This window comes from Giraffa tippelskirchi, chromosome 7, assembly GCF_054371585.1.
Source record: "Giraffa tippelskirchi isolate mGirTip1 chromosome 7, T2T-mGirTip1v1.2.pri, whole genome shotgun sequence".
Classification (NCBI taxonomy): domain Eukaryota; kingdom Metazoa; phylum Chordata; class Mammalia; order Artiodactyla; family Giraffidae; genus Giraffa; species Giraffa tippelskirchi.
The window spans coordinates 140,902,090-141,023,985 of record NC_137281.1 but is presented as its reverse complement, the minus strand read 5'-3'; the positions used below and the strand labels follow the sequence as shown (position 1 = coordinate 141,023,985).

The window sequence follows — 121,896 nt, the reverse complement described above, 5'->3', positions numbered from 1 at the left end:
GTGTCTCTGCTGGACTGCCAGGGGCAAGGAGTCTGTCTTTTTCATCTCTAGATGCATAATATCTAGCACATCCCCTGACACGTGGATGGGGCTCCACAAATATTTATTGAGAGAATGAATGGCTACAGTACTATCATTACCCTCGATGTCAGGTTTAGAGCCATAGTTTAGAAGTGGATATAAAATAGTCTATAAATCTGCTGTCTCCGTGGCTCAGAAGCAGTGCTTCCTCAGCCAGGGGCTTGTGGCCGGCACAGTGCTGACCGGTGACATTTTCATAAATGTGCGAGATTGACTAATGGTGCAGCGAGGGACACGTCGCCCATATCTGCTTACGACAGCAGCAGCTGGCTCTCCTGGGAGTCACAGGCACTTTCTTCAACTTTCCAATCTGTTGGCCTTTCGGGTAACCTAATTCATGGCCCTTTCTAACTCCTTCAGTCACCTCTGAACCGCCAGTTGGGTTTTCGCACACCCAGCCATCCTGCAGGGGCACACATGGATTAAGCCCTACTCTGTTAAGGCGCTACTGGAGGCCTTCTGGCTCCTGTTTCTGGGTCTGGCAGCTCTCAGAGGAGCCCACCAGGGTGTAAGCCCACTGGGGACACCGCCTCTTACTAGGCCTGAGGGAGGAAGAGCAGGCAGGCTCCACGAACTTAAAGGTGTTTCTTCGGTCTTGCCCTCCTTCCTCCAATAACAATAAGGCTTTGTTTGTCAGGCGTAAGGTTATAGGGTTGGCTTGTGGAGCCCTGAGAACCCGATAAGTCCCGTTTTTAAGCTCATCTCTTGGAAGTTCAGTTTCTCCATCGGGTCAGGGGTGTGTGTTGAGGGGGCGTGGACTAGGTAGATCGCTCGGAGCCATCGGGGTGCTGTCAGCCCGCGGGAACCCGCAGCGGAACCCGGGAAGCTGAGCGACGTAGACCCTGAGCCCAAGGGCGGGCGGCCAAGGAGCCCGCGGCGAGGCGGGAAAGCTGTGTGGCTTCTGAGCGCCGATGGCTGGCCAGAAACCTGGCTCTGGCAGGGCAGGGGTCCGCCGGGTCGCTCCGCGCCAGGCGGGGCCGGGGGCGGAATCAGGAAATTCCCAGGAAATTCCTTTCCATTCCGGCACTCCCCGCCCCCCTTCCCCGGGTTCCGATCTCTCCGGACCCTGGGAAACAGAAAATGAAATGCTTTTCGGGTTTCCTCGCGTCGGTCCTCCAGCCCCTGGCAGTTGTGGGGTTTGGAGCGCGCGTGGGAGCGCAGAACGCCGCGGCAACGGAGTACCGAGCCTTCCTGCGGGCCAGGAGCGTGTCCAATGCCCCGGCGGTTCCTCCTGGGGCTCCCGAGCGCGCGGCCCCTCGGTCCCCGAGCTCGGGGAGGCGTCCCCCGGCTTCGGTCCCGTTCAGCTTAAGCTGGTGTCACATGAGCCGCGCGGGGGAGTGGGAACCCAGAGAGTGGGCGGGGGCGTGCGCGCCGGGAGGGGGCCGCCCAGTCCACCTATATGCGCCGCCGCCCGGCTGACGGATGCCAGGAATTCCCAATGAGAGGCGAAGGGGGGAAGTTTGGGCAACTCGGCCTGGCCAATGGAGAGCCTCCGGAGGGCTCTGCCCCTGCCCCTCGCCCCCGCCCGCCTCTGCGCCCGCAGCGCGAGTGTGTCCGCCTCGCTCGGTGTGCGTGGAGATTAGGTCTGAGCGCCGGCGCGAAGCAGGCAGTCCGCGAGCTCTAGCCGCCGCCGTCGCCGCCCCTAGCAGCCGCCTTCGCCAGCAGCGCCGCGGCGGAACCGAGCGCAGGGGAGCTAGCTCGGCCCCGCCAGCCCAGCCCAGCCCAGCCCAGCCCCAGCCCAGATCGTCCCGACTCCCTCCCCACGCCGGGGCAGCAAGCCGCAGCAGCCGCCGCCCGGAGAGAAGGTGGAGGAAGAAATCCAGCCCCTAGAACGCGCTCACCATCCATCATGGACCATTATGATTCCCAGCAAACCAATGACTACATGCAGCCCGAAGAGGACTGGGATCGAGACCTGCTCCTGGACCCAGCGTGGGAGAAGCAGCAGAGGAAGGTCAGCAACCTCCCCGGCCCGTCGCAGCCCCCCGCCCGGTGCAGCTCGGCTCGCTGGGCTCCGGGGTTCTGGGCTGCGAACCGGTTCCAGGCGCACACGAGCGGGGGCGGGGGATGCGCGGCCGCAGCGAGGTGGGGTGTTGGGTTACAGGCGCGGGGCGGAAGGGGGAGCGCCCCGGCCCCAGAGCCCGCGAACGCCGAGGCTGAGCGCTGGGAGGTGGGGCCGCCCGCGGGCAGGTCGCCTTGGGGCGGGCTACCCAGGTCGCCCGGCTGCAGTCGCACCGGCCCCGCGAGGGCAAGGCGCGGGGGCGGTGCTCCGGAGGCTGGGGCTGAGCCCCGGGCTCGGTGGCAGTTAGCTCCGGATCGATTTTCCCTTTCCTTCCCCGCCCCTTGACCGCCTTTCCATATGGCGTGCGGTGGCAGCGCGCTTCCTGGGTCGCCTTGGTACCTGAAGGGGACAAGCTGCATGGGTCCTCCCAGCCTCAATCCGCCGGCCGAGGGGGCAGCGGGCGCGGCGGGATTGGCACCCCTCTCCGGGTCTGTGTGGAGGTGGACCTGCCGGAGTGGGGTTAGGGCCGAGAGAACCCGGGGCCAAAGCGGGCTCTCCAGAGGGCCCTGTGGAGGCGGGGTCAGGGCGGCAAACCGTTTTATTGCTTAACTCAATGCTTGGTAGCTGCGAACCGAGATGAGCTTGCGTCTGCGTCCTGCCTCTCCGATCCCTGCTCACTCTTGGCAGATGGCGAATTTGGGCAACTTGATCTGAGTTGAGGGGCTCGGTAGGGCAAGGCATTGTCTCTGGGGATATTTGGGGTCAGTCCTTGGGGCTCCATGCTCAGCCACCGAGGCGCGTCCCAGGCCGCGTGCCGGGTGCCGGGTGCGCGCTCTCCCACGGGCTCTGGGCTCAAAGCTGGCAGGGGACACGGGCACAGTGGCCGGTGGCAGGGAGAGGTCAGAAACCACTCTTGTTGTGGGGAGGGCGCCCCAACCGTGCCTTTGCTTCCTGCCTGCGCGGTGAGCTGTTGCCCCAGGCGGCCACGTACCCTGAACACCCTTTTCCCTCCTCCCCCGCGGCCCGCTCCCATCCGGTCCCTTCTTAACCCCCACCCCCACCTCCACCCCTCGGCTGATCTGGGAATGGGGTGGGGGGGGGGACACACAGGATGGCGCGTCCCCCTGGATAGTGCGGTTAGGGCTGGGCTAGAGGGAGAACGCTTATGTCCAAAAATGGTAACATTCATTCCCTTTTTTAAACTTAAAAGGGGGGGGAGTTTAGGGAGCCGACTGAAGTTTTTTTTCAGCCAAAGGCATCCTGTATTAGCTCACTCAGGAATCCTAAGCCCTGAAACTGGCGCCCTTTTACTCACTTCACCAGACAAGCAGAGGTACGCACAAAGGGCTTCCCAAAGCAGGGCGACCTGAGCCCCAGGGTCTTGGCTTCTGCTGGGCCCAGCCCTCTGCAGCCGCATCAGAAGGTTGCCCTGCTTCTAGCCGACTTATTTGCCTTGTGGCAGTTACTGAAACACCCCTCCCCCTCTACCTCTCCGGCCCCTCGGGGAGGGCTGGGGGAGAGGTGAGTCCCTCCCTCTCCTGGTTTATCTCCTGGGTCAGTTAGACTGTTTGGAAGTTGAGAATGGAATAATCTGGAGATTCTCATGGGGGTAAAGGGTAGGGAGTTTCCAGGTGCACTTTCCTTGCGAATAGATTTTAAATTGGACAGGAGGAGTGGGATTAGTGTGTGGTGGATATTTGGGGGTCTTCTGTGGGGGAGTAGAAGAGGAGAAATCCCTGTTTGCCGAGCACCTACTATGTGCATAGTGGGGTGCAGTGACAGGAATGCCCAAGAGTTAGGAATTAGGTCCTTTTAAGGATTGTGGGACTAAGCATTGGGCCTGCACATGGGATTCATTATTATCAAATGAATAAGTGAATATATTGAAAGCAGTGGGGGAGAAAAAATTAGTGTCTCTCTTTCTCTCCCTACACACATACACACACACACACACACACACACACACACACTCAGAACTCTGACCTGGGTGGTAGTGGGTGTGTACCAGGTGTGTACCTGTGGCTTTTGGGAAGCCAAGTGGGAGCAGGGTTACCTGGGAAGGTTGGTTACCTAGGGACAAACTCCACAGTTCCAGGAGCTGGCATTGGCTGATGTATGCTGGGCACTGTTCTAATCGTATGTATTGTTTCATTTGTTACTCCCAGCAGCTCTGGGAGCCAGGCAACAGGAGGATGAGGAAATGAGGGGCAGAGGTGGAAGTAACCAGCCTGGCATCCAGACAGCTGCATGACGGGGCTGGGTTGCAGCCGTGCTCCAGCAGGCAGCTTCCCCTCACTTGTTCCTTAGTTGGTGAAGGAGGCCTGAAAGCTGGGTCTGGCACCCAGAGCCTGCAAAGATCTCGGACCAAGGGGAGCCAACACCTGCTTTGGTGGGGTTGATGGAGAAGGCTCACAAGTTCTGGGCCTTGATTGAATCTGGTCCGCAGCTTTTTTTTTTTCCTGGGCCGTTAAGTCTCTGTAACCTCAGTTTCTGCACATTTCCCTTAGTTCTCAGCAGGCTGGTGGGGATCTAAATTGGTATAACAACTGGAGGATCAGACTTAAAGTAACTTGGTGCTTTTGACAGGCTCCCTGCTGACCCTGGGAGGTGAGGGTTGAATGGGACCAGAGCTAACAAGTGGGACAGAGGCCGACCTTCCAGATGGAGGCGGAGAGTGAGTGTGGGGGTGAGGAGGGGCAGGAGGAGGTCACAGTGCTGTGAGATACAAAGGCCACTGGGTAGGAGGGTGAAGATGCCCGTATTTTGTCCTAGACTAGACAACCTAGACTGTGGGTGAGACTTTGGGCCAGTCATTTCACTTCTCTGAGCTTTTATTAGTTTGTTCAGCAAGTACTTTTGGAGCCCCTACTCTGAGCCAGGCTGGGTTCCAGGTGCGGAGGGTGGAGCCGTGAACTAGACAGGCCAGGTCTCTATCCCTGTGGCCCTTCCATTCTGTTTCCTCCTCTGGCCTGCCCTGCCCACCCCTCAGGGCTCCTTAAAGGCATCAGATTAAATGACTTCTTGGGTGACGCCAGGGCTGATGCAGATGCTGGTAGAAGTCTGTGCAGGTAGCAGGCATGACTCAAGAACCTGCCTTGGGTTGCCCATGGCTTGTTCCTTCAAAGAGTGCTTCAGTGCAGAGATCATCGAGGCCGGCTCCTTTGCCTCAAGACACAAAATGCTGTGGCTTGGGGAAGTTTACTGGATTTCACAGTCTTTCTGATTTTGGAGGCTGAGAACCGAACCCATCTTTTCTAGGGGCCCCAGCTCTGAACGCCCATCTTTTGGGAATGACCAGAGTCCTCAGTTTATCCCCTCACGTGACTCTCACCCACGTCCTTCTACGTGTGCTCACGCGCGCCTGGAGTCAGGTCGGCTAGAGAGAACGTAGATGTTGAGTAAAATCCTGGCTCTACACTTGTATGCTTGCGGCCCTGGGCAAGTTACTTATCCTTTCTCAGCCTCCAATTTCATATTTATAAAAAGAAGCTAATACCTCCCCCCCGCCCTGCCCCCAGCTCCTTTACTGCTAGGTCCACAGCAGAGGATATGTAAAAGGGCCTCTTCTGCTGTTCAATTTTATTCTCTCTCTTCCCTCTTAAATCTTGGAGGCTCTGATGTACTGTGTATTCCCACAGGTGCCAGCCCTGGGTTTTTGTTCTGTTTTTCACATGTAGGACCTTAATTAATATTTGTTGAGCCGATGGATGTTCAAACAGAGAGATGGCCCTGGCAGGTAAAAGAAGGTAGTTGTAAATAGGCCCAGATCCTGATTCCGTATCCACATCAAGCCAGGTTGTCAAGCTATGTGGCAGGAAGAGAGGCTGCTTTATTTACATTTGCTTCTGGACTTTGAGGGGCTTCCTGGTGGCTCAGCGGTAAAGTGTTTGCCTGCAATGCAGGAGCTGCTGGAGCTGCGGGTTCGATCACTGAGTCAGGAAGATCCTCTGGAGGAGAGCGTGGCAACCCACTCCAGTATTCTTGCCTGGAGAATCCCCATGGACAGAGGAGCCTGGTGGGTATGGTCTTTTTAGGGTCACAAAGAGTCCGACTGAGCATGCATGCATCCATGCCCTGGACTCCGAGACCATCATCAGAGGAGCTACCAAGGTTACCCACCAAGGTGGAGAATTGCAGAGGGGAGAGTCTGCCATAGGTGGGTTTATCTGGGGAGGATCAGGACGTCTGTCTACCCTGAAAGCAGGAGGTTAGGAGTGAGTGATGCCCGGTAGCAATAAAGCCTGAGAGAGGAGAGAATTGGCCCTCATCTCCATCCTCATACCCCTAGTGTTCACTCCTTCCCGATTCATTCCTTGTCAGTGTCCATGGGGGCAAGACCCAGCCTGTCCTGTGCTCTGCAGAATCCCTAGTGCCTAGCACAGAGTCAGACCTATTGTACGTGGTCCAGAAATGATGATGAAATAATTGGATAAATGGCATCATGCATGACTCCTAACTCTAGGCCAGGGCGGTAGAGATTGGGATGAAATGCTTTACATTCCAGATAAACCATCCCTTTCTGGGACTGGATTCTGGCTCCGGCCTCTGCAGGTGGACATGCTCTGGGCACCCTGGTTCAAGTCTTCACACCTCCACTGGCTAGCAGTGTGATTCAGGGTGAGTCACTTATCTGCTCTGTGCCTGATGATGCCAACAGGAAAATGGGGATAATAATTGTTCCTGCCTGAAATAGCTGAGTAGAAGCTTACAAACCAAGTAAGGTATGTAGGGAATTTAGCATAGCACATGGGGTATAGTGAGTGCTCAGTAAATGTTAACTGTTTTGAGGAACAAGAGCTGCTATGGCCTTTTTACCGTGATGCATTGGGATAAGATGTAGTATATAAATCCGCTTCCGAAGGATGTCAGGAGTGTGTGGGAGTTGTGTTGTCCTTGACCTCTGACCCCAAAGTCAGTGCTGGCTTATTGTCACCTGACCTTTCCGTTTGCACAATCCCTTGACCTATAGAATGGTATAGAATCCCTTGCCTACCCTTTTCCTACTTCCTGGGTATCCAGGATGAAGAGATGAATGCCGAAGTGCTTAAAAATATTGTCGGCTGGTGGTAATACAGGTAAAATGACCTCAGAGTGTCTTCAGGCCCCTCTGACGATTAACTGAGCACATTCCACAGGCCCTGCTCACACCCCCAGCAGCTCGCCCAGCCCCGCTTGGCTCCAGATTGCAGCTGCTTCCTCTCTGAAACTTGGCCCACGTGGGTGCTCTGAGTGCAGATGCCCCGCTAGTTGGTGAAGTGGTGAGCAGAACCTGGAAGAGGGATGGGAGAGATGGACAGGCTGGGAGCCTCCGGGCTGCCCTGGACGGGTAGATGTGAAAGGGCCTGGGACACAGGGCGGGCCGACTTTCCAGTTCTGAGCAGTGATGAGACCTTGAGGGGCTGCGGAGATGGGCTTATAGGATTCAGCCTCTTCAAAAGGAGGAAACTCACTTCCTAAAGTCTGACTTCTTGAGAAGGGCTGCCGAGGCCTCCTTGCTCAATGGGATGGGGCTTGGGAGAGGCCCTCACCCCAGGGACCTTTCCTGGGGGACGGTAGGCGGTTCTGTTCGAGGAGGTCACACCAAATGGGCGTCCTGTCACTTGGGATTTGTGGTTGGGATTTGGGGCTCCTCTTTCCAGCTTCTCAAGGAAGGCCTGGGGCTGGGCGCCTGGCCAGTGGCCACAAACCATAAACTTGGCTCGAGGACTTGTCGCATGAGACCTGGCACCTCCTGCCTTGCCAGGGTGGGGCAGCCTGAGACATGGCCCGGCCACAGACCTGCTACTGTGTGTGCCTGCTTCTCACCTAGTCCCTGCACAGTGTAAGAACAGCGGCGATTTCTCCTTGTGGAGTCAGTCAGCGCTGATCGAAACCGCTGTTAGGTAGCAGATGCTCCACCCAGGTGGGGCTGTGACAATGACAGGTTAGATGCAGAGAGACAGAAAATCCCAACAGGCCATACCAGTCACAGCCAGGGGCATGGCACTGACCACTACGGGGCAGGAGAGGTGACAGGGAAGGTTCTGCTGGGAAGCCTTTCCTTTCCCTGGCAAATAATCGGGGGTGGTGGCGGGGGGGGGGTGTGTGTTTGTGTGTACAGAGCGGTAGGACTTCCCCTCCTGGAGGGGGAAGACTGGGAGGAGCAGGGCCGCCAGTGAGTCCACCTGCCATTGTTTTCCCTCCTTGTCCTCCTTCCCGATTCTCTCTGCCCCTCCCAGAGCTGACCTCTCACCTTGCTAAGAGGCCAGGCTGTTTGTACAGCTCATAGGTTGGGCTCTGGAGCCCCACACCTCCGCACAGGTATTGTCATGTAGGTGTTGTTGGGACTGTCCAGCACCTGAGCTGCCCCCATGTGTGACCCACCCCCACTTTTCCTGGGGCCTGGTATGCGTGCAGCTCAGGGTTGAAGTGTCAGGGCATGTTTCCAGGACCCTGCTTTTATCCCCTGAGTGTGGTCAAAGGGCCCACGTCTCTGCAGGAAGGGCCCGGAGAGCTGGGCTGAGTTACTCACCTGGGATGCTGGAAGGGTCCCAGAGCCCACCAGCAGCTGGATATGGTTTGGACAGTCCAGTCTGCAGCTCCCCAGAGGGGTCTCAGCTAAGAGGCGGCAGGCAGAGGGACCCTGTAACCTGTTTCCATAGTCCTGGTCACACTGGGTCACCCTCCCGGGACTGGGGATTTAGTCCAAGGTGCAGTCTCCTTTGGCGATGGCACAGTATCCTAAGTCCTAATTGCCCAATCTGAGGCAAGACACCTGGGGAGTGGCCGGGGCAGGGGGTCCAGCAAGGCAGGGCTCAGAGCCGCCCTGGGAGCCCCTAACACAGGATTTTCGAATATTGATCATTAGTGTTCTTGTAGTTGAATGACAACGATGGTTTTTCATATCATTGCTGCTGCTGCTAAGTCACTTCAGACGTGTCCGACTCTGTGCAACCCCATAGACGGCAGCCCACCAGGCTCCGCCGTCCCCGGGATTCTCCAGGCAAGAATACTGGAGTGGGTTGCCATTTCCTTCTCCAGTGCATGAAAGGGAAAAGTGAAAGTGAAGTCTCTCAGTCGTGTCCGACTGTTAGCGACCCCATGGACTGTAGCCTACCAGGCTCCTCCGTCCACGGGATTTTCCAGGCAAGAGTACTGGAGTGGGGTGCCATTGCCTTCTCCTTTCATATCATTAGTCATGGTTAAATTCCATGCAAGAATAATGATAACATACATTGTATTTATTTTAAGCATTATTTTTGTGATTGGTTTTGTAGGCTTTTCTTCGAAACCTTTACCTATTTGCCAGGATTCCTGCTGGTCCTTGGAGTGAGCATCAGGTCGGGGGACTCTCCCTCCTCAGTGGGTAGTGGATAACGTTGGGGAGAGGGCTAGTCCTTCGCTCTCTTGCTTGTCCCTCCTGGTCTTCTTTCACCCCCATCTCCCCCATCCTGGCTGGGGGTTACCTGGCAGGATCTTGCCGTGCAGGGCACCTTGTGAGTCTGGAGTAGTCACACTTGGCCTCAAAGATACGTAGGCGACAGTCACAACCTCACCATGCCCCCTCCTCGTGCCCTGTTCAGCCACCCCAGGTGGTGCCATTGCTTGCAAAGGGGTTGGTTGGAGGGTAGCAAGGCCTCCAACCCAACCCCTCCCAGACAGAAACTGGCTGTCCCAGCCACCTACTAGCAGAGCCAGGAGCAGGACTGGATTTTTTTTTTAAGTTGAAAAAATTCGTTTTCTTATGATAATCACAAGTGGCTCACCCTTTCCGAGCATGTGCTAAGCGTTCTGCCCTGTGCTAAGGACTCCACATGCATTAACACATCTAACCCTGTGAGGGGGATACTCTTACCCTGTTTTACGGAGGAGAGAACTGGCTCAGAGCAGTCACATAACTTATCCAAGAACCCACAGCCGGCAAGAGGTGGAGCTGGGGTCTGAAGCCGGGCAGTGTTGTCTCCTCAGATTTTGCTCTGCTGCTTATAAAGCAAATGCTTGCATTTCTAGCAACATTTAACCAAAGCCAAAACATATACAAAACAAAACCCCGTGATGAAAGCATTCTGGAATTAGATAGCAGTGGCGGTTGCACAACCTTGTGAATATACTAAAAACCGCTGATCTGTAGGCTTTAAACTGGGTGACTTTGACGGTTTAAGAATTATATCTCAACTTTAAAAACCTTTAGATAATGCTAATTTAGGAAGAGAATGACAGTTGCCTGTCATCCCACCTTCCAGAGGTGAGCTCCCTCTATCCTCACCCCTCTTTCTCTCACTTGTGAGTCCACCTTTTCTCCCTTGCTCAGTGTTTATGAAAAGGTCAGGGGTCCTGGTTCATTGCGAATGAGTGGGAGAACAGAAGAGGAAAATAATCAAGAAGAATAGCTTTCATAAAAAGCCTGATGTGGCCCTTTTCTTGGAAACTGCTTAAGACTAGATCCCAGATAAGCATAAGCAAACAGAAGCCTGGGCCTGGGGGTGGAGGGGTGCCCTTCCTCATTGATCAAAGGCTGAGCCAGTCCCATTGGATCAGCCTGGTTGGCCTAGGATTACTTCCCATCTTCTGCCATCCCACGGTTAACAGGGAGGGTCTAAGTGGGGCAAATTTCCCTAAGTCCTGAGGCATGAAGAGGGGAGGGCAGGGCCAGGGTCCTCCCCCAGGAGACAGCTGCCCATTCTCAGAGGTTGCCTAGCAATAGTGGGAACAGGTGACTTAGCCCACTACAGAGGTGGGAGGAGAATAAAAGGCAGCTGGGATGGAAATCAGGAGTAGATGCAGAGGATGCTGTTACCTTGGAAACCGCCTGCTTGGTCCTTGGCTGCAGTAGGCTACTTCTGGGCTGGGATCCATTCTTCATTGAGAGATTGCAGGGTCCTCTCCAGGCCTGTCACCCACAGGGTTGGGGCAGGGGAAGGGGATGTAGAGAAACCTCTTGCACATGCCTCCGTGGGGGATATGTTCTCTGCAGCCTCGTTTAACATTCACAACAGCCTTGTAAGGCGTGTTGGATGATCAACACTTGATAAATAAAGATGCTGAGCTTAGAAATATAGAATAACAGGCTCACACCCAAAGGCTCACAGTGAGAAGGGGCTGTACCCTTGGTCCTTAAAACAAACGTTTCATTTTGGCTTAAAGCATTTCACATGCCCAAGATCTGGGAGGCAATGTAAACACTATCCACCTTCAGGGAAGGGAAGAGAAGATAAGAGAAAGGAAGGCTAGAAAGAAGAGTTGTCTGTTTTATATCCAACAATCAACCTATAATACTTATTAAGATGTCTTGGTTCTCCAAATAAGTAAAAAGACTGTAGTTTACACTGATTGAAGTTTGCATGTTTTGGATTATCTCAATCTTTAAAAAAACCCTTTGAGAAAGATACTGTTAACTTCCCATGTTACTACAGATGGGGAGATTGAGGCTCAGAGGGTTTAAGTAGGTTTCCAAAGATTGACCAGCTAATAAACGAGTTTATGAATGAACCCAGGCAGACTGACCTCGAAATGCCACCCTTCACCAGAAGTACAGATGCACCCATTGCTGTCTTGGAGTTTATGTTTTAATTGAGACAAGGCTTACATAAATAAAATAATAAGGAATAGCTTAAGATGGAATATAGTGATTCACTGGTGGCTCAGACGATCAAGAGTCTGCCTGCAATGCGGGAAACCCAGATTCGATCTCTGGGTTGGGAAGATCCCCTGGAGAAGGAAAGGGCAACCCACTCCAGTATTCTTGCCTGGGAAATCCCATGGATGGAGGAGCCTGGTGGGCTGCAGTCCATAGGGCCGCAAAGAGTCGGCCATGACTGAGCGACTTCACTTTAAGATGGAATATAACCGAGTACTCATTAGATGGTTCATGATTTTTAACATTTATGCTTTCACATGTGTCCTCTCCTTTCACTGTGATAAAAAGACTTGCGAGGTCTTATTCCCATTTTATAGACAGAGAAAGTAAGGCTCAGAAAGGGGGAGTGGTTTTACCTGGGTCTCTCAAAGTCCGAATAGGGTAGAGTTGGTTTTGAATCCAGGTCTTTGACTAGAGGGTCTGTGACGCTAAAGGGGTGGGTGCAGGCCTTTCTGAAGTTCCTTTTCTTGGTTGAAAAGGTAGCAGAGGATTCTAGTTGCATTTCTCCCCACTTTTCAGTGAAAGGAGTAACTGCGGGGAATAGGCTCCAGAGCCTGGCGGCCTCTCCTGGAGCTGACCCTAGCTGTGGGGGGCTGGCTTCCCTGCCATGAGAGGCAGCCATGCCCCCTCCTTCTCTGTTCCTTGGGACCCTTCAGCTTCATCTGCTCCTGCTGGCCTCTCCGTCTGGTCTCCAGGGACACCTAGCACCCTTTGAACCAGGTAGCTGATGCTCAGTGTTTATTTTGACTTTAGAAGTCTGTGCCTGTAAATACAAAGTTGCAGGTTCTGATTTGAGCCTTGAGGCTGTTAAGAAAGGGGGTGAGGGTGAGTCTGAGGGCTTAGGTTGGGGTGAGCTGTTTTGGCTTTCAGTGCTGCAGGCCCAGCCAGGGGACAGCATTGAGGGGAAGACAGTGCCCTTCCTGTCCCATTCCATCACCTTGCAGCTGAGGGTCTAAATCAAAGGCCATGAGGGCCTAAATCAAAGCCATGATGGTGGAAAAGTGATGGGGGTGGGGAGGGAAAGGAGCCTGGTCTCTACCTTGTTTTTCCTGTTCTGTGGTGGTTGGTACTTGGGGGCTGCGGAGTGTGGTTGCAGGTCTGTGATTTGAGGCCAGGGCTTACAGGGGAGCATTTTTATGGGCCTGAAGATTTATTTTTTAAAAGTCATCTGCAAAGCTGATTATAACCAAGGGGAATAGAACAGAGTGGTGCCGGGCTCCATTTTCAAATCGTCAGTAGGTGAAATGACTGGAGGGGAGGGTGCGGCGACATGGGTGGCCCCCTTCAGGCAGGTCCTGCCTGTGGGTGGGAGGGGGCTTGTTACTTGTTACTGCCAGGCTCAGTCTTTCTCCTTATGTCGCATGTGGAAATGTGCACATGTCACAGCCTGTGGTTTGAGGATGGAGAGAGAAGTGGGACTTCTAATTCTTCTAAGTCCCCAAACCAGAAAAGGGGATCCCTGCCTCCTCAGTGAGGCTCTAGTGGGGGCAGGGCCAGTAGCTTTGAGGTGCCAGGTCTGTTTTGACCTCTAGGTCTGTGAGTGAGGATGTGTGTGTCGGTGTGAATGGAGGTGTATGTGGGTGTGTGTATATATATATGTGTCTGTATACATGTTTGTATATGTGTGTATGTGAGTGTGTGTATATATATATGTGTGTCTGTATACATGTTTGTGTATGTGTGTATGTGAGTATGTGTGTATATATGTGTATGTGTGTATATGTGAGTGGGTATGTGTATTTGTATGTCTGTGTATGTGTGTATATAATGAGTGTATTTGAATGTGTGTATATATGTATATGTGTATATTTGTGTATGTTTGTATGTCTGTGTATGTGTGTATGTGTGTGTGTATGTCGGAGAAGGCAATGGCACTCCACTCCAGTACTCTTGTCTGGAAAATCCCACGAACAGAGGATTTTCCATCCATGGGGTCGCTAAGAGTCCATGACTGAGCGACTTCACTTTCCCTTTTCACTTTCATGCATTGGGGAAGGAAATGGCAACCCACTCCAGTGTTCTTGCCTGGAGAATCCCAGGGACGGGGGAGCCTGGTGGGCTTCCGTCTATGGGGTTGCACAGAGTCGGACACGACTGAAGCAACTTAGCAGTGTATATATGTGTGTGTGTGTGTGTATACATGTGTGCGGTGTGTGTCTGGCTCTGAGGAGCCCCTCTGTTGTTTTTGGCCGCTGCTCTGACTTCGGCCAGGGAGTGGCTCCCTTTCAAACACCGCAGACATCCTCCAGATAATGTCTAATGGCACTTTCCAGTCGAGTTCCCGATATTCGGAAAGGCCTTTCTTTCCAGGAACCCAGAGTGCTTTTCCAGACTTGGCCCTGGGAGCTGGGAGCTGGAGGAGGCGGAGCAGGGGAAACGGGGGTGGGGGTGGGGGCCCAGACCCCTGGTTTCCTGCCCTTCATCCTGGATGCCATGCTAGCTGGGGCTCTTTGGAGGTGTCTTTCCTGCATGAAGTCCTGAGGACTCGCTTTAGAAATCTGGATAATTTTCCAGACTCGAGCCTCAAAGAAAGCCACCTATCTTTTCCTTTTTTTTGGAAAGTTAAGCAGTGGTAAACTTAGAGGTTCATTGTATATAATCAGCTTTCAGCTTTTTAAAAATTAAAGAATTCCACATTGGGGTTTTAATTCTCTGGGCCTGTCTGGACAACCCCCCACCCCCACCCCCTGCGCCACCCCCCCTTAATGGTTTGCTTGGTGCAGACAGCAAGGTCATATTGGGGCCCCGGGGTGTCCAGTTAGGGGACCTGCCCCCAGTCCCTTTCCATGGAAGCTGCTGGCTCAGGACAAGGCCAGCTTAGGTCCACCTTATGGCTCAGAGAGTGTGTTTGGAGTTACAGAGCTGAGCACCCACCCCCTCCCCTGAGCAGGAGCCAAGTGCAGGCTACGCTATGGACCAGGCACGTCTCTGAGTGTTTCACAGATATTAATTAATTTAATCCTCAGAACACCCGTGTGAAATGATTTGGCTGGGGGAGTAAGGAAATTTAGACCTGCAAAGGCTCAGGTGGTTACAGCTGTTATTTCTATATTTTCTGCTCTGAGGCCAGTTTGCGAAGATGAATATTGCAGGTTGGAGACCCTGGTGTTCTTCTCCCCAGTCTCGTTCTTGTCCCCCAGTGGAACTGATCGCTATCCAGTTTGGTGGTTTTCGTTCCTAAGCGTCCATTTATACAGTTCCTACCTGTCTGGTTGTGTGCATGACAGATGGTGTCACACCCAGCGTATCACCGTGCACACCGCTCTTTCTGTGCTTCCCTGTCCCACACCCCACTGGGCAGAAGCTCTGATCCCCATTCCGTGGATGAGACGGCTGAGGCCTGGAGGGGCTGGAGGACTTGGGGGATGTTTACAGGTGGCAGGTGGGGCCAGAAGCCAGGCTTCCTGCCTCTGCGGGTGGCTCTTTGTGTTCACCTGCTGCTCCCGCCACATCTGAGTTCAAAGACTCACTGGTATTTGGTGAGGGAGGGCAGGGGCAGAGAGTCTGTTTCTTATTTTCTTCCCTCCCGTGTGTGTTTTTGACACCTGGTTCTCATCCCCTGGGGCATGTGCTCCTTTGCCCGCTGCCAAGAGGGCACCGGGAGTCAGGTTCTTAGGGACTCACACTACTTTGCCATTTTTTTCTCTTCCCAGGAGGGAGCCCCTTCTGCTTTTATTGTTCCTTGATGAAGTAAATATGCAATGACAGAAAAGCTACTGTGAATTAAGGCATGCTTTGAAATGAATTTGTATTGTATGTCTCACAGCGGTTTCTTGCAACATTTGGGAGTTAGTTGTTCTTTGCATATAGTTTTGGAAGAGGCGGGAGGTGGGAAGCCATGGCTGAGTCCGTCTTGGCTGGGTCCCAGGGGCAGCCAGTGGGATTCCAGTTATGTCTGTCTGTGCACGCTTGGTTTCCTGGCTCTGGCCCTTTCTTCCTTCTGCCCTGGCTCTGGGCCACTCAGCCCCTTGCCTTGCTCACTTAGCACCTGGGTAGAAGATGGGTTGGAGAGAGCTGGAGAGGACAGACATGTTGGCAGCCTCTTGGCAGCCTTCACCGCACTTGCTTAGGGCACTGTTGTGAGACTCTTGGCTCTGAGGACATTTGGAGGGTTCTCAGGGGATGTCACTCATCTGTGACTGACTGGGGACTCCTTGGATGAGTGAAGGTGAGTTTGTAGGGTCTCCTGGGGCTTCCTAGTAAGGGGTCCATTGCCTGGGGCTCCTGAAGGCTGCGGCACTGGAATCTGGACACTCATGCCACCTCATCCCAGAGCCTTGAAGCGTAGAAGGATAGCGGTGGTTTAACAGTGGTTCTCACTTGGGTGTGCATCAGAATCACCTGGATGATTTGTTACAACACTGGTTGTGGAGCCTCATCCTCAGTGTTGGTCATTCACTAGGTCTGGGGTGGGACCTGAGAAATTGCATTTTTAGCAAGTGAATTGACACTTTATAGTGACTTGGAGAGTGGGGTAGATGTAGGCAGGGGTGAGGAACTGGGGCTGTTTTTGCAGTCTGCTGTGGAGATCTTGAACCAGACTGTGACTTTGCTGGTAGTTTCTGCCTAGTACCTCCTCTCTCTCCCCCAGAATAAAGACCACGTTCTTCCTCTCTTCGGGAGGCCCAAGCTCAGGGTGGGAGGTGTGCTCTTGCAACTCAAGAAAAGGTGACTCCTCAGGGAGCTCTGGTGGGCACGTGGTAGTAGGTGGTCACCAAGTGTTGGACGGACAGTGACAGTGGATGTCAATCGAGGGGGTGTGGTAGCCACAGTCCAGCAGGAGACGCCTGCAGATGAGAACGTACTGGGGGTGATGACCCCTCGAGTCACCAAGGGTCACTCCAATGATGGGGCTGAATCTGGGGCCCAGAGCAGGGCTGGGGAGACTCCTGGGACTCAGAACGGTGCCCCGGGGTCAGGAGGAGGCCGGAGGCTGGAGAAGACAGCCTTTAGCTCGGGATGGGCTCTGAGCCTGCCACGCCACCTGGCACCCTTCCCTGCGTGTCCTGTTGCGGGCTGGTGGGAGCCAGCGCAGGCCTCCAGCTCCCTATTAGGTAGTCCAGCTGCATTTCTTCCTCTTTTGGCCAGTGGCCCACTTCACATTCCTCTCCCGAGGTGCTGGCCCAGCTGACACGTCTCTCCATTCCCTGCCCTATTGAATTTGGCTAAGGCCTCTACTTCAGAAATTCTTAGGGAGTTTCTGGTCCTCTTGTGAGGGTTTGGGGCCTCAAAGGAAGTAAACTTGGCCCTCGGTTTTCCTTCTCCTTCCAGTCCCAGGGCCAAGGGTTCTCTCAAGTATTGGACATGGGTGGCCTGCTCTGCTGTCTCTAGGCTCAGCCTCCTGGGGGTGTGGAACCAGACAGAACCCTGGGCTCTGCATCTCATCAGGATGTGGGGTCAAGTAGGACCTTGGTCCGCCTACCTTCTGCTCCCTTTCAGCAGGGACCTTGGTGTGTGTGGGGGATGTCATTTAGGAGGAGAATCGGTATGGAGACACTGCTCCTTTTTTTGCATTGTTAGGCCAGAGAGCTGCTTTGGAGGACCCTGTCCTCTTTCCTCGGAGCAGAGAGAACAGGTGTGTGTTAGCTACCGGGGCTGTGGGAGACCTGAGGTCTCCTCTTAGAGCTTCCTGTGGCCATTGTGTGACACTGGACAAGTTTCAGCCCGCTGTTACCTATAAAATGAGTTGTGTTAGTCGCTCAGTCGTATCCGACTCTTTGCGGCCCCATGAACTGTAGCCCGCGAGGCTCCTCTGTCCATGGAATTTTCCAAGCCAGAATACTGGAGTGGGTTGCCCTTTCCTTCTCCAGGGGATCTTCCCAACCCAGGGATCATAAAATGAGGGGACTGGGTTATAGGATGACAGTGGGGCTATGTTGTAAGTGTCCTGCTTGGATTATCACATGGAGATGATCTTTAGGGTCTGGGTCAGTGCCAGTATCCTGTGTTCGTGTCCTCTTTGCAGGGAGGGGTTACTCAGCATTCTAACACTTCTTGAGGTGACCTTGCGGTTGATTCCTGGGCTTCCCAGTCTGGCCCTGAAATAACCTGCTAAAACAGTGTGTCATATCTGTAGGAGTCTTCTGTGTCTTCACCCTTCAGGAATTTGTTCCCACCCTCTAGGGAGGGTATGGGTGGGGCCAGGTGAATGAACTTCCCTTAGGGACTGCAGTGCTCTGTGTCTTGGGCCCTGCACGGACTCTCTTGCTCTGGAAATGCCTGCTTGGGGTGTGGCCGAGTGCGAAGCCCAGGTGCCTGGGGCGGAGAGAGTGGAGAGCCTTGTTTGGGGTGGTGATGGGTTCCTTAGCTTTGCCTAAGGGTGCCCCAGGTGTGGTCCGGGGGTGGGAGTGCTAGCGGTGGCTCTGGAGGGGTGGGGAGGGCATCTCTGCCCTCTGCAAGGTGGACCACTGATAATCAGCCCTTTGTGTAGGCTTGGCTGACCCACATCCTGGTGTGAGGGAGGCGGCCCGTGGGTTCTGTGGGTAGAAGAAATTCCTGTTGGAGCCAGGGAACAAGGGTTTCAGCCTGGAATCTGCCCAAGGGACTTGTGTCAATGGACAGCCTTGTTTTTCACTTTGTTTACTCCCAGAACCCAGCTCTATCCTTTGCTTTGTAGCAGTCTGAAGAAATGAAATCACAGAATGCCCGACCGGAAGGGAACCCATACTGTCACCTGACCTTCTCCACATCAGATAAAGAGACAGGTCCACGGTGGTGATCTGTCTTGTCCAAGGACACACTGCTTTGAGTTCATTCCTTGTGGGGCTGGTTTAAGTAAAGAATTTATTCTAGGTGCATATAAATCATCTCCTGAAGTCATCCTTGCCGGTGGGCTCCAGAACACCTGCCGACAGATAGGCAGGGTGAACCTCTGTGCTCTGAAGGCAGGTGGGGCTGCTGGGGATCTGTGTGGGTGGTCATGTTCGGCTGAATTTCACACATGCTGACAGTTGTGCTATACTGGGTGGAGGTGGTGATGGACAGACAGGTGGGCCCTTTGCATGGCTGCCCTTTTGCTCAGAGGTTCCTGGCACTGGCTTCTGATTTTGCAGTTGAGGAGGGAGCCAGAAATGAGTCAGAGGGACCAGTGCTGGTGATGCTAGTGGTCCTGATATTAGCACTTAGCACCACATGACCAGCCCCATGCTGAACCCGTTACGTGCATTGTATCACTGAATCATAACCATCCCGTAAAATCTAGGTGCTAATATGTTTTCACCTCCTCTTTACAGAAGCACTTGAACATTATCGAGATTAAATAATTTGCCCAAGCCACAGACAGAGGGGGCTGGCGGGTTATAGTTCATGGGGTCGCAAAGCAGACATGACTGAGCACACAGCACGCACAACCCAAGTTCTTGAGTGGCATTCTGGCCTGTGAAGCCAGAGTTGCCTGGCCACAGCCTGCACTCCTAACCACCACTCCTCTCCTCTCTGCCAGGGCACGCTGCTTGATGGCATGTCAGCCTGACTGGAGAAGGGAAACCCCTCCCTAGAGAAGGAGCTGGGTCTCCACCCTCCCTAGGCCCCAAATACCTCTCTCCTGACACACACATTCCTGCGCATTCCTGAGCAACCAGGAAGTGGCTGTCTCTCTGGTCCCTGCAAGTCCCAGCACTGAGGCAGCAGTGGAGGTGGGCGCGGCTCAGCCCAGATGGGGGCTCTTTATGAACCCCTCCACACTTCCCTTTGCCTCCCTCTTTTCTTCTCCTCATCTGTTGTCTCTCCCTCCTGCTCCGCAGTGGCACCCAAGGCACTGGCCACGCCTGAGGATGGCCTTGGGAGGTAGGCTTCGCCAGAGGGATGGCTTTCTTTGCCTTTCTCGGGGTACAAGGTGCTGGTTGCCTTTGCAGGCTGCCCTGGAGCAGGGCTGTGTCAGGGTTGGGCTGCTGCTGTGTCCGTAGGGGGCTCCAGGCTCTCACCCCCTGAAATAGCCACGGCTGCGTTTCCCCGTCTTTGTTGCAGCTACTGTGCTGGCTGTTAAACATCCTTGATCTTATTTCACCCTAACAGCCAGATAGGAGGTATCAGCCCTGTTTACAGGCGAGGGAATCGAAATCCCGCAAATCAGAGACCGTGCTGAGGCTAGTTTACAGCAGATGGAGGTTAATGCTCAGGTCTGACAACCAAAGTGCCCACGTCCACTGAAGCCCAGCATGAGCAGAGAGTGGCAGCCGAACAGAAAGAACCCTGGCCAGACAGCAACAACAATGAAACACTTTCCAGCCTGGCTAGAGCATCCTGGGTCCGGGTGCGCTGGGTGTCTCCCTCATGAAGGCGCCTTGCCGGTCTCCTCTGAGAGAAGAGGCCAGATGGAAAGCATTTACAGGCTCATGGGCACCTCTTACTCATGAGGCTGTGGCCGGGGCATTGCTCAGAAAAGCTCAGGCAGGAGAACACGTGATGCACAGGCAGCCAGAAGCCAGTCAGAGCCTGTCCCTCGCATCTGGCCTGGTTCTGTGATTCCTTCTTTTCAAAGAGTTTCAGTGCCCATTGTCATTGGTACTTGTTAATAGGGGCTGTGGGAGCCTGGTGAATAATGTGATAATACTGTGAGAGCTATATGCACTAACTCTTCTAATGCTGTGCCTCACACTGTCCTTAGCTTTTTACTTCTAAGCACTGGGACGAGGACTTTCCATGTACTAACCCATATATTCCTCACAACAACTTTGTGAGGTGGGCACTAATACCCCCATTTTATAGATGGGAAAACTGAGGCCCAGAGAGGTTTAGCTGTTCATCCAAGATCCTACAACTAGCAAGTGGCAGAGCTGGGACTTGAGTCCAAGGATTTCCAGTCAGTAAGACCATAGATGATTCCCTTGAAGTCAGGGACCTCCCCATGGCTTTTATTTCTGTCCCTGGTCCTAGCACCTGGTACCAAGTGGACTCTAGGAAGAGTCGTAATGATAGAATGAAGGGTGTTGGCATCCTGCCGTTTGAGGGGAAGTTGCCTTTAAATTGCAGGGATCCCAGCATGGCTGGCATGACTTTCTGTTGAAGAGTGAGACCCTGAGGCCCACCCTTGGTCTCCTGGAGCCACTTGTATGGGGAGGAGTTCAAGTGCAGATGGAGTCGGCAGGGCTGGGAAGGTAGGCCCAGGAAACACAGGGCCCAGAAGCCCTTCATTAGCTACTTGTTCCTGTGGGGAGGTCTCCCTTCCTGCATGTTGCAAGTGCCATTAGGCATTTAACTGCCAGGGAGGGATGAGATAGCAAATAATTTAGAATTTAATAAAGTTATCAATTCATAGGGGCAGGGGTTGTTTCCTATTTCTGTCTTTATCCATGTTTCCTGGCATGTGGTGGGCACTTAAGGAATGTTAGTTGCATGAATGAATGAATTAAAATAGAATCTTCATATGGAAAATTCAAGCACAGGAATAGAGAAGAGTGTAATGAATCCCCATGTACCCATTACCCAGCTTCAGCAATTAGCAGCAGAACCTGCCGGGCGTTATGTAGCCACCTGGGACACTTTATAGTGAGATTAGTATGCTGGGATGAACTGCTAAGAACTTCTCGAGAGGAAAAGAACACGTGGAGATGAGATGCTGCTATAGTACTAATAACTCGCGCTCATGTCACTGCTGTGCCAGGCATGGTGCAGGTGCTTATTTGAAGGTTTGACCTAACTGTGCTGGGCTATGTGGCATTGGGCTCCAGCCCCAGGGTGGGAAGAAAGTTTCTGAGGAGTTCAGCAGATCCATGAGATGTTCAGACATATACACTGTGGCTAAAGGCAGTGCAGCCAGCAATAGTTCATCCACTCAATTCATATTTATTATGGGGTCTCTCTTTTTTTAAATGACGTTCAAATAGTTTTAAAGTACAGAATAGTAAAACAGATACCCAGGTGCTTGCCACCCAGATTTAAGAGATTAAGCACTTGCTCTTTTCAGATCAGGGCCAGATGATGCAGAATGTGTGCCTCTGAAGAGGCCAGCTGAGTGAGAGACCCACCACCTAGCATTTCCCTGTCGTGTTCAAGGATGTCACAGCCTCTACAGTTGAGGGGAACGCAAGGAAGGCCCCAGGCTGCCTTTGAGGAGACCAGTAAGACCTCCTCCAGGAGGTGATACTGTGAGCTTAAATTTAAATCTAGAATATGTAAGAGTGAGTTAGGCAAGGGGGGTGGTGGCAGAGAGTGGGGGAGGTGGACCAGGCAGAGTGTGACCAAAGACATGAGACAGTGAGTGTCAAGTTCTGGGAAGGGAAGAGCAGGGAATGAGTGTGAGGTGGGGCGGGGAGCAGCTGGAGGGGAAGAGGCCTGGGGCTGGGTGACAGGGGGCCCAGAGGGCCTGTGGGGGCAGTAGCGGGCTCTGGGTCTGTCTGAACTGGACAGTATATGCTGAGAGGTTTAGAGACCAATGTAATCTCTAGTGGAGGTTCGGGAAGCAGGGGAACTGCGTCAGAGGGGTATTTGAAGAAAGCTGGCTGTCTAGAGAAGTCACCAGGCTGGAGGAGGCTGTGCTGGACTTGGTGTGTTGAGTGGGCCCCAGGGCTTGGAGGAGCAGGACTTGGGGGAAGTTGAGTGGAAATGGAGTCAAGCTCAGAATTTCTAGTAGTCGTACTTTGAAAGAAGGAAGGAACTGTTAGGTTGGGAGTTACCTGGTCTTAAATGTGTTTAGGTCTACTGAAATGGAAATGGGGGAATTCCCTGGTGGTCCAGCAATTAGGACTTCGTGCTTTTGCTGTTGAGGGCCAGGGTTCAGTCCCTGGTAGGGGAACAAATCCCACAAGCCATGTGGTGTGGCCAAAAGACAATATAAAACAAAAACCTTCTAGATGAGGTATTCAGCTAACCCTAAAAGAAGTGAGATGGGAAGCACATGGAGGACGGAGGGCACTGGTCCTTCAAGGCCCCTCCTCACTCTGTGTTCTAAGAATATAAGCTGGGAGAGAGTTGGTTAAGTGACCCGTGGGCACAGACCGAATGGTGCTCCAAGGAAGGTGGCTATGGAGGAGGTGCTGGCCTGTTGCCATGGGAACCATCTCTGCTGTGGGTTTCCAGTTCCAAGGATGCCCTGGAAGGAATGAGCTCACTCCACCTGCAAGGTAATGAGTCAGCCTGCTCCGAAGTCCTGCTTGCCATCCAGGGCTGAGCAAGACCCTGCTTCTGCCCCTCATGGACCACTGATACTTCTCTGCCTGATGTGGGCTGTTGTCATTAGACAGGAGATGGAGGCAGAAGAGGCAGCCACATGCCATTCTGGTAGCCCTCAGGGTCCTGACTCCAGGAGAGGCAGAAGAAAGCCTCTATTCCACTTGGCCAAACACATGGTGCTCAGCAGGGCTGAACTATCCTATCTGCAGACTGCTCACCTCACATTGACAGGGCACCAGCTACACCTGGGACCTTGTAGTCCCGGCATGTAGGCTAGACGGATTCTGTGTGCTGAGGGCTTTGAGGAAGTTCAGGCTGTTCGTGGATGTCTATTGGTCAGGCGAAGAGGTGGTTTCCGAGGGTGGATGAGGAAATCTTCCGGGATTTGATTGGACACTGGAAGGATGAGGGGGTCACTCGTTTGCTGATCGAGTCTTAGATATATATTTGGAGGTCTGCACTTGTGACTCATGGCCCTTGCCTCCCTACTGCCCATGTGTTCAATTCATCGTTCTTATGGGGGACTGTCCAAACTTGTCCACTGACTGCCAGGTGAGGACTGGCATCTCAAACAACTGTGATTTCAGAGCACGAGGCATCTTCCTCAAGACCCCACTAAATGCAGACCATCATCCACTGGGTTCCAGTCCCTGAGAACCCAGATGGGGGCTGGAGCCTGTTGCCTCCCTCCTTGGAGCGGCCTGAGGATAACGTTGAAAAGGCCAGGGGAGCCTGGCTTTTCTAGTTTCTCACTTGCCTGCTTACTTTACCTCCATGGGCCTCTGTTTCCATCTGAGAAGGTAAATGACTTTGGGGGAGCGGTGAATGACCACTTTAACCTTTTCACCTAAACACAACTACTTAAATTTTGAGAAACCATTTTTGTTTTTATCCTCATGCTTGTGTTATTTTGATAACGATAGTCCCAGTGGATCTACAATTTACTTTGCTTTTTACCACTTGGCATTTTATCAAAGATACTTTTTCTTATACAGCCACACAGCCTTTATCTTCCTTCCCTGGAGCAAGTGAGATCCAAGTATACAGATTGTTTCATGAATACATATTTATTTGTACTTTCCTGCCTCTTTCCAAAAAGCATTTGAGGAAAGCATGAACCCAGTGCTCTGTGACAACCTAGAGGGCTAGGGATGGAGTGGGAGATGGGAGGGAGGTTCAAGAGGGAGGGGATATATGTGTGCCTGTGGCTGATTCATGAAGCTGTATGGCAGAAACCAGCACAATATTGTAATTACCCTTCAGTTAAAAAAAAAAATGCAAGTGAAGCACAGGGAACTCTGTACTCTGTATGTAATGACCTTTATGGGAAAAGAATCTAAAAAAGAGTAGATATATGTACATGTATAACTGATTCACTTTGCCGTCTACCTGAAATTAACACATTATGAATCAACCATACTCCAATAAAAATTAAGAAAAGAAGATCCAGAGCTTTGTCAGGGTGGTGGTGGGTAGGTGAGGTAATTGAGAAAATAGTGTTAAAAGAACTTAGTTTTTGTAAGTCAGCACTGACCCTAGTTTTGAGCTTCCCAGTAGCTAAAACAGAAGAAGAAATTGGAATTATCATCTGTTTCCTAATAAAGGGAAGTGCGCTAGTTCATGGGAAAGAGACACCTTGTCTCTTAGCGTGAGCACCGAACACCGAGGGCTTTTCCATTTTAGGAGAGCAGTGTGCCGGGGATGCCAGCAGTGTTCGTTTCATGGGGCACACAGAAACCTTTTTGTATATTGGTTCTTAAATCGACCTGCGGTAGAGTCAAAGGCACGGTGTTAAATCACATGGTGTGAAGGCATTTCTGTGGGGAGCTGAGGAGTGAAAGCTGGTCCCACTGTTTTTAGAACTGCAGCCTGAGCGAGGCCCCGTCCTTGGGGAGGCTCGTCAGCATTTCCTGGAAACTCACTTGCGCTTGTCTGACAGGGGCTAGAGGGTGGTCTTTGTGGACTCCTGGGTTGTGTTCAGAGGTTTTCAGAGGCTTTTCTGAGACTTTTCTGAGATGAGAACTTGTGCTTGCAAGTGCTGGGCGTCTGAGGCCAGAACTGCTATTTCATTAGGAAAACACGAGTTTGGCTCACACCACCTCTTTAGGAGGAGAGCCATTGAGGCCAAAGCTGTCTTCTGGAAGCACTTGGTGGTCTGCTCAACGAGGTGCTCCTGACCCCAGGTTTTTGGCTGCAGAGTGGGGATGAGGCTGTCCAGTCAGGCCTGGGCCTGGCTGCCTGACTGTTCCACCAGGCGACAAACTGCTCCTCTTAATTCTCCCGTCCCTGGGCATTTTCATAGTGTCCGGCTTTGAGCTCTTATAGATAATTCCTCTATAAATACTCCTTTCACTGTGGACCTTTTCCTGCATTTTAGGATAATATCTAGGAGCTGAGTAAATCAGTCAAAAGAAATGATCATTTCTATAAGTGCTTTTACATACTAATCAGTTGCCTTTAAAAGGCACACTAATAAAAAATAAAATGGTGCTCGCTTTGCAGCACATATACTAAAATTAGAACGATACAGAGAAGATTAGCATGGCCCCTGTGCAAAGGTGATGTGCAGATCCGTGACGCAGTCCATATTTCGGTGACAAACTAGAGGGCGGGAGGTGGGAGGGAGGTTCAAGAAGGAGGAGACATATGAATACCTGCGGCTGATTCATGTTGATGTATGGCAGAAACCAACATGATATTGAAAAGCAATTATCCTTCAGTTAAAAATAAATAAAATTTAAAAAATAATAAGAAAAATAGAAAAGGCAGGCTAGCTTAATGTGCCATCTGTAATATACAAGCTGTTTCTTGTTGAAGTACAGTTTCAAGTATACAACAAAGTGGCTTTAGTACTTTTATAGGTTATACGCAACCTATTTTTTTAAACTAATTGAGATGGAAAGTAATATTTAATGCGGCAAATTTTAAAAAATACAGCAAAATACAAAGAAGAAAATAAGGATCGCCTAGAATTCCCTCACCGGAGAGCATGGAGGTGTGTGGTTTGATGGGCTGCTGCGGTGAACCTATCGCCTCTTGTCAGGCAAGGGTTTGATCTGTGACAGTCCCCCCTTAATGGCCATCCTTAGGGGACCCCTACCTGGCGGAGGTGGGAGGTGCCTGGTTTTCCTCGGACCCAAAAGATCTTCTCAGGCATTGGCCCATCTGGCTGTAGACTTACATTTCTAAGGTTCTCAAGGCCTTGCTAACATTTTTATGTAGTGCTAGATGCATAAGAAGGTGACTGGGAAACTCTCAGGATTTAAACATTTGGGAGGAACATGAGAAATATTATCACCTATTGGCAACTTAGCAGTAGCTGTCCCTTGCCAGGCGAGACCTAAGGGCCAAGGGTATGGCTGCTGAGTGCCGGTGGGACAAGCGATCAAGAAGTGGAATCTGTGTCTGTGAGGATTCCGCCCCGTCCTGGTTCCTGACCACATTCCCCAAGTTCCTGTCTGTGAGGCTCGTCAGAAGAGCCAGGGTGTTTTGTGAAATTGAAGGGAAGTAGGATGAGTCGTAAATGAGAACCTATGCCTGCCATCTCCGTGCGGGTTCTCACTTCCCCGTTCGCTTCTCTGAACCGTGTATCCTGTGGTCCAGGTGACCCTCTCCTCTACAGCTCGTCTTTAGGAGGGGGCCTCCCGGCAGCAGGAGAGACCGCTTCCTGATCTGGACTGGCCCTTGTTGACCTCTTGGCCGGGGCGCTGGTGCTGGGCTGAGGGTGGCCGACGTCCCCAACCCACAATGAGACATCTGTGACCTGAGCAGTTACGCGTCTGCTCTGAATACTGGGGTAGGAGGAAGAAGAAAGCCTGTCCGTGGAATGACAACCTCAAATAGGGATGGAGGCCTCCAATCTCCAACTCCAAGAACTGACTAACACTTTCTTATGCGAAGTGTCGCTTCAATGGTGTCTGACTCTGTTCAGTTTCTTAGGTGGCATCAGATGCCAAAATGGGTGACTATACTGGGAGCACTTGGTACTGTGCCCACAGTAGGACTCACCTGGATGGTTGTGTTCTTTTTGGTATGGAGGAGGTGGTGCACAGAAGCTTCCTTTTTCCTGCAACTTTGGCCATGCCTTTGAGTTGGGTGGGACTTGGGCAGGACTGTAGCTGCTCCTCTTACGGGAAGAAGAGGTGATGCTGAAATGATAGCTTCTTAGAGCTACCCAGCTGTGGAATTGTCAGGCCCTTGAGGACGTGCACTTAGAGGAGGCTTCATGTTCCTAGTGCTGCTTGTCCTATGGGCAGCTCATCTGACACAGTTGGGGAGAGTTTTCCAATGTCTGGGGGCTGTGGATGATCAGAACTTTGGAACCATGGGATCCACCACAGAGAATCTTGGTGTTGGGACATTTCCTTGGGGGGGCCCTGAAGGGGGAACGCCGCCAGAATGTCTCAGCTGCTGTTCTATTTGTTTGGGTAAAGAGCTCCTTGCTGGGTAAGGCTCTAGCTTGTGGCCACGTGGAGAGGCTGGGATTGATTTATTCTGTCTGGTTGGTTAGATACTCTACCCTCTGCTTCTCCCCACCCAGAAAACCACAGTGAACTGTCAAGGCTGGTCCAGTTACAATTCATGGTAATTGGGAGGGGGAGAGGGACTCCTGAGGACAGTATGGCTTGTGCTTTGCTCTGTGAAGAGAGAAGATCTATGCTGTGAGGAGTGGAGGCAGGTAGCAATTAAGAGCCTCCTACTTACACCTTAATTAAGTGATCATCTACTACTCTAGGTGGCCATGACTTCCCTGTAGAATTCTGGTTCCTTGAGGCATGTCCACCTTCTGCCACCCAAGGGGAGAGTTTCACACCAAGGCCCTATTCCCTAAAGGGTGGTCTGTGGACCACCTAGCATTCATGTAAAAATTGTAGCTTCCTGGGCCTTGCCTAGACCTGTTGAACCAGATACTCTGGGCTCAGAGCCACAGAATCAGCATTTCTAACAAGCTCCTGCCTTAAGTTTTAGACAACGCTAGAGACCTCTGTGAAGGATGACCTGGGAATGTTGTTGCTTCAGGCTGAACGATAGGTGTTCAGCTAAACAAGCTCAACTCTTTCACCTCCCCTGGGACATCTTGGTGATGCTTTGTCTCCTCATAGACTGCAAATTCACTAGCTGCCCCCTCCTCCCCAAATGTGAGTCAGGCATCTCTTCTGGACCCCAAGCCCAGAGGGGAAGTATTTATAGAGGAAAGGAAAGAAAATCTCCTCTTGTTTTCTCTTGTGATGGGTTTTGGCTTTGGAGCAGGTGGGCCGGTGGGCTATTTGCAAGGCTGCGTGAAAGCACTGTTGCGGTGATCATGGTGGGTGGAAGCCACTTTTCTCATCCTGGGCTTGCAGAGGGGGTGTCTGTACCAGACAGGCTGCCCACCCTGTCCTGGCCACTAAGCACAAACATCTGTGTCCTGCAGTGACCTGCCAGCCCTGTTGTTTGGTTTCCTGTGGAGGGAGGGCTTTTCAGTGTTGTGTATCCTGCTTTGCCCGCCTCCCCTCCCTGTCCACCTTAGTGACCTCTGGTCTTCTACTCTCAGTTGAGCCAAATTCTGACTGTAGGCTGTTGTCTGGGTTCTAGCTTTTCCTCCAGACAGCATGACAGGAGGGGTTTGGGTTGGCCCTAGACTGTGTAAACGCCTCCTCATTGTTATGGCCCTGGATCATTTCAGCCTGGGGGTCTGCCAGCAGCAGTGTGTTTGCTGGCCCAGACTCAAACTGTCCCCTCGAGATAGGGGCCCAGGCAGCAGGAAGCTCGAAGGCCTGTAGGACTCAGCTTAACAGGCAATTCCCTAATGACTCCACACCCTTAGGGGTCATCTTGGAGGCTCTAGGTCAAGAAACCCTCCAGCAGCCTTCTGCCTAGCAAAGTTTTGTATGGGAGATGTGGCGCTGTGGGGGTCACAGTGTAGAAGGGGATCAGGGGCCTCAGAAATGGGGGGCATCCTGGTAGGGAAAGCTTTAGGGGAGCCACAAGGTCTACTGATGTCAGAGTGGACTGGGATTACAAGAAGGACAGGTATAGAGGAGGTGGGACTTAGAGGTAAGATTTAAGAAAAAGGATGTCCAGAGCATTGAACCTGGAGGCCCAGAGAAGATGAACTCTTCCAGTCAGAACAACTTAACTTTAAAAAGGTAAGAAGAGAATCCGATCAGGGCAAGCTTCTAGTCGAATGCGTGCTTGTGGTCTTTTCTGAAGGCCTTGAAGATTGGTGCAGCCTGTGGGTTAGTATCTGGGGCTTGTTTATGTAGCAGAACTATGGAAATGTTCTTACCCTTGGGCTGGGTAATTCCACCCCCAGGACTGTGTCCTGGGGAAGGTGTCCAACTAAAACAAAGAAAGGCTTCAGAATATTCTGTGCTGTCCATAGGAGCAGAAGGGAAGGCTCCTGTGTCTCACTCACGTCAGGGGAGGAATTTAACAAACCGTCCTGACACATGATCGTGGTGGAACATTTTTTCAGCCTTTAAGTGACATTTAGGATGATCACACAGGAATAAAATGTTCAACAGAATGTTGAAAGCAGAACTTTATCTAGTATGTACGTTGTAATCGGTTGCAACTGTAAAAATCTGTGTAAACAGGAAGATAGCATGCAAAAATGAAAATGACTATGTTGAAGTTGTAGGATTAAATACTTAAAAAAAATAGTACTCCATTTTTTTTTTGCAAGTCAGAGAATTGCTGTCTGCAGCAACATCCCTCTCCAAATGTTTTTCTGCCATCATCTGCCCTTTTTCTTGGGGAATGGCAGCTCAGTGAGATTTAACTGTTCTGAGCACTTTGCTGCGTGCTGTGCACTGCTGGGTCCCATGAAGCACGCAGAGTGGGTAAGACACGGCCCCCTGAGCTTGAGAACAGGGTATGTGTCTGCTTGCTGGGGAGACTAGATGTGCTAAGCAAGCTGATTAGTGCTGGTTGCTGGGCCATGGCCCTAGTATGGCCAGGGGCCATGGGGAGGGGAGGAGGAAGGTAGATGGATGGTCTGGGCTTTCAGGCAGAATTGGAAAGATATATAGGACCAGAGGACAAGATGGTCGGATGGCATCCCTGATTCAATGAACGTGAACTTGCAAACTCCGGGAGATGGTGAAGGACAGGGAAGCCTGGTGTGCTGCAGTCCACAGGGTTGCAAAGAGTCGGACACAACTGAGAAACAACAAATAGGACCAGGAGAACTTTCAGGACCGAGGAGTCACCTGCCTGGCAGCTGGGAAGCCCGCAAAGCCCAGCAAGAGACCAGTTCTCCTGAGATGGGTTTTATCCGAGTCATCACTGCTTTGAATGAGATCAGTTAAATAAATGCCTGTGATTCACTCCATTTTCTCGAGACTGGAAACTGAAGTCCAGGAAGTGAACTCTTCCAGGAATCTCCAGTGTGCGGCGCCCCCCCCCTCCCGCCCCCCAGGACCAGGCTGCTGCTCAGGCCTGCTCCCTATGGGTTGGCTGTGCTCCTCTGCCAGCCCCACCCTTGGCCTCCCAGGGGGCAAATCCCTTCACAATCCACGCCTGTGAGGCTGCACTTTTGTCCCTGTTGGGCTGGTGGAAGGGGGCGAGGGTGTCAGTGTTCCTTCCCCAGTGATCTCTCCTTTTAATTCTGTCCCTGGCCTGCAGGGCTGCTGGGCACTCCTGGGAGGCCGCCCATCCACACTTTCCATTTGAGGACCTTGACATTTTGTTTAAGAGGGGATGTGATTGAGAGTGTGTGAGGGTGAGAACCGGAGGTGCTGGCTCTTTAAGGCTTGGCCTTCAAGTGAATTTTGGCAGAGGGGACACTGAAGGTTTAATTTTAGGGCCGAGAGGGGGTGGGGGAAAGTCCCTGCTGCATCTGGTTTGTGTTAAGTCCTTCCCTTCAGAAAAGGGCTGTGTTTATGGTTCAAATCCGACAGAGATGGGGCAAGTGGGGCTCCACTTCCCCGTGCTAGACAGTGGGGCACAGAGCTTCCTTTTGGTCCTCTGACCCTATCCCAAGATAAAAGGTTCCAACTCCGAGACAACTTCGACATCCATTTTATCCCTGAGGTTGAAGCAGGCGTTTGCCTCCAGCAGCTGGGCTTTGCACGCCGAGCTGCAGAGCTCCCGGAGTTGGCCGGCTGTCAGCTCGGCTTGTCTGGATCTGAGGATCCCGCGTGGGTCAGCCATGCTGCTGGTTCCCGTAGGCATCCCGGCTGTGATCCCGGGTTTGAGGGCTTGTGTCCAGGAGGCGCAGGCTGTCAGAGCTGGAAGGTCCTGCACAGACCAGATCCAAGATCGGATCTGGTCTCATTCTTGACAGATGAGGAAACTGAGGCCCAGAGGGCCGAAGAAGCTTGTCCAAGGTCACACAGTGAATCAGCGGCGGACTCAGGATTTGAACCAGACTTTCCTGACTCTCAGGTTTGGTTTGGTACTCTTTTCAGGGTGCCATTGGGCCTCCCCTTCTGCCTGCTGTTTGTGTCACTCTTCCAGGTTCTGCTTCCTCAAAGGGCTGGCCTTGGGGATAGGGGTTGTGATGGCAGGTCTTGAAACTTGGTGGCAACATTCACGAGGCTGTGAGCACCTCCAAGGCTGACTGACTCACTGCCATTTTCCAGCACTGCCTCGGTCCCTGGCACAGGGTAAGAGCTCAGAAAAAATAAAATGAATAGATGAGTGGGTGGCTTGGCCTGAGGGTGGAGGTGCTGGTGTTCCAGTTAGAAGCATTGTGTTTCCGTCTGAGCATCTGCTCTGAAGCTGCCCTGTTCCAAGGCTGGGTCTTGTCTTCCCCAGCCCTTTCTTGGTTCTGGCCTATCACCCAGCTTCCAGGGAAGTCTAGGGTTTCAGAGCTAAAAGGAGGCTTCGATAGCAAAGGGTCCATCCCCTTCGAGTTACAGATAAAAGGAAACTGAGGCAAGGCCAGTTGTCTGGGGTCTGCAGGTCCCGGATGGATCAGCAGTGACTAGTCTGTGGGAACACAGGACTGAAGGCAGGGCCTGGTGTGTTCATGGAGGGAGCTGGGGGTTCTCTGTGCCTCCCTCATCCCGTGTCTTCCTCAGTTGGGCAGATGAGCCATTTCCTCTGCTTCCCTCTTCAGTCTAGCTTCTTCCCCGCTGTGGAGGAGGATGGCAGGGTGGTTTCACCAGTGCCATCTGGGGAGAGACTGGGGCATGCAGGGATGGGCCAAGTCATTCCCTTGTGCCGTCCTAGAAGGAAAGAAAGGGTGCTCAGGCTCATTTCCTCCCGGGGAAACCATAACAGGAGTCATCCTGGAGTCAGAGCCCCGGGAGGGGCCCTCTAACCCCTCCATCACCTCTGGCTTGGGGGGGTACTTCCCTCCTGCTGGTTTCATGGGGGCAGAGGAGGGCCAGGGGACACATGCAATACAGCTGACCAGCACCCAAAGCCTGCCTTACTGCTTCTGGAGGGGTATTTCTCATGGTCCACTGCTGGCCAGGCTGGTGGTGGTAGCCAGAGGAAGAGTCAGGTGACATCTTTGTGCCATTCTGAGAACCGGGAGTTCTTAAATCCCTTCGTGGGTTGCAATTTGAAATCTGTTTGCCTTATAAGTCTAAATGTCTTTTTTGGTTTTATTATGAAAGTATGACATGCTCATGGTAAAAACAAAACAAAACCATAAACAATTCCCCACAGGTAACACGGTTATTTTTCTATTCCACACACAATATTTCATATTTAATTTATATATATATATGTATTTACTTAATTGTGGTAAATATACATAACTTAAATTTACCATTTTGACCTTGTTTAAAGTGGGCATTTCAGTGGCAACAGGTATATTCACATTGTTGTGCTGCCATCACCACCATCTCATAAACCTGAAACTCTGCACCCATGGAACAGCAGCTCCCCTTTACTCCTCCCCCAGGCCCTAGCCACCACCATTCTTTCTTCTCTGTGAACTTGAGTGCTTTAGGAACCTCATTAAAGTGGAATCCAGCAGCATTTGTCCTTTCATGTCTGGCTTATTTCACTCCGCATAGTGTCCTTAATGTTCATCCCTGCTGTGGTGTATCAGCATTTCCTTCCTCTTTAAGGCTGACAAATATTCCATTGCATGTGCATGCCACATTTTGTTTACCTGTGCATTTGTTGATGGGTCGCTTCCACCTTTTGACTATTGTGAATAATGCTGCTAGGAGCGTGGGTGTGCAAATACCTACTCAAGTCCTTGCTTTCAGTTCTTTTCTGTCTATACCCAGAAATGGGATTGAAATATTTTATGTATTGACTATTTACGGTTTGCAACTCTCAGGCACTTTGAGCCCCCATGGCAGGGGTGTTAGGTCAGCACAGTGCCCTGGGCCCTCTCCCACGTCCCCTTGCTCTTTTCCCAGGGCAGGGTCCCTGGCTGGCTGGGCCTGCCGTGGTAGCTGTCAGCCGAGGTGGGTGGGCTGGCCAGTTGGGTCTCCTTGGGGTTCCGAGTCCAAGGCTGGCCGCAGCACAGCTCTGGGGAGACCTGGAGCTGCAGAGCTAGTGCCAAGCTCCAGATCTCCTGATGGAGGAGGGCCTTTGGCGGCCAGATCCCCATCCGTCTTCTGTGTAAATCTGGTGAAGCCGGGTGCAGTCTGCTGGGCACCCTGGGGTGGAACAGGGACCCCAGAGCCAACTGGCTCCATTTTCCCCACTGGCTTCCCTCCCCCCCCACCCAGTTCTTCCTGCCCCAAGCTGTTTCTCTCTTAGAAGGTTACTGTGTGATCCCTTGTCTTCCAGGGAGTTCCAGAGACTAATGGCACACTTCCTAAATTCCTGTGGAAAAAAGGTCTATTTCTTGCTAACAGAGCGAGCTCTCCCCTCTGGCTTCCTGCTCTACTCGAGGTCCACCACTGTCTTGAGTCGGGCCCCCAAACAAGCTCACCCTGCAGAGCAAACTGGTTTCTGCCTGCTGTCTGGAGTGGACCTCCAGCACGTGCCGTGTACCGGCCCCTGGCCAGGATCGGTGTTATGATTTCCCGATGCTCAGTCCGTATGTCACTGGCGGGGTGTGTAGTTACCTGTCGGCTTGGCCGTGGGAGCTCCCTGGGAGCTGGGCTCTCTCTCTTGTTGTGGCAGTCACTGGTTTAGGACCCTGTACTTAGAGATGCTCAGTGAGAGAAAAGAGAAAGTAAAAAGAGTTTGGGATCTGGTTGGGAAACGCCTGGTTTGGGGTTTGGGGCCTGCTTTTTGCCAGCTGGGTTAATTAATCTTCCAGAGCCTCAGTTTTTCTGTCTCTAAAACAGGAATCAAAATCTCCCTCTTAAAACTTGTTGTGAAGAATGAATGTGATGATCAGGACAGAGTGCTTAGTGAGTGTCACTAAATGGCAGCTATGTCATTATTGTGCCCTCTAAGTGGGAGAAAAGTCACCCGCTGCCAGGTCTGGATGAGGAGTCTGGGGGAAGGCGAGGTTTTAGGATGGCCATAGTGTTTTCCCTCTGCTTCTCAGTTTTCTCGTCCCTGGAGGGGCTGGGAGAGGAGCAAGAAGCTGTGTGATGCCGTCTGACTGGCTGGCTGGGTGGCGGCGGCAGTATCCTCTGCAGGAGGAAATTACTTCCTCTCCAGGGAGTCCGGAGTTGTGTGAAACTCTCTATGCTGCTTGCCTAGCGGTGATTGTGTGTTGGGGGGAAGGAGGAGTCCAGTGTACCTTGGGCTTCATTCCCAATGCAATATGTCTTCTGATCTTGGCACCCTATCCTTTTAGACCTTCTGGGAGCCCTTCTCTCCAGCACCAGGAGGTCTGGCTCAGAACTGCCCCTGCCCTGGGCTGACTGCCCCCTGCCCTGACTGTTTCTTATGTGGGTCCTACCTACCTTTGTGGACTTCCGAGGTGGCGCTAGTGGTAAAGAACCCGCCTGCCAATGCAGGTGTGATGTAAGAGATGCAGGTTGGGTCCCTGGGTCAGGAAGATCCCCTGGAGAAGGGCATGGCAATCTACTCCAGTATTCTTACCTGGAGAATCCCCTGGACACAGGAGCCTGGCAGACTCTGTTGCATGGGGCCGCAAAGAGTCAGACATGACTGAAGCGACCTACCTTTGTAGATTGCAGGCTCCAGGATCCTGTCTCCCTCACATGTGGGCATAAGAGGCAGCAGCCTCTGTCTCCATGCAGTAGTGTGTGCCTTTCTCCTGCAGGATAGGATTCTTGGGACCACCTGTGCACAGGTCATGTCCAGGCTCTGGGGAGGGAACAGGAGAGCGAGTCCAGCTTGGGGCTGCTGGCTCCTTTCTGCCCCTCCCTGTATGAGAGTCTATCCTGCAGAGGTTTCCAGGTACTGAGAACAGCCTTTGGAGCTGCCAGTTCTGGGCTGAGTCTTCCAACAGGTCCTCCTTCTGAGTCTCAGTTTCCTCATCTGTAGAAAGAAGGCGATCTCTCTTGCAGGATCACTGCCGGGACTAAACGAGATGATGGCGTCCTGTACCTAGTGGCCTCCCTAAGCAGGGGTTGTTGTTTTGTAAGTCTGCCGGGAGCCAAGGAGCACTTTCACAAACTCTTCTTTCCCTTCTCTGCCCAGAAGGCAAGGTGATAAAGACTTCCGGTATGTTTTCAGAGCCCAGAGTTGCCCCAACACGTCTGATTCTAGGATTTACCTGTAGTACTTGTTACTTGTTAAAATACCGATTCTTACCCCAGAATTCCTGAACCAGAATGGCAGTTGTCGGGGTGGGGTCTGTATTTTCATCATATTGTATGATTCGGCCAACTTGGAAAACCTTTTCACCTCCCTCAGATTGCTTTCCCAGTGGCTGTATCACTTGTTCTTCACAAGAGCTCTCTGGGGCAGGTCTGAGGCAGTATGGCCCCCGTAAGGTGCGGGGGCTTTCCAGGTGAGACGGTGGAGTGGAAGGGTCAGAGGTGGTGGTGGTCTGAACAGACGGCTGGTTCCCTGGTGGTGGAACCAGAATTAGAACTCAGATCTCCCGGTGCTGAGTGTCCATTGTTCCGCAAACATTCTAGTAAAGCATGGAAAAGGTGGAGGATGGAGAAAAATGGGGTGACTGGACGGAGGTGAGTAACAAGGCTGCAGTGATGGCAGGGGGAGGCCCGTGATGCCCTTCTGACCCCCTTGAGGGAGGCCTGCAGAGAGCAGCACAGGGAACAGGTGGTAGGCACGCTAGAACACTTCCCCAGGTGTGCCTTCTGAAAACCAGAGCCCAGATGAGCTTGACGAGCAAGGGCTTTGTCCCAGGGCCGCTGGGAGTCAGCAGGTGTGAGGAGTTTAGGGGTGGCTGGGGCCAGGTGGGCAGGGCCCACGTCAGACACACGCGCGCACACATACACCCTAGATCAAGTTGTTGTTGTTTAGTTGCTCATTCGTGTCTGACTCTTGCGACCCCATGGACTTTAGCCCACCAGGCTCCCCTGTCCATGGCATTTCCCAGGCCAGAATACTGGAGTGGGTTGCCATTTCCTTCTCCAGGAGTTCTTCTGGGCCCAGGGATCAAACCTGTGTTTCCTGCGTTGTAGTCAGATTCTTTACAGCTGAGCCACCAGGGAGGTCCTTGGACTTAGGGGCCCATTTTAGCCTCATATCTTTCATAAATTTTTCTATATGCACTGAAGCTCAGTTTGCAAATATATATTTATTTATATGAGTCTTCGATTAACATTTGTCATCCTTCTTAGACCAAAATCTCCTTGATTTAGGGGCTGTGTCTTTACTTGGCCCAAAGTGGGACCTTCCCAGGGCCATTGGCAGAGTCCTGGGCAGGTAGGTCTAGTTCTCTCTCCCTTCCCCCTTTTTATGATTAGGTCTGGAAAGCCTTCTAGAAGCACAGGCAGGGCTGGCTCCCCTGCTTAGATGGAGAAGTCACAGTGTGTGGGAAAGAGGAATGGACTTGGCCAAAGTCAGCTGGCCATGCCAGGTGCAGGGGCCCATGGCCTCCCTTTTTCTTTATTCCCAAGGTTGGCCTGGTGTCCATTAAAGGGAAACTGGTTCAGGTCTTCTGTGTACCGTGTCCCCTTCCAGTTTCCCCCTGAGAGGCTCCTAATGATGATTTCAGGTTCGTTTTTCTCCTTGTGTTGGTGGAGAGGTTTGGGGACAGGGGGCAGCAGGAGGCATTGGAATTGCTCTTTTAAGGTGTTCCAGGGTGAGATGGGCCACCCTGAGTACACAGCAGGGTTACCTCTACCTGGACTGGGGGCTTCAGGAGCTGCCTCTGCCTGGACCCACCCCCAAGGGCAATCTGATTGGGCTGCAATCCGAGGTGGGCTGTGGGCAGTGAGAGAGGAGGAGCCGTGCCCGGGCTGGTGCATGTAACCTTCTGCTGGGCCTGCGGGAGGAGCAGGAGGGAGGAGGGCCATGCTGGGCAAGCCTGGGTTAGAAGCATGAGCTCTGCGCTCCTCCGACTGGCTGTTTGATGTGACCTTGTGAGCATCTCTGTCTTAGTTTTCTCCTCTGTAGAATGGGATGAATGACAGCACCAGCCTCATAGGGTGGCAGTATTGAGGGTTGACTGTCTCAATACTGACAGAGCACTTGGGGCGGTAGGCTGCGGAGGGCAGCCTGCTCTGAAGTCCTTCTGTGCTAACTTCAGGTTAGATTGTCAGGCTGCAGACGGTGGGCCTTCTTCTGTAACCGTGGTGAGTGCTGTGGGTGTCTGGCACCTTCTCCCATTCCTCCTTCCTCTGTTGGATTGGATCCAAAACCTCGGCGTGACCTCTGAACCCTCCTTCCTTCCCTCACTCTCTCCCTGAGTATCTCTCATACCCACCCACTTCTCCGTCTCTGCCACCACCACCCTGGTCTAAGCCACCTTTGCCTCTTGCCTGGACCTCTCTTGCCATGGTCCCCTGACTGGTCTCTCCTGCCATCCTGGTCCACCTCTGATCTGTTCTGCATGCTGTGATTAGGTGTCTCTTTCTAAGATGCAAGTGTGAAACTAGCACCTGATTCCTGCACACCCACCTTACCCTACCCTTCAACCCTCAGCTGAAATCAAATAAGACCTCTCCCTTGTTCTCAGGAGACCCCATCCAGTGTCCTGGGGAGCTCCATGCTCCTGCGGTCTGCTGACTCCTGGCTCCCTGCTCCTCTCTTCCTGCATCTGCCTCAGCGTCCATTGCCCAGTGGCCTCAGCAGCCTTCGTCCCTTCCCCCTGGGGCCTCTGATATTTTCGTTTCCCTGCTTGGGCAACACCACCTCCATGGCCCTCCCTGACCCCACACGTGCACTGGGTACCATGCATCTCAGTTTGCACCTGTTGTCCGGATGTGATTATTAACAGCCCTTCCCTTTGTTTTCAAGTGCCCTGGTTTTGCTGATAAACTTTATGGTCCCCCTCCACATTTATAGTCCCTTCATCTAATTAAAATTCCTCAGCTTTAAAAATTCACTTACTTCCTCAGAGCAGTAGTCGAAGACACACACACACACACACACCACACACACAGGCAGACACACAGACACACACTACCTGGATCAAGTTGTTGTTGTTTAGTTGCTCAATCATGTCTGACTCTTGCGACCCCATGGACTGTAGCCCACCAGGCTCCCCTGTCCATGGCATTTCCCAGGCCAGAATACTGGAGTGGGTTGCCATTTCTTCCTCCAGGAGATCTTCCCGACCCAGGGATCGAACCTGTGTCTCCTGCATTGCAGGCGGATTCTTTACTGCTGAGCCACCGGGGAACCCCTGGACTTAGGGGCTCATTTTAGCCTCATATCTTCCATAGCTTTTTCTCTATGCATTGAAGCTCAGTTTGCAAATATATATTCATTTATATGAGTCTTTGATTAACATTTGTCATCCTTCTTAGACCAGAGTCTCCTTGATTTAGGGACTGTGTCTTTACTTGGTCCATGGTGGGACCCCCAGTTCCTGATCATGCTCAGTAAGAATTTATTGAATGAGTGAGTAAGTGAAATGGATGGGTGAATGAATGAACCTGGCTCCAGCTGACTGGCAGAGGGAGCCTGGGGCCTGGATGGTTCAGGAGCATCTGCAAGGGCCTGCCTTGAGGGAGGCTGCTGACATTGGGCCAATCCAAGCCTAAACAAGCCGGTTGCCCACACCCTGGCATACACATCCCCTGACTTGGCTGCCCGTATAATTATTCATGGTCTCTCTCAATGGGCTTTGTGTTCAGGAAGCCAAAAGACACAAGAGTTCAAACCCTCTTCCCACCTCCCCAAAACTGAGACCTAGGAGAAAGAGCTGCCCGGCCCCTTCTGCATCTCTAGGGAGCCACAAGATCCAGGACCTTCTCTCATGGCTGGATGTGAGCACTGGCGTGATTCTCATCTGGTGTCCTGGGCTGCCCTCCCTGGGACGGGCTCAGGGACTGCCTGGGGACAGCCGTATATGTGCTCGTGTGATTCTCAGCAGACCTGAGACTGGTGCTGGCCAAGTCCTCATTGTTCTCCAGCCTGAGCGGAGAACCTGGAAGGGCCTCAGTCCCCCGCAGAATGGAAAAGGCTCTGGCACTGGCATCCTATGGAGCCCAGGTCAAATCTCAGCTCTGCCTCTCACTAGCTGTGTGACAGGGAAGGTTGTTGAAGGCCGCTGACCCTCGCTTTGCTCCCCTAGCGCAGGGTTGTTGAGTAGATTTGCTGAGATAGCGCGTGGCTCACTGAGTGGTGATAATAGTCCACATCTTAGGGCAACTCCAAGACCTTATTCCCTCTCTCCTCCCCTCCTCTAGGGGCTCCCAGAGGTCCACTTTGCCTCCATTGTCCTCTCCTTGAATTTGAGGGCTTACCACTGTCCTTTCCTCTGGAACAAGGTTTGGGGGAGGCTGCCTCTCTGATGCCCTGCACACTTTCTGAGCTGAAGTCTGGAGCTGGGAGACATAGTGGGCGTGGATCTCCCATCTCCCTGGAGGCTGTGCAAACACTTACCCACAGACAGAAGCCCCGTGTCCCGCCTCCTCCCAGCAGTTGGTTGGGTGGGCCTGGCCAGATCTGCCTACAGCTGCTCTTCTTCCCATCCTTCCAGAGATGTGGAAGTTTCCACAGACACGGTCCTGTTCCTCAGTCTCCCCTCCCTGTTCCCTATCCCCCTGCTGCCCTGTCCCTCGAACCGGGTTGGCCAGGCTGAGGTGTTGGCCGGCCACCTGGCCAGCAAGCCTGCTCTGCTGGGCTGCCCATGTGCTGGGTCACGGCTGGGTCTTAGTGGAGACTGGGAGGGTGGAGATGGCTTTGGGCTACGTCCACCTGGGCCTGGGTGGCGTTTTTCATGGCCTACAAGTTGCCTGTGTTTGTTTTTTTTTTTGCCTATGATTTCTTAATAAAGGGATTTGCAGGTTTCTGTGCCGCTTTATGGAGGGTCTTCCCAGGTGGTACTAGTGGTAAAGAGCCCTCTTGGCAATGCAAGAGACTTAAGAGATGCAAGTTTGATCCCTGGGTCAGGAAGATCCCCTGGAGGAAGACATGGCAACCCACTCCAATAATTCTTGCCTGGAGAATCCCATGGACAGAGGAGCCTGGTGGACTACAGTCCATGGGGTTGCAAGGAGTCGGACATGACTGAAGTGACTTTGCACGCACGCATGCACCAGTTTATAATGTGCTGTGTCTGTATTTTGGGAGAAGAAACTGTATTTTCCTGGACATCGGATGAAGAGGTTGACTTCATTAGGCTCCTCAACTCATGACCCACTTGCGGGTCCATCCATGCAAAGCCACTGCATATCTATCATGTTTTACCTTAGTCTCCCTACGATGGTCATGCTGTTGGTCCCCCACCCCTTCCCTGCCAACACAGATAACAGAATGATGCATGTTCTCCCAAGCACCCCAGTGTTCACTGCGTGAGAATTTCTTTGAGAGATTTCGTAGGTGGGTTGTTGGGCAGGTTCATGTTGCATTGCATAATGTAGCAGTGGCTTGCTCTCCAGCATGGCTGGCACAGCCCACCCTTCCAGCCAGGCACGAGGGCTCCCGGATTCCTCAACCACAGTGGTATTTGGGGTAATCACCTCTCTAATTGTTTACCAGTCTCCTGGGGGTAAAGGGCGAATTATTGTTTTATAAGCCACTGAGGAGGAATTCTTAAAGTGCCAAGCCTCTCTGTTCCCTTCCTCCATTCACTGTTCCTGGAACCAGAAACTTCCTCTTCGGCATGGAGTGATTGCAGAAAGCCCCGACTCCCCAGGGAGTGGTGGTTTATAGATAGTCTGTTCATGCTTCATCCTCCCCTCCCCCACCCAGAGTGCACGTCACTGGTGTGGTTCCTTGGTCTCAGCTTGTCCCCCCTGCCGCCTGCTTTCTGCTTAGGGCATCTCTGGTACCCCGAAGGCTCTGGGTTCCCTGGAGCTTGGAACTTTCTCTTGGGAGGCTGTGTTGCTACCTGCATTCGGTGTGAGGGCATGTGGCGGTCCCTCAGGAGGGAGGTGTGGGCAGCATCGTAGCACTGGTGTGGGTTCTGGGCTGAGGTCGTCTTACTGATCACATGTCCTTGATTGGGTCAAGGAGCCTGGGGCCAGGGATTACTGGGGCACAGTGCCGGCTGGTGCATGCTGGCCCAGGCTCAGGCACACACCGGGCACCAGGGCAACCTCTGTAACCCTTGAATGGTCCAGGTGACCGTCTAGAAAACACAGGCAATTCCATAGACCCTGAGCATTTTCTATCATCTCACTCCTTTCTGTGAGCATCTGTCTTTTATTTCTTATATTTAAATAGGGAACTCAAGATATTATTAACAACTTATCATGTGCTAGGCTTTTTGCAAGGGCTTCCCAAATGCACAGTGGTAAAGAATCCGCCTGCCAGTGCAGGAGGCACAAGAGATACAGGCTCAGTCCCTGGGTTGGGAAGATGCCCTGGAGGAGGGCATGGCAACCCACTCCAGTGTTCTTGCCTGGAGAATCCCATGGACAGAGGAGCCTGGTGGGCTACAGTCCATAGGGTTGCAAAGAGACGGACACAACTGAGTGCACTCACACAAGCTTTTTGCAAATGTTAGCGCATGGAAACCCCTTAACAGCCCAGGGTGAAAGACAGGCTCAAAAAGGGCAAGAATTTGCTCAGGTCTCAGTGTTAGTAAGTGGCAGACCCAGATCAAATCCAAGTCCTCTGCCCCTAAACGCATCCTCTTAAGCATGAAGCCCATGGTCCTTAGTGTGGTCTCCAGCCCAGCAGCATCAGCACCAGGTGGACTGTTGTGGGAAATGCAGTTTCTCCACCTGCCCATTAACTATGGAAGCAGAAGTCTGGAGGGATCCGTAAATCTGTTCTAGCGAGTCCTCCAGGTGATTCTAATGCATGTTCAAGTTTGAGAACCACCGCATGGAGCTACTCAGCTTCACGTTTTTCCTTTTATTTGTTTTCCGTCCTGCTCTTGTGTCATTGGGCCGGTCAGGGTAAGCTCAGACTTTGGGCCTTGGCCTCTCTTTGGAGGTTTCCTGCTCACTAAAGAGGTGCAGTGGCTATCTCTATTGGGTCTGGGGCCTCTAGGAACCCCTCCCAAGTCCCTGAAAGCAATGGGCAGAGCTGATGCCCCCGCTGCCTTCAGCTCCAAGCCTCTGGAGGTCAGAGTTCCTGACCCTGTGCCAAAGGGGTTGTCTTGAGAGGGCAGGTGTCCCAAGGGTGGACTGTGGGACAGGCCAGAACAGAAGCTCCAGTCCAGCGGGTTATTCAGGGACACAGAGAAGAGACTTGGGAAACTTCTTGATCCAAGCAGTGTCTCTTTCTTTTCTGCAAATTTGTAATAAGTGGTTTGGCCTCTCCAGAGGTTCCCCCATGGGGGGCTTGGAGCCTGGGCAGAATCCTTGTTCCCAGTCAGCAAAGCTAGCACACTCAGTAGAAATGACCCTGGCGAGAGAGGGGTTGCTAACTGTACTGTATTTTACTTTTTGAGCCCTCACCATCAGTCTGGTACTGTGCTCTTTAATTCTTACCACAATCCTAGGAGGGAATGGATTGATTATTCCCATTTCACGGATGCGACCATCGAGGCTTCAGGCTATAAAGTTGAGAGTCTCAGCTCAACCACACAGAGGAGTCAGGTTAGATGCTTGAGGTGGCCAGACCACAGATTCCCATATTTTATGAATACCAGGCAGGGCCTGATCCTTGTCATGTGGGGAAGTTCTCTATGGAATTGAGTGGCCCGTGGCTCTCAGCCTCGTGCCAGGAAAACCAAATGACCTCACATGTGAATGGCTTTTCCTTCTTTGGGGAAAGAATGTACAGGCCATTCCTGTGAGTTGCAGCCCACGTGGCCTGTGTGCTGTCAGATCCGCAAGGGCCAGACTCAGACTCCAGACGTGGGGGAGGTGTCACAGGCAGGCCGACCCTTGGCTTGTCAGTGGGGAGCAGGCTGTTCTCGACTTGGGCTCCCCAACTGGTGTGAAGTGTGCCCAGGTAGAGCCAAGAGGCCTTTCATGGCTAAGCGGGTGTCCTGGAGCATGACCTGCTCTTTGGAGTCACCACTCTCTTTGGAAGCAGCAACAAGACCAGTGGTGCCTAAAGCCCACAGTCAGGCCTGGCCCAAGTGCTACACATGCGCCCTAGATGAGCCCAGGCCTCCCCGCTGGGAATCTTGGTTTCAATTACTTCAGTATCTAGAGAGGGCGAGGGTCTGGGGCCTGCCTTTGAGACTGGTTTCTTCTAGTGGGCCAAATGGGTTTTTAAAAGACTTAGTGGGGTCTTGGAATATTTTCATAAAAAAATAGTTTTATTGATATATATAATTCACATTCCATACAATTCACCCATTTAAAATGTACAATTTAATGTTTTTTTTAGCATATTCAGATACATGCAACCATTACTGCAGTCAATTTTAGATCATTTTCATCACCTCCAAAAGAAACCCCACTCCCTTTAGCTATCGCTGACCCCCAGCCCTAAGCTACCACTACTCTATGTCTGCCTCTTGTAGATACATTTTTGGTTTTTTGACATCCAGAGAGCACTTAGTCTGCATCAGACACTGGGCTAAGCCTTCTGTGTTAGCTCACACGACCCTCATTTAGAACAACTGCATGGAATAAACTTTTTTTTTTTTGTCTTTATCTTACTGATGTGGAGACTGAGGGTCCGCGAGTCCAGGATCTCAGAGCCCACAGTGACAGAGCCTGCCAATGGCTGGACCGTTGCTGAGTCTCTTTCCTCCTAGGAGAGGCCAGCTGTGGATGGCGGTGGACTGGCCGAGAGGGAAGCCCTTTTTGCTTCACTGGGATCACACGCCACCTGACTTAAAATGGCCCTGAAATCTCTCAGCAGCCCTAGGTTCACTGGCACCTGTAGGAAGGCCCTGGGCTGTCTTCCAGGGGCCTCGGCGGGAAGAGGGGCCTGGAACAACACTTGGAGGGGCTGGGAGCTCTCCTCTCTCCAGGACATGGAGGTCAAATCACCTCCTAGAATGAGCCCCCTGTGCCGTGGCCTTGTGGCCTTGGCTGCCCTCCGGTCATCTGGTGATGTGTCTCCCCAAATGGGCTGCAGGTGGACATAAACCAGAAACACGGGCTCCTGCTTCTCCCCGTCCTGTTCTCCTCACCCTGGCCAGAGGCTGGTCTCGGGGTTTCCTCATTAGCAGGAGAGATATTACAGAACTGTTTCTTCATAACTTGTAGAGCTCTGTGAATGATTAACTTTGATTAAATAGAAAGGGAATGGGAAGTGAGAGCAGCAGGGAGCAGACACTGATGGGGCTCCTGTCCTGTCCTCACGCCTGGCTGTTCTGTTTCCATGGCCCTCACCTGACAACAGCCCTGCATATGGTGATGTTCTGTATCCCCATTTGTCAGACAAAGCAACTGAGGCCACAACCAGTTCATTAAAGCCACACAGCCACCGAGGGACAAAGGCCGGCTGGTTTAACATTTTTTAAAGCGTCTGTTGTGAACAGAGCACCAGACTGTCTTTAAATACAGAAGATCTAATGTGGTCCTTTTTCATGCCATGCTAGGCTGTCATAGGTCTTGTTATCCCCATCTTACAGATGGGCATCCTGAGGCTGGGATTGAGAATTTTGTCCAGAGAGACACAGCTAATGAAAGGTGTAGGTGGAGACCCGGCTCAGTCCAGTTACAGAGTCCAGCTCTGTTGGGAGCCTCCAGCCACCTGCCTCTGAATTGCCGGTACCCCAGCATTCACCCGACTTCAGGGGGAAAGCGAGTAGGGTGGTGCCCTCTCAGAGCAGAGGAAACCGCCTGGTGGTTCAGCACCACTCCCAGGTGGGTGGAAAGTAAACAGATCTGGGTGGAGATGTTCTTGGGGACTCTGCTTTTCATCTGTGAGTGAAGCAGCTGACAGCTTGCTTTGAAAGGCTGGCGGCCAGCCCTTGATAAGTTAACCAGATACTCCTGTTTACGTTACCAGAACACTGGGCATTGAGATCACTGCTGGCAGGCCTTTGCTTGGACAGCCCACCCAGTGCCCATGCCCTGGCCAGACTGGCAATGTGTGGGGGTCAGAGGGAGAGAGAACTCTTCCCTGGCTGGTCCTCAGTGACCTCCCCCCAGGCCAGCAGATGCTGCAGAGACCTCGGCCCTGAGTCCTCAAGGTGCCCTGGCCTGATGCTTGAACATGGCGGCCAGGAGTGGCAGAGGAGGTGGGCTCTGCTTGGCAGCCATGGCAGGGCCCCCGCCCAGAGGGGTGCGACGGGTTGGGAGGCTGCTGAACTGGTATCTCAGGTGATGAGCCCTAGAGCCTAGACCAGGGTCCTGGTGCCCTCCTCCAGGGAGGGGAAAACCATCCGATGAGAAGCCAGCTTGTATGGGAAGCCCTGCACCACCTTCAAGAGGCTTAGAAGCTTATTTGGGTTTTTCTGGGCTGCTGGGCCAGGGGTTTCTCCTCTTAATTTCCTGACTGTTCGCTGTCTGACTGTTGAGGTGGACATGTGGGCATGATTGCTGCTTTATCTTCATGTCCTGGTCCCTAATTATGACGTTCCTTATTTTACACTGATAAGGCACGTTAAGAGTTTTTCACAACCCTTTCTCTGTATTTTATTCTTACTAATTCTTTTAAATAGATGGAATAATTTTTATTTATCAATTCTTGTTTTATTTGGAAGTGTGTGTTTGCTCTCTGATCATTCAGGAGCACTGACCCCACCCCACTGCCACTCCAAGTCCTAGAGAAACCAAAAGTTCCCTCTGTCCCATCCCAGTTGTCCGACTTCCCAGATAAATGTACACACTTCCAGACAGGCTTTTCTTATATTTGCATAGCTTAAAAAAAACAAACATGACTGCACATGGTATAAAATTCAAAAGAAACAAAAGAATATCCTGTGAAAAGCAAACACCATGCCCTCCCCTGTCAGGAGCCTCCTACCTCCCCTCCCTGAAGGCAGCTGCTATGCCTGGTCCTTGCGTGTCCTTCCAGGGATGTTCTGGCATAAAGCTTTTAGGGACTATCCAGTAAAATAATAACAGGTGTCTTGTTGTGAGAGGTAGGCAATCTTGAGGCCGAAACGCTGATCATGCATTGAGTCGCTGAGATGAAACTGCCCCCGTGGACTTGACTGTATTGGCCTCTCTGACAAGGAGCAGAGCCCATCCGTTGTGATCAGCCTTACGCGGGAACAGAGGACGTGTGGTGTGCTCTCCCTGTTTGTAGTTTTTACGCTCGTGTGTTACGATGGGACAAGTTGCCCGGCTCCGACCTGCGGGGTCTGAGGGATGCTTTTGAGGTTACGTAGGTGGAAAGGGTTGAGGTGACTTATACGAGGTCACACTCATGCCTGGCTGAACCAGGGCAGAGCGCAGGTTTCCTAACCCCTGTGCCTGGAACAGTAACTCCCCCGGAGTGAGTGTTGGGATCCCAGGGGAGCGGGAGGATATGCCTGGGAGAGGTGTGGTCAGCACGTGAGGCTGGGGCCTGGCGGCCGGTGAGGTGGTACTGCTGTCTCCCACTCGCTGAGCCAGTCTCGTTTGGCTGCAGGTGGGGTATCTTGTTTACCCTGCTGCAGGACCAGTGGAGAGGTCAGCCAGGAATGGATGGCCTGGACTGAGGGGAGTGAGTGCTGGCAGGCAGAAGGCCTGGGAGGAGATGGGGACCGCCAACCACATTTGCAGATGGATGGGCAAGGAAGAAGAAAAGGCGTCGGCAATTCAGCTACAGGAGCACGAGCTCTGCTGGCATAGGGATTTTGTTTCCATCATTTTTTCTGATTCATGTGATTGCTCACATAGTTTTAAGCCTGTGGTGCATACAGTTTTGTATCCTGCTTTTTTGTTAATTACATGTCAGCCTTTTCCTGTAATATATAGTTTCAGAACCCATCATTTTGGCCATCTAGTGTTCCATTAAGTGGATGAACCATAATTTACTTAACTAATATTTTATTAATAGAATTTGGGGCTATTTCTACTTTTTTTCCTCTTAAGTAATGCTGGCAAGGATGTTTTTGTCCCCATGGCCCTCCTCTTTCTTGAGTGATACTTACCGAGGAGAGCGTCCCAGCATTGGGCTCAGAGTCTTGCCCATTTTAGCTCCCCTTGGTGAGTTGCCTGCCACCAGAGATGTGCCCCGCGTCAGCCTGCCCACTGTGACGTGCTGTGGCTTTGCCACTGTACCTACCCTTTAATGGGAATTAGCAGAAAGTTCCTTTTGCAGATGTTATAAATGAAGATTGGTACCTTGGTTTGAGTTCACACGGCATGGTGGTGTGTGTACATGAGCGTGTGAGACACATCTGATTGTTGTCCCTGGTGACAGGTGTGGGTCCTTGATCAAGCCTAAATGAGAAGAGCCCCTGTGGCCTCTCACAGGACGGACCTCGAGTTTTTGATTCCGGATTCCCAGATGGCTGACGCCGGCAGTGGTCTGTGAAGAATGTTAGCCCTGCTGGGCACAGCTGTCTGCTGAGCGCGTGTGCTGACACACACGTTCTTGTGTGGTAACTCTGTCGTTAGGAGACTTAGAAAGTTGTCACGTTTTCGCACAGCGGAACCAGGGACCCTGTCAGTCTTCATTCAAATTTAGCCTGCCTGTATCTTTTGAGGGGGCTGTGGAATGTCTTACTTTTATATTGTTCGGAGAGAGCATGGCAACCCACTCCAGTACTCTTGCCTGGAAAATCCTATGGATGGAGGAGCGTGGTAGGCTGCAGTCCATGGGGTTGCACAGAGTCAGACATGACGGAAGCGACTTAGCAGCAGCAGTGTTAAAAAATATAAAAGTCCAGATTTCTGCCTCCTCTTCATTCGAAGTCTGCTACCTGAGGACCCATGTTCCCTTGTGGAGCCAAGGAGAGAAGCCTACTGTCTCCTCACCACACCTGCCCTGGTACTGAGGCCTGTGTTCTGATTGCCAGTTACCAGCTTGCAACCAGGTCTTTGCGCCCATGTTGCTCTCCTGAGTAGAAACCCAACGGAGAGCCCAAGAGGGCCTTTGTTTCAAGAGAAATTCTGGAGTACACATGGAGGCGAGGTCTCGCCAGTCCCACTTTTCTTACGCTTGCCCATTGTGCTCTTTTATTAAACCTCTTTGTGCCTCAGTCTCCTTATCTGCAAAATGGGGAGAGTCATAGCGCCTGCCTCATAATGTTGTCATGAAGATTGAGTTAAAAGGGCTAAAGCATGCAGAAGGGGATCCAGCACAGAGCGAGTGCTCGACAGATGTTAGATGCTGCTGTTATTATTGTTAATGGCATATGTGTCTGCTTCCTCTAGACTAGATTCTCAGCCAGGGGAGATTTTTGGTTATCACAGCTTGAGGTGAGGGATGTTACCTGCATGTAGTGGGAAGGTCCGGGAATGCTGCTAAACATCCCATGATGTATGGGACAGGCTCCAAACCCTGAACAAAGTAGTAGCCGACCCAAAATATCAATGGTCTTGAGCTTGAGAAACTCCGCTCAGACACTGAAGCATGTGATCCTTTGTCCAGTTGAACTCTTCAAACACATCTCTGAACCAGCTTTTCAAGGGCTGCTTTGCACTCTTGAAGAATCAGTATTATAAGGGACCTACTTAGCTCAGCCATGAGGGGGTGCTTGGTTGAATCCTCTCTCAGCACCCTCACCAAGCACATGCCTTTGTTGGGTAACACACTGTACGTCCAGCGCTTGGTCTGTCCGTTATTACATAGAACTCTAGGCTTCCTGTCCTTCATCCTAGTAACAGTAGCTCCCATTTGTCGAGCCTTATGTGTGGGTGATTGTGCTTAGCAGTTGCTGCGTGTTGCCACACTGATCCACAGCACCCTTCTAGGCATATTCTATTATTTTACCCATTTTACAGATGTGGAGGTTGAGGGTTGGAAAAGTGAAGTCATTTGCCCAAGGTTACTCAGGGTCAGAGGTGGGATTAGAACTAGGTCAGTCTTACTGTAGAATACACGTTCCTCACCATTGGTGCCTGCCTTGTTCTGCCCAGGGCTGCACCTAACACATTTATTTGCTCGTCCATAGGATGGTCTTTCAAACATTTGGATGAGCCCCTGAGTCCACTTTTCTTTTTTCCTGGTCAGAGAGCCCCAGTTCCCAGAGTTCTCCTCAAAGACATGTTTCTGATCTGCTCACCATCCAGAATATTCTTCCATCTCTGGACAAGCAGCTGCCTGCCTTGGGACTCTCCATCATGCTGCCCCCAGAGAGGCAGCCCACCCCACGCCAGCTCTACTGACGGTCCATCAACTCAAGACACTCTCTGCCATTGCTGACCGGAGTCTCTCTGGGTGGTGTTTTCACTTCACAGTGACCAGTTTCTCATGACATGCCACAAGATTCAGTTCACCTGTCTGCCCTTGGTTCTGCTGTTCCCTTCCAGCACCCCACCCACACCTGCACCTGAAATCCCCATTGTCGTGGTGGAGCAGAAAGTATGTGGGGCTGGGAGTCAGGAGGGCAGGTTGTGAACATACCCAGCTGTGTGGCTTAGGAAAAATCACCCACCCTCTCTGGTCCATGTGCTCCAGTTGTAAAGTGAGGGTTTGGCTCTGATGTGCCAAGCATCTCTTCCAGTTCTTTGATGACATGTGTTGAATACCATGAACTTGTAATGCTGCTGCTGCTGCTGCTAAGTCGCTTCAGTCGTGTCCGGCTCTGTGCGACCCCATAGATGGCAGCCCATCAGGCTCCGCCGTCCCTGGGATTCTCCAGGCAAGAATACTGGAGTGGGTTGCCATTTCCTTCTCCAGTGCATGAAAGGGAAAAGGGAAAGTGAAGTCACTCAGTCGTGTCCGACTCTTGGCGACCCCATGGACTGAAGCCTGCCAGGCTCCTTCGTCCATGGGATTTTCCAGGCAAAAGAGTACTGGAGTGGGGTGCCATTGCCTTCTCCGGAACTTGTAATAATTATCTCTAATTATTGTGGTAACAGTAATGACAGGTAATTATGGAGCAGCCCCTGTGTTCCAGACCTTCTTTTCAGTGTTTTTAAGAGGATTGTCTCAGGAAATTCTTCACCAACCCCGTGCTGTTATTGCTCCACTTTACAGACAGGTGCCTTGAGGCAGAGCCACATTGAGTCACTTGCCTGAGGTTATCACCTGGCTAGAAATGGATGAGCTGGGGTTTACCTTGTCTTCTTCAGTGACTGAATCCTTCCAGTCTCTTGGATTCCTGCTCTGTGGAGTGATTTTTATTTTCAGTTTTTAAAAAAGAAAAATTTTGACCGCACTGCCTGGCTTATGGGATCTTAGTTTCCCAGCCAGAAATTGAACATATGCCCTCAGCAGTGAAAGAGCGGAGTCCCTCCAGGGATTCCCTCTGTGGAGCGATCTTAAGCAAGTCCTGTGACCTTCCTGTGCTCAGCATCTTGTGTTTTACTCCTTGTATTTCCCTCCTCCCACCAAGGTCACGACCCTGAATACGGCTTGACTTCAAAAGCTCAGCCCCTGACTCATGCTTACGGGGTAACCCTCTGTACCCCAGATCCCAGCTGGGCATGATTATTCAGACACCTTTTAGAATCTAAAATTTAGTTAGTAATGATGGTAATGACTACTACTTGCATACTTGATATATTTTAAACCGCATTAGTATTAATATTATTTTATCATAATTAATATAAATTAACAACTTAGTATGTCAATATAATCTTTTCCTGATTTTTTTTTGTGTGTGTGTGGTAAAATACACTGTATTATTTAATCTTCATTGCAGTCCTGTCTGGTAGATGCTATTGTCCCCCATTTACAGATGTGAAAACTGAGGCTCAAGAAGGCCTGTGGGGCTAAAGTCACATGCTAGTGCATCTGAGCTGGGAAGTAGGGAAAGCATGTTCTTGAAAGCCATTTGCCTTTTCAGTACATTTTAAGGAAGTATAGGGAATATGCTGGTGGTCCAGTGGTTAGGACTCGGGTGCTTTCATTGCCAGGGGCTTGGGTTTGATCCCTAATTGAGGAACTAAAATCCCACCAGCCACATGGCTCAGCCCCACCCCATCATCCCCCCCAAAAAAAAGGAAATATATGGACAGGATACTTGTTAAAGATGTAATGGAAAGCCCTTAGAGGATCTTGTATGAAAGCAGGATTGTGAGACCCGCAGAGAATGTAGACAGAGTTGGTTCTCTCTCCATCATTTCTGTGGACCTTGACTTAACTCCTGTGTCCCATACTCCCCCACCCCCTGTTGGAGCCGGGCCAGGACCGTTTGCAGCCTTGAACTACAGCGCTGGATAGTTACCCTCTTTGTCTCCTAAAATCACCTTCATGCCAGATTACACGTGGGCAGATGCTTCCAGGTCAGTGAGAAGCTGAGCAACAGTTGGGGTCCTCTGCCAATCCCTCCCTCTCTGTCCAGCGTCCTCCGAGGCTGTGCAGTGGGGCTGGAGGTGGGTGAAGGTTGAGAAGGGAGTGAGCCCCACTGTAGCTCTGGCCACCCTTCCAGCATGGAGCCCAGGCCCTTTCCCTAAGACCTGTCTGCACACCCGAGCTCATTCTACAGCAAAGCGGGTCCCCGGTAAAGCCTGTCAGCTCCTATCTCCTTAGTCAGGTTGTGAGACAAAGCACGGACCCCCTGATGGAGCTCTTGGAGCAAGGGGACGCTCAGAGGGGGCAGGGCCTGGTTGGGAGTGAGGCAGCAAGATGCCATTTGCCTTTATTTGAAGTCAGGCTGAATTGTAACCCTACTGGGGCCACACTGCCTGCCACGCCAGGGCATCTGGGCTGGAGGCCGTGGGGCCAGGGTCTCTAGCATGTGCGTCCCCTGTGGCTGGTGGCTTTTCCTCCTGCCCAGGGGCGGATGCCTCCCTCAGTCATAATTTGGGAGCTGAGGCTTCAGGACCAGGGCGTGCCCGTGCCAGAGGAGAGTGTCTGTGTGTTGTGCAGGGAGGACCTCGCTCCTGACTCTGCTGTCTCCTCTCCCAGGGCCCTGTCAGCCTTCTCTGCTGGGGGATCCACCAGGCCACGGTCAAAGTCGTAGGCTTTCTGCCCCCAACACTGCACTTTTAGCCCTCTTCCCATAACACATCGGGGCCAGTTCAATAAAAGAGTTCTCAGGCACAAGGTGTCATCTTGGGGACACTGTGCATTGCTTGCACGGATGGAACCCAGGACCGAGCTGGGTGGCTGGAGGAGGGAGGAGGGTGTGGGCTGGGAGCACCAGGGAGGTTCTGGGAGAGCTAGTTTTCTCCTCCCTCTAATCATTTATTGAGCATGTTCTAAGTGGCAAGCACTTTGTAGATGTTTTACAGTTAATCCACCTGATATTTATAAAGTGCCGACACTACCCCTGTTTTGCGACTAAGGGACCTGAGGTTTAGGGAGGCGAGTCTGCAGCTCACACAGCTGGTAAAGAGTGGATCTGAGTGCTAAACCGTATCTGGTTCCCCCCAAGTGCATGTTCTTAATCACTGAGTTACTATTTCCTCTGTGGCCCGAGCTTCAAGCTGGGTGCTGCTTGTTGGGGAGGTGCTCAGAGGCCCCTTCCTGGCAGTCACCCTATTGGGGTCAGGACAGGGCCTTGGGGTCTTAGCCAGGTGCAGCCCCCTGCGGCCTCAGAGGCAGGCCTTTGTGGGAGGGAGTTTGGGCAAACACAGGTGCATCTCAGCCTCCAGGGCTCTGGGACTGGCTTCTCCAGGAAATGGGGCTGGCTGCTTTCAACAGCACTTTTCCTCTTGCAAAAGCGGTATCTTTTTATCTCTTCCTCCTTCCTCTCACTCCATCCCCTCTCCACAGCTGGGTGGTAAACAGTGAGATTTCACGGTCCCCCTAACTATGAGGGTGCTGGCGATCCCCACCAGGACCCTGGCACCACTGGACCCGAAACTCTGTCTGAGCTGCTGGGGTGATCCACTTCTTGCCAAGTCAGCCGAAAACCCCAGGCAGAAGCTGATGGTGGGCCTGGGAGGGAGATGAGGGGAAGGTACTGTGGAAATGCAAGATGGTGGTAAATGACCCGCCCTCGTCAACATAGAGTATGGTGACACCCAGGCAGAAGTGCATATATGAACACATGACAGCTGGGAGAGAACAAGGAACCACAAACAAAATTATACGTATTGTAAAGATTTAAAAATTCTTTAATTTTTTTTGCATCAAAAAATTTACAGCAAAATGAAAAGAAAACCTAAGTAGCCTCTCATCCCCTGCTAGGTTTGCAATGTCAGCACGAGAGGAAGAGGACCCAGTGAATACTCTTTTTTTTTTTAATTAAAATTATTTATTTGACTGTGCTAAGTGTTAGTTGCAGGATCTTTGATCTTCATTGCAGCATGTGGGATCTAGTTCCCTGACGAGGGATTGAACCTGGGCCTCCCGCATTGGGAGTGTGGAATCTTAGCTGCTGGACCACCAGGGATGTCCTGTAGATACTCTTTCCTGTCCTGCTGTATCTTCTTTCCTCTGAGCCAGAGGGTTCCTGGGGTCCCTGAGAGAGCTGTCAGTCCCTTGCCCTGATACCTTTCAGGTGTGGTTGGATCTTCCTGGATCCTCTCACTTTGTATCAGTTCCTCACTTGCTCCTTCACTCAGTTGTCTCAGTTTTACATCCACCAGAGTGTCTGTTGCACAGGGCAAGGGTTTTTGTTATTTTGCTCAGTGCTGCATCTGTGACTCTGTGCGCTGAGACTCTAGGGTGAACACTGAGTCCAGGTGTGAAGCTGACCAGTGGCCATCTTGCAGTGGGATTAGAGCAATGATGGAGGAGATGCAGGGTGTCAAGGGCTGACACATCACCCGATGTGGTGGGTGGCTATCTGGAAGGCTTTCTGAAGGAGGTGATCTCTTAGCCCAGTCTTAGGGGAAGAGTGTGAGTTGGCCAAGCCTGATATAGAGGACACTCCAGGCTGAAGGGTCAGTGTGTGTCTCCTGCCCACCTTCAGTCTGTGTCAGATTCATCAAACTTTGGAACAGCCCACACATCCCTCTTGCCTATCATGGGAGTGGACTTGCCTATAGAGTAGAGATGTGTTTGCAGGGAGAGAAAAGAGTATCCTGTGTTGCTAAGTGCCTCGTGAAATATGATTTAAGAATGAAGCCTGGACTTTCCTGGTGGTCCAGTGGATAAGAATCCGCCTGCCAGTGCAGGAGACCTGGGTTTGATCCCTGGTCTCGGAATTGGAAGATCTCACATGCCTCGAGGCAGCTAAGCCCGTGTGCCACAACAACTGAGCCCGCATGCTGCAACTACTAAAGCCTATGTGCCCTAGAGCTGGCAGTGAGAAGCCCACACCCCTCAACTAGGGAGTAGCCCCTGCTCATCACAACTAGAGAAAGCCCATGCACAGCAGCAAAGACCTAGCAGAGCCATAAATAAATAAAAAAATAACAAAAAAGGAACAAGGCCCAATGTTGGGGGAATGTCATAACACAGCTTCCTCTCCCCTCGTGTGACTGCTGTCTCCTCTTCTTGCTCCAGCCTCTTCAACTCTTGCTTATAAACCTGCTCAGCCATTTCTTCTCCCCGGTCCTCACTGGCGTGGCATCCTGCCCTCCTCCTGCCCATTTTTGCCACTTCGCTTTGGAGTTCCCTAGGGCAAGAGGAAGTGGTGGTGGGGGTCATGAGTCTGGTGACCTTTCCGAAGAGGAGGAATATTTCTAATTTCTAGCGTGGTCACTGCTGTTTTGATGAATAGCTCCCTCTCACCATTGCCACTTGGCAGCGCGGGTGGGGAGAGACCTGGCTGGCCTTGCTGGGGGTGACTGAATGTTGGCTGTTGAGCCCCTATGTAAGCGAGAGTACCATTTGGTGCAGAGAAGTCTTGAGTCGGCAAGGAATAGTTTGGATCTAAAGCAGGAGAGCTCTTCTCTGTGTGAGCTGGGGAGAGGCACTTGCCCAGGTTTTGTTTGGATGGGCGAGTGAAATTGAAGCGCATACTTTTTATTTCTCGTTTTTGTTGAGTCACCCCGTTCCTTGAGTGAGACACCAGGAGGTGCATTTGGCCTGGGACAGCTTGGTTGGTGACCTGCCTGATCATCTGCTTAAGACAGAATACAGAAGCTTCAAAGTTCTCTCCCCATAGATCAGAAAATTACAATGTTGATGATCTTTCATTTAGTCTCCTTACAGTCCCTTTTAAAAATTCTTGCTCATACTTCTGCAGTTTAGGGTGCCTCCACCTCCCATCTCCTGTATACAAACATGCACTGTAGGCTACTTATCTCTCTCCTTATCTGGACACTGTCCCTCTGAACTCTGTCCCCAGTAAAACTGATTAAAGCTCTCCATTAGCTAGCTGCCAAGTGGGCAAGGATTTAATAAATTTATTTACCTTATGGTGTTAATGAGGCTTAATATTTTACCTCTGGGATACTCCGCCTTGTAACTGTGAAGATCCAAACTAAGCTTTAAAATCTGAGAGGTAAACTGCCAAGAATAGAATCATACCAATTCTAAATGTAGGTGGGGATAATGGTTTCGGAAGAAGGTCAGGAGGGTGGACTTTAAAAGGAGGGTGCTGCTTTGTCCATCCCACTGGTGCCCACCCAAGCTGCTGGCCCTACAGGGAAACAACCCCTCAGCTATTGCCTTGCGATGAGGTGAAGGAGATTGTGTGAGACAACCATACTGAGAGGTTTTATGGGCTCTACTGAGTGGATTTCTTGCCCTCTTTGACCCTGTCAGATGTTTTGACCAACAAGGATGACAACGCCAGCCCACTCGGCATCTTGCACAAAACAACTGGAAAAATGACATGAGGCAGCCGGGTCCTGGGGACACAGTGAAGCCCTCGTGAGAGCCTCAGAGACTTTGTGGCTTGTGGGAGAGCCTGACCACTTGCTCTTCTTTCCTTCCTGCAGACGTTTACAGCATGGTGCAACTCCCACCTCCGGAAGGCGGGAACGCAGATCGAGAACATTGAGGAGGATTTCCGGGACGGCCTGAAGCTGATGCTGCTGCTGGAGGTCATTTCAGGTGAGCTGGTGAGCTGGACCACTGGTCTTGGGAGTGCCAGGGCAAAGGTGATGCCAGACAGGCAGGGTCACCATGGCCCAGGATCAGGCATTGCAATCCACTGGGTTCTGCCCCTTTGGGAATGCTGCCCTGACACCTCTGCTTCTGCTCCATCTTTGGTTGGGGCTAGTTTTGGAGCTTTAGAAAGAGTGGGAGATGGCATGTGATTTCGGATCCTGAGACTGAGTTTGGGCTTGGCTCTGCTGCCAACTGTCTGTGTGTCCTTGGACAAGTCACTGCCTTTCTGCCTCAGCATCCTCATTTGCATAAACAGCTGTCTGAAGGTTGGTCTCTGGTGTCTCTTCTCCTCCAAGGCTAGAATTCTTTGGTCAGGAAAGCAACCACTTCTGCCCATCTCCAAATGCTGGCTCCTCTGCTACCTATCCACCTATATCAAGGTGATCCTAGTTCCTTATCTGGTCCCCAGTTTGGCATTTGGATGTCCAGATATCTGGAGGGACAGCTCCTGTCTCCAATGCCTATCTCCACTTGCTTGTAAATACCTTTCCTCCACCATCCCTTAAGGGTTGGAGGTCCTTGAGATTCTAGCCTTGGCTTACACACTGGGCAATCTTAGCTGCTTTCTTCACTTTATCTTCCATCTTGATGCCAGTGAGTCCTAGACTAGTGTCCAACCTTCTCCTTGGAGCCTCCTCTTAAATCCTGAATTGCACTGGGCATCTCCACCCATTTGTGCCCAGGCTTCAATACACAGTACCACGCCTGGCCCTTGCAAACCTCTTTTTCCTCCTGCAGTCTTCATCTTGTTCTTCTAAGCCTCATTCAGGAATCCTAGACAGCTCTTCCTTTGAAATTCAAGTTTCATTCATTCTGTTTTCTTCTTCTGTTCTCCTTCTTTGACCTCTGCTATGCAGGTAATCATTGTGCCTGTATCAGCTCTCACCTAGATGATCTCCAGAGGCCTTTGACCCCTCCTCCCAGCTCCCCACCTTCTCACTGCCCCCCATCACCCATAGTAGCCAGAGGGTCCATCTAATAGCCCAAATATGGTTGCACTGTTCCCTGCTTGAAACGTTTCAGTGCCTCCCTGGGGCTTTGTACCTGCAGCTCACATTCGTTAACATAGCTAGCAGAATCCTTCATGACCTGGCACCTGCTTTGTTTTCGACTAACTATTCCCAAAAAGGTGTCAGACTTCAGACTCCGCCACAGGAAGACATGCAGCCCTCGCCATGCCTGAGTCTCCCTGCTCTCTGTTTTCAGTGTTTTTGCACAAGCTCTGGCTGGCTTCTCTGCCCCTCAGTGCTTTAAAATATTTCCACTGAAAGTAGGGGTAGCGAGTGTGTGTATGTTCAAATACACATAACTTAAAATTTACTCTTTGGGCCATTTTTAAACGTGCACAGAGGCGTTGAGTACATTCACATTGTTGTGCAACCGTCATCACCAATACTCATCTCCAGACTTTTTCATCATTCCACACCGAGACGCCATGCCATTAAATGCCAACGCACCATCCCCTTCTCCCCCCAGCCCTTGCCCACCACCATTCTACATTCTATCTCTGTGAACTTGACTGTTCTAGGTTCCTCGTATTAGAGCAGTCATGTAGCATTTGTCCTTTTGTGACTGACTTATTTCATTTAGCATAAGGTGCTCTTGGTTTCTCCATGAAGTAGCGTGTATCAGAATCTCCTTCCTTTTCAAGAGCAGACAATATTCCATTGTGTACATATGTTCCACATTTTGCTTATTCAGTCATCTGTCATTCACACTTGAGTCGTTTCCACGTTTTGGCTATTTTGAGTATTACCGCGGAGAACATGGGTGTACAGATACTGTGTAAGTCTGTGCTTTCAGTTCTCTTGAGTATGTACCCAGAAGTGGAATTGTTGGATCCTAGGGTAATTCTGCATTGAATTTTTTCAGGAACTGCCGTATGTTTTCCTCTAATTGCCTTTTACTTTTTAAAATTTTAAATATATTTATTTTTTTAATTAAAGGATAATTGCTTTACCGAATTGTGTTGGTTTCTGCCAAGCATCAACATGAACCAGCCATATGTATATGTATGTCCCCTCCCTCTTGAACCTTCCTTCCATCTCCCTCCACATCCCACCCCCTAGGTTGTTACAGAACTCTAAATGCCTTTTAGAGTGTCCTTCTTACCTCTTCCTCCAACATGTCTTAGTTTAAGCAAATCTAGCATTGTTCTTTTTCATTTTTAAAAACTCAATTTAGGCATCTCCTCCAAGAAGGCTTCCCTGACCACCACCCCTTCTGTTCCTGCTTTGAGTGCCTGCCCTCCTCTGGGCTCCTGGAACAGACCGTTGATTCCTGTAGCATGTCATTTGCCACACAGCAGGATCATTTTTGGCTCATGCGTTTTCTGCCCACTGCACACCTGGCCCCGGAGGGCAGGGACAAATGTGTCTGTGTCCCAGGTGCTTAGATCTATATACTTGACAGGTAGGTGATGCTCAGCAAATACTAGTGTGACCAAATGCCCAGTTGGGCTTTTCCGAATACCTACCAGGTGCTTGCACTGAACAGGCCTGTGCACGTCTGGGAGGCAGCTCTTCTGTTTCCTGGGGTGGGGAGAGATTGAGTCATTGAGACGATGCCTTTTCCTCCCTGAGTGTCTCTGGAGATGGTTAGGATGACAGGAAGAGGAGGGGGGCTGCCGCCTGCAGAGGTCCTCTGAGTGTGGTCCCTGGACCACCCAGCAGAATCAGCAGGACTACATAGCCACATGTGGGTTCCCAGACCTCCAAAGTCAGAAACTCAGGAGAAAGGGGAAGGGGGCCAGACACCTACAGTCAGCAGGTTCTCCAGGTGATTTTGTGTGGACCGAAGTCCCAGGACTTTGCTACCTCCCTTGTCTTGGAGGAGCCCTGTTCCAGCCAGTGAATGTAGCTGGCAGTCAGGCTGGCGAGCTCAGGCTTAGCAGGACCTAAAGGCTGGGGCTCTAGTGGGAGCAGCCCTCGGTGGGTGGGCGGGGGGTGTGGGCACAAGGTACTGCCTCCATCCCTCCTATTGGAAGGGAGCCCTGGGGCGTCTCATCTGCCCAGGGGGGCAGTAGGGTACCTTCCCAGAGTGGGTGGGCTGTGGCCACCTTGGGAAAGCCGCACTTGGGAAGTCTTGATTTAATAATAAAAACCCAGCTGGGCTTCCCTGGATGCTGCCAGGCCAAGTGACATCTGTGGCAAGAAGTCTGTTCTGTGTAAGTCGGGTGGGGGGTCCTGGGGAGGGGGGCTCCCTTGGAGAAGTGCTGCTCTTGACAGGATGAACATGACCGTGCATCGGGGCCACCCTGCCCCTTGGGATCTCTCAGCCAGGCTTGTTGATGTGTTCGGAAGGGGGGTGGAGAGGGTGCCGCTGGGCTGGGCTGGAGACTGCGGTGGGTGTAAGGTCCTGAGTTCGAGGACGGTGGTTCCCAGACCTCTCGGAGATTGAAAGCTGTGCGCCCCTTCCCCAGGTCTGAGCACACGTTACATGTATGCATTTTTCAAATGGCTTCAGGGGATCCCTGGATACCTACTTCTGTGCTCTGAGCAGGGCATTTGGAGAACCAACTCATCAACCCCTGCTTCCCCGAAGCTTCTGACCATAAACACTGAACAGCAGAAGTTCCCACTGTGGGAAGTGGGGGTCGGGGAAATGGCCGTTGAGTGAGGGTGGAGGGTTGACTTGGAGCTGAGCCGAGAGTGTCCCTGGGCAGCAGTAACCGGACAAGAGCTACGATTCTCAAATGAAAGAGGGGCTCTGTGGGCAACACATAGGGAACTTTCTCAAAATACCCTAGCGTGACCTACACACTCTCCCGGATCAAAACAGTCTAGGCTAGGAGTTCAGGGCCTTTGCAAATGCTGTTCCTTCTGCCTTGATTGCCATTCCATGCAGTCTGGGTCTGCTGGCCTCCCACTCAGAGGCCTCCCCTGACCGCCTCACAACTTTTTCACCCTCCTAACTGCCCTCCTCCTCTGTAGTCTCTTTTAAAGCATTTGTTTTAAGCATGTCTCCTTTTTGGCTTTTTGTTCATTTGTATATGTTGATGTGTGTTGAAGGTATGTCTCTCCTCCCAGACCGAAAGTCCATGAAGGCAGCAAGCTGTTTTGTTCACCCCTGTATTCCTAGCACACAGCCAAGTCCTTTGACATAAACTCAGGGCTTAATACAGATGTGTTGAGTGGCTGCAAGCAGTTTAGAGCTGAGAAGTAGGAGAACAGTGTTTCACTTCCCATTCCTCCCTCTCCTGTTCAGGTGAACGTTTGGCCAAGCCGGAGAGAGGCAAAATGAGGGTGCACAAGATCTCCAATGTCAACAAGGCCCTGGACTTCATAGCCAGCAAGGGGGTCAAGCTGGTGTCCATAGGAGCTGAAGGTGAGTAAGGCCTGCTCCCTGGCTGCCCCCTACCACCATCCCATCCCTCTGCATCTAGCCAGATTTTCTGTCCCCACCTCTTGATTCTATTGGCCTTTTCTAGCCTGACTCCTCGACCCACACATCCATGGGGGCATTTGGAAGTAGGGGTCTCAGCATCTGGCTGGCCAGTGGATCCTTCATGTAAAAACGGCACTTTCCATCTAGTCTCTGCACCTTGGTGACCGTGACCCCAACTCCCCCACTCCCTGCTGAATCCTAGTGCTGTGGGATCTGTGGGATCTGTGTATGTGGAATGCCACCTCCCCCTTCTGCAGGCCTGGCTGTGTTCCCCTGTCCTGAGCACAGAGTTCTGTGGTCTGGGGAGAGTGTATGTATGCTGGTGTGTAGAGAGAGCCCCTGCAGGATGGCTGTCCAGAAGGCTTTAGGAACTTTTTTTTTTGGCCACACCGCGAGGCATGAGGGATCTTAGTTCCCGGACCAGGGATCGAACCCATGTCCCCTGCATTGGGAGCATAGAGTCTTAACTGCTGGACTGCCAGGGAAGTCCCAGGAATATTCTTAATAACATTTCCCTGCAGAGCAGCTTCTTGACTTTTTTCCCTTTTACTTAAGAAAAAAAAAATGTTTATACACCTGAAACTAACACCAGATTGTAAATCAGCTATACTTCAATCTTTAAAAATTGTTTAAAGTTCAGTTTAAACCATTATTAGCATGTTCTTAATGGTTAGAAGGAGGTGGCACAGTTTTTTGTGTGTGGTTCTGAAGGACTTGGAGAGGGTTGAGGTGATTAGAATCAAGTACCATAACCAGGCCCCATGAGGACTGTGTCCCATGGATTCATCAATGGATTGGGCACCTGCTGTGTGGTGCCAGAGATTAAAAGGTGGGTAGTACACAGTCTCCATTCATTCATTCATTCATTGTAGATATAACCTTAACTGTAATTACTGATCACTTGTTCTGCAGCAGGCACTATGCTAAAACCCTTTGTACCAGTGATCTCACATCATCCTCTCCATAGCCCTGTGAGATGGCTCTAATTTTATCCCCATTTTGCAAAAAGAAAACATGTGCCTAATGAAGATTAACTTGTCCAAAGTCCTGTCTTCAGTAAGTGGTAAAGCCGGAACTCAAATCCAGGTCAGAGTGACACCAGAGAAATGCCCCAGAGGGTGGCGTTTCCTTACAGAAGGTGCAGGGTGTTGCTCCAGTAAATCCATAGCAGCTGATCTTTTTCTCTGGTTGATGATCTGAAAGTCCTCCTCCTTTTTTCTGGAAATTGAGGGATTTGATGTAACAATATCAAACTGAGAAACTTGAGCACAGAGGCTGGCAAACTACAGTCTGTGGGGTCAAACCTGGCTTTTGTAAATATTGGAACACGGCCACACCCATCTGTTTACATATTATTGGCTGCTTTCCTGCTGCAGGCAGAATTGAATAGTTGTGTCAGAGACCATATGCCTGCAAAGCTGAAAATATTTCCTATCAGGCCCTTTACAGGAAAAGCTTGCTGACCCTTGCCTTATCAGGGACTCAGGCTAGTACTTGAGGTCATTGTGGGTGGTGCCTTATGTATTCCATCCCCAGAGCTGTGAGGTAGAGATCATGTCTCCTACATCCTTGTGGTCCTAGCTCCCAGCGGCATGATGCACACAGTCAGTGCTCAGTAAATGTTTGAAGAGCTTGTGTACAACAGGGTACAAAAGAAGAAAAGAATTGTTTGTTCTCTTAGGAAGGAATCAAGACTTGGCAGAAAAAGTTTCAGCCAAGTAGGATGGGAAGCCAAAGAAATTACCACTCTGGTGGTCTGGTACAAGCTCAGATGCTCCCTAGGGCAGAGAAGTAGAGGATGTGTGAGGTGAGCCAGGTGTGTGAGGTGGGTGACAGTAGGGATGAGTGGGGAGTGTGGAAAAGTGGGAGAAACACATCCTTCTAAGCGGGGCAGCTGCTGTGTAGATCTAACCAATTGTTGCTGAGTGGGAATACATATCCAGTGTTGCCAGATGTTCTGATTTTTCAAAAGAAGCCAGAAATCCAGATTTTTAGAAAGGAGAATGTAACAACTACCATTATATATATATATATATAGGGAGAGAGAGAGTCCCAGGTAGTGCTAGTGGTAAACAACCCGCCTGCCAATGCAGGAGACATAAGAGACTGGGTTTGATCCCTGGGTCTGGAAGATCCTCTGGAAAAGGGAATGGCTTCCCATTCCAGTATTTTTGCCTGGAGAATCCCATGGACAGAGGAGCCCGGCGAGCTACAGTCCATGGGGTTGCAAAGAGACACAACTGAAGCGACTTAGCACACACACACACATGTATATGTATATATGTAGTAGTGTTAGTTGCTGCATTGTAGGCAGATTCTTTACCATCTGAACCACCAGGGAAGCCCGTGTGTGTGTGTGTGTGTGTGTGTGTGTGTGTGTGTGTGTGTGTGTGTGTGTGTGTGTGTGTGTGTGTGTGTATCACTGAATACCAAAGGGGAGGAAGAGAGGAAAAAGATGGGCAAGAATAGCACTTGCTGAGGTCCAGATCTGTGGCTGGCCAGACAGGACAGAATGCTTTAACAGGCTTGTAGTATCACTAGCCATATTTTACAGTCAAGGAAACTAAGGCTCAGAGGAGTTGCTAGAATGGAAGTGTGTAGTATGTTGACCACAGGCTCTGGGCCAGATGGTTTCCATTTGGCAGAATGCAGATTAAACCCTGGGAGTTTGGACTCCAGAGCTGAGGTCTAAACCTCGCCAGTCATCAGGGCACTGCTGCCTCCTCCGCAGGGGTCCAGGACAGAACCTTCACGTCTGATTTTCCTCAGCTGTGAAGTGGCAGGTCACACTGGCTGTGTGGTCTCAACAGAGGGGTAAGGAGCACAGGCAGACAGGGGCATAAACTCTAACCACCACCTCTATTTTTCTAGGAGGTCACTTAACCTAGCTGGCTGGAGTTTTCTAGTTCCCTTGACACAGACCTTGCTTCTTGAAAGATTTCTAAAGCTGCCTTTAAAATGAGACATTCTGAGCCTTCCTGCTACATTTAGGCAAAGGCTTCCCTCTTTGAAATCTTCACTCCCATTTTAAACCAATGCATTAATAATAACCTATATGGGAAAAGAATCTGGAAAAGAATGAATGTCTATATGTATAACTGAATCGTTTTGCTGTACACCTGAAATTAACACATTGTAAATGAACTATACTGCAATTAAAAAAAAAGAGGTCAAGCACCAAGGTCATGCCAGGATGGCCACGCTGCTGAGCCAGGAAACCGGACGAGGCCCAGAAAGGGTTTTGTTTATTTTAATGAAATGAAGTTTGCTGTTGTAGACTATCAAAGACAGTGGAATGGATCACCCAAAAGGAGCTCTGCTGGGTTTGGGGTGGGGGGAGACATTGCCAGTTATCCTGGCAAGGGAGCCTTGGGGAGCAGATCTGAAACCCAATGAAAGACCCCAGACCTTTGAAGGATGATCACGTGGGGTAAAGTGTTGACTCCGGCTGACCCTGGTGGGAAGCACCAGGCCTGGAAGGGCGGGCCTGTGGGCAGGCTGACTGTGGATAACATACAGAACCTTAGGGGACGGAGTGGGTGCTCTGGGAAAGGCATCGGTTCCCTGACCCCGAAGATGTTCAGATGGAGGCAGGAGGCAAGCAGCATCCATGCCACTGGAGAGGTTAGAATAGATCCATTTCTTGTGTGATACTTGATTCTAGAATGTCTAGACTTCATGGGATTGGGACTTGACCTGGGTGAGTGGTTGGAGTTTAACCAGATGAGAGCATCTGAGAAGGAGTTTTCATTTTAAAATCCAGAGGCAGGGAAAGCCTGATGGTTTTGGGCACTGGAGCCTGGGAGTGGGCTTGATGATTTAGCATCTGTCCTTAGGTAGGATGGTGGCCATTGATCTGGGCAGTGATGACCCCCAGGGTAGAGGGTCTAGTTTTCTATCACATAGAGTTTCCTCAGCATCATTGATTCCACTATCTGAATACTGCCTGCCTGGAGGGGGGCCAAGAGAGAGGCAGGTTCTGGGTAAAAGCAGGATGTGAAGAGCTTCATAGGTAGCTGTGGTCTAGGAATGGCATCTTCCCACACCCACAGCAGACATTTGTTAATATGTCATCATGGCTTTTCCCCCAGGGGCCCGGTTGCAGCCGTGGCACCTTCCTTTTGGACCCAGCGTGTCAGGCCATAGAGATGCCTGTGAGATGGACAATCTTACTCCAAACATAGAGATACCTAGTGAAAGGATCCATTCTGGGGAGGGTTTTTGAGGGTCAGGGGGGCTCAGGTGGACACGGGGGATGAACACAAACCACTCTCTTTGCCTGTACTCGGCTTCTCTGTTTTCTGGCATGAAACCGCTTCCTTGGTAGGAGTGAGAATTCCGTAAGCAAACTCCCCAGGGGCTGGGTGTTTCTGTGGAAGAGGAGAAAAGTAAGTTGGCAAGACCCAAAAAGCTGTCTTGTCATCCTTGGTATTGGAGGGACCCTGAGCTCAAGGGCAGCAGGAGGCTGGGGTATTTAGCCTTTATGCTGGAAAAGACTGAAGGCAGGAGAAGAAAGGGGATGACAGAGAATGAGATGGTTGGATGGCATCACTGACTCAATGGACATGAGTTTGAGCGAGCTCCAGGAGATGGTGAAGGACAGGGAAGCCTGGCATGCTGCAGTCCATGGGGTCGCAAAGAGTCGGACACGATTGAGTGACTGAACAACAAATGGGGGTGGGTGGGTACACACACTCCACCCCACCATCCCCCAGGTCAGGAGGGACTGGCATTGCAGCCTCTACTCCTAGAAAGACATTAATTACCACCTGGAGTTTTTTTCTCGATGTTAAATAAGATTTCTCCTTGATTTGAGATGGTGTCCGTAAAATTTAATATCTGACTTTTGTCTTCTTCCATAATTACAAAGATTTTTTCCAAATCATCAAAAATTTGTAATTATGATTTTTAATGGCTGTGCTAATTATCCGTTTGTTGAGCACAACTGTGCTCTGTTCCAGATCTGCATCCAGTCCTAGAGGAGCCTGAATGCTGTTGTGTTCTCTGTCCATTCATGCGCCTGTGGTTAGTGTCCTCCATTCATTCACTCGTTTAACAGATGTTGATGGAGGGCTTTTTCTGTGCCAGGCACGGTGCTGGGCTCTAAGCAGTGATGTAAAACAGAAAACATCTTGTTCCTCAAGGAGCTTATGTTCTAGAAGAGGGAGAAAGAAAATACATGTATCAGTTGGAGGAGAGTAAAGAGGGAGATCCAGGAAGGGCTTGGTGAGAAGGTGAAGGGTGAGTGGAGACAGGAGGGAGGTGAGGGATATCCGGGAGAGGGGAGCAACAGGGAGGCCGTGTGACTGCAGGGGTAGGGGCACAGGGTCCTAGAGGCCCCGCCAGCCACTGCGTTTGACTCTGAGTGGGGTGGGAAGCCAGGACGTTTTGTGTAGAGGAAGTGACAGGATCTGGGGTTTACTTGGTCACGCCTTGTATTTTGTACCTTCACAGGGTTTCCAGGGTGGGGTCACGATAAGTAACCTGGCAGCAAGTGCCTTTACACCCCAATCTTACTCCACATTTCACGCCACTGGCTGACTGGGACTAGAAAGAGATCGTTACTCTCAAAAAGTTGAGCAACTTCAAGATGGCTTGCTCCCTGTTGACAAATTATTTCCCCAAAAGATGTTTCTTTAAAACGAACTTATACTTCTAGCCACAGAGTGATAGCCTTGTTACCATCGTTATGTGTATTTGCTTGTTTTTAACTTTGTTCATTTAATAGCTGGGAAAATGGTGTATCTCTAATTACAAGTGAGTTTGACATTCTTATAAGTTGGTTGTTTGTATTTTGTGAAGTGTCTATTCATGTTTTTTGCCGACTCCTGTATTATGAATTTAGACTTTTTTTTCTTATCAATTTATATAAGCACTTTGAATGTTACAGATGCAAAACTGTTGGGCGTCACAAGTGAAAGGGGATTTTAAACATGTCAAACCTTTAGGAGGGGCTTCCCTGGCGGTTCCGTGGTTAAGACCCCACGCTTCCACTGCACGGAGCCCTGGTCAGGGAACTAAGACCCTGCATGTCATGAGATGTGGCCAAAAAATAACATAAAAAATATTAAACTTTTAGGAATTGATTCTTGACTGATTGACTCCACTTCCCCTCAGCATGCTCTGCAAAGTGTGGGCCAGCTGTCTTAGTTGTTGAGGAGGATGGTTGTATGCTGCTGCAGCTCCCTGTCTCTCTAACCGAGTTTCTCAAACTTGGGTCATTGCTCTGCTGATGCCTAGAGTTCTGGGAGGGACATTTCAGCCCCCCTCTTAGCAGGAAGAATCACATCCTGTCCCATGCCCAAAGTGGACACTGTTCTTCCTTTGCTGAGAACCCTGGTGCAGGCTCAGCAGGTTTACCCCCACGCTGCCTCCTCGGAAGCAGCTGTGGCCAGGCATCACTGCTCAATGCCTGTACCTTGTCGGTCATAGAGCAGCATGCAGGTTTGCCCTCTCTTTTGTGGAAGGGGATGAGGCATTAATTTCCTTACAGGAATCCACTCTTGTTTAAAAGGTTTGTGGGAAGCAAACCCAAGTGGACATTGGCTCAGGGGATCAGGGGTCCTTGGAAGTTGCCCCTTCTCATGGTTTTGTTGGGTGTCCCCCAAAACTACAGTTGTCGGGAGGGAAAAATGAGATATTCTTTCGATGCCTGAGTCTTAACTGAGAGTAGCTCACCACGGGGCCAGGTTACCGTCTCCTGGCCTGGGAGCAGGAAAGGTAAGGAGTCTGTGTAACCTGCTCAGTCTCCAAGCCTGTAAATGACTACACCTTTTAGGATCCTTAAAGACAGGGCTTATTTATCTTTGTATGTCCTGCCTCTAAGCCTGGGACACAAAAAAATAACTTCATAGAATTTATAGCATTTTTTTAAAAACCTAGAAGGTGCTGCTTAGACTGAATTTAGTGGGGTATCTCTTAATTTTGATCTTGAAGCTGCTGTTTGTTTTTTTATGAAAAAATAACCCAAGTTATGGCATCATGAACTTGATTTGTGAGTTAGTGGATCCTTCTAGTAGCAGTTTATAAACCTTTGTCAGGTTGGTTAATTTCTGTTGCCTGCACTGACTTCCCAGGTGGGTGGATGGCTGTTCTGAGAGCTGTGCTTGGCCAGAGGTCCTCTGCTCTGGAGGTGCCAGGACATTTGCGATGGCATAGAAGTCCTTTCCCTCTTCTCTGTTAGGCTTGTGGACACTGCCCAGGTTTAAGATGCCCCCTTCTCTGTTGCCTTTCCTGGTGTACCCAGTTGAACTGACCACACTCTCCTAGTTCCCCAAGACACCCCCAAATGGACTTCCCTCCTGGCACCTGCGACATATAATTGTGCTGATTTTTCGACTTCCCTCTAGAAGTGGAGTATGTGGCCTTTGACTTCCTAAGTGGTGCAGAGTGATGTGAGCACTCAGGAAATGTGAACTTTGTCCTTGCTGAGACCCATCCTAACGTGTCCTGCTGCTGTTTCTGTAGAAATCGTGGATGGGAACGTGAAAATGACCCTGGGCATGATCTGGACCATCATCCTCCGCTTTGCCATCCAGGACATATCCGTGGAAGGTAGGTCTTCTGCTCTGCTCCAGGCTGTCCCCAGGCTTCCACCTCTCCCAGGCCCCAGGGCAAGAGGGCCTTCATCACAAGCTGCATCCTGGGCCGCTTATCCATCGGTGGCATCCTTGCTCTCTCCTAGTCTACTGACAAGTAAATACTGGAGTGCTGGCCCCTATAGTTGCGTTGGCCCCTCACTTTGAGAAAGCCCAAGATGGCTGTGGGGAAGTGTATTGGAACCACCCCACCTGGTTCTTGGGTTGTTAAATCCCCAAGAGTAGGGGAATAGCGGTCAGGAAGAGGGCCGTGAGAGAGATAGGGCCTCCACTTTGCTCCCATAGCACCCTCTGGTGGCCACCTTGCAGGTCTGCAAGGGGCCGCAATGGTCTGGGGCTGTGGTCTCTCTCAACTTTTGGTTTCACACTCCCGTAGTTTTTGACCTTTATGTCTGATAGGTGTGTATTTATTTTTCAGTAAATTATATTCATGTATTTCTATATCCTGGAGAAGGAAATAGCAACCCAATCCTGTATTCTTGCTTGAGTAAATTCCTGTGTACAGCAGAGCCTGGCAGGGTACAGTCCATGGAGTCGCAAGAGTCAAACGTGACTTAGCGACTAAACCATTGCTATATCAAACACATCAAACCAAGTTTTTAAAAGATGAGATGGAGGTATTTTTAAAGTATTTTTAAAATTCATTTTAAGGCCTCCTAGAAATTAATTTTTAATGAGAACAGTGTGGATTAAATTGCTTTGTTATGGGAATCTTGGTTTGACACTTAGTGATACAGCAATGTGAAGGTCTTAAGTTTCGTTTATAGATACCTAGTATTTAGGACTGAAGTGACTAAAAAGATACCCACAGTAGTTGCTTAGGGTTCTTGTTAGTGATAACAGATACGAATCTGGTTTTTAAATCGCTTTCTTGATGAGTTTATTCTTTTGGGTAGACTTCTTGTCAGCTCTGAGTAAATTGCTTACATCTTGTAACTGACAAAGAGCTTGAACTAAAAACGGAAGCATTAGCTTTGCAGAATTTTTTCTTTTATCGTTTTCTTGTGCTTGAATTACTATATTATCTTTGCAGGAATTGTTTAGCGTCATTTTAAAGTCCATTTTGTGAACTAAAGCCCACTTCACTGAGTACCAGGAGCTGCTGTTCACAAATGTGAACGTGTGGGGGCTGTGTGGTTTGCAGCCCTCCTGGGCCGGAAGCTTCTGGGGTCCCCTCAGATACCCGCCTTATCTTACTGACACCTGTCTCCTTTACACACAGCAGCAGTGTAGATGCATGCATTAAATATGAGGAAACCCAAAAAAAAATATGAGGAAACCTTGTTTTTTCTTTTTAGATGAACAGTAAATGTGACTAGGAGTCCTAATGCTTTCTTCTTACATGACTGTGTGCAATCCACAGGGCACACGGGCCCTCCCTGTCTGAAGAGTCCTGGATTTCAGATTTCACAGACCAATCGACCCTTCCTCCCCAAAGTGGCTGCCCGATAGAGGTTGCCGACTTATTTTGTACTGTTGCCGTTTCTTTGCATAAAAGGGAGTGAGGGGGAGATAGTCTGAAAGTTTGAAAAGCCATTTTCTCACTATTGAGATGTATCAGGTGGCCAGTTCTGAAATGACTACTGGCTTGCTTCTCTGTTTCTCAAATAACATCTCAAGCTTTGTCCAGGAAATAGATTTGGTGGCCTAGTAGCAGCAGGGTTGAAATCTAGAAGTCTCTGTGTGGACCCCCGTGTGAAAGCACATGGACCCTGTGGTCACAGGGGAGCCTTCAGGAGCCCACACCCTCCCTCCACCCAGCCAGCCCCTGACCTCTCTGCCCGTCATCCCCTTCCCCACAGAGACTTCGGCGAAGGAGGGGCTTCTCTTGTGGTGTCAGAGAAAGACAGCCCCTTACAAGAACGTCAACATCCAGAACTTCCACATAAGGTGCGTGGCCGGGGGCTGAGGGGCTCTTGCAGAACCCAGGCTGCTTCCCCCAAGGACCCCTGGGCCCCTGGGCTTGGTCAGTCTCTTCTCTGGGACAGAACACAGAGCCTTGGGGAAGGAGTTGCTTTTCTAGAAAGGGAGCATCACCCTTTGAGGCCTGTTCCGTCCGGGCTGCTGCCTGATATTTCTTGGGTTGATGCTCTTGGAGCCCCCTTAGGAGAGTGTCTGGAGAGTTCCAGCCTGGGGCTCTGAAACAGAGCAGATGGGGGCCCCTGACCTCGGTGGGGGGCTTGGGTGGCACGTGACATCTTACCGAGCCCCGCGGAGCCTTAACCCGGTGCCTGGGATTGTGGCAGGAAGCAGGTTCCTTCCCACGCTGTGTTCTCCCAACTCTTGCTCCGAGGGGTTATGGGTTCATCTCTGGGAAAAAAAGGAGACCCCTGCTTGGCACTTTGCCCTTAGTGCTCGGCCCCACTCACCCTCTGGCCACCCCCCACCACCTCTCCCCCGGGCAGCTGGAAGGACGGCCTCGGCTTTTGTGCCTTGATCCACCGCCACCGGCCCGAGCTGATCGACTACGGGAAGCTGCGGAAGGTTCGTGTGCTCGCCTGACCCTCCCACCCCTCCCCCGCCAGCTCCCACCCAGCTGGTCCCCCTGGGGTGGGTGGGGGAAGGGCGGGACTGGGCCCCCTGCTCTGAGAGCCCACAGCCCAGCGTGAGAGTGTGGCAGCAGTCTTAGACTAGCCGAGGAGACGGCCCCTCTGGAAATAGGAGGAAAACACCTTCCATCAGGGCTACTTGTGTTTATATGTGCTTGCCCAAATGCCCGACCTGCCAGGAAAAAGATCAAAAGCACCACAGAAATTCTGGTAGGATGCTGAGATACTAAGTGGCATTTCCCTGTTCTGAGATACTAAGTGGCGTTTTCCCATTCTGGTTTTCTGGGTTTCCCAAGGTGCATGCGTTACTTTCATAATTTTAGATACTGCATGTCCTTAGAGATGTGTATCCCAGCCTTGTCGGAGATGTGTTGCACAGTCTTGGGCAGGTCCCTGCCAGGGATCTGCTTTCCCTCCTGGCCGAAAGTTGGAGGGGATTTTGTTGCTGCTTGATTTCATTTGTGCTTTTGGCGTGAAGCTGCTGGGGGACTTTCTTGAGTGCCTGTGTTGAGGAGCAGACCAAGAGGTGGGAGCTGTGTGTCTAGCTTCGTGGTGGTTCTTCGCATCCGGGCTGGTTAAAGGACACTGGCCTGACCTTGGAGAGGGCCATCCGGGACACTCTGACTGGACTCACCACCCTCCCTCTCAGCCCATCCTGGCACCGAGGCCTCATGGTGCAGGCATCCTGGGAGAGACCACCAGTGGCGCCCACCCCACCCCACCCCAGTAGATGGTCTGAGCTTGGGTTGCAATGTCCCCTGTCGGTGCTTGGATCTCTTGACAAAAAAGGCTTCTAGGAATGACTCTTGTGGTATTTGTCTCCTTGACCTCGATACTTGGAGAGCTCGGTGTTCGGCCAAGTCCCCCACCTTGCCTGTGCCCCCTGTGGCCACGCCAGGCTTGATGTTGCAGGTAGAGGAACTGCTCTGTGGCATCAGACCCTCTGTTTGGGGGGTGTATGTGTTGGGGGCTACCGAAAAGGATTTGTGAGGGGGGAAAGAAATCGGGTGGAATTTCCCACCCCTTCCAGAAACCCTAAGCTGGGCCTGAAGCTTGAGGCTGTGCCCCTGCCCGCCTGGAGGGGCCCCCCTGCCAAAGGAGGGGAGCCCGCTGACTGGCCCTGTGGTAGCTGTGTGGACGGAGGCCAGCTTACCTCTCGGAGGATGGGGATACCAGCCCTCTAATTCAGCAACTTGGCAAAAAAAAAAAAAAAAGCAATTTGAGAACCCCCCTGCCCCAGCTGAAAACTGTGCGGCCAAACCAAACAGGGGCCAAGGTGGGGGAATCCTGGAGATGGAGACTTTTTTAAAGGCGTCATCATCACGGTCCTCCCAGTGGTCAGCTGATGCACTGTGGTGACGGGAGTGTGTGTCTGGGTCCCTGCGTGGGGGGCTGGGGTGGCAGCACCCAGTTAATGCACAGCTGTTCCCCGGCCCTGTGTAAAGCGGGGCCTGTGCTGACTGTGGCTCTTCAGTCTCACCCCACACACGCCCGCCCTGACTCCAGGAGCCTCAACCATTTGGGGACAGAGAGTCCAGGGGCCTTTGTCTCATCCCCGGGCAGCTCTCTCCCCACCCTCTGCCCTCTCGGTGTCTTTTCATTTCTCCTGGCGTCTTTTCATTTCTTCTGGCGCATTTCTCTGTGTTTCTCTACGTCTGTCTCTTCTCTTCAATTCAGTAGCAACAGTAATACTAGAATCCTAGCACAGACCTGTTCCCACTGAACCGTGGACTCTTTCCAGAAAGTACAGAGGTTGCCAGAGGCTCTGGTGCTTGGGGACAGGGGGGAGCCAAGGGCTCTGACCAGGGAGCGCTTCCTTCAGTGGATGTGGGGCCCTGGTGGTCCCTGGGAATCCAGCAGGGCAGGGGGGGTGTGTACCCGGGGCCTGAGGATGGCCTGAGGCCTTGGACGGATATGACTGCTGCCTCTTGGCAGTGGTTTCTATCATTCTGGAAACTGTCAGAAACTTTCCCAGAAGGACTCCACCTTCTCTATTTTGAGCAATTTCTTCCTGAAAGTGTCCCAAATGAATGGATGTATCCTTTCGTCCCCTTTGATTCTCACCTTAGCAGATGCAGAAGCTGAGTTACAGGCTGACAAAGCCAGTTTGCTTTAGGTTAGTCTCAGGAACCAAGGAGAGAGGGGGAGGTCCAGCCAGGAACTCTCTCTACTAAGTTGTGGCTTTTTTTCCACATTAAATTTTTCTTTCAATTTGGTCAAATATACATAATTTCAAAAGTACCACTTTTAGAGGGGTGAGAGGGAGGGGATATTTGTATACATGTAGCTGATTCACTTTGTTGTACAGCAGAAACGAATACAACAATGTAAAGCAATTATACTCCACAATTTTTTTAAGTACCACTTGAAGCATTTTTAAGTGTATAGTTCAGTGATATTAAGTATATTCACATCGCCACCACCCATCTCCAGAATTCTTCATCTTGCAAAATTGAAATTTTGAAGCCATCACACCATCACTGTCCACTCCTGCTTCTGCCAGTCCCTGGCAAACCACCATTCTGCTTTCTGTATCTAGGAATTTGACCACTCTTAGTAGTTACCTATATAAGTGGCATTGTATAATATTTGTCCTTTGATTCTGGCTTATTTCACTTTGCTTAATGTTTTCAAGCTTCATCTATATTGTAGCACATATCAGGATGTCTTCTTTTTTTACTACAGAATAGTATTCCATGTCTATTTATCTGTCCATGAACGTTTGTGTTATTTCCACCTTTTGGCTATTGTGTATAATGTGGTTATGAACATGGATATACAATTATTTGAGTCCCTGGTTTCAGTTCTTTGGGATATAGACCCAGAAGTGGAATTGCTATGTCATATAGTTCCATGCTTAACTTTTGAGGAACTTCCATAGTGTTTTTCCATAGCAGCTGTACCATTTTACAGTCCCGCCAAACAGTTATTTTTCCACCTCCTCACCAGTCCCCGATAAGTTTTCTTGAGAAGGTAGCAGAAGCCAGAATATAGTCAGAAGACTGTGGCTATTTGAAGGAGTCCCCAAGTTTCATGGAATGGAGCACCAAAGGGGCTTGAGAGCTCCTAGTCCAACTTTTGAGTAACAGATGGGGGGACTGAGGTTAGGTTATTTGCCAGTCCAGCTGTCTGGTGGCAGAGCTGAAACCAGAAGTCAAGACTGATGGCTCCCAGGCCAGTGCCCCTCTCTCAGCTTGCATTTCTTAGCAATTCTTGCTTGGGCTGCAGGTTACTATTCTTCGCTCTATTTCTTTGACAAAGAAACTGCAACTTGAAGAGGAAAGATGGCATTTTAAGCCCCCCAGCTCGCAAACCCTGGCCATGAGTCCAGACTTCTATACCCAGAGCTGGCCCCTGAGGACTGAACCTGGGAGGGGCCATAGCTGTACCCCCTTGCCCCCCAGTCTTGATGATCGTGCAGGTGGGGGTATCCAGAGACTTCTTGTGCTTCTCACCCGCCTCTTCTCCCCTAGGACGACCCACTGACAAACCTGAACACAGCTTTCGACGTGGCGGAGAAGTACCTGGACATTCCCAAGATGTTGGATGCGGAAGGTGAGAGGCCCTTTCCTCTGAGCTTTTCTCCTAGCTGCGTCCAGTGGCCAAGGAGCTGGGCCTTGGCACCCTGAGGTCAGACGGGAGAAGGCCTGGTCTCTTGGGTCTCTTCTGGGGAGGCTGGGGATCACTAGTCTCTCAAGGATTCCACAGACAGACAGATACCTTCAGATTTGGAGGGAGAGGTGGGAGCTGGTGCTGAAAAGGGCCGCCCGAGGGTGATGCTTATCTTGGTCTTGGAGTTGGGGTGGTGGGTGTCAGGATGGAGCACAGTGCTCCTTTGTTGTTTAGGAGAGAGAAAAAAGTTTATTGTAAATATGCTTCATGTACACACATGGGAGCTTGCAGTGATGGGTAATTAATTCAAAGAGATGATTTGAGTTTGAGGTCTATATGCATATCTAACTTCACAGGGGAAAGGGAGGGAGAGAAAGAACACTTGTGGGAATGCTAATGACTTTTTGGAAAGATGAATGGGCCCTTAGGAGAAGAGATGGAAGATACAGTTTGTGACAATGCCTGTCAAGTTGGGGGGACATTTTCAAATGTGCAAAAGAAGGGATAATAATATAAGGAACTTCCATATACCCACCATCCAGAAAGAACAGTTATTGAGATTTTGTCACATTTTCTTTTTCTTTTTGTCTTCTTTGTTGAAGTATTTTAAAACAAATCCCAGACATCATAGCGTCTCACTACTATATACTTCAGAATACATACCTTAAAAGTAGAAATATTTTCATTCTATTTTTCAGTCATAAAATAATTTTCACACCAAGCAGATTGACAGTAAATCTTGGATACATCTGCCACTTGGTACAAAATCAAATTTCCCCAGTATTTCTCTTTAGTTGGTTTGTTTTGATCAGAGTGTGCATGTGGCATTTCATTGTTCTAGTTCTTGTATCTTTTCTAATCTGTAGCATTTCCCTCTTCCCTCCAACGCCTTTGGTTCCTGGCGTTGAACTTGTGAACTGACGACCAGCTGTCCTGAGCACCCATTACTCTGGTTTGTCTTGTTTCCTTCCTCAGGTACCATTTCACCCCTTCCTCTACCTCTTGTGTTCTGTAAGTGGAAGTTGATGCCAGATGCTGGTTAGATCCAGGCTCAGCATCTTGGCAAGAAGACTTACGGTTCTGAGAGCTGCTTTTCCCATCACATTAGGGAGTGTATCATGTGTTCACCAGCTGGCTTTAACTCCAGATTTTTCTTGACAGACATCGTCGGAACCGCCCGCCCGGATGAGAAAGCCATCATGACTTACGTGTCCAGCTTCTACCACGCCTTCTCTGGAGCCCAGAAGGTACCTGGGGCCCCTTGCTCCTTCTTTGCCCAGCGCACCTCATGCCTGATCCCAATCCATGCCATCCCGCCCCTCCTCTCCCCGCCTCTTCTCGGCGACAGGGTCCGGATGGTCTGTCTCTTCGGTAGCGTCAGTCCCCGGTGCCAGCGTGGTGTGTCCTTCTTGCTCAGTTCCTCTCCTACCCATCCCCCCACCCCACCCCACCCCCTCTGCTTTCTCTCATCTTCCTCTGTCTGCTGTCTCGGAGAACACTGGGAAAGAGCTCACCTTCTGGGACCCAGATGGCAGACTTCAGCAGGAAGGGGCGGCATGGGTGAAATTAACCAGGAGGCGCCTGGAAGGCGCCGTGAGCAGTAGCCCTCCTTGCCCACCCCTGCTGAAGCTATGGCTTTAGCAGAGCAGCAGGGTGGCCCTTAGGGAGGAAATCTGACAGGGGCACCTCCTGTCTTCACTGACCTGTCCTGCAGCTGTGTCACGAAGGCCCTCCCTCTCTCCCATTCACTGCCGTGGTTTAGCCAATCTGTCCACAGCCCCCTTGGGCCTTGACACCTTCTATATCTTGCCCGGGGCCCCCATGCGGGGTCAGTACACAACTGGAGGGAGGGAGGGCAGGGGTGGGCAGCTGTGATCCCTGCCAGTGTCCTGACCCAGTTTCACTCAGGGAGGTCTGAGGTTCAAGTCCAGTGGTGCAGGTTCTGCACTCAAATCATTGACACTGAAGATTTGAATATTTCTGTTAGCAGGCAGCTGACGCCCCTCCCTTAGACCTCCCTCACAGGCAGGACCCCAGAAGCACAGCATCCAGGTTGCTATGACCACAAGCAGCAGGCTTGGCCTTACCAGCTCTGGGCCTTGGACCTGCCTCACACTCAGGCAAATTTCCTGCCCTCTGCATGGAGTTTGAGTGACCTGTTTTGAAATGCATGATGGGGTGATCCCCTCTTCCCCCACATCCAGCCTTCCCCAGCCCCCCATGTCCCCTTTGCTCTTTCAGCCTGGGCTCTCTCACACCCCGTCCCCTTTCTCCTGCCAGCGTCTCATTTTCTCTTTCTGTCCATTCCCTCAGTGTCTGTCTGTCCTGTGTGCTCTCTGTCTGTCTGTCCATCTGTCCTGTGTGCTCTCTGTCCACCACAGCTGTTGGGTTGATTCTGTGCTGTGCCGCCTCCTTTCTCCTCTCAACCTCTTCTCCTTCTCTGTGCAGATGTATAGGCACGCTAAGGCCGGATGGGAAGGCCATGTGACCTAATGTTTCATGTCACTGCCACGCCTTCTCGGTGCGCAGAAGGTGAGCTCTCCCTCGGCCTCGCCCACTCTCCCAGCGCCCTTCTGCCCACCTCTTCCATCCTCTCTGGATACTCCAGCAGCAGCCCCTTGGAACTGCAGCCCTGGAATGAAAGGAGGGATTAGAAAAGACCCCCCCACACACACACACACAACCCTGACCTCCTGCAGGAGGGCAGGATGCTATCTGAACTTTAGCCAGGACACTTAAAGATGCCAGAGAATGCCCACCTCTGGATGGCCTTGGGCATCTCTGTCCCCACACACTGGGCATAATGGGTGCCACAAACAGGAAAGAAGTCTGTGGTCTCAGCTCCTTCCCTGGACTGAGTTGAAAGCCCTTATCCCAAGCAGTGCAGTTTGGGGCTCTGCTTGTTCTCATAAATAATGAGGACCCCATCACTTCTCTCTCTCTCTCTCCATCTACTTGAGCAAGACCACCCTCCCAAATTACCCAGCATTTAGGGCAGGGAGAATTCTTTTACCTTCCTCCTGGTGTCCAGGCCCTGGGCTTAGAGTCCTGCCTGATCCTTCCCACTCATGTCTGCCAGGGACAGTGGTGCAGGTTGAACACTATGCAAGGGTGCCATGTGTACATCATAGATCATGAAGATTTGAATATTTTTTACTAAAATAATCCTGGAAATGGCACTAAAAATGTCTTCTAACAGAATGAGTATGACAGTTTTCTAATGGAAGTGCCTTGGCGGGAAAGGTGCCTTTAAAAAGAAAAACAACAACATAAAAGCATGAGGTGAGCCAGCAGCAATCCCATCCCCTGCCTGGATGGGCATGCATGACCTTCTTCACTTTCCTTCCAGGTCTCATGGGCGCTGCCTGGCAGGAAACAGCCCTGCCTGGAGGCTCCCTATTCTGGGTGTCCCTGCCCCCCATAGGAGGCCCAGACCTTTCCAGCCTCTTCTTTGGTCTGCATCTTGCTTCTTCTTTCTCTTTGTCCCATCTCTGCTGCTGCTCTTTCTTGTCAACTTCTTCTGGCCCCTCTTATACCCCACCTTTTAGGCAGGATGTGAGCACCATCTATCTACTTGTCTCGGGGGACCTCCAGCCCCAACAACCGCATGGAGTCCTGCCTGCACCCAGAGCTAGGCTGAGCTCCCTGCCATGGTCTTTCCAACTCTCCTTTTGCCAACTCCTCCTCCTTTTCTGCTCTTGCAGGATTCTGTCCTGGGCTTCATGCCTGTTAACACTGGCCTTCCCTGTCTCTGGAGCCTTCCCTGTGTCCTGGCTGATGATGCTCGGGAGGGAGTGTGTGCCTGTGTGAGTGTGCATGTGTGTGTGTGGGTGTGGGTGTGTGTGTGCACGTGTGTAGCAGCCTGCTATTCTCCCTCCCAAATCTCATACCACCTCCTCCCCATGCCCTCTTCCCTCTCACTCATCCCTGCTGCAATCATTTCATGCTACTTTGGTCCATATCTGAGGACAGGGTCATCAGCTTGGGGGGTATGGGGCTGGGGGTGTGGGTGGTGTTCCTTTCGTGTCCTGGGTTGGGGGCCTCACCCAGAGTTGCCCCTCCCAACTCACTTCGAAGGATTCAGGCAACTGCTTAGAATGAGCAGGCCGGTGGGCAGGGACTCTTCCCCCTCTCCTGTGGAAGAAGGAGGAGTCTTTCCTACCCTCTTCTTGTCTTGATTGTCTTGTGTCTGAAGCCAATGTGGGAGAGTCTCCTGAAACCTGTACCCGGTGCCCTGCATCCTCTCCACTGTCTTTCTCTTGTCAAGCTTTGGGCAGCGGAACTAGAAAGGCAGCCGAGTCTGATGCACGTGTTCACGCGTGTGTACATGTGTTTGTGTGCCTGTGTGGATACAAGTGTGTATGTGTGATTGCCGTTCCTAGTCAGATGAAGACCAGCTTCTGTCTGATGCATTGGTTTTGGTTCTAATTCTTTCTCAGCCTCTCCTCTCTCTTCCTCTTCTCTGTAGGGATTTAGAAGGTGTTGTGAGCAACCAGATTTTGTTTTGTTTGTTACTTTAATGTTCATGGCCTGTGAACTGTTTCTGAGAAACAGCCCTTTAGGGTGTGAACTGGATCTGCTGTTGGGGTTCTGGATGCTCTTGGAAGTAGATGATGCTGTTTGCATCGTTCCATGTGTCATCTGTCGGTTGTGAAGCTTCTAAGGGAAAGACATCCTGTACCTGCCCTCAGGGGATTCATGGTCCATCTGGGAAAACCTTTAATAAAAGAAGCTCCTGATGCTGTGGTCTAATCTCGCTCTGTTTCAGACCTGAGCAGGGGAGGGGGTGCTGCAGGGCTGTGGGACACGGAGACTTGCTTTCTTGCTTTTTTTTAGTTTTGGCTCTGCTGGGTCTTCATTGCTGCTTAGGCTTTTTTCCAGTTGCAGCAAGTGGGGGCTACACTCTAGTTGCAGTGAAGGCTTCTCATTACGGTGGCTTCTCTTGTTGCAGAGCACGGGCTCTAGGTGTGAGGGCTTCAGTAGCTGCAGCTCAAGGATCAATACTTGTGGCTCCTGGGCTCTAGAACATGGGCTTAGTAGTTGTGGCACACGGACTTAGTTGGCCCGCGGCATGTGGGATCTGACCAGACCAGGGATGGAACCCATGTCTTCTGCATTGACAGGCAGGTTCTTTACCACTGAGCCACTAGGGAAAGTCCCACGGCGGCTTTCTTGAGTAGGAGACACTTGAGCCTGAAGGTCTTAAGGGTTGAGTGGTGGGGGCATCTGCAAGTGAATGGCTCGGGGAGGTTGAGGAAGGCGGTCACGATTTGTGGGAAGCTTTGTGGTGTGACCAGGCAGCCTCAAAGGGAGAGCAAGTTAGCACTGGTCTGGGTCTCATCCTGCAACCTGGAGCAGGGAGTAGGGGTGAAGCCAGAGTTGGCGACTAGGGACCATGGGGTCCACTCCCTTTCATCTGGGGCCTCACTGGCAGGAACACCAGGGCAGGGAGCTCACTTGGAACATGAAGGAAGGCTGAGCTAAAGGAAGCTGTGGGAGGAAGGAAACAGGCAATTCTAGCTAGATTTGGGAATTTTTTGACTAAAAGTGTCGCAGATGAGATCTTCGTGGCATTCGCATGACTCTGTGGGTGGCGGGTGGCAGAGCCATGGGGTGTCATTTGGCCACATTTGGCTGTTTGATGTCACCAGCATTGAGGCTGCTTCCTCTCAGCTTGACCTGGGATAGCAAGGGTTTCAATTGGGAGTAGCTAAGGGCTCTGGGAATAATAATCCATAACTTAAAAACCCAGGTCTCCAATATCGCAGGCAGAATTCTTTACCATCTGAGCCACCAGGGAAGCCCCAAGAATACTGGGGTGGGTAGCCAGTCCCTTCTCCAGCGGATCTTCCTGACCCAGGGATCGAACCCAGGCCTCCCGCATTGCAGCCAGATTCTTTACTTGAGCCACCGGGGAAGCCCTAACTTGGAAACAACTAATGTAAAACTAAGCACATTGTTTTGTATTACACTGTTTAGTAATACAAATAGTGGGCCATAAAAAAACATAAAAATACAGTCCATGGAAGGGTCAGAAATTTTTTCCTTTGGTACTTGGAAGTCACCCTTTTGCCTGTTTCCATAAAATATTTTCTCAGCCCATTGATGATCTTTGTAAAAAGTCCCCAGAAGGCCCACCCGGAAACTCCCCAGACTTTATCCAAGAGGAGCCCCCTTTGACCCTGGATCAGTCAGCTGACTCTGAGGGGTGGATGAGGCTCTTGAGGCCCAGAAGGCAAGTCTTCCAGAATCCCATGAGCATGCAGGCCTCATTCAGTCCATCAAGTCCACAAATTGACCCACAAGTCAAAGTTCATGGCTTCCAAGCTCAGGAGCTCAAGATGAATCAGGATAACAAGGTGAAGGTGGACTTGATCTGTTAACCGTCCTAGTGATGTTGACTCTTGCCTGAGGGGCTACCTGCGATTCTTACCCACTCGGTCAGCACTTTGGGTCGGGGACTTTGCAGCCCATGTTCTTACATACATGTCAGCACACAGGAGAGCACTGGCCTCTCCTGAGGTCCCCCTCCCCAGCCTTTGGGAAACAGCTCTGGTGACTTCGGGCAGGTTCATGGGGTATGTCAGCCAGTGCCCAGGACCCTACTTGTTCGGGGGCCTCGCATCTTCTGAGACAGGGCCAGGGAGGCATTTCCCTCCTTGTCACCTCTTGGGATTCCCCACGGTTGTCTGTTGGTTCCTAAGAGGAAGGATGATCAGTCGGGGGTTCCTGAGTGTCCTGTTGAGAAGTGGCTTTAGCATCTCCAGGACAGAGTTAGGTTGCGGGGCTGGGGGTGAGGGTCTAAGGATGTGATGGCTTGTCTCTGTTTCTTGAGACCTGGGACTCTCAGCTCCTTGCTCCCCGGCCAAGCCAAAGCTCCCCTGCTGGAGGCCCACCCGCCTTGACACCCTGCCGTGGAGGGCAGTGTCTTCGCTTGGAGCTTGAAAGGTCCTTTACGGTGATCTCATTCTGCCCTTGCGCACATACCTTCCAGCACAGTCACCCACACATCACCTGATCTGGTGGGCGTGTGTCCTATTTGAAGAATTCCACAAGGAAAAAAACGTTCACATCTTCTCAATCATTCCTTCCCAAATGAAAGCACCCTCATTCTCAAAACTTCTTCCTGATGCCTAAACTCAGTTTATCTTGCCGCAGTTTGAAACCCATTGTTCATCAGCTAGGTTCAAGGTCCCATCTTTCTTCCTCTTCAAACTTTGCCATCTGCAGGGTCACCCTTCTCCTGGGCCCTAGGATATGTATCTGTCTACTCACCATGATTGCCTGCTGCTACTCTCAGGCCATCTTCCTTCCTATCCCAGGACCCCACTTGGCTTCCAGTTCCCCTCCCCTTGGAGCTGGGTTAGGATTGTGAACGGGAACTGTACTTAAAGGTCACCTGAGCAAAATGGATTTAGGAGTGCCTGGCCCTGCTGGCCTCAGGTGCAGAGTGCCCCCTATGCCAGAGAAGCCGTGCCCCTGCTGTGTCCCCCAGTGGCCTTTGCATCTGACTGCCGTTCAGTCCTCTTTTATTCTTCTTGCCGCTGGGCCCAGCTCTGGTGTCTGCTGGCCCAGCGCTCGGTGTGGGATGTGTGTTTACCTTTCCCAGAGGTGCCCGGGCTGGCTTTCTGGACATCCTGTCTATGCTGGGTTGATCCTTAATTCCTGCGTCTTCTCTAAAGTTCTTTGGGCCAGGAGCCTTGAGAGATTCTGCAAGGATCCTGAGGGGCCCCACTCCATCTCAGCACCTTATTCTAGGACTCCCAGATTTAAATTCCTGCATCTCCAAAATCCTGTCAGAGCCAGTCTGAGAGCCTGAGCCTTGGGAATCCCAGGGTCTCTACTTGGAATTCCAGGATGGGCATAGATTTTCTCACCTTCCACCTGAGCTCAGCATCTCAATTATATCAATCATTGACTTGGTTTCTTCCCAGCATACATGTTGGATCTCAAACTTTTAGTCTCTTTTCCAGGGCCCCCCAGTTCAGCCACTTAGGTCTCTGTCTCTGCTCACTTGCTCTGTGGGACTCAGCCTGGGCTGGTAAAGAGGATGATGAGGAGCCTGTGAATTCAAAGTCTTGGGAGCTGCCTTCCAGCCATGTGATGCTGCAGGGGTGGGAGGAGACCTTATTGGCGCAGGCATGTGCCAGGTGCTCCCGCTGTTGCGAGGCTGACCACCACCCTCTCTGTCTTGCCAGGCCGAGACAGCAGCCAATCGCATCTGCAAGGTGCTGGCCGTCAACCAGGAGAACGAGCAGCTCATGGAGGACTACGAGAAGCTGGCCAGCGATGTGGGTACCCCTGGGTTCTCCTGGTCTGGCCCTGGCAAGGCCTTGCCACCCTGTCCTGAGAGACCAGGGAGCCCCCAGAACCCATCCATTCCTCCAAATCCACCCCTTGGCACAGTCCCAGACTGGGCATTGCCCCTCATCCCCGCAGCTGACCGAGGGCGGCTTGGGCTCCCCCAGAAATCGGGGGTAGGCGTAGGTCACGGGCCAGTTGGGACTTTGGAGAGCTGAGTTCCAGGCTTTTTTCACCTCTCTGCTCTTGATTTTTTTTTTCACTTGACAAATGAAAGCTGTTCCCAGAGACCTCAGAGGCCTTTTGGGCCCAGTGTACTGTTACTCTGGGAGTTTTGCTTGAACTTAAAAGGAGTGTGCAGTTCTGAGAGGATGTGAACCAGGGATAAATCAGGCTGGCTCAGGCTAGTTTAGCGGCTGGGGCCACCCAGGGGACAGGAGGGGACAGGATGGGTTTACTGTTCTGCCACTGGCTGCATTTGGGTTAGAGCACCACTTTCTCCTTCTTTAATTCAGACCCTGAACAGCTTAGTCCAGCCTCTTGGTGGACTTGCTGTCCCCCAGCATAGTAAGAGCCCAGGTTCTGGGGTCCCAGTGCTTGGATTTAATCCCTGCCCTAAACTGGTCACCTTGGCAAGTCACAGAAGCTCACAGTGCTTTGGTTATGTCCTCCACCACTGGCGGGGAGGGTCACAGCACTTAATCCCATGACAGCTTAGTTCGTCATCATTATTCAGATGAGTTAGTCCGGGCCATGTGATACAGTTGCAGGGGATCACGAGTTTCCTCTCATCGTTTCCACTCCTCCACCCCCATCACCTCATTGAGGAAGCAAAATTCAGGATGTCCTCTGCAACCTTCTCCCTTTTGAGTCAGGGACCCACATTCTAGAATCCTAGAAGGTCAGATGGCAGGGGCCTCAGGGAGCAACTATTCACCCCTCCATGGTAAGATGGCGAAATTGAGACCCAGCCAGGTAGTAGACGGAGAACTAGAACTCAGGTCTCCTGCTCTGAGTTAAGCCATTGGGCCCCAGGTTTCCCCTTGTGGAGCAGGGAGGCTGAGTGATGCTGGCTGTGAGTTGACCTATCCTAGTGGCCAGGTGTCATGAAGCCTTTGATTCTCAAAAGGAGCCTGGCCCTATGGCCTGGGAACAGCCTGGGGTGGTGGTTGGGAAAGAGTGTGCCATCAGGAGAGATGCTCCCTGCCTCCCAGCGTCCTCCCCCGCTCCCCCGACAGCTGCTGGAGTGGATCCGCCGCACCATCCCATGGCTGGAGAACCGGGCGCCTGAGAACACCATGCACGCCATGCAGCAGAAGCTGGAGGACTTCCGTGACTACCGGCGCTTGCACAAGCCGCCCAAGGTGCAGGAGAAGTGCCAGCTGGAGATCAACTTCAACACGCTGCAGACCAAGCTGCGCCTCAGCAACCGGCCTGCCTTCATGCCCTCCGAGGGCAGGATGGTCTCGGTGAGCACCCGGACTGCCCTGACCCCAAGCCTCTCGTGAGCCGCTCCCAGGCGCTGGTGCTGTGGGCGGGGCGTGTGCTCTCCACCTGCCCACACTGCTCCAGGGTGACCACCTGGTCTCCAGTCCACACTCGGCCAGCTGGGGCTCCCTCTCGCCCCAGAGAGAGAGCCCCTTCTCTCCTCACCACCCCGGGTCATACTTGCCCTTTCCAGACCCCTGCACATCCGCTTGGATCTGCCCCAACACTTTCATCCCCATCCATCAAAGAGAGTCATCTCTGCCAACAAAATCCCACTTGACATGTTGACCCAAACAGGGCGTAATTCAGGAGCCAGAAGGCTAATTTTCACTTCCATGGAATCTTGTTTCAGCACTTAAAAACTTGTTTTTTTTAACCTTATATAATAGACTTTTTTTCTTTTGGCAGGACATTTTCAAATATGTAAATAAGTACAATACAGAAAATAGACATTCTTCATAATCTTCCTACCCAGGATCAACTTAAAAGATTTTGGGGAGAAGAGATTCTTTTAGTCTCTGTAAATGTGATTTTAAAGGGAATCTGAAAGCATCTTTTACTTAATAAGCTGCTTAGAAAAAAGAACTTACAGGGATTTTCCTGGTAGTTAAGATTCCATGCTTCCACTGCAGGGGGCACAGGTTCAATCCCTGGTGGGAGAACTAAAATCCCCCATGCTACATGGCATGACCAAAAAAAAAAAAGAAAACTAATTATATCGTGACCAGCTTTCCATGTCATAACTTTTTTTCATTTTTGTCACCTTTTGTTATTCCTCCCTGTTTACCCTTTCCCCAGGACTTGAGATATGAGCCAGAGAAACATGCAAACAAAAATTTTAAAATTAAAAAAAAAATAGATAAATAAAAATTGGCCAGGATAGAGCTTTTGCACTTTGCAGAGGAGAGTTGACAAGGAGACACGGCACATAAGGCAGGTGTGGAAGGGGCTGGAGAAACTTGTAAACAGCACTGGAAGGAGGTCGGACCCTGGGGGAGTAGAGAAAGGCCTGATGTTATGCATGTGGTTTGGAAAACTGTGGTCCTTTTACAGATTCCAGGCCGAGTCAGCAGCTTTTATATGGCTGGAGCTGCTGCTCGATGGGGGGGTGCTCTGTGCTTTAATGTGCCCCTCCTGTGGCAGAGGCAGTGTGGTCCCTGGCACATGGCGAGGACCTGGGTGGCGTGCGAGCCGGACAGCCTGTCACTGACCAGGGGGTATCCTTGTGCTAACTGTAGGGGGCAGCTCCCTGTCTGAATGCCTGTGGGTTTGTGCTCAGCACCTGTCACCATCTCTGGGTGACTCTGGGGCCGCTCAGCCAGGCCAGAGTCCTTGGAGGCTCCGGGCTACTGCCCAGAGCCCACAAGTAAACCCAAAAACGTGAGGAGGCTGGGAGGCTCCCACCCCTGCCTGCCTCATTCAGTTTGTTGTTCTGTCTCCTTGGCTGGCCCTGTGACCTCTGTGGTTGTTCAGAGTCCTGTCAGAAGCCAGTCTTGGAGCCCAGAGGGCCTTGGGCTCTCTCCCCACTGGGATGTACTGCTAACGCCCCATAGCAGCATGGCCCCACTTCCCTGCCCAGGAGGCCTGGTTCCCTGGGAACCCTAGGTCATACCAGGGGGACTGGGTGGGGAGGAGTCTCCTCCTGGAAAGCATGGAGGAGCTGTGGGGTCTTGGGGGCCAGGCGGGCTGACCCTGTGCCTCCCATCCGTGCAGGACATCAACAACGCCTGGGGCTGCCTGGAGCAGGCGGAGAAGGGCTATGAGGAGTGGCTGCTGAACGAGATCCGGAGGCTGGAACGGCTCGACCACCTGGCAGAGAAGTTCCGGCAGAAGGCCTCCATCCACGAGGCCTGGACGGATGGTAAGACCAGCCTAGCCCCTGCTCCCCACCCAAGCTTGGGTCTAGCTTTCATGCTCCCCCACCCAAACCACCAGCCACAACTCCTTTCTCTCTTGTGTTTTATTTGTTTTGTCTCTTACTTCTCCTTCATTAGGCAAGTTCATGACCCACCCCATCCCCTTTTTTATTGGCCACGCCCCATGGCACATGGGATCTTGGTTCCCTGACCAGGGATCGAACCTGCCTCCTCTGCATTGGAAGTGCAGAGTCTTAACCACGGGACCATCAAGAAAGTCCCTCATTAGCCTTTTGGTTGCTTCAGTTTTCTTGAATCGGGTTGGCGTTCACATGCTGAGTCTACCACCTAGAAGCAATGTTTCTTGGACCAGTGGTCTTGTGTTCTTGTCTATTACATGCAGGTGATGATGTGCCCTGCTGTATTAGTTTCTTAGGGCTGCAAATTGCCATAAACTGGGTGATTTTACGTGGCACAAGTGCATTCTTTCACAGTTCAGGAGACTAGAAGTCCTAAATTAAAGTGCCGTCAGCGCTGACTCCTTCCAGATGCTCTGAGGGGGAGGCGTCCCCTGCTTCTTCCTAGTGTCAGGTGGTTTTACTGGCACTTCTTGGTGTTCCTTGGCTTGTAGCAGCATCACTCTAATCTCTGCCTCCATCATCACCGGCTGCTTCTTTCTGGGTCTCAGTGACCGAATCTGCCTCTCAGTCTTTTACTGAAGATACCAGTCATTGGATTTAGGGCCCACTCTATGGAGAAGGCAATGGCACCCCACTCCAGTACTCTTGCCTGGAAAATCCCATGGATGGAGGAGCCTGGTAGGCTGCAGTCCATGGGGTCGCGAAGAGTCAGACACGACTGAGCGACTTCACTTTCACTTTTCACTTTCATGCATTGGAGAAGGAAATGGCAACCCACTTCAGTGTTCTTGCCTGGAGGATCCCAGGGACGGCAGAGCCTGCTGGGCTGCCATCTATGGGGTTGCACAGAGTCGGACACGACTGAGGTGACTTAGCTAATCCAGTAGGATTTCCCAGGTGGGACAGTGGTAAAGAATCTGCCTGCCAGTGCAGGAGATTCAAGAGATACGGGTTCAATCCCTGAGTCTGGACGATCCCCTGGAGTAGGAAATGTCAACCTGCTCCAGTATTCTTGCCTGGGAAATCCCATGGACAGAGGAGCCTGGGGGACTACAGTCCATGGGGTTGCAAAGAGTCAGACACATCTTAGTGACTAAACAACAAGTAATCCAGTATGACCTCATCTTAGCTAATTATATCGGCAAAGACCCTATTTCCAAATAAGGTCAGACTCTGAGGTTCTGGGTTGACGTGAGTTTTAGAGGGACACTATTAACTCAGCATACCTCCTCATGCAGTTGTTGTGCATTTTATGCATAGTTGAGTGCCTGGCACATGTAACACACTCGGTAAATGGGAGCCCTTGACATCTTCCCTCCTCTGCCTTCTCTCCTGTTTAGTAACCTGGAGCTCTGGCCTTAGCACCTGTGTGTCTCCATCACTCTAACCTGGAGGCACTTGGCCATGTCTGGTGTCTGCTTGTTGGCAGATAATGTTATCTCCAAAGAGAGAAATCACACCTAAAATGGTCTTTCCTCAGAACCTGCGCCAGGGCTGGAGAGTGAGCCATGCTACCCATCTCCTAGGGCCCTGCGGTCATTTCAGCTGGAGCCCCTGGAGCAGACCCATTGGCCGGTAGAGCTCAGTACCCTGAGATGCCCCCATTCAGCTCTGTGGTGGTCCTCAGACATTAGGCTAGAGATGAATAGGGACGGCCACACCCTGGGGCCATTTGGGAGTGGCTTGGAGGAGGGGGCGGATAGGTGTGTGCTTGACTCAGCAGAGGGGTTTGCTGGGCTTCATATACGATGATATGAGGTCGCTGCCGCGCCTTCCACTGTGCCTGTATGAGCTAACTATCCAGGCACGGATGGATGGAGGAGAAGGAGGGTGGTGGAGTTTGCACCAATTCACCCACACACTTCTATTGTGTTCTCTCTGCAGCCAAGGAACAGCTCACAAAAAGGTACAGAGCAAAGATTGGCCCCACCAGCCACCAGCAAAGGCATGAGAAGTGCTGGTGTGCCTGTAATAATACGTACTCACAGCTGACAATGCTGTTGCCCACTTACCTAAGAATTGCATTTCTTGAGGCTGTCTAAAGCCCCTAAACGTGGCTGAAATCACATGTCTGGGATGTTTGTGATAAGTCCATCTACAGTAGTGCCAGCTGAGGGGCCCGCACACCCCACGGTAGTGCTGTGTGTGGTTAAGCTAGTGGGGGTTCAGCCACTTGACAGAATGTTACGGGGCCATCGGAGCGACTCATGTGATGGCAATGGAGCCAGTGTAGAAACTGGTGATGTGCTGCTGAGTATTTTAAAAGCAGGATATGTAATTTATATACACCCAATGGTTTTAACACAACATTCATAGAAGGTGAGACTGAAAAGGAGTAGATAAGTAACCCCGCACCCCGCCCCAAACTCGTCATATTAATATTCTGACAAAAAGGAGTAGAGAGAAGGAAAGAAGTCATCACCTCTTTGGCCCAGCCCTCATTTCCTGAGAGGTGTGGAGCCTCCCTCCCTGATGGGGCAAACACCGGAGGTGGGCGTGCGGGCAAGGCCAGGTCAGTCTCTGTCCTGCAGCAGCTGCTTCACAGGGCAGCTGGGGAATGTCATCTAACAGCGATCTGAGAGATCGATTCTCATCCTCTTCCCTTTAGAAACAAAAATCCCAGAAATGCAAGCCTCGCCTCGCCCCTTAAAAGAGAGGGCAGTGCACCTGATGCTTGGAGAAGGTGCTGGCCACTGCTGGCTGATGTGCAGAGTGCACTGGACAGTCTGCCCACACTGGGTGTGTAATTGAGGGGCGGGGTCCCTGCAGGGCTGCTGGGGGCCAGCAACTGTAAGTGGAGAAACTCTAAAGATGGGGTACCCCTGAGGAACTTGTTTCCCCCTGGTTATACCACAGGTGTAGATCGTTGTTTCCTGCTGTTTATAAAGTTCGTGTTATACCCTGACTGTCCACTTAGCCTGCATCGTCTGTACATCACCACTTATGGTGGCCCTGACATGCTCCATGAAAAGGAGTGACTTTCCCGCCCTCTGCCCCATCACACATGTTCCGGCTGCATATCTGTTTTCTTGAACTGCAGATAATTGATCATCGTATGGGGCACATCTATCTCCTTGGGATATATCGGAAGTGGAACTCCCGGGCCCTGAGGTGGGGGTGGTTGAGATCAAGAAGGTGGGCCTCCCGGCTCCTGCTCAGCCTTGTGCCCGATCTCGGACCCCCAGGCAAAGAGGCCATGCTGCGGCAGAAGGATTACGAGACGGCTACCCTCTCGGAGATCAAGGCCCTGCTCAAGAAGCACGAGGCCTTCGAGAGTGACCTGGCCGCCCACCAGGACCGCGTGGAGCAGATTGCTGCCATTGCCCAGGAGCTCAAGTAAGCCCAGCGGGCACTGCGGCACTGTGGGAGGTGGGCTGTGGCCTGGAAAGTGAGCCGGGTCCTAGGGCAGGAAGGTCATTGATATAGAAGACTAAGAGCACCCTTGCAGGTGGGGAATAGCCTGGGACCATTCTGTCACAGGCCTTTGGTCCTTACCTACAGCCAGTATGGGACCAGAGGGTGACCGAGTATGGCTCTGAGATCTTGCCTGGTCTTAGTGGCTTCCTGTCACTGGGCATTGCAGTCAAGGCTGGCACGGCCTCCAGGCGAGATTGGGGCGGAGGCCCTTGCAGAGGAGAACTGGTCTCGTTGGTCTCCTCCCAGCAGTCTCCTGAAAGCCCAGAGGTTGAGGATGAGAGTAGGGGTCCTGGAACGTCTTGATGAGTGTGCACACCTGGCCTTCCTGTGTCATGAGTGCCCCCAGCCCCAGGGAAAGGAGAGCAAGCCACAGAGGTAACCTGATCACCTGACTCTTCCTCTCTCCTCCCACGCAGTGAGCTGGACTATTACGACTCACCCAGTGTCAACGCCCGGTGCCAAAAGATCTGTGACCAGTGGGACAATCTAGGGGCCCTAACCCAGAAGCGGAGGGAAGCTCTGGAGGTGAGGGCTCCCGAGGAGATGGAGACCTGCCTCTGGCAGCCCCGTGTGCTCTGTGCTCCTTCCTGCTTCTTGACTCCCTTTGCCTTGGGCTAAGAGGCTCCACTGGGTTCCTCAGACCTTCCCCAGGCCTGGTCTGACCATGGAAGGAAGGCTCACCTTGGCACTGGATTTGACCTTTGCACTGATGGAGATGCCCTGATCATATCTTTTCCTCCTCCTGGCTTAGCGTACTTGGACCAACCCCAGCTATTTGAGAACCTTCCTGTTCTCCAAACCAGACTCTTTGGGGGCTAAGTGGGTGACTCCAGTGTTGGGTGGTCCATGCAACCCATATTAAGAACCAGCACTCCAGAGAGTCTGTTCTGAATTAGTTTGGTGCTTCCAGACCTGAACCCCTCTGGGCTGGCCAGGAGGATCTTGAAGTCTACTGGAGTGGGTAGGGGGTTGGTGATTCTGGACATGACTTTACTAAACACCTTTCCATCCCCATGCCATTTGGCTCTCCAGCGCACGGAGAAACTGCTGGAGACCATTGACCAACTGTACTTGGAGTACGCCAAGCGGGCTGCACCCTTCAACAACTGGATGGAGGGGGCCATGGAGGACCTGCAGGACACCTTCATCGTGCACACCATCGAGGAGATCCAGGTGTGATGCCAACTCCCCCGTCCATGGAGGCTGGCTTTGCACAGCCCACAGGCTGCCAGTCAGCTTCCTGCAGGACTGCCCTTGTAGGGAGAGGGCTGAGGGTAGCCTCCCCATGGATGTTCTAGATTTGAAGGCTTTGTGTTTTATTTATTTTGACGCCATAATATATGCAGATGGTATCAAATCTAAAAGCTAAAGAGACTATGCAATAAGTTTTCCTCCTAGCCTTTGTCCCCCAGCCTCCAGTGCCCCTCCCCATGGGGGAGCAGGACACGTTCTCTGCATAGGCGAGCACATTTGTTTATTAATATGTTCTTCTCTGCCTTTTTACATAAAAATAAAAAGTAGCTTCTATTATATACTGTATCCTGAACCTTTACTTCTAACCTTATAATTATCCTGGAGCTCATTTCACTGCAGTAAGCCATTCTTTTGTACAGCTGCAGAGTGTTAGATGAAAAAGGTTTTGCAGAACAATGAGAAACGTGTGTTGGGAGAGATCACTTGAGCAGACCCAGGGCACCCCTTGTCCCCAACCTAACTATGGGGTGGTGAGCACCCCAGGGAGATTGCTGCTGAATTCACCAGCCCTGAGCATGAAGCTGTGGCACCTTCTTGAGGCCAGCCCAGCCATCCTGGTTCTCAGCCGAAAGAGTCCTGGGTTGATGCCTCCAGGCTGCCCAGCTGGTGTGGGGCCAGCCTCTGGTGGCCCCTTCACCCACTTCTGCCCTGGGACCTGCAGGTCTCCCTTGGCTTATCTTGCCCATGGGAGGCTCTGGTCCCTCCCAGTCATTGTGTTGCTTCTGCCTGCCCGTCTCTCTCCAGGGACTGACCACAGCCCATGAGCAGTTCAAGGCTACCCTCCCCGATGCCGACAAGGAGCGCCTGGCCATCCTGGGCATCCACAACGAGGTGTCCAAGATTGTCCAGACCTATCACGTCAACATGGCAGGCACCAACCCCTACACAACCATCACGCCTCAGGAGATCAATGGCAAATGGGACCATGTGAGTCCAAGGGCTAGGTGGGGCGCTGGCGGAGCCATTGTAAGTTTCAGAAGGGCAGGGATTTTTGTCTGTCTGTATTGTTGATTTTCATTGATTTCAGTGTCGTACAGTAAGTACTCATTGTCAAATAAATGAATGAATTTCTAGAACAGGTCAATGTGTTCACTGCTGTTACTTCCTGGCCCCTTCCCTTCGTGGCTCCTCCATTTCCTCTGACATGGAGGCAGATGGCCAGCCCATCCCAATGTCCCCTGACTGTTCCTGCCCCAGGTGCGGCAGCTGGTACCACGGAGGGACCAGGCCCTGACGGAGGAGCACGCCCGCCAGCAGCACAACGAAAGGCTACGCAAGCAGTTTGGGGCCCAGGCCAACGTCATCGGGCCCTGGATCCAGACTAAGATGGAGGTGGGTTCCAGCGTGGGAGGCAGGGCAGGGGCTTCCACCCTTCCTCACACCATCCCAGACAGTCAGACTTGCCCTGTCTCCTTCTGGACGGGACCTGTGGGCACTGTGGGTCCTGAACCCACAGCTGGTCTGCTGCCCCATGGAGGGTGTGGGACCCGTGCCCACACAGGGACACCACATTAGACAGTCCCATGGAAGGAACAATGCCTAAGTGACTGATTTGGCTTGCCCTATGGTTTATGTGGTTGAGCTGGTCTCCCTTCCTCCTGAGTCATGAGCTTAGCCAGAAGGAGGTGATCTCCCCAGAGAGAGAACTGTGCTTTGGGCAAGGGTGAAATTCTTTGCTGTATCGTTGGGCCAGGTATCAGGGTGATGTAGAGAAGAAAGGAACACTGCTTGGGTTAGAGCGTGGTGTCCCTCTGAATTCCTTGAGGGCAGAGACCATGTCAAGTTCCTATGTGTTTTTCTGGACCCCATCTCTACCTGCTTAGCACACTATGCATAGTAGGTGTTCCAGAAATACTTGCTGAGTTGAACTGAGTTCCCAGAAAGTGCTTTCACAAGCAAGGGGTGTTTACATGGTTGAAAGACAGAGATGGGGATTAGGCCTGGACCATGGAGACAGGTGGGATTGAGGTGGGCAAGGCAGGCCTCCGAGGAACAGAACAGCAGGAGCATGTTCATTGAGAAGGTGAGCCAGGTGTCCTGAGGCTGTGAGGAACCCAGCTCAGTGGGAGAAGGACCCTGAGATGGATGGTAGTCGGGAACAGGCTTGGGATGGGAGTGTGAATGGCAGGCAGAGGAGTGAACCTTTAAGTTAGCAACTGACCTTGCATCCCCTTCCTGAGGTTGAGGGGTAACCGGGAGATGGGAGGTATTCATCTGCTGATAACAGTCAGTGCCGGTCAGATTCCTTTATGATGCTATTTCCATGCCAAGAATCATCAGAGAGGTTGGTCAGTGGCCTGGGGGCCCCAGTCTCCACCCTAGGGGCCCAGATGTCTCACAAGGGCCTCCTTTCTGGTTGAGCAGGAGATCGGAAGGATCTCCATTGAGATGCACGGGACCCTGGAGGACCAGCTCAACCACCTGCGGCAATATGAGAAGAGCATTGTCAACTACAAGCCCAAGATCGACCAGCTGGAGGGCGACCACCAGCTCATCCAGGAGGCGCTCATCTTCGACAACAAGCACACCAACTACACCATGGAGGTGGGTGCCACCAGCCTTGCTCCCCTGGAGAGGGAGCCCCGGATCCCTCTTCTGCTTCCCCATCCTGGGCTGGGGAAGTGGTGGTGGGGTCACCCATCATTCCAAGAAGACTGGTCATAGTAGGATAAACCCTAGCCTTTAAGTGAGAGGATACTCACTTCTCCTCCCTCCTAGTCCTCAGTGCCTTTTGAATTTCCCAAGGGGCTTGCTGAGAATGCAGATTTCCAGGCACCATCCCAGAATTTGATTCACTAGGTCTGGGATGGGACTTGGATATCTAAATTTTTTAATAAGTACCTGGTGATTCTGAGACTGGTGGTCACCAGACACTGGTTTGGCCTCTGCTTTTTAAATGACCTACTTGTTTTGACCGTGAAGGTGTGGGTGTGAGGTTATAGAGTCGGATGTTCAGGGAATTACTTTTTTGTCCTTTAATCTTCCCTGCTGTCAGCTTTGCCCTTTTTCCTGACCTGACCACGCTGGTCATTCTAGTCTCTGCTGTTCTGGGCAGAGACCATCACCCTTCTGTGCTTTCCCCTTCATCATCTGGGTCCTCTGTCCTGGTTTGCTGTCCTTGTCCTGGTTCCCCTGCACCTGGTGACTCTGTAAATCTGGGCAGAAGGCCTGGTTTGATTGCACTGGCCATTTTGATGGTCAGGGGAGGGAGTAGGGAGGGGCGGCTCGGGCCGAGGCCTGGGACCCCTTTGCTGACAGGCCTTGCCTGCCTGCAGCACATCCGTGTGGGCTGGGAGCAGCTCCTCACCACCATTGCCAGGACCATCAACGAGGTGGAGAACCAGATCCTGACCAGGGACGCCAAGGGCATCAGCCAGGAGCAGATGAATGAGTTCCGGGCCTCCTTCAACCACTTTGACCGGGTGAGCTCCACCCCTGCACTCGCTGAGGGCAGCCCCGGCCCCAGGGCCCTGGAGGGCACTGCCCAGGGCATGGGCCCACTTCCTGGGCAAGTGAGGAGGAGGAGCAGAAGGGAGGAACTACAGTCAGCCTGCTCTGACTCTCCACCACCCCAGGCCAGCCTTAGGAGCTGTCCAGGTGTCCCATGAGCATCCCTGCTTTCCTGGAGAGAGTGCTCGTGTTGTGGGTGAAGAGAAGCCCTCAGACCCCTGACCCTTGCTCTCCTACCATGAGGAGTCACCCCCGGGGGGCAAGGCTGCCATAGCCTTGAGGGAGGGCCTGCTGTTCCTGGCTATGGGGACCATCCCCTGCCTGTGCCTGGGGACAAAGCAGAGCCTCCCTCCTCCCCCGGCCCTGGGGGTAGCCTTTGGGACCTCTGGTAGAGGTGTCAGAGTTATCAGTCCTCCTGGATTCTCATCCAGTTTTGCGTGGGCTGCCCCTCCCAGTGCCTTGGGGCTTTGTGGTGGCCACAGGGGATGGGAGCATGGGCTTGGGTGCTGCCCACCACCCCTGCCTGCTTCACTGCCCTCCAGGCACCTGGGTGGGTGGCGTCCTCCTGGAAACCCCGCTCAGGGCATCGGGGCCAGAGGTGGGCTGGGCACTCTTCTGGGGGAGCTTCTTACCCCCATGGCTCACCATGCTTCCCTCCGGCCTGCTCCCCCGGGGCAGGACAGCTGCGTGTACCGGGGAGAGGGTCCCTCTCTGGACCACGTCCGTGTGTCTAACCTTGTGCACTTTTATTTCCCTCCTCCCCCCCACCCCTCCACCCTCCACTTTCCCCATCCGCATGCCTTCATCCCTGTCTCTCCCCACACACGCTACCCTCCACTGGGGCATGGCCCACCCCTTCCCCCTCACGGCCTCCACCTCCCTGGCACCGCATGGCTCGCTGGCTGGCGCACGGCGGCCCCAGGATCACTCCGGCACGCTGGGTCCCGAGGAGTTCAAAGCCTGCCTCATCAGCTTGGGTTATGATATTGGCAACGACCCCCAGGTACTCGCCTCCTGCATGGAGCACGCTCAGGGGTGGCGTCCGGGGCGAGAAATAACGCGTTTCTCCTTTTTTCTTTTCTCTCTCTCTCTCTCTCTGGATCTCCTTGCCTCCCCTTTCCTGTGGGCGTGGGGCTCGTCTTCTGCTGGCCCCGCCTGGCCCCCATCGGGCTCCTCCTCCCACTGCTCCGACCTCTGACCTCTGCCCTCGGTTATCTTTCGTGGGAACCTGCTCGGTGCCCACCTTCTTCTCTCCTCGTCGCTCTCCATCCCGTGGACGGATTTTTGCATCTCCCTGCTCTGTCTTCCTCCTTCCTGTGGATATCTTCCCCGGATGTGTATTTGCATCTCTTCCTCCTATGTTCCTTTGCCCTTCCTGATGCCCCCTCGCCCCCGCAAACCATACACCTCGACCTCCCCTCTGGCCATCTGTGCCCTGTCTTCCTGGCCCTTGGCCGGCCCTTTCTCCTCCTTGTGTCTTGGTGCCACTGGCCCCACAGAAGAAGACAGGCATGATGGACACAGATGATTTCCGCGCCTGCCTTATCTCCATGGGTTACAACATGGTAATGTAAACCCCACCCTCTGCCCTGGCGAGGGGCAGCCAGCCAACTGACCGGAGAGGCTGAGTCCTGGCCATGGCGGGCTGGAGGCCCTCAGGCTCAGCAGCCCCCCTCCCTGGAGGGGCCTCAAGATTCTGGTCCGTGGGGAAGATGGTGTCCTGAAAGGACTGGGCCCCAGCTGAGGGGCCTGTGTGTGTCCGGGAGACCTGGCCTTCTCGCCTGTCTCTGCCGGTTTCTCTTTTGATATTTACAATCAAAGTGGGCTTTTTTTTTTTTTTTTGGCTCTCATTGTGGATGGTGGGGCTGACCCCGAGGCTGCTGGGCAGGACTGTGGTGGGCACTCTGTGTGGGGGTTGGTTCAGCTCCATCTCACGTGAGGCCTGGAGATTTCCACCTCTGTCCTAGTGATGGCTTCAGCCAGGCCTGCCACCCCTTGGCTTGTTGCCCCAAGCCCCTTCCCAACCTTCTCAGCTGCCTTGCCCTCATGCAGGCCTTCTGAGCAGGGCAGGGGCCTCAGCTGAGCAGCCAGGCAACTCCTGGGCTACGGTGCAAAGTCCAGGGCCCGTGGGCCGCCCAGCGCAGGAGCAAGGGTGTGGGCTTTAGAAGCAAGGAACCTGGGAGTAAATCCCAGCTCTGTCATCCCCTGCTTGGGGGCCCAGATAAGGTGAGGGGAACACTGGCAGACCACTGTAACGGTTAAATGAAGCAACTCAGTTGAGTGCTGTGCCGTGTCTGACACACAGAATGTGCAGTGTGATGGAGGCCCAAGTTCATGTCTCAGCTCTACTATCCCCTGGCCGTGTGACCTTTGGCAAGTCAATAAGCCTGTCTGGGCCTTAGGTTTCTCTTCTGGAGACCTGATGAAAATAATAAAATAAATACCTACTTCATGGTTGTGAGGAGGGTTAAATGAATTTTACACGGCACTTAAAGTAGTGCCTGGTGTATCGTATATGCTATCTGAGTGTTAGCCATTGCTGTCGTTAGTTATCGTCCGTATTATCATTTTTGTTCCAAGAGGAATGCAGACATCCGTAGAGGGTGGGAAGCCAAGACAACTCAGGTTAGGTCAGGGGCTCTCTCTGACAGCCTCAAGCACTCTGAGCCCCCAGAGGCTTCAGGTCCATAGAGAGAGGAGACTGTGGCTGACAGGCCTGGGATTGGCTTTTCCCTCCAGGGAGAGGCAGAGTTTGCCCGCATCATGAGCATCGTGGACCCCAACCGCCTGGGGGTGGTTACGTTCCAGGCCTTCATCGACTTTATGTCTCGCGAGACAGCTGATACAGATACAGCAGACCAAGTCATGGCTTCCTTCAAGATCCTGGCTGGGGATAAGGTGGGTATGCTGTGATGTGGGCACCATGTGGAGGCAGACTGAATTGGAGGGGAGGTCGTGAGCAGCTCCGCTGTTCCTTCTTCCCCACTGGAGCCTCCTTGTTGTCCACCTCTACCCATTTCTCTTAACATTTGGGCATCAGCTAAGAGGTTAGGACACAGCGTTAGCTTAAGGGAGTCCCCTGCCATGGACACTGCATGTCTTACTTATGATGAGATACTGGTGATGAAATGACTGGTGGTGGAGGGCAGTCCAGTTAGGTGGAGTATGTGAGTGGGTGATGAAAGGTCAGTCTGGGAACTTAAGACTTCAGCCCTGCATCATTCTGGGCACAAACCATGGCATGTAGAGGGGAAGCAGGAAAGAAGTGTGTTTCTCATTTGTCTACCTAAGCAGCAGTCAGCTTCAGTTCTCCAAATCTCCCAAGTTCCTTGCACTGCCAGGCCGAACAGTGGGAAAGTAGGAGCATCCAGGGGGATTTGGGGACAGAGGGATCTAGAGGTCAGATTCCCTTTCTGTAAAATTCATAAGATAATCCTTACGCTATCTTTCCTTAGCCAGTAGAGAGAATAGTTTCTGAAATGTCTCAGTCTACATTGAAGTAAAGACTGAACCAACAAAGAAGTTCCTAAAGCTCTTATTTACATTCAAGGACACCTTGTTAGAGTCATAGCACTTTGGAGCTGGAAGGACCCTCAGAAACCACCTCCTTGAAGTGATTCATTCGTTCAAGGAGGTCTCTGGGGCCCAGAAAGGGACCTGGTCTCCTGACTCGTGAGGTGACTTGAGGGCCAACCTCTGTCTCCTTCAGACTGGCTCCTTAGGAGACTCTGACAGAAGTAGGGCAAGTCCCCGAATGCTTGTGGAGCCTCAAACTCCCCAAAGATGCAGGTTCCAAGTAGACTTTGATGGGCAAGCCCAAGACAGGGAGGAAGCAGACATCCCAGACTGGGAACCAGATGGGCTGGGGGAAGGTTAAGATATCTATCTGTGGCAGTGATGCCCCAAAGTGGATGCTCCTGTAATTTGCGAGAATTGTGTGACCTCCTCAGAGCCCAGCTGAGTGGGTGTGGGAGTCCTACTGTTTCACCAAATATGTTGTTGCTAATATTGTTCCAGCCTGTGGTTGGTGCAGGCTAGAGAGATACATGAAAAGATTATAGGTGCAGTTAGCTCTTGGAGTTACTTGGGAACAGGCTAAAGCAACTTGGGAACAGGCTAAAGCAGTTACTGAAGTGAAAAACATAAGGGGATTGAAATATATGTTATTTAAATATATATGCACATATATAGATATGTACATATACAGATAACATATATACATATGTGTCTATATCGTGTAATTTATTTATTTATATATATGCCTGATACAGGTATGTGTAATGTACATGTCAGAATGGGGGCGGGACAGGATACCTAATCTTCTGAGTGAGGTTCCCGACCTCCGGGCTTTGCGGCCGCCCTGAGCGCGTTCTTTCCGCAGAACTACATCACGGTGGACGAGCTGCGCAGAGAGCTGCCACCTGACCAGGCCGAGTACTGCATCGCGCGAATGGCCCCCTACACCGGCCCCGACGCTGTGCCCGGTGCTCTGGACTACATGTCCTTCTCCACGGCGCTGTACGGCGAGAGTGACCTCTAACCCGCCCCGCCCGGTCCACACCCTCTCCCCCCGCCCCGTCCGCTGTGCGAGCCCCACCCTGCACCTCCGCTGTCCCCCCTCTCCCGCCCGGGTTTGGTTTCACGCTCTGCCTCCAGTGGGCGAGCTGGGACCCGTGTGGCATCCAGCCTCCCTGCCCGTGAAGTGACAGTTTACAAAATTATTTTCTGCAAAAAAGAAAAAAAAGTTACGTTAAAAAAAAAAAGTAAAAAAACCAAAAAAACCACATATTTTATTATACAAAAAGTATTTTTTTCTCCACCAGACTTAAATGGAAAAGAGGAAGAATTAACTATTTGCACCGAAATGTTTTGTTTTGTTGTGACATAGGAAAATAACCAAGCACAATGTTATATCCATCCTTTTTATCGATTTTTTTTTCTTTCTATCTGTACCATCTGCTGTATTCATTTCTCCAATCTCTTGTCCACCTTGATGTGGGAGTGGGAGGTGAGGGTAGGGGGAAATCTTGTCAAAAGGCACATTGGTGCATGTGTGTTTGCTAGCTCACTTGTCCATGAAAATATTTTATGATATTAAAGAAAATCTTTTGAAATGGCTGTTTTCTTAAGGAAGAAAATTTATGTGGCTTGTCTTCTCATTTTTGAAGTCCAGAGGTGTATGTAATTACCCTCTTAATCAGCACACACTTTTTGCCCCCCAAATACTGCCTATTAAAAATGGTCAGGACAAAATTGGCAAGTGTGGACAACTTTGGTCCTATTTGGCACACACCGTGTTAAAGCAGCAACACTCCCATGTCAGTTCTTTGCTCCTTGCTTACTGCTTTCCAAAAGAGTGCATGGCATCAAGGATGGTGTGGGGCACCTGTACCACCCCTAGTCTGCTTTTGACCTTGGCACGTTCAACCTTATACTTCTGTGTTGTTTTCAAGAGGAAAACATGGTTTCCTCACAAGGCTCCTGTGCATTGAAAATAAACCCCACCTTTGTTTCCCACATCATCAAACAGCTGTGACATCTACATGCCCCGGTTCCTTGTCTTTTTGCCACAGGAGACAAAATGACTTCCTCCTGAGAGGAAGTCATCTCATCCCCTACTCTTCAGACTGGACTGTAGACAGCAGCTGTCCAGCCTCACCTGGGAGGCTGTTGGAAATGCAGGCTTTCAGGTTTACCCCAGACCCTCTCGTTAGAATCTGCCTTTAAGCAAGGCCCCCGGGGCATCTATGTTTCTTTTATTTTTCCCTCCTTGCCCATCTTTCCTCCTTGAGGCTTTTACTCACAGTACAGGCAGTGAGGGCCGCCAGTAACACTATCAGTAACAGTGCAGTGATTTATAGACATAATTTAGCAATGGAAGCTGCACGTCTGTGTTCCAGTTGTAACTGTGTCGAGGAGTTAAGCAGTTTGTGTGGCAATAACAGGGAGTTGAATCTGTGGAGTCTTGACGGCCAGAGTTCAAACCTACAACTGCCATTTTCAAAATGGGTAAACTGGGTGGGCACTACAGTTCTCTCATCTAACAGGGAATAATAGTGCTGCTGGAAAGTTGATACTCTAATATATAGAACTCCTAAAGTATTAGTGCATATAAATGTTAGTTGTGGTCAATCCTACTTTAAATTTTAAGGGATTCGCTTGAAGGATCTCTTTAAAAGAGAACCCTTAACATGATATAAGTCCCCTCATATAAGAAGACTAAGACTAAATTGGAACTTATTGAACTGGGGCCAGAAATGACAGTTTTTCAGTGTAAGCCCCATTTGTTTAGGAATTAGTTCCATGAGTTTCTGGAATACCCACTGTCCTGGCAAAGAGGCAAGGCTATTCAGGAGAATGGACGAGGGGAGAGGTTGGCTTTGGTTTGGGAACTGTAATTGCAGGTTTTCCCACTGGCTGGCAGAAAGCCGTGCCTGCTCAAGGTGGGTCTGCTGTGGCGGCAGCTTGGTGGGGCAGACTATGGTTTAAGAGTTGAGGAGAAGGAAATTGTTCCAACCAGAAAATTTCCTAAACTCAGGCTGTAAGTGCATTAATAAGCCTCAATTTTTAGGGACTTCCCTGGTGGTCTAGTAGTTAAGACTCCAAGCTTCCACTTCAGGGTACGTAGGTTCGACCCTTTGTCAGGGAACTAAGATCCCACATGCTGTGCAACATGGCCAAAATATTAAACAAAACCCCACAAAAGCCCCCTCAATTTCCAGATGTATGATCAATCTTTAAAAGAATGTGTAAGAGTCATTTGAACAAAGTGTGTTTACAGAGTTATTCCACAGTCTTCAAGAGTTTGAGTTTCTCAACGTTCAAGGGTGCTTATATGTGTGCAAACGACTATAATTTTCAATCCATTAAAGAGGTAAAATCTTAAAATTTCACTTCTCAAGCTTTTAAGCTCATCATGGACATTTTGTTTTATTGATAATGTAATTTTTCTGTAAAAATAAAAACACTCTTCCGTGTCCTAATCATTCATACATTTAAACAGATTTAATCCTCCAGAACAACCCCATTTGCAAACTTTGTTAAATCCCTTTAAATATTTTAAATGTATTAGCAAGTTTTAATCACTCTTCAGGACATCAGACTCCCAACCCAGGCAGATTCAAATCCAAGCTGCAGAGTTTCACTCAGCACAAAGCAATTGAAGTATTATAAATGCAGTAAATCAGGTTCCCTGGAGCAGTTCAAAGCTGTTTACTAACAATTCTCTTAGACCTCCAAAATTGAAATTACACGTCTCATTTCAGTTACACATTTCAGATGAAAAATCACAAAGCTATTATATGCTGAGTTCTTTTATGTGTTCAATCACCTTAACCCACTCGTTGTCATGGTGCATACAAAACTGCTGAACACCACCAAAGTATTAGTACTAAGAGTTTGATTTATGAATACGTCATCTGTTTAATTATTTCTAAAGAGGCGATTTCAAGTCCCTTTGCTACTCATTGCTGGCTTTTGGGGTCAGAGGTTCAAGTGATACATATATCTATTTAGGAAGATACCACTAAGAGGAATCCTCTTGGAGTCTTTGAGCTCTGTGATGGGCTGAAGAATGGTTCTCACAAGATGTCCGTGTCCTAATCCCTTGGATCCTGTGACTATGTTACTTTACATGGCAAACAGGACTTTGCAGGTGTAACTGAGTTAAAGTCCTTAATGGAGACATTATTCTGGATTATCTGGGTGGGCTTTGATGAAGAGGGAGGCAGCAGTGTCAGAGTCAGAGATGTGACGACGGAGGTAGAAGTTGGAATGACATGAGGCCACAAGCCAAGGAATGCACTGTCTTCTAGAAGCTGGAACAGGCAAGGAGATGGAAGCCCCGCTTAGAGCCTCAGTGGGAATGCCCCCCAGCTGACCCATTTTAGGTTTCTGAACTGGAAGATAATAAATTCGTATTTTAAGGCACTATAGGCGCAGTAGTTTGTTACTGCAGCAATAGGAAACTAATACTTGCTTCATCGTCCAGGCCTCTGGACAGGCTGGCTGCCCCCCCTCCCCGCCCCGATGTCAGTGACTTGTGTTGTAGGCTTGAGGCTTTGGCGCAACCACCCCAGCTTCAGAGGCCTGAACTTGCACAACGTCAGCCCTGGGGAAGCTGCCCCAGGTGCTGACCAGAACCCCTAACCCTAAAATTGCCAGTCTGCAGAGGAGGGAGACAGAGGCTTCAAAACTCTGAAACCCACCCCCAAAGGGCCAGAATGACTATGTCCAGTGGGGGGTGGTTTGGGTTCAGAGGGGGAGTTGCTGGTTAGTGGCACTGGCTGAGGGGCTAAAGGCTTAACCCCTAATGGGGTAGGTGACCTCACATGGACAAGAGTCCCCCAAGGTCACAGGCTGTTCTCTCACCCCCAGACCAGGCCAAACTTAGGGGAACAGAAGAGAGGTAACTGAGCAGCGGTACTGCCACCAAAACCACTGAAGGATCTCGTCCACATGCGGGGCCCTGCAGGGTGGCACTGGAGAGGGTCCCTTTTCACACCCGACGCTGGGGAAACCTGGATATTGGAGCTGGAAGCCCACGTCGAGGCCGAGAGGGCCCGGGGTTTACGGGACACTCAGACGTGGTGGGGTGGAGTCCTTCAGCTAAACAAAAGCTCTAGGGGCCACTTTGTGACCATCGAGGCTTTTGAAGCTCCAAGAGAGATGGGGAGCCCCCAGCTGAGCAAGCACAGCTCAGGTGCTGCCGTGGGAGCTTTTGCTAATTGGTGGACACCTTGCCAGCTTAGAGATGAAGGGGAAATGAGACTTCAGGGTGTCTCCCAAACCCAGGACCTGGGTGGCAGCCCAGCCTCAGGTTGAGACTGGCCACAGGCCCCAGGAAGCCCTGGTTAAGCAGTGAGCCTGCCCTCTGTCTATCTCAGCCCCTCTGTGTGGGGACTTCACTCTCTCGGGCCTAGCTTTCTCCGGTCATGACCCCCATGGTGGGAAAGGCCAACCCCACATGCCCACGTGCCCTCTAAGAGGCCAGTCCCTGTTCCACGTCTGCAGGACCTGCTTGGCCCAGCCTGGCCTGGTCTAACGCGGTGATGCCTACCAGTCTGTGGATGAGGCTGCGGCGTTGGTCAGGCTGGGTGGGACAGATAACCCAAAAAGTGGCCTTACGAGGGCTACCTCAGTTCATCATCAGTTTTCTCTCTGAGATTGGGATGTAGCTTACAACCGATATCACTTTGGAATTAATGGTGTCCTAGCTACTGTTGGCCAGGTGGCAGTCATGACCTCTAGTCATTGCCTGCTCTTTAGAAGTAGGAAAGTGAGTCCTACTTTTATCTCAGACTTCCATTAACACCTTCTAGTAAGACCAAGCACCAGGATCAAAGCCTGCAGAATGGGTATACAGAAAGACAATCTGGAGGTCCTAGTGGAGCTCTCTCATCAAAAGCTGTGCTGTTAAATGCTATGGATTAAAATGGTATGTGGAAAATGCACTTGAAGACTCTGGCAAGGATTTCAGAAGAGCTGGACTCTGCATTTGAGGAAGTTTTAGCAAATTTGTTTTGCTCATCTCTGCACAAGAGTGACAGATGATAAAACTGTTTAAAGACTAAAAAAGCTTTTTCAATAACTACATTGTTGTTGTTTAGTCTCTAAGTCGTGTCTGACTCTGTAACCCCATGGACTGTAGCCCGCCAGGCTCCTTGGTCCATGGGGTTTCCCAGGCTAGAGTGGGTTGTCATTTCCTTCTCCAGGGGATCTTCCTGACTCAGAGATGGAACCCACGTCTTCTGCATTGGCAGGCAAATTCTTTTTTTTTTTTTTTAATAAATATTTGATATACAACTTTTTTCTGATTCTAAACAAAAAGGAACGAGAGTGACAGTAACAGACAAGATTCCACCTCTCAGTATTGTCACGTGACTATAGCAGTCGTATATTTGGAAACTCAAGGAAGAAGCAACTGTATTCCAAAAACACCTAAATATACAGGTCCGAAAAAGGGTTTTTTTTTAACTGCCACGTTCACTCTGAAGCCCATCCATCTCCTTCAGCATCCAAAGAGTAAGCACATGTTCTGCTTAGCTATATAATAAGGTGGCAAACACGCACCACTGACATCACAGGACAGTTGCCTGTAAAACTAGACTTCTGACGCTGGGCTCAGCTTCGGTTTCTCACATGTCATCATTTTCATCCAGGAAAGGAGTTGTCTGAGCAACCTCTAGATTGTGCACTGCCAAGGCTGGGTCCATGACCACCTCTGGCGGGTGAGAACAGGCACAGTGACCAACTCCAAGTTAGGGCCTCCAATCAGACTTCTAGCAAGCCAGGGGGAGGGTTTTTCAAAGTTGTAGTTACTTTTGGCAGAAATGTCATAGTACCGAAGATTCTCCTTTTGGTGGAAGACAGTTGACTTTGCCTTAATCTTTCTGTCCTTACTATCTACTTTGTTGCTACACAATATGATGGGGATTGTTCTCACACACTCGTACCAGACCTCTATGCCGGTTAGGCACGTTCTTGTAAGGAACTCCTGATGTTACATCAGGCGTTCTAATGAGACACTGATCTTGGATATCATAGCCATCTCTCAGTCCACCAAATTTCTCCCGACCAGCTGTACCTCATACATTGAACTTAGTAGGTAGATCCTCTGTTGGTATGGAACACAGGGGATGGGACTCAACACTCAAGGTAGCTACACACCCCTCAGATTCACCAGTCAGATAACGTTTCACAGATGCAGTTTTACCAGTGTCACCATCACCAACCAAAACAAGTTTGAACTGAACTTGGGGTTCTCTCTGGGCAGCCGTTGTAATGTTACTTTCAGATATCTATCTGACTGAGTCAGCAGGCAGATTCTGTGCCACTGAGCCACCAGGGAAGGTCATCAGTAACTACATATGTTAAACATAAATAAGTTTATAATAAAAGTAAGAATGATAAAGCATTGTGTTACAGTTTAATTGGCTCCATGTTTTCTTTCTTGATGTTTATAAAATAATGGCGCATCTTATAAATCTGATTGTATTTTAGATCCAATGAAATATGGCCCACAAAACAGATTACCTGTCAACTCCCCCAAACCTTCTGGATTCTATTTTTGATGAGACAACAAAAGAAAGATTCACTGGAGATTGGTACCAGGGGTTCAAAGATTCTTTGGGGTTGGTACCAGGCTCTCCAGAAAGAGCAATATATAGAGAGGTCTCAGAAAGATTCATCCTAAACCTATTCTCTGTAATTTGGCAAGCTAAGAGATCGCAGGCAATGTAAAACATCCATTCTTATCACTGATTGACATTTGCTTTCTTATCACCCCTCTCTAGCATCTTCCATTTCTAATTATATTTTTCTTAGCCATCTTCATGAGTCCTACTTTTCCAGGAGAGATTTTGCAAACACTTAATATCTGGGAAGCTGGCTTCTGAAAGCAAGATATTTGAAAGATGGTTTGTGAACACTTGTAAAAAGATACAGTCATCCCTGGGCACAGCCCAGTTCCATGAATAGCAGCTGCTGCTTGACTAACATTATCTTCTTTGGGGGTTGGTACCAGGCTCTCTGGAAAGAGCAATATAGAGATGTCTCAGTCCTTGCTGAAATTCAGACAAGCAGCATCTCCTCTGTTCCTGATGGGAGAGTCCCACTGCAGGGCTCAGTGGCTGTGTAAACAAAAAGTGTGTCCAGAGTGTGCTGGCTTATGAATCTGACGACTTCTGGGAGGTCGCTATAGGCTGTAAGGACCGGTTCTTGGTCCTGTTTTGTTCAGGTCCTACTGACTTGGACTCATCAAACCTGCAGTGTTATGAAGCCTATAAGGTAAACAAGAGAATTAGGATCACAAAAGATCTCAACAGGCAATGAGAGTAATCTTTTAAGATTATGTTTCAAGAGAATGCATGTAAAGCCCTGAAAGTGGGTCTAAAAAAAACACAAGATGTGGGAGATACCCTGAAAAAGAGACCAAGAAGGTCCCCAGCGTAGTATGAGTGAACAGTGTAGTGAAGCAGCTTCAAAGGGCTAATCTGATTTTGAGTTGGACCAATAACTTGGAAACTCAAAAGCTGCTCATGCTCACATCTGCCAATTGCAGGAGAAGCATGAAAAGCTGGTCTTTAACAAGACAAAAGAAAGCCTTGCCTCCACAGAGGAGAGATCCAACCCCAAGCCTGGGAGTGAAATGAACTGGATCCTAGTCCGTAGTGACACATTTTCCTTTTCTAATTCAAGTTAGCTCAGATGGACTTTGGAGACTTGCAGTGAAAGTCCTAACCAATACAAAAAGGTGTACACTTTATATGGAGGTAGTGGGATGGGCAAGACACAACCAAGGACGCTAGGTTGTCTGAGGAAACCCCAGGCAGAGGATCATTTGGGACTTATTCTGAGGATCAGAATTAGTGGCGATGTCCCACTGTCTTTCTAGAATTTTCAGGGGGAGGGGTATCTCTCAGGCTCTCCTCACTGCAAAATTTCTTTTTAGTTCTAAATTTGGACCCCGTGGTGAAAGCAGTGGTTTGAGGAAGAAAGGGAGAAGGCATTCTCCTTACAAAGGTAATGGAATGAGGAAGGAGTGGGTGAGATTTCTGAGCGAACTTAAATGGGCCTCGGTGACTGGCTAAATACAGGATGGAGGACAATGCCCATAGACTGTTAGTGTTGGAAAACCTTTCATTTGACAGAGGAGGGAATCAAGGCCTGGGAGCACTGGTTGCACTGCTAGGGTCGCAGGGGTAGTTGAGGTAGAGCTTGAGGGAGAACTCAGGTCTCTTGACTCAGCCCAGTGCTCTGTCTACAGCCAAGCTTGGAGCCCAGGTGGGTGGGAGGAGGGGGTGGGGGCGGGAAAGAAAGAGAGGAAAGGATAGTTTGGTTTCACACAGTCAGCTTGAGAAGATTAGATGTGATATCTCATGCGTGTACTCAACCCTGTGTCATGTGAGGGGGTTGCTCGCATGCGTGCTAAGTCACTTCAGTCATGTCTAACTCTTGGAGACCCCATGGACTGTAGCCCTCCAGGCTCCTCTGTCCATGGGGATTCTCCAGGCAAGAATACTGGAGTGGGTTGCCATGCCCTCCTCCAGGGGATCTTCCTGACCCAGGGATCAAACCGACATCCCTTACATCTCCTGCATTGGCAGGTGAGTTCTTTATCACTAGCACCACCTGCTCAGTAGGTTGTATATTTGGTTGGGAGCCTTCTAGGGCAAGAACTACAAAACCCAGCTCAAGCTCGTAAGGCCAGAGGGTGATTAACTGGCCTGGATAACTGAAGTGTCCAGAAGTGATGCCTGAGGCAGGGGCTTGCAAGCAGCCATCAGGACCTGGTTTCTCTGGAAGGACTTCATTCTCAAACAGGCTCTCCCACTTCAGTCTGGCAAGCACACCGTCATCTAGAGCTTGCTTTGGGAGTAACCCAAAGTGAGACCCAGACCATTCTCGAGGACACGTTTTGGAGAGTGACTTCTCCTGAGACCCTTGAGATGGGGGCCCAGGGGCCCCATGCTAGTCCTCATACCACAATAGAACACTCCAGCCCACTGATTGCAGAAAGCACCCCGCTGCCACCTTGAGAAGGAAACACCAAGGGTCTCTGGGCTGCCTCCATGCTTCTTCATGTGCAGCAGCTGAAGCTTGGAAAATAGGGAGCTTTTTGTGTGCCTAGGGGTGGAGTGCAGAGTCCTGGCAGCCAGGCACGTGGACACTCAGAAGACTGTCACTGGGCATCTGTGAGAGACCCCAGGTTTAGGATCAAAATTCTCACTTTATAATCCAAGGCAATGGGAAAGCAGGGTTCTTTACACAAAACCTCTCTTCATAGGTTATTTTAGGACACATCTAAGGGATGGCTAGAGGAGGATAATGTAAATGAAAGCTTCGGGTGAGGCAACTAACCCAGGGTCCACCACCTTCCCCACGCTACCACCAGAAAGCTGCTTTTAGAGAGAGCGGTTATTAAAATTAACTAGATGGATGCTGCCCTCCAGTGGCCAGATGTGTCCTTACAGTGTTACCCAGTTTGAGGGGAGAAGGAGGAAAACCCAAGCACCTATCCTCACATCCTCCTCGCTCTGGTTTGCACTGCTTCCAACAGGTTCTGGGCTTCCCTTGTGGCTCAGTTGGTAAAGAATCTGCCCGCAATGCCGGAGACCTGGGTTCAATCCCTGGGTTGGGAAGATCCCCTGGAGAAGGGAAAGGCTACCCACTCCAGTATTCTGGCCTGGAGAATTCCATGGACTGTATAGTCCATGGGGTCGCAAAGAGTCGGACTCGACTGAGCAACTTTCACTCATAACAGGTTCCAGCTGTGTGACTCTCTTCTGATTGAGTGGTGGTGAGGTAACAGGGCGGTGTTCCAAGAGTCTCAATCATCAGCCTTCTGCTTCCAGCCAGTCTGGATCTCAGCATATAGTTCCATCCCCCCTCTTGGTGGGGCCTTAGTTCCTGCAGAGCAACTCAGAAATCTGTTCAGTTCAGTTCAGTCACTCGGTCGTGTCTGACTCTTTGTGACCCCATGGACTGCAGCATGCCAGGCTTCCCTGTCCCTCACCATATCCCAGAACTTGCTCAAACTCATGTCCATTGCGTCGGTGATGCCATCCGACCATCTCATCCTCTGTCATCCCCTTCTCCTTCCGCCTTCAATCTTTCCCAGCATTAGGGTCTTTTCCAATAAGTTAGTTCTTCGCAGCAGGGGGCCAAAATATTGGAGTTTCAGCTTTAGCATCAGTCCTTCCAATGAACACTCAGGACTGATCTCCTTTAGGATGGACTGGTTGGATCTCCTTGCAGTCCAAGGGACTCTCAAGAGTCTTCTCCAACACCGCAGTTCAAAAGCATCAATTCTTCGGCGCTCAGCTTTCTTTCTTAGCTTAGATGTCATAGGTTGGCATCAGCCCTGGGGTTGGAACAGCCCTCTGGGGTACTGCTCAGAAATCTGTGTCAGATTGTTATGTACATCCCTCAAGGAGAAACTAGGACCCTTTTACTTCTGCAGTATTGTTTCTTGACTGCTTTTCCTTGGCTTCTTCATTCCCTTGCTTCCCTAATTAGTGACTAGTTGAAGCTGCTCTTTGGAACTCAGAGAAGGTCTAGGAGATGAAAGCCTTTTCCTACAAATGGGAAACAGGTGCTGTTGTACCTGGGAGGGCCTCTCAGGGTTCTGCTCAGTTTCAATCCCCCTTTTCTGATACTCCTCAGGCCTGAGGGGAATAGGGGTGGGACTAGAAAGGGAATAAAGCTTTGGATAGAGAAGTTAGTCGGAAACTCAGCAGAGGAACTTGGGTTTACAGAATCTGGGTTTCAGTGTTGTTAAGCCGACTTGCCTCACCTGTTGCGAGCAGGTTTGTATAAGGGTCTGGTGGGCCTGTGGAGCCGCTGCCCTAGATATCATAGGGTGGGCTCAACCCTGGGGTTGCAGCAGCCCTCTGAGATACTCCAGCCACGAGACTGATGGCTTTCCGAGCTCAAGGCCTCCAGGGCCTTGGGGTCTCTGCCTAGACCTTCAGTTATTTGGACAGAAAACAGGCCCTGTGAGTCCTCCGACTCTGCTCTGTGGACAAGGGCTGGGTGGGGAAGGGGTTGTCTCTGTGGCTGGGCCCTGAGGACTGAGAGGGCAGAGTGCTACAGGCCTGGCACCCTAGGGGCTCAGGCCCTCCAGCCAGAGAGGGCCCAGTAGTTTCTGCGAGCTTGTGTGCAGGGCGGGGAGGCCTATGGAAGGACAGAGCCAAGAGCAGGAACGTGAGGTTCTCAGCTTCTGCTTTACCTCCTGTATGGCCTCCGGCAGTTGCCAGAATGCGTATGTGATTTACATGTGACCTGAGCTTGGTTTGGTAACACTGGGAGCCAAGGGTGAATTTGGGGGCCACCTGGCCTTGGGGGACAAGGGACTGTGTGGGTGGCCAAACTAGCTACTCCTGCCCAGGCTCTGGGTCTCTAAGTAGGGGTCTGCCTGCAAGTGGGTTCCCTCCCCACACCGGCTTTGTTTCCATAAACCAGTAGGATTTCCCTCCCACCCTCACCCACCCCAGGACCACCAGGGCTCCCCCTCACTCCCCACACCCACCCACCCCCGCTGTAGTGCTTCTTTCTTTGATGTTTCCCTCCTCACAACTTCCTCCTTATACCATTTGTATTATCTGATTTTTTTTTTAACCTGACGCAAGTGCTACTCTTACAATTATTATATATATATAAAAAAAAAACCTTTTCATTTGGGGAAAACTACAGATTGGACAGTTTTCAGGAAAACAGGCTAATTCACTGAGAGCAATCATTTCATTTAAAAGAAACATGTTTTCACAGATTTTAAAGAAAACCTCCCAGGACCCAGTTTGAGAAATTCTAACTCGAAAATTTAAAGTCTAATTTGATGTTGTCTTTCAGCTGTGAAACACCAATATAAAAACCTCACCTTTATAACCTGTATCTTTCAAAACAAAAAAGTGAGAAGATCAGTATTTTTTTCTACATTTTTACAAATCTCTTCAATGTTTGGCTTAAAAGAACAGCTTGGACTCTTGTATTTGCTTCTGCATTCAAACTACTGTAATATTACATGCATGTAGCCTCTGGAAAATTGTACTGTAGACTCATGAGAGAATGAGAAGGCAAAATACTAATGTCTTAGTGTTGTTGTAGAAATATGAAAGTGAAAGTGTTAGTCGCTCAGTCGCGTAGCCCGCCAGGCTCCTCTGTCCATGAGATTTCCCAGGCCAGAATACTGGAGCGGGTTGCTATTTCTTTCTCCAGGGGATCTTTCCGACTGGGATCCCTTGGAAAAAGAAATGGGATCCAACCTGGGTCTCCTGCATTGTCAGGCAGATTCTTTACCATCTAAGCCATCAAGGAAGGCTGCTGCTGTAGGAATAGTTTTGATCTAATGGATTTCCTGAAAGGGTCTCAAGGACCTCAGTAGACAGAATAGCAGAGTCTCGATCCAGGGGATTTATAGTCTCAGGGAGGCAGGAGCATGCGGGGTCCAAAGAGCTAGGGAGTGAAGGCCTTCAAAGACTCACAGGGGTGGATAAAGGGCCCAGTTTCCTCGATGCTCAGTGGCTGAGTTCTGCTCCTCACTGCCATCTCCAGGATTGAGCGCTGGTTGCCCATGTTGGAAAATGTAATACCTCCTTAAATAAGTTCCTTCCCTTCCCTGCCTCACCGCTGTTGTCCTCTGAGACTACCTTCCAAAGAAACCGCTTGTTCCTAAGTCCTTGCCTCAGCATCTGTTTTTAGGGGAAACCCAAACCAGTGGCTCTCCCCAGACCCACAGACCTCATCATGCTCCTCTCACAGTGGCCTGCCTGTCCATCTTTTTTTAATTTTGTTAAATTAATTATTTATTTATTTTTGGCTGTACTGGGTCTTCATTGCTCCTTCGACTTTCTCTGGTTATGGAGAGTGGTGGTGGGGGGGTTACTCTCTGGCAGTGAATGGGCTTCTCTTTAGTAGTGGCTTCTCTTGGGGCAAAGCATAGGGCTCTAGGGCACCCCAGCTTCAGTAGTTGTGAATGTGGCCCCATAGTTGTGGCACGGGGGCTTAGTTGTTCAGCGGCATGTGGGATCTTCCCAGACCAGAGATTGAACCTGTGTCTCCTGCCTTGGCAGGTGGATTCTTTATCACTGAGCCACCAGGGAAGCCCACTAGTTCATCTTTAATAACTTACTATTTAGGAAAAGAGAAGTCCTGGTTTTCAGATTTCTGTGGTATAAATCTTCCCAGCAGGACCGATTTCCAATGCCAAGTTGATGTCCCTGAGACCACAGAGCAGAGAGGAGATGCCCGCTGCCCTCTCCCAGGAACCAGCTCTCCTGAGGGGCTGCTGCTGTGACACTTGCTGCCCTCCACTGTGTTTGATTCTACTCCATGTCCCCTCTGTGGCGTCTTGTCATTTGGCACTAAGGTCAGTGTCCATCTATTGTAGGTACAGCTGTCTGTCAGCGGAAAAAATGCACAAACTAAAAGTTGAGAATTATTATTATTACTTTTTTTGAGAATTATGTTTTATTCGGGGACCTTACTGAGAATGATAGCCTGGGAGACAGACTCTCAGATAGTTGGCTCTGAGGGGCTGTTCTGAAGAGATAAGGGAGGAGCCAGGATGTATAGTTTTTGCTGGAAAACAAACAAACATATAGTTGAACATTACAAGATTACTGTTCATCACAAAAACAGGCATTTCAACGTTATGATTTTAATGATTTTCTGTGTATGGGAAGATGCAAGAGTCTGGGCTTATTGAAATTATTCCTTTGATAAGCATCTTAACTATCTAGGACCAGTATCTTGTTTCCATCCTAAATTCCCCTCTGCGTGCATTGTTGGGGGTGGCTGCAGGGACTGAGGGCTTGGTGGTGGGCACTTATGTTTACTGAAATGGCAGGCAGCATTTTTGGTCCACAAGCCAAGGAGAGTAACCAAGCCACATGGTGGTATAGGTGAGAACTCCTCAGGGAGGTGTGTCCTGGCAGAGGGGAGGGCTGAAGGCTGCCTGGAGGCAGCTGAGCCTCAAGACAAAGCATCAACTTCGAGTCCACATAAACTTCACGGCCTGGCAGAGGGGAACTGAACCCACAGGCAAAGTCAGAGCCCAGAGATGGGGGGGTGGGGGGAAAAAGGGTGGGGAGAGGTTACGTCAGGTCCCTGGAGAGTGGGCGGCTGCAGCATAGAGGAGGAGGAAGGGGAGGGGTCCCTCAGACTCTTTGGGGCTTGTCCCCTTGCTTCACCTGGTTTGAGTTCCAATCCTACTTGCTCCTTGCAGGCTGGAACCCAGGCAGGCCTTCCCAGCAGCCCCTTCTGTCATGGGCCGTTTTGAAAGTGGGAGCCCTGGTCTGGTCATCCTGTCAGTTCCAGTCTGATGAGACAACTTGCAATTAGTGTCTTTCCCAAAACTGCCACCTCGTGGAGTTCTTCTAGCCTTTCCCCCCGCAGAATCAGGGGTGGGTGGAGGAGCGGGGGTAGGTTTGGCCAGTAAAGCACCCAGTGAGCCTGGGAAGGCAACAGGAAACCCAAAATTAGAGTTGGGGAGGACAGGAGGTGGAGACAGGCCAGGGAGGTCTGTGAAGCTGCTCCAGAACCGGGTGAGTTGTGAGCCATGAACCAGGGCTTCCTAAGCATCTAGGCTTGGAGCGGAATAGTGAGGATCCAAGTAAAGCTGATAGGAATAACTCACCCAGGAGAATCATCTAGGACCTACAGACCTGTGGCTTTTACTTTGTTCCCCTCACTTCATCTAGAAGGAAGGAGGTTAGGACGATGTGGTGGGAAGCACAGGGGCGTTGGAGATCAGCAAGCCTGAGTTTGAATCCTGCTTTGGCTACTTGCTAGCTGTGTGACCTTGGGAAAGTTACTTAACTTCTCTGAGTTGCTTTTCTCATCTGTAATGAGCTGTATGATAATGAATGCTAATTGACCAACATGGTGCCTGCAACACATTCATAGCTCAATAGATAATGTATTTCATTGAGTCTAACATACCATCAGTTTTAAGAAGCATCTTTCAAGGGGAATCCTTTCATAATGTATATGTATATTTAGTATACTTTAAATATCTTATAATTTTATTTATCAATTATATCGCAATAAAAATTTTTTTAAAAGAGGCTTCAAAGAAAGAGAAAAAGAAAGATGGGGAATTCCCTGGGGGTCCAGTGGTTAGGACTCTATGCTTCCACTGCACTTGGCACAGGTTCCATCTCTGGTTGGAGGGAACTAAGTTCCCCACAGGTTGTGTGGCGAGGACAAAAAAAAAAAAGGGAGAAAAAACTGCCAGATAAATTGACTTGCCAGTGAATGTGAAATATACTCAGATTTTAGAGGAAATGAAATCTGAAAAAAAAAAGTACATCTTAGCATCGATGAAATGTAGTGATTCTTTTTTGCTTCTCATTTGTGGTTTTATGCTTCTGGACTTTTCTGTCTCTGGAGTATTGGAGGATGCTGTAACCACTCCCTGTCTGAGCACCTCCACTGGCGAGGTCACTTCTGACCCTCTACCCTCTCCACTCGTGTACAGGGGCTGCCCCTCGTGCTTGGGGGGCTGGGCATGTGGACATGTCCAAGAGTCCATTACCAGTAATGAGACTCCTGCACCCTATGTGCTTTCATCATTTGGTAGGCTGAAGATCATTTCTAATTTATGTTCCCACCATAATGTTTGAGAGAACCATTTGTTTAAAGATGAACTTTAGACAATCTAATAGTATAAAAGGGCTTCCCAGGTGGCTCATTGGTAACGAATCTGCTTGCCAATGCAGGAGACTCAAGAGATGTGGGTTTGATCCCTGGGTCAGGAAGATCCCCTGGATCCAGTCAGCAAGGTCTTAGCTCAGGACCTACAACTGACTGGATGACTAGGTCACACCTTTTCATCTCTGGTGGCTCAGACAGTAGAGACTCTGCCTGTAACGCAGGAGACCCAGGTTCGATCCCTGGATTGGGAAGATCCCCTGTAGAAGGAAATGGTAGCCCACTCCAGTATTCTTGTCTGGAGAATCCCATGGACAGAGGAGCCTGGTGGGCTACAGTCCATAGGGTCGCAAAGAGTGGGACAAGATTGAGCAACTAACACGATAGGATAAAAGCTGCCTAACCTAATTTGGTATAAGAAGTGTTAGAGATCACCATCAATCAGATGTCTCAGTGTATTTGTATGTGCGTGCATAGAAATACAGTCTTTTCGTTGCTTAATGTATATAGTGTGTCTGGTACCTTTAAAAAAAGAAACTGCTTTATTGAGGTCTGATTGATAAAAACATGTAGATATTTAATGTATACAACTTGATGTGCTTGTGACTGGCAGTTTTTAAGTCTTTCCATTCCCTGGAAATCACAAAATTAGTGTATGTAGGAGACAATAAATTAGACGTCACTGTTGAGATGGAGCTTTTAAAAGGAGAACAGTCAAGGAAGGCTGAGCGGGGTGTGCGTCGTGCCTTAGTCAGGACTCCCCGCCCCGGAGTGGCGGTGCTGGCCTCCCCACCCAGGACCGGGCCGGTATTTTGCTTTGGGCCAGCCCAGAGGCGCTTGTGCTGCCCAGTAGCCGTCCGACTGTGAACTGGACTTAATATAGTCACCCGATGTTGTCCCGAACATGTCCTTTTCAAACCTCCTACCCCACCACAAGGAAAACCTCGGAGGATGTTCTTCTGGGAAGAGCAATTAGCCTTAACCTCTTAGGAGGAGACACTGCATCGCGGAGCTTGTCTGGTGAAGTAAAATCTCCTCCGTCCTCGGTCTCAGGGGGTTAGGAGAGAAACCAGGCACAGGCAGGGCCTTGCGGGAGGAGGGAGGGGGTGCTGGGAACTGCCGGACATGGTTAGGGCTCCACGTGGGAGATGCCTCCGGTCTAGGCTGGAAGGTGATGGAGACACGGAGCAGCCGGCAAGGTTACTCGGGGGTAGGGGGTACCTCCCACCTGAGCTCTGCTCCGACCTCAGGCCAGCCCGGGAGACCCTTCTACCTACTGGGACTAAATGCCACTGGGGACACAGCTGTGACGGAGGGGACTGGTTCCTCCCTGCTCTCACAGAGCTTGTGGTGCAGGGGGTTGTGTGGGGGGTGGGAGCAGAGGAGACTTTGGTGGGGTCTCCTTCAGAGGGCGGGTGGAGGGGGGCCCAGGCTGGCTGCTTTAGGCTCTGGGCACCCTGGGATGGGAGGGAAGACTGAAAGGAGCTGGGAGCAGAGATGGGCTGAACCAGAAAGGGTGGCCTGGGAGGCCCACTCAGCAGGGGGAGCTCCAAGCGGGGGGGGGGGCACCCATGCCAGCACCCTGTGGGAGGACTAGTGGAGCATCCGTGGCCCCCATAACAGGTGGGGCTGAGACTTGTGTCATGTCCCATTTTGAACAAGAGACCCTGATGTGGCAAAGGCTCTAGGGTTAAGAACCCGCCTGCCAATGCGGGAGACATAAGAGACTTAGTTTCCATCCCTGGGTTGGGAGGATCCCCTGAAGGAGAGCTTGGCAACCCACTCCAGTATTGCTGCCTGGAGAATCTCATGGACAGAGCAGCCTGGAGGGCTACAGTCCATAGGGTCGCAAAGAGTCAGACACAACTGAAGCGGCTTAGCACGCACACATGCTGATGAGGGTGAGGGGCTGGGAAGGAGGGAGAGAGACAGCATTATTGTCCCTATTTTCAAAGGCAACATGATGTCAGTGGAGAGAGAAAACAGGTGTGTGAGTGTGCCCATGCACACACAACAGTTGTTACCATGAAGCTGGTAGTAATTGGAGCCAGAGGAAGCATACAGAGGACCAAGACTTTGCAACCTTGGGCAAATATGTAACCTCTCTGTACCTCAGTTTCCTCCTCTGTAAAATGGGAACAACATTAGTATCAACTTCATAGGGCTGTTAAAAAGATTAATCACAAAGCGATGCTTGTAAAGTGTGCAGCACAGTCCAAGCACCTAGTAAGTGTCACAAATGGTTGTTGTTGCTATCATTCATCATCATTATTGGTAGTAGTTGTCACCTACTGGAAGAGGAGGGTGGGGAAAGGTGGGAAATGGATGGCCACTCAGAGGACCAATCACAGGGTGGTCAAGGCAAGGCAACCAGGAAGGGGAACAGTGGGAGCAAGAGAAGAGGCAGGAAGTGTCAGGTGATGAAAATAGTTTCCTAATGAGTTTAGTGTCCTTCATTCAAGGGAAGACAATCCGTGGGTTGGGGGAGTATATGGCCTCACAAGGGGTGGAGCTCCCTTCCTGAGGATTCTGGGGCAAGAGTTGCATCGAGCATTAGAAGCAGTAACAAGGACACCGAGCATGACTGCCTGTGAGGTGAGGGTTTCCCTGTAAGGCCAGCGGGTCCTCTTTTCTAGGGCCAGGTAAGCGAGCTCCAGCTGCCTTAGAGGATTGCCACCGGTGCATGTTAGGTTTCCTCAGTGAGGTGTGTCAATAACTGAGGCCCGACTGAGGTTTGTTTAGATTTGGGGCATGGGCCAGGCCACTGAGGCGACCTTCATTTGGTGGATCCCGATATAGGAATTATCTTTATCAGAAGGTAACATTCTAAGTCGTTGCTACTCAAAGTGCGGTCCGAGGACAGGCAGCAGCTTCACCTGGAGCTTGTTAGAGATGCAGACTCTTGGGCCCCAGCCCAGGGGCACTCACTTCTTATGAGGCTCTCCTGGTGATCTGCTTGCTTGTTGGTGCCAGAGAAGCCCAGCTCTCAGCAGTAACCAGTTTGGTGGGGCAAGTAGAAGAAGGACTGGAGAGATGGGTTGGGGCACACTTCCTCCTCAATGCTTCCACGTGCAAGTTGTTAACTAGAATTCAGTATTTGTTTATAATTTTTTTTCCTTTGAGGTAAAAGGTTTGTTGTGGTTGTTTAGTCACTAAGTCATGTCCGACTCTTTGTGATCCCATGGACTGTAGCCTGCTAGGCTTCTCTGTCCATGAGATTTCCCAGGCAAGAATACCAGAGAGCGTTGCCATTTCCTTCTCAGGCGATCTTCCCAACCCAGGGATCAAACCCGTATCTCCTGCATTGGCAGGCAGATTCCATAATGCTGAGCCACCAGGAAAGCAAAAAAAAAGGGGGGGGGGTTTATATGTCATAAAATGTTCATAACAACTGTCTCTTTGAATTTTCAATGAATGCATCTAATAATGAAACTAGACTCCAGTCAAGATATAAAGCATTACCGGCAACTAGAAAGTTCTCTCCCCAGTCAATCCCTAACCTAGCTCCTAGAGGCAACTGCCATTCTGATTATTTTCCCACCATAGGTTATTCTGCCAGTTTTAGAACTCCATATAAATAGGATCAGACAATAGGTTATCTTATGTAATACTTTTGTCACTCACATAATGATTTTGATTCTGTGTCATGTGTATCAGAAATTCATCCCTGTTTATTGCTGAGGAGTGTGCTCTCATGTAGGAACACCACGGTCTGTACATCTGCTGGCCTGTTTCTGGGTTTTTGGTAATTATGAATAAGGCTAATAGGAACATTCCCCTACGAGTCTTTTTTGTGAACATATATCCTCATTTCTCTTGGGTAAATACCTAAGAAGTGTAATTGCTGGGTCATGGAGGAGGTATAGGTTTCGTTTTCATAAAAATCACTAGACTTTTTTCCAGGGTGGTTGTACAGTTTTATACATTTACCAACAATGTATGAGTGTTCCCGTTAACAATCTCATTAGCATGTGGCTTTGTCAGGCTTTTCAATTTCCGCCATGGTGGTGGGTGTTTAACGTGTTATTTTATACTTCCTAATGATGACTAATGATGTTGATTATCTTCTTTTATGAGCTTATTGGCCATTCATATGTCTTCTTTTGAGAAGTGTTTGTTCAAATCTTCTATCTTTAGATGGGATTGTCTTTTTACTACTGAGTTATATGAGTTCTTTCTATCTCCTGAATACTGGTCTCTTGTCACATATGTTTTGCAAATATTTTTTGTGAGTGGATTTTTACAGGAATATCGGGTATTGGATTTGGCCCCAGGTGGGGCTTATGTGGGTGCAGGGCTGGAAGTTATGTGAACCACTGACTTTAGGATTGCGTGCTGTAGGGGGCCACAGCCCCCTCCCTCACAGGGCTGGTGTGAAATGCAAGTGAGATAACACAGGGGAAAGTCCTTTGTAAAGTGCAGGACATGCAAAGATTTAACACTAACCCTTTGAACATGCGAAGAGGAAGGTTCATTTCTCTGTCTTCTCCCCATTAGTGCAGTCTCTTGGAAGCAGGAGACAGGAGAGAAAAAGCTACCCATTGGCTGGAAATGGTCTCTCGTTAGGATCTGAGTGGTAATAGTGCCTAAAACACGGTACAAGCTTGGCATCCCACCTAGGTTCAAATCTGGGTTCTGCCAGTTACTGTTTGAGTGCTTCTGAGCAAGCCCCCATTTCATGAAAACTGGAAACAATAAACACCTACCTCCCGCGTCACTGTGTCATTATTATGATTTGCAGAATGTCACGCTGAGAGGGCTGTGCATATTGTGCAATCCTCACAATGACCTTTTGTGTAAGTTGTATCACTTTTTTCCCCCCAGCTTAGGAAATTATGGGTTATTTAGATGCTCCTAGAGCCTGTAGGAGGCTGCGTGGAGGGTGCTCTCCTAGGAGTCCTGTCTGGGGAGTGTGGTTCCACGCAAAGCCACCAGAGGGTGCACGCCTCCTCTTCAGGGCTCCTGTTGAGGCTGGACCACTCCCTGCCCCCAACCCTGGCTCTCACTGCTGCCCAGCTCGCGGTCCAAACTGACCTCTGCGGCATTTTCCAATGGAGTATAGTTTCCAGAAGGTCCTCGTTTGGGGATAAGGGGCTAACAAGCCCGAGGAACCCTGCATGGAAAGGCCAAGGAGGGCAGTGCTGGTTTCTGTCCCCTTAAAGATTTCCTTGGCGCAGGGGGTTCACACAGGCCGGCGGGCGCAGGGGAGAGAACCAAGTTGTTGAAGGGTTTTCTGTGCACCCTACTCCCACCCTTCACAGCCCTGTTACCTCCTTGGACCAGCCCCTACCCCCCAGTCCTTGGCGAGCTACTTCCATGCCAGCTTGCACCCAATCCCTTAGGCAAACAGGCCTGGGCACTGACCCCAGGGCCCGGCGGCTTCTGGGCAGAACTGCTGTCCTGGCCAGGCCTATCTCCCTGCAGGAGGCAGCAGCAAGGCCCTCTCGGCCACCACCCCCACCTCCACCTCAGAAAGGACCAATGGATCTCTTGTTCCTCTTTTCCTCCCAGCAAGGGTTGGCAGGTCAACACCTGGCCTGGGGTCCTCTTACGCAATCAAGCAATGGCTGGTCGATGACTGACCAGGCCAGCCCAGTACTTGGTCATGGAGCGTGTGTACCTGGCGGGCAGGGCCCCTTGTTCTGGAGAGTTGCTGTCTCAGGAGGGACATCTGGAGGATATTCTTCATGGTCAGCCAGCACTAGATGGGCCACCCATCTTCCCAGAAGCCTCATCCCTTCCTGTCCTCCAGAGGCCATTTGATGGAGCAGTGGTTACTTTTCCCTCCTGAGCCCTTTAGCCGTCCTACTGTTTGTGTCCTAGTCCACCTGCCTACCTGTCCACTTGCTCAATGGCTCGGTGGCCGTGGAAGTAGAGATACTTCTGCCCTCACTCATGCTGACCACTGTCTGCTTGTCCACTCCCTTACCCGCTCACCCTCTCATCCAGAGAGTGTCTGAACAGCTCAGTTGCCAATCTTGGCACTGAACCCAGCCATTAGGGAAGCTCTAAGTGACTGAGGGCAAAGCTTTTGGGGTCAGAGAGACCAGATGTGAATCCTGACTGTACTATTTCCAGGCCACATGGTGATGGGAACCTTTCTCAAATCTCTGAGCCTCAGTCTCCTCATCTGTAAAATGGGGACCCTCTTCCTCCCAGGGTGGGCATAAAGATTGTCTTCGGGATTAATTAAGGTGCTTTAACCAGAGCCCAGGGAATGCGGTTGTGGTCACTGGGCCTCCCAGTGGCCATGTCCCAGCTGTGGGGACTCCACTTGGCCTGTTTCCCATGGCTGCCCTGTGCTTCAGGCTACACCCGGGACAGGCAGGGGCTCATCCCTGCCTCTTGGCCAGGTTGTGCTCCCTGGGCAGGTGGCCCTCATACCCAGCCCTGAAATGGAGGTCGATAATCACCACCTTCCCACACACCCCTTCCTCTGCCTTCTGGCCCGCAGGGCACTCTAGGCTTGCATCAGGTCAGCCAAGACACCTGGAAGAACCAGCTTGTTCCCTCCCCTTTTGCTGCAAGGTCTGCATGACAGCTGTGGAGAGTGGGGCGGCCTAGAGCATCTGACCCCTCAAAGGGTCATTTCCCCTCCCCTCTGAGGCCTATATGTGGACCTGTCTGTCCCCACCTCATTCTCTTCCTTCCATAGGCCCTCTGGGGGCTCCTGACTGCAGGAAGGGTCAGTTGGGGTGGGGGAGGGGAGCGGGCAGGAGCAGGTTGGGGTGGGACTTGGGGTTAAAGGGGGTCACTTCCCTCTCCTGCAGACAGTCTGGTCAGAAGGCTGCCTGGTACGTGGGGGAGCATTAGATACCAGCCTTGTCTCGGGAATAATGTGTAGAACTGTGGGTGTGGACTTCGGGGTGGATCAGACTACATGGCAAACTCTCCACTGACCCTGGCACCTTGGGCCGGTCACTGATAAAAATCTTAGTGGTTTAAGAAATGCATGTGCCGTGCTGAGCATGTGCCTGGCACCGAGGGGAGGCCACTGTGGGCAGTGGCCATGTACCAGCCTGGGAGAGTTCTCGAGTCATTCAGCTCAGCCCAGCACCCCCCAGGGCAGCCTTCAGGAGCCATGCAGTGGTGCCCTTTGGGGGCTCTGGGGGGTCCTTCCCTCCCCTCTGTGAGTCCTCAGGGGAACTTTCGGGGGACATTTACTGGCTGGCAAAATCCTTCTGGATCCTGGATGGGAGTGCAGATAGGGGTAGCGGCTAAGGAACCCAAAGCCCCCCAGGCCCATGTTTTCAGCCCGATTTCCCGAGTGAACCTATTGTGTGTATGGGTGGGCGGAGTGTACATGTCTGGGGCAAGGAGCTTATCATCTAGAAACGGGCTCAACTGAGGGACACGTGGGAGCAGCTCACATTCACGCTTGAGCAGTGGCTGCCCATGGAGTGGGGGCCCTGGCTCTGGGCTCCTTGCGCCAGGCCACATGGTCACTGTTAGTTTGCATAGTCCACTTGATTTTAAACTCCCAAAGGACAAGGGCTATTTGATATTTTTTTAAAACATTGTATCCTCTTCCCAGGTGGTGCTAAAGAACCCATCTGCCAGTGCAGGAGATGTAAGAGACCCAGGTTCGATCTCTAGATTGGGAAGATCCCCTGGAGGAGGGGATGGCAACCCACTCCAGTATTCTTGCCTGGAGAATCCCATGAACGAGGAGCCTG

The 121,896-nt window shown here is 51.1% G+C and overlaps 1 protein-coding gene, 1 non-coding gene and 1 pseudogene across 11 annotated transcripts; 2 read left to right on the top strand and 1 right to left on the bottom strand.

Moving 5' to 3' along the window:
• Nucleotides 1-1,646: 1,646 nt before the first annotated feature.
• Nucleotides 1,647-99,187, top strand: ACTN1 (actinin alpha 1). 10 transcript variants are annotated; one of them, XM_081513508.1, is made up of 22 exons: nucleotides 1,647-2,035; nucleotides 55,847-55,961; nucleotides 60,225-60,344; nucleotides 67,872-67,958; nucleotides 69,805-69,892; nucleotides 70,408-70,486; nucleotides 74,025-74,106; nucleotides 75,325-75,410; nucleotides 82,362-82,454; nucleotides 83,703-83,933; nucleotides 85,666-85,813; nucleotides 89,134-89,284; nucleotides 89,782-89,890; nucleotides 90,398-90,538; nucleotides 91,364-91,546; nucleotides 91,817-91,951; nucleotides 92,984-93,163; nucleotides 93,895-94,041; nucleotides 94,992-95,072; nucleotides 95,569-95,634; nucleotides 96,809-96,967; nucleotides 98,451-99,187. In XM_081513508.1, exons 1-22 carry the CDS (start codon nucleotides 1,931-1,933, stop codon nucleotides 98,607-98,609), a joined length of 2,745 nt encoding a protein of 914 aa, XP_081369634.1. In that variant the 5' UTR covers nucleotides 1,647-1,930; the 3' UTR covers nucleotides 98,610-99,187. The 10 variants fall into 10 exon arrangements, with proteins under 10 accessions (XP_081369634.1, XP_081369640.1, XP_081369636.1 ...); XM_081513514.1 differs by lacking the exon at nucleotides 91,364-91,546; XM_081513510.1 differs by lacking the exon at nucleotides 94,992-95,072.
• Nucleotides 25,296-25,401, top strand: LOC145515915 (U6 spliceosomal RNA). The gene has a single exon (XR_014061122.1). It is a non-coding gene; the product is annotated as a U6 spliceosomal RNA (small nuclear RNA).
• A 5,018-nt stretch (nucleotides 99,188-104,205) lies between the features above and the next one.
• LOC145513857 (GTP-binding nuclear protein Ran pseudogene) lies at nucleotides 104,206-111,142 on the bottom strand (annotated as a pseudogene).
• Nucleotides 111,143-121,896: the final 10,754 nt, after the last annotated feature.

Coding starts and splice junctions, on each gene's coding strand:
- ACTN1 (XM_081513508.1), top strand. CDS start 1,931: ATGGACCATTATGATTCCCAGCAAACCAATGACTACATGCAGCCCGAA. Junction 69,893..70,407: donor ATCCAGAACTTCCACATAAG/GTGCGTGGCCGG, acceptor TCCCCCGGGCAG/CTGGAAGGACGGCCTCGGCT. Junction 93,164..93,894: donor ACACCAACTACACCATGGAG/GTGGGTGCCACC, acceptor GCCTGCCTGCAG/CACATCCGTGTGGGCTGGGA.